General features: G+C 38.2%; 8 protein-coding genes and 1 long non-coding RNA gene across 13 annotated transcripts in view; 6 read left to right on the plus strand and 3 right to left on the minus strand.

Moving 5' to 3' along the window:
- Positions 1–378, minus strand: part of LOC145158449 (uncharacterized) — an 863-nt gene extending 485 nt beyond the window's left edge. The window contains exon 1 of the mRNA XM_079077344.1: positions 1–378. This exon is cut by the window's left edge and continues 51 nt beyond it. Within this exon, the coding sequence (XP_078933470.1) occupies positions 1–378 (378 nt within the window).
- Positions 379–7,006: 6,628 nt separating this feature from the next.
- Positions 7,007–7,651, plus strand: LOC145160927 (mitochondrial import receptor subunit TOM9-2-like). Its single transcript, XM_079080305.1, has 2 exons — positions 7,007–7,403; positions 7,511–7,651. Exon 1 carries the CDS (start codon positions 7,104–7,106, stop codon positions 7,386–7,388), a length of 285 nt encoding a protein of 94 aa, XP_078936431.1. The 5' UTR covers positions 7,007–7,103; the 3' UTR covers positions 7,389–7,403; positions 7,511–7,651.
- A 10,498-nt stretch (positions 7,652–18,149) lies between these two features.
- On the minus strand, positions 18,150–19,972 carry VAMP727 (vesicle-associated membrane protein 727). Of its 2 annotated transcripts, none has more exons than XM_079080307.1 (6): positions 19,867–19,972; positions 19,188–19,442; positions 18,889–19,078; positions 18,689–18,809; positions 18,523–18,585; positions 18,150–18,414 (listed from the first exon to the last, which is right to left on the minus strand). In XM_079080307.1, exons 2-6 carry the CDS (start codon positions 19,375–19,377, stop codon positions 18,271–18,273), a joined length of 708 nt encoding a protein of 235 aa, XP_078936433.1. In that variant the 5' UTR covers positions 19,378–19,442; positions 19,867–19,972; the 3' UTR covers positions 18,150–18,270. The 2 variants fall into 2 exon arrangements, with proteins under 2 accessions (XP_078936433.1, XP_078936432.1); XM_079080306.1 differs by having other exon boundaries at positions 19,648–19,949.
- A 1,638-nt stretch (positions 19,973–21,610) lies between these two features.
- Positions 21,611–26,244, plus strand: LOC145158450 (uncharacterized). The gene is made up of 14 exons (XM_079077345.1): positions 21,611–21,617; positions 22,080–22,428; positions 22,510–22,671; positions 22,807–22,857; positions 22,945–23,024; positions 23,421–23,532; positions 23,627–23,712; positions 23,881–23,928; positions 24,009–24,297; positions 24,415–24,740; positions 24,916–25,123; positions 25,229–25,310; positions 25,662–25,741; positions 25,929–26,244. The coding sequence occupies exons 1-7, from the start codon at positions 21,611–21,613 to the stop codon at positions 23,670–23,672; spliced, it is 807 nt and encodes a 268-aa protein (XP_078933471.1). The 3' UTR covers positions 23,673–23,712; positions 23,881–23,928; positions 24,009–24,297; positions 24,415–24,740; positions 24,916–25,123; positions 25,229–25,310; positions 25,662–25,741; positions 25,929–26,244.
- A 1,093-nt stretch (positions 26,245–27,337) lies between these two features.
- Positions 27,338–29,283, plus strand: LOC145160929 (uncharacterized protein At2g38710-like). The gene is made up of 5 exons (XM_079080308.1): positions 27,338–27,566; positions 28,117–28,236; positions 28,316–28,430; positions 28,524–28,617; positions 28,710–29,283. The coding sequence occupies exons 1-5, from the start codon at positions 27,463–27,465 to the stop codon at positions 28,907–28,909; spliced, it is 633 nt and encodes a 210-aa protein (XP_078936434.1). The 5' UTR covers positions 27,338–27,462; the 3' UTR covers positions 28,910–29,283.
- A 19,100-nt stretch (positions 29,284–48,383) lies between these two features.
- Positions 48,384–91,129, minus strand: LOC145160930 (uncharacterized). 3 transcript variants are annotated; one of them, XM_079080312.1, is made up of 4 exons: positions 90,566–91,129; positions 90,178–90,456; positions 86,406–86,506; positions 48,384–48,449 (listed from the first exon to the last, which is right to left on the minus strand). In XM_079080312.1, the coding sequence occupies exons 1-3, from the start codon at positions 91,034–91,036 to the stop codon at positions 86,423–86,425; spliced, it is 834 nt and encodes a 277-aa protein (XP_078936438.1). In that variant the 5' UTR covers positions 91,037–91,129; the 3' UTR covers positions 48,384–48,449; positions 86,406–86,422. The 3 variants fall into 3 exon arrangements, with proteins under 3 accessions (XP_078936438.1, XP_078936437.1, XP_078936436.1); XM_079080311.1 differs by lacking the exon at positions 48,384–48,449 and adding an exon at positions 85,230–85,908; XM_079080310.1 differs by lacking the exon at positions 48,384–48,449 and having other exon boundaries at positions 85,230–86,506.
- On the plus strand, positions 78,392–79,839 carry LOC145156957 (uncharacterized). 2 transcript variants are annotated; one of them, XR_013737006.1, is made up of 4 exons: positions 78,392–78,672; positions 78,765–78,848; positions 78,955–79,043; positions 79,648–79,839. It is a non-coding gene; the product is annotated as an uncharacterized LOC145156957 (long non-coding RNA). The 2 variants fall into 2 exon arrangements; XR_013737005.1 differs by lacking the exon at positions 79,648–79,839 and having other exon boundaries at positions 78,955–79,207.
- Positions 83,773–84,476, plus strand: LOC145156958 (germin-like protein 9-3). The gene has a single exon (XM_079076153.1). The coding sequence runs from the start codon at positions 83,807–83,809 to the stop codon at positions 84,422–84,424; it is 618 nt and encodes a 205-aa protein (XP_078932279.1). The 5' UTR covers positions 83,773–83,806; the 3' UTR covers positions 84,425–84,476.
- Positions 85,485–86,111, plus strand: LOC145160931 (germin-like protein 9-3). The gene has a single exon (XM_079080313.1). It carries the CDS (start codon positions 85,485–85,487, stop codon positions 86,109–86,111), a length of 627 nt encoding a protein of 208 aa, XP_078936439.1.
- Positions 91,130–144,179: the final 53,050 nt, after the last annotated feature.

Consider the following 144,179-nt stretch of genomic DNA (forward strand, 5'->3'; position numbering starts at 1 on the left):
TGTTCTATCCATTTTCAAAAATGGTATTCCAAGCAAGATTAGAGCCGATTTGGAGGAAAATTGTTCCTTTAAATCAATCACATAGAAATCCACCGGGAAGACCAATTGATTCACTTGTACCAAAACATCTTCTAGGACACCTCTAGGAAAAGCACTTGATTTATCCGCAAGTGAAATTATGACACCCGTTTCACTTAAAGGACCAACATTTAACGATTCATATACCGAATATGGCAGGACAATAATAGAGGCACCAAGATCAAGCATGACACTACTAAAAGCGACATCCCCTATCTTGCAAGGAACCGTAAAGATTCCCAGATATTTGCATTTAGGTGGAAGTTTTCTTTGAAAAACCGCGGATGCATTTTCATTCATCAAAATCTTTTCATTCCCTTTCAATTTTCTTTTATTTGCGCAAAGTTATTTCAAAATTTTTGCATATCTAGGGATTTGTTTGATTGCATCAAGCAAAGAGATGTTTACCTCCACCTTTCGGAAGGTGTCCAAGATCTCATTCTCCTCCGTATTCTTCTTTGAGGTTGCAAGTCAAGAAGGAAATGGTAGGTGAGTGACTATCGGTGTCACTAGAGGGGTAACTTTCCATAGAACTCTGGCTTGTCCATCATTCTTGATAATAGAATCCTCAATGGGAGTGATCTCTATTTCTTCCTCATCTTCCCTTGACATCTTGTTTGAACTAGTCTCTCCGGTTTGTTTACCACTTCTCAAGGTCACCATATTGACATTAGGATTCTTTTCGGTTTGAGAAGGTAGTTTGCCACGAGACTCCAACTTGCTTAAAGATGTAACAATATCTCCCACTTGTGCTTCAAGGTTGGAAATACTAGTTCTTGTCTCTTTTTGGAATTGTTGGGTACTAGTGGCAAGAGATTTGACAATGTCTTCAAGATACATTCCGGAGCTACTTGGTTGGGATGAGGAGGTTGTTGGTAATGATGTGGAGGGTGTGGTTTGGGTTGATAATGAGGTTGTGGATATTGGTAATAAGGTTGTTATGGTGGGTAGGAAGGCCTAACCAATGCATTTTGAGGCAATGGTCTTGGGTTGTAGCTCATATTGAGATTTGGCTTCCAACTTGAATTGTATGGATTTTGGTAACCAGATGGTTTGTTGTGGTAGTTTTGGAATTCTACGATGACATTTACATGTTCCACATCTTCTTGATGGATGGGACACATATCCGTAGGATGTCCCATTGTTGCAAATATTCCACAAACCATCATTTATGGAGTTTGTCCCATGGCTAGCTTGTGGACAATGGATGTTATATCTTTAATTTGAGACTCTAGGTTTGATGTCACCACTTCATTGACTTTTTGATGCGTGTCCCTCTTCATGTCTTGGCGTGGGCCAAAGTGTTGGGAGTTTGCGACTATGGTGTTGAAGAATTATCTTGTTTGTTGTGGAGTTTTGCTAAAGATATCTCCACCACTTGAGGCATCAACTAGTCTTCTCTCCATTGGTAATAACTCCTCATAAAAGTGTTGAATGAGGAGTTGTTCCGGAATTTGGTGTTATGGACAACTATAGCATAAGTTGTTGAACCTCTCCCAATAGTCGTGAAAAGTCTCATTTTGACCTTGATGGATTCCACAAATCTCATTTCTAATACTTGAGACTCTTGAAGCGGGATAGAACTTATCAAGGACTATTGCCATGTCGGTCCATGAGTTGATTGATCCCACTGGAAGATAAAATAACCAATCCTTTGCTCTATCGGCCAATGAGAAAGGGAATGCCCTTAATTTGATTTGGTCATCGGTTGACCATTGTGGCTCCATACTAGTGCAAATGATGTGGAACATCTTCAAATGCTTATGTGGATCTTCATTCTTCAATCCATGAAAATTTGGAAGGTGATGAACTAAACTTGACTTCAATTCCGAACCCCCTTCCAAAACGGGGTAATTGATACCGATTGGAGTTTGTGTAACATCGGTTTCCATCATTTGTCTCAAGGTTCTTTCAAGTGCTCCTTCTCCATCCGCCATTGGAATTTGTTTTATGATGGGTGGAGTTTGTTGTAAGGGTGGTGTTTCGAGAATTTATTGGCGAGGGTCGGGGCTAGAATCGGGTTTGGTGTCACTAGAGGAAGCGATTTCAACCTCCGGATCCCCATTAGGGTTTGAAGTTTGACCACGTTCTATTCTCTTTTCCTTCGCCAAATGCCTTGCTTCTTTTTCAATTCCCGGATTATAAATCAAGGCACCTGTACGTTGAGATTTGGGCATACAGAAACAAATTGATTAAAAATAAACCAATCACCGACAACGGCGCCAAAATTTGGTGGTTGTCGAGGCCAACAAATTTAATAACCCTAAATCTTTTACACTAAAATAGTGTATAGTGGTAAAGGGGTCGAATCCGTGGAGATTTGTTCAATTTTATAACTATATGAAAATCTCTTTGTAAAATTACTTGTAAAATGACAATAAAAGTAAAAATGGGGGTTTTGGTCTTTTTGAAATACTTGAAATAAAACTAGAATTAAACCAATATTTAAATAGACAATTCAACAAAGACAAGAGTTTGATGTAAAATCAATAAGAGAAAGATGATTCACTTAAGGTTTTCTCACTTGAACAATTGATGAACATATCATTAGAATCCAATGGTGCAATACTTGTTTTAAATCTTTAATTTGGCAATAGTAATCCAAGAAGCTTGAGATTACATAGACTTTTCTTAGTTGTTAAAATAGTTAGAGAAGCTCATAACAATTTCCTTAGTTAAAGTCATAATTTCCATTAAGCATGTAATTAGTGAAAATTAACTAGCATTAAGAACCAAAAAGTCACCAAATCCAAGAGGAGTCAAATGCTTTCACTTCCATGTTGGAGAAAATGTTTTTATGATTGTGTGAAGCAAAACCAACATAAGAACCACTTGTTGCTTGCTAATTTTAAGATCCTTTACTTAATCAAGAAATTAGCCAACTAATCACTACAAATACATTTAAACTCATGAATAAAAACGTACAAGTAGTAATAAGATGTTAAAACACAAAATATTCTCATGAAGATTCAAGAACAAGTTCAAGGAGTCTTCAACATTCAACAAATATTCAAATGATTTCACCAAAGTCAACCAAGATTAGTTTAGCCTAGCATGGCTAAACTCAAGAAAACAAAATACAGGTTAAAAGTACCCAACATGTAGCAAGAATCAAGAGCAAAATATGGTGTTTTTGATGTTCTTCAAGTGCTCCAAAAGTTCTCAAAACTCTAGAGAAATCCCCAATTTTCGGATGTACAAAAGGTCCAAAAGAATCCCACCAAACTTCCTCAAATAGAAGCCAAAAGTAAAATCACGAAATTACCCCTGCAGGACCTCATGCGGGCCGTGTGGTATTCTTGTGCGGGGCGCGTGAACTGACTGAGAATGAGCCATTTCCATTTGGTGGGCCTGCACTGCTTTAGCCCACCGATCCAATTCTTCTTCATTAGATTGTATCCCACAAGTCTTCACGTTTTCTTCAATTTGAGCCCAATTTGTCTTTTCCAAATCCTCAAAAGCCCGAATACTCGATCTATCAATCAATTCCGCAATTTTAAATTTTGTTTTCCATCTTCTTTTAAGATCAAGCCCATTTTGATTGCCAATAAAATGCATCCAAACTAGCATATATCTTCTTTTAATCTTCTCAAGCCCATGATTCTTCGTTGTCCTCAATGCTCATTCGAATCCCGCAATCCCGAACATCTCCGCTCCATGTTAGTCTTCTAAAAATCTGCACTCATCCTCAAAGACTAGAAAGAACCCGATTAAAGATAAAAAAACAAATAAAAAAGGAAATATGCATAAAGACTAACTAAAATGAGATGATTTATGCTAAAATAAACTAGGAAAATAAGTAATTAAAATTGTAACATCCGGATTTCCAGGTATGATAAAATGAGTATTATTTTCTAAAGTTATGAGGAGTGACTCGACGAGCTGGCGCCTTAACTCGTCGAGTAGGATCGCGACTTGGTGACGTGGAAAATAAATGGACTCGACGAGTCGACACGCTGACTCGCCGAGTCAGCGCTGTTGGCAGAAACCCTAATTCTTTCGGGCTTGAGACTATTTAAAGGCACTTATAGCCTCCTTGGCCCTTCCCACCAGTGTCTTCGTCCCTTGAGAGAAACCCTAGAGTTATTGTGAGCTCGAGAGGAAAGAGGCTAATTGGAGGTAATTTCTTTGAAGAAGAAGGTCAATAGTGTTGCAAGGATCTCAGAGGAGAGTTGGTGGATCAGCTTCATCTTCATTCAAGCTTCAGATTTGGTACAAGCTCTTGTCTCCCTGATGTTTGAATAGATTTCCTTTGGTTGTTGAGTTAGGGCTTGTATCACCATTTGGATGGGGTTTTGGGTGCATCCAAACCCTTTTTCGGGATTATTTTGTAGATCTGGACCTTGTGAGGTCCAGAGAACCAGAAAGTAGGTAGCTTTGAGTGAGTAACTTTGGAACCTTGAAGCTATGAAGCTTCAATGGAGTCATAATGGTGTATAGAGCAAAATACACCATGCATGAGCCTCAAGTTCAGACCTTTACGTGATTTTTGGGTGTTAGAAGGTCAGATCTATAAGTTAGAGAAACAGATCTGACCTCAAAAGGCCAAATGAGTATTGCCATGGAGGAAACTCGCCGAGTCCATGAGAGAACTCGACGAGTCGGATCGGGTTGCCCCGCGATCCATGATCAGTGGTAACCCGTCGAGTGAAAGGTTAACTTGACGAGTCGAGTGAGGCCTTATGAGGATTCAGAGGACACGCATGGACTCGCAGAGTCACCCGAGTGCACTCGACGAGTCTGGTCAAAGTTGGACCGTTGACTGGGTTGACTTCAGTTGACCTTGGGGGCTTGGTCACACTGATTCAAGAGAGACCATGGAGGGGTAGAATGGTCTTCTACCAATTCTTTAGAGATGAGAACATGAGGAGAGTATTGATTAGAGATATTATCATCTTGATAGGCGGAGGCTAGGTCGGGGATATCGAGCACGAGAGTTTACTAGACATCATACGAGGTGAGTCTTCTCACTATACATTACCTAGAGTGGTATCCATGAGCAGACCGGAGGGTCTTATGTGTTATATGTTTACTTGAGATTATGTGTATTGTGATTTATGTATGCTATGTGATATTTAGATCGGATCGGAGGGTCCAACGATTTAGACCGGACCAGAGGGTCCAACGAGCTAGACCGGAACGGAGGGTCCAACGAGCTACGGGACTGGAGGGTCCCGCCGAGACACATTGACCAGGTGGTCTTATCGAGTTATAGCCTCGAGTGGCTTATGTGTTGTATGTGGTATTTTGGGGAACTCTCTAAGCATTTATGTTTACCGTGTTATGTGATATGTGTTTCAGGTACTAGCGAGGATCGCGGGAAGGCGTCGACATGATTTGTACACACTGGCAAAGGATTATGTTTTTGAGATTCTGGGATATGTTTTATTGTGATGACATTTGATACACATGAGATTTTGAGAATATTATATGAGTTTTATTGTGTTTGAAAAACGAAAAATTGTTTTAAAATTTACGTCGTTACAAAAATGAAACTATCAGGGAGAAGGATGGGTGAAAATGGGAAGATAACAACATAACAACGTTGATATAAACTGTTCAACAACAAAAGCGCGGCGCGCTCCCCCTTAAAATTGACGAGTTGACAGTTTTGGTCCTTCTTCCAAAAATCCTTTCAGAAATGGTCTCAATGCTCACCTAAAACTCACATTAGCTAAAAAATGGTCATTCCATATCTTAACTTATACAAAATCGATCCTAGATGTTCATTTGGTTAAATCCTCTGGACAAACACAAGTTTCTCAAACTTGTCACTTTTGGTCCCTAAACTTTAAAATGTTTCATTTAACGGTCAAACACTATCAAAATTTATTTATGATGTATCAATAATATTTATTATGGTTATTAATCAAAATAATTTACATTTATTTATTTATTTTTTCATTTCAATTTATTTTATTTTAAATTAAAGAAACTTTTTATTTTTACTAAAATGCCCAAAACTTCTAGCCTCCAAAACATGATGTTGCAGCAGATGGTGAAGCCATATATTCAAGATGAAAAATCAAAGTTGTTAGTGACACTATGGAACTCGATTATAGAGATAAGAACACACATACACATCGATTTATCATTGGCATCCACATACCTTTCTACTTCAGTGTAATTCAACTTCAAAATGGAAGCTTTTTGCATGCAACAATGATATTAGAAACCCTTTTCAGACCCTTGTTCTCTCCAAGATCAACTACATGAAAACCCTTTTTGATGCAAATGTTTCTTTTAAAAGGTGATGTTAGGAGTATACGGATGTATTTTGGAAAAGATCGAATAGTATAAGAGAGTGTGATCGGATAACGAGCTTAACATGTTGTTAACCAACTTGTTGATAAGATTTTGAAACGTCGGTTAACAACATGTTAAGCTCCTTAGTCGGTCACCACTCTCTTATACTATTCGATATTTTCCAAAATACATTCGTACACTCCTAACATCATCTTTTAGAAGAAACGTTTGCAACAAAAAGGGTTTTCATGTAGTTGATATTGGGGAGAAGAAGGGTTTGAAAAAGGTTTCTAACATCATTGTTGCATGCAAAAAGCTTCCATTTTGAAGTTGAAATACACTGAACTAGAAAGATAACGTCATCTTAGTTATTTAGGCTAATTAGAAACAAAAAAATCCACTTAGGTCAAATGAGAATGTAAGGCTATGTTTGGCGCACCACAACTGGCTGATAAAATAACTTATTTTTCGACCTTTTTTAAGTTGTCATCTTTGGCAAACCCAAAAGTAGTTTATAAGGTACATTTAAAAAAAAAACTACTTAGATTAGCTTTTTAGGAGTTTTTTCCAAATATACCAATTTTTTAATTATAGAAACATATTCTTTTTAAATGTTCTTTTAAATCATTTTATATTTTTCAGATAGTTTTATCAAAATAAAAATACCTATGTTTCAAAAGCAAAATAACCCTAATGATCCCTAAACTGAGTAAAGCTTCAAACCAGCAGCTCGAAAGAGAAAATCGCGAAACCTTTGACGCCTACTACTTCAGCCAGTAATGGCGGCGAAGAAGCCCAACAGCGAAGGCGTTCTATCTAGGGTTTCATCAACAGTATCCGAATCTCCAATCGTCTACAAAGGCAAGCGTGCCGCTTCCGATGCGGGTTTCGTCGTCAAGAAGCTCCTCAGGAGCACAGGCAAGGCAGCCTGGATTGCCGGAACAACTTTTTTGATCCTCGTTGTTCCCCTCATCATTGAGATGGACCGAGAGGCTCAATTGAACGAGCTGGAGCTCCAACAGGCTAGCCTGCTCGGCACTCCATCTTCCGCCGCCCCGCACTAAACCCTAATTTGATCGGTCAGGCTTTTCTGCTTAATTAGTGGTTTCGAATGATATAATTTGTGGGGATTTTGATTTCCTTTATAACGAAGTATTTTTTGTTTATTCCTGCTCTTGTTCCGTAGATGGGATTATCAGATGGAAATCGAATTTATCATTGTTGATTAAGATGAGTATTGTGATGGATGAACACAATTGGGGAGCTTGCCTCCTTGTTATCAATTGCATATCTTCCATGAAATCTATGATGGTTATTTGTTGTTAAATTCTTAAATATTGTTTGCTTTGGCTTCAGCTTGCTCTATACTCTTTTAAATTGTTAAACACATTGCTTCCAAGTTTGCAAATGCGAGATTATGGTTCTTTGTTACGTTGGCATAGTCCATATTCAAGAATTTATTTTGTTAACTCTCATAGGGCATCATTGAGCTGTGTGAGTATTCGATAGAGATGTTGTACATCATCATCTTGTTCGTGTGATACATCAATTTGTTGCAAACGACTCATTGGGAGTCATTAATGTTATTGTGTGATTCTGTCCCTTAATTTGAATGGCTGCATATTAGATGTCAACTGAGACTATAACTCATTGGATGCATATTAGATGTCATCGTTTTGGATCATGGTATAATATGCAAACATCAATTACTATGAAGTTTTCCATCTTTTAGCTGTAGATAAAACATTTAGAGAAGCTGTCCACCTTTTACCTTAAGAGAAAGCATCCATTCATAAGCCTAAATCCTTGTCGTTGACTTGTTTCCATGAAGAAGATCTTGATCGTTGTCTTCTGTTTCTATTCCACCATCGATGGAAAATGTTTCGATTTATTTATTAAAATGTTTTGACAAAACTGTTATTTTTTATGTTTGATTTTTATGTTGTTCAGTTGCAAAAACAATCAGTGATCCACTGAAGACCAACTCATCATCAAGATGAAAGATCAAATGTTTTGTTTGATTTTTTTTTCTTGAATTGTTTTTGTTTCTCTTTGCTTCTTTTCAAATCACTCAATTCCTTGAAAAAAAACTCTGAAAAAATCACCATAACATTGCCCCTTTGGGCGGAAATAAGTATTTTGGGGATGTTCTTTTGCATATGTTCATGAACAATCAAAGTTTTTTTTTCATCCACTGTTTTGAAAACCAAACCGGACCGGCCGGTTCGACCGGGAACCGGTAAGGTTTCTAGTTTTTTAGCCTCCGAAAACTGCTAGTATGTCAAACCGTAAAAAACCGGTGGTTTTCTGTGAACCATGGTTCGACCCGCCTACAGAACTGGTTTTTGGAAAATTTTGATATCGACAATACAATACCCAATCGCAAAAGCTAAAGTCTAAACCTAATGAAGTCGACTCCTTTTCCTTTTGCTTTCCAGTTCCGTCTCCTTCGCTAAACGCTAAACCTGTGTTCGACGCCTTCATCTTCATCACTCCATTCTCGAAGCCACTGGCTCACAGTTAATCGATTTCTTGTACACTACCGGCGAACTCCACAGGTGAGCCGGTGGAGCTGCAATTTTTCGACCACAGTCCACACTCTACAGGTGAGTTGCGATTCTGTTTATCATTGTTTCTCTTTCTCTATTTTCAGTTTATATCTTCTGAATGTTGATTGATTAGTTGTTAGTTAGTTTTTTTGGTGAAAGTTTGTTAGGCTTATGAGTTATGATAGTTAGATTGTAGATATACATTGTACATTACTCTGTTTCTTAATCAAGGCTTTGAAAACCGGACCGGCCATCAAACCGACTGTCGTACCGGTTCGATGGGTCAACCGGTCGGACCGGTCCAAAAAACCTCAAAAAACCTAATGAACCGGCTGACATCATTATTACATCATTATTGTATTTAAAATTATAAAATATTCAAATATATATATATATATATATATATATATATATATATATATATATATATATATATATATATATATAACTACAAAACAAAAATACCAATAAACATAAGTCTTCACCATTGAATAAAAATATCAAGAGTAAATTATACGGATCGTTCCTCGTACGGGTGCCAAAAGACAAGAGTCCCTATTTACAAAAATTAACTCCGACCATCGCTTGTTTGTTTAAAACTTGCAAACTTCATCTCTCCAGACATAAAAAGACTATTTTACACTTAATATATATATATATATATATATATATATATATATATATATATATATATATATATATATATATATATCCGGTAAAAAGATTTTTTTGATAGGAAGATAAGAAGTTTTTTTTATACATATTTTTTTGACGAACAAAATAAATGAATCACTAGATGATTCATTTGTAAGATGATTCACAAGAAAAAATTCCCAAAAAAACATCTTTATGATTCATTTTTAAGTAAATTAAGGTCCCGTTTGATACGCATCTTTCCAGGTCCAAACAGATCTTTCTGGCTGAATGGAGCGGAAAGACTGTTTGATTTGCACAAAAGAATGAGTCTTTCCCGGTAAGATATGTCTTTCCCAGAAAGCCCCAAAATCATATCTTTCTGGCTGAATGGGCTGGAAAGACAATTATACACCAAACCCCGTCTCTTTCTTTCTTTATTGGATTATTAATTTTTTTAAATAACTTTTTTTAAATTTATTTTTTATTGAATTATTACTTTTTTTCATCATTCAGCACAGTCAATCAGATGTACAATCAAACAACATGGTTTCTTTCCCAGTTAGAAAACTTTTCCAGACAGCACTTTACCAGACAGCATTTTCACAGACAGAAACTATCAAACGGGACCTAAGAAAAAATTCACTTTTATGACAAATTTAGTGAATAACAACAAAATCATTGTATAAATGAATCATCGAGATGTTTTTTTGAGAATTTTTTCTTGTGAATCATCTTACAAATGAATCATCTAATGATTCATTTTGTTTGTTTGCGAAAAAAATATGTAGAAAAAAAACTTCTTACCTTCCTACCAAAAATTTCCTTCTTATTTTGATCTTGACTCTCTCTCTCTCTCTCTCTCTCTCTCTCTATATATATATATATATATATATATATATATATATATATATATATATATTATTTTGTTTATTTGTTTATCATTTAAAAATTAAAAAAATAAGAAATTAAAATAAATATCCCCAATTCTCCACCCTCACCCTTCCATTTACCCAACTTCCTGTGCCTTTTTTCTCCTTTTTTTTCATCCACTCTTGCCTTCACCTTCACCTTCACCTTCATCCTAAATCTATAAACCAAAATCAAACCCCAACCTCTTTCCTTAAATCTATGCTAAGAACCCTAAATCTTGTAATCGACCTCAAGAAGAAATCGATATGATGAAGAAATCTTGAACCCTAAATCTATGTAAGATCATGAACAGTGAGAAGAAGAAATCGATGTGAGTAGCTGGTGTTTAAAGTACTCGCAAGTGGGGTTTTCAGTGGTGGCTGTTAGGGGTGATAATGCGCATGGTGGAGATGGTGGATGATTGTTTCGGTGTACAGGTAGGTGTCGACCGGTCTAACTTTGAGAAGCTTGAGATTCAAAAAATGTTGATTTATTGTAGTTTGGTGGCTTTTCTTTAACCATATTCTCCAATTCGTTATAACTTAGTTCACCTTACGGTATTTCATCAGCCACCCAAAAAACCGATACTATCAATGCTTTCATAATCGATCGAACCATAAGAATTTTTGTTATCATTAATCCTAGAAAAAATATTAATACACTTTTAAACATAAATAAAGAAAGTGAAAAAAAGTTTGAAAGTATAGGTTAACTATTTTGTAGACGCAAATTATAATCAACATAAACAAGGTCGTTAAGCCTTTGATGCTCCAACCGATTCATTCTTTTAGTGTGGATTCTCTCGAAGACACTCCAATTCCGTTCACACCCGAAAGAAGAAACAGTTTGGCTTAAAATTCGAATTGAAAATTTTTGCAATTCCGGAGCATCTCCACTATGTAATTTCCACCATTCATCTAATGGAAAATAACAAATAATATTATAATCTTTTTAATATAAATCACCATTAATAAAATTTTTTAAAAAATGTTACCTGGCCGAGTAGTATTGTGAGAAGTGAAAGCAAGTGTTCTACCTAAACTACCTTCATTCTCACGAAACAAGTTAGTTGGCCCATGAGAGTTAGACCATTGATTGTACCGGCACTACCGTAACGCTCAATCATATCAATAACCCCCGTAACCACCTTTGATTTCTTACAAAAACTTTCTTGATCGTATTGAAAGATTAGATTCAACCAATAAGCAGTAACATGAAGACTCTTACGTAACATCCTATCCCAACGATTTTTAATGATGTTAGTATAAGGGTCGTACAACACTTTGTTGTTGCGAAAAAGTTTCTTAATTCATTTTTTTGCCCTATACATCCCTTCGTATAAAGATTGGATTCAACCAATAAGCAACATCATGAAGACTCTTATGTAACATCCTATCCCAATGATTTTTAATGATGTTAGTATAAGGGCCACAACACTTTGTTGTTGCGAAAAAGTTTCCTACTTCATTTTTTTGCCCTATACATCCCTTCGTATACATAACCTAAAAAAAGAACATGAAACATCATTAAAAACAATAAAAATGATAATATATTTGTAAACATCATTAAAAAATATAAAAAAAAGTTATACCTAAAGCAAGTTTTCATCGGAATCACAAATCCGTAAAAGTCTCAACATTGGAGTCATCACCTTTACTATGTTAGCACAATTATTCCAAAAGCTTTGATTCAATATGATAAACTTAATTTCTTTTTCTTTTTCCAATCTAATCATTTTTTTTATAATTCGGGGAGGTGACCATAGCTTGCAAATCATGTTTGTGATCACACAAACTCTTTAATGCGATAAATGCAATACCAAAACTAGTGTCACCCAGACAAATAATCACTGTCTAACTTTATCTTTTTTTTAACCAATTTAACGAGCATTTGTGGTTATAAAAAAAAACTATAATCCTCTATGCAAGTGTAACCAAATCAGCCACTTGAGGCATCTTCGACATATCCATAATGAAGTTCATACAATGAGCTGCACAAGGAGACCAAACAATAAACAAATATTTCTCACATAACAATCTTCCTGCATCCTTATAGTTTGCAGCATTATCAGTGAATGAACTACATTTTGATGACCAACAATCTCACTAAATAAGTTGCATAACGTTTGGACATTACTCTCAATATTTGATGCATCAACTGATTTAACGAAGAAAATCCCTTTTGCACAATACACAATAAAATTGATAAGGGGTCTTTGTCTTGTATCCTGCCACCCATCACCTATAATTGTATAACCATTTTCTGCCCAATAACGTTTATAAGAATCAACTATAAGTTGTAAAACCTATCTCACATCTTTCAACAAGGTGACACTCATTACATGATATGAAAGCCCTGTGTGTGTATCCATGACCCAAGTGACTTTGCTCATTGGTATTTGGAAATGTGAGAATTCACAACATTAATAGGTATGCAAGAATCATAAAATCACATAGCAAGATCTAAATCTGTATCATGCCATCTTTCCTTACTTTGCAATGATGCTTTAATCGAATGCTTTAATCATAAAGATGACATGATACAAATTTAGCTCTTGCTATGTGGTTTTATGATTCTTGCATACTTATGAATTCTCCCTTTTTCCAAATAGCAATGGGAAAATTCATTAGATGGGTCATGGATACATAGGGCCTTCATATCATGTTATGCGTGTCATGTTATTGAAAAATGCGAAACAGTCTGTATAACTAATAATTGATTCTTACAAGATGTTAATGGGCAGAAAATGGTTGTCCAATTATGAGTGATGGGTGGGATACAAGACAAACACCTCTTATCAATTTATGGTGTATTGTGCAAAGGGGATTTTCTTCGTCAAATCAATTGACACATCGAATATTGAGAGTAATTCTGAAACGTTATGCAACTGATTTAGTGAGATTGTTGGTTATCAGAATGTAGTTCATTTAGTCACTGATAATGCTACAAAAGTATAAGGCTGCAGGGAGATTGTTATGTGAGAAATATTCGTCTATTGTTTGGTCTCCTTGTCCAACTCACTGTATGAACTTGATTATGAAGGACTTGTCGGAGATGCCTGAAGTGGTTGATTTGGTTACACTTGCATCGAGGGTTACAATTTTTGTTTATAACCACAAATGACCGTTAAATTGGTTAAGAAAAAGACCATGTTGGACATAGACTATTCGTCTGGGTGCCACTCATTTTGGTACTACATTTATCGCATTGAAGAGTTTATATGATCAAAAACAAGATTTGCAAGCTATGGTGACATCCTCGAATTATAAAAAAAAGTGATTAAATTGGAAAAAGCAAAAGAAATTAAGTTTATCATATTGAATGAAAGTTTTTGGAATAATTATAGTAAAGATGACGACTCCAATGTTGAGACTTTTATGGATTTGTGATTCGGATGAGAAACTTGTTTTAGGTATAACTTTTTGTTTATAACCACAAATGTCCGGTTAAGAAAAAGACCATGTTGAACAAGAATTATTCGTCTGGTTGCCACTCATTTTGGTACTACATTTATCGCATTGAAGAGTTTATGTGATCAAAAACAAGATTTGCAAGCTATGGTGACATCCCCGAATTATAAAAAAATGATTAAATTGGAAAAAGTGAAAGAAGTTAAGTTTATCATATTGAATGAAAGTTTTTGGAATAATTATAGTAAAGGTGATGACTCAAATGTTGAGACTTTTATGGATTTGTGATTCTGATGAGAAACCTGTTTTAGGTATAACTTTTTTATATTCTTTAATGATGTTTACAAATATATTATCATTTTTATTATTTTTAATGATGTTTATGTATAGCGCAAAAAAAGAATTAAGAAACTTTTTCGCAATAACAAAGTGTTGTACGACCCTTATACTAACATCATTAAAAATCGTTGGGATATGATGTCGCGTAAGAGTCTTCATGTTGCTGTTTATTGGTTGAATCCAATATTTCAATACGATCGAAAAAGTTTTTGTAAGAAACTAGAGGTGGTTGCGGGGGGTTATTGATTTGATCAAGCGTTACGGTAGTGCCGGTACTGCCAATGGTCTAACTCTCATGGGCTAACTAAACTTGTTTCGTGATAATGAAAATAGTTTTGGTAGAACACTTGTTTTCGCTTCTTGCAAGACTACTCGTCCAAGTAACATTTTTTCAAATTTTTATTAACGGTGAATAATCCTTTGCGGGATTGGATTTTTTTCTTTTTGGAAATGCCATAAAGCGCGAACCAAGATCCGTGAGACGGGTCTTCAAGGAAAAGGTTAGGTGTTAGGGCTTTCTCACAGTCTAGGGACTGCCTTGCTTTTCATAGCCATAGCTACGCTATCGTAACCGGTCGTTAGGCTTCCCATCAGATAGTTCAGTCTGGCGGCGGAGATCTCTTGTTTCGGAGACATCAGTGGCTCATGAGGAATGGAAAGGAACATCTTCTATTTGATCAATTGTAGTAAAAAATTATAATATTATTTTGTTATTTTCCATTAGATGAACGGTGGAACTTATATGGTGGGGATGCTTCGGAATTGCAAAAATTTGCAATTCGAATTTTAAACCAAAATGTTTCTTCTATGTGTGAGCGGAATTGGAGTGTCTTCGAGAGAATCCACACTAAAAGAAGGAATCGGTTGGAACATTAAAGGCTTCATGACCTTGTTTATGTTCATTATAATTTGCGTCTACAAAATAGGTAACTTATACTTTCAAACTTTTTTTTTTTCACTTTCTTTATATATGTTTAAAAATATATTAATATCTTTTCTAGGCTTAAAGGATTGACCTTTTGGGTGGCTAACATATTCTCCGATTCGTTATATCTTAGTTCACCTTTTGGGTGGCTGATAAAATCCGATCGATTATGAAAACATTGATAAAATCGGTTTTTGGGTGGCTAATAAAATACCGAAAGGTGAACTAAGTTATAACGAATCGGAGAATATGGTTGAAGAAAAGCCACCAAACTACAATGAATCAACAATTTTGAATCTCAAGCTTCTCAAGTTTAGTATTTTATGTTATTCTATCAATATTATTGTTATTCTTCTATTTGAGTTTAAGTTTTGTTAAACTTAAATTTCTATTTGATATTGAAGATGAGGCTGCATGGAGTTGCGGTAGAAGACATTGACATAGATCCTTTAGATGAAGATTAGAATGTCATGAAGTTTGGATTTTTTAACATTTTATGGTATTTTGATGTTGATGCGGTGAACTTTGTTTTTTTTTTAAAACTAAAGTTAAGCTGTGGTGAATTATTTTCATGGTAATGGTGAAGACTTATGTTTATTGATATTTTTGTTGTGTAGTTTATTTTTGTATTTTTTTGAATATTTTATAATTTTAAATACAATAATGATGTAATAACGCCTTCATCCGGTTTTCAAAACCTTGGTTTCATCAAGTGGTAGTAAAAGATAGAAGTGAAAACATTAATACAAGCCAGTGGACTTGAAAAGTACTATTTTACTTATGTTTATGGGAAGCAGTTAAGATAAACAATTAGTCTTTTTTTTTAGATTTTTTTTTTTAAATGTTATGTTGTGTCACAGCTTTTGTAACTACAAAGCTTATGATACATCTGGGCAGAACTTTGGTATATCTTCACATGATACCTCTTTGGACAACTTTTGATATATGCAAATGACGTTTTTCTTGTTTCATATATGTCCATTAAACAACATTACAGAAAATGATTATTGTTATTTTGCAAAAATAAATTAGAAACTTTCAATAAACAATGTTTCAATAAAAAGGTCCATAAGCAAAATGCTATACATGTGATTCATATATCTCCATTAAACTAGCTTAAACATACCTAGTAACACAACCAGTACACATTTGTGAGTTAACACCCAGTTCTTGTCCAACACCCAAAGCTTCCTCCTAATCCATCTTCAACTTGTAATTGTTCATCTCATTTTCCAATGCAACTACTTTCAGTGCAAAACTACAAGCTTTTTATCATTGTTTTTCTTTGACTTTACCTTGTTATTTGATCAACTAGTGTGCCATGATACCATTCCTTCTGAATATGTGGATCCACCCATTCAAAGAAATAATATTTGTTTTTCATTGGATTCTTTAAAAACCGAAACAAAAGGGTTAAAGGAGGAAGAGTAAAAGGAAGAAAACTTCGCTTGATTTTCCTTACCAAAGAGTTAGAACACTGAACACACCCTAATCTTTTTCCATGGTTATCTTCGGTTCATGATATCCTGATTCAAGAAGGTGAGCCATAATCACAAGAACAATTTGATTGTACCTTTGTATTTGACTTGGAAAAGTCAGAGGAAGCAGACATTGTTCAATTTGGTTAGATCGTTCAGTTTTAAAGGAATAATTGAGCAGGTTAGAGGGGAAAGACATTGTATATAAGTTATCAATTTGGTACGTGGTCCTTCATAAGCTATGTAGAAGCTAAATAAGCATTAATAAAAATGGTAGGTTGCGAACCACAAATACGAATTTAATGATAAATTGTATACAAAAAAAATGACTAAATATATACAGTGGATATAGTTCCTAACGTCATCAAAGCATTATCTATTGTTTTTAAAGCTTAGGAAGCTGGTATATCAATGTAAAATCACTAAAATGTAACATGGCAATAAGGAGAAAAAGGAAATATAACTTCACAAACTTATTTAGAATTTAGGTGCTAGAAGAAAACTTATTCCTCTTTATTGTATTTACTGTATATGCTTTGGAAAGATTGTCAAAAAAAGAAGGGTTAAGGACTTGATATGTTAAGAAATTATGTTCCTATGGTATATATTTGGTCATTTTCTTTTTGTACATGGTTTCCCTTTGAAGTAGCTTGAAACACCATTTTGACCGGGGATAGTAGGTGTGGTCGATTTCCGATGACTCATCTGATAGGTTAATTATTGGATAGGGTGTCGAACTATGCTCTGTGTACCTATTTGGTCTTTTTTTTTCTACACAATTTGCCATATGTTTTGTTTAAGATACAGTTAAAATGACATGTTCTGTAAAAAAAATCATTAAAATGACATGTTCTGTTAAAAAAACATCAAACTTTTTTATACATGACTTATTTAGCCATAAAAGACAATCAATGATGTAAACACAAAAGAAAGTGAACGACATGAAACGGGAAAAAATGATAAACATGTTATTCTTTTCTAAACCATATATTATTATTATTGACACTCTGATTGTTGTTGATCGACCAAATGTTTTTCCTTAATTTGATTCAGCTCATTGTTCTGTTTTGCAGTATCTTATTGTTCAAGTCGTCGAAAAACCATAAATTAAATCATGATTTCAACTTCAAACGTAATGAACTTTTTGATACATTCGTCAAGTTTTTTGTGTTTTAGCTTCAAAATTGCTCTACAAAATACCTTTTCTTTTGAGCTTGATGTAATTATTAAAATTTTAGTAGTTGGATACTGTCATGTAGCTTTAAGAGGTATCTGGCACTTACAAGTCAAAATGACTTAATTTTCAGGATGAATGTAGTAAATGGCTAGTATGAACGTTTTTTTCAATCTTAATCACTATTATCTAGTACATACTCAAGTGACCAATCGTGAAAAGGTAAACATGATACATAGTGCATATAAACAAATCATATACTCAAAAAACATTATTTTTCCCACAAAATAGGATCAATCAAGTCGCATGTGTTTTATAGAAAGTGAGAATAAATTGTTGCATATATCATGTTTAAGTTCACTCATCATCTTTCATTTATGCATAATTATAGATAGTGCATATATATGAACAGCAAACTGAAAGCGTGATAGTGATACGTGATTTATACATCAAAACCAATAACCAAAAAAGAAAAAAAAAAAAAAGCATCTATGAGAGCTCACGACAAACCCTAGAAATAAGAGTTTCAACATTTGAAACCCCTACAAGCCATGAGCCAGACTATGATGATAAAAACTGCAATGGCTCCTCCAACCATAAGCTTCATCTGAAGATTCTGCAACCACATCTTCCTTCTTAGTTGCCTTCCCTGCCTTTGAAAGCTATCTGCCTGTATTTAACACCAGTTTCACAACAATTATAAACCTCCAAGAACTCCCTTTTATTACTTCACCCCAAATAAAAAATACAATTTTTAAAAGAAACGTAAAAGTTATACCTGGAATTGAAGGTTTTCTGTTTTATCCACTAGTAATTCGATCTTCTCACCACGATCCAAAACCTTTATTACAAACACAAATGTTGATTCAGTTGCACTAAATGCATTTGTGTTTAGTTATACAAATCAATTGAGAAAAAAAAGAAGAAAGATGTTTACAGTTTACCTTCTCAATGTTGTCCATCATAATCCCTTTAACCTCTGTAATCTGAGCCTTCAGTTTAGACAGCTTACTCATTTCATCTGGATGGTTTAAACAATACTCCATGTGTTCCTTTATCTTTGGCCTATTAATCACAGCAAAGAATAATTATGATAAAAGAAAACTATTACAAAAACTCCAAGAATAGTATGAGATCAACATACCCAAACTCCCTATCAAGATTATAAGCAATACTAAACCGATCTTCAAATAGATCATCATCACTGTCGTCAGCAAGAGGGTGATCATTTCCAATACTTGCTCCATAACGTTTCGTGAAGTCATCTTTCACTCTCTCCAGAAACACAAATGGCACACTCCTCCCTGCTGATTCATCAGCAACAACAAGAAAAACTGCATCGAATGGATGACAAAATCACCCATGTTATGATTTATGAACGCTAAATTGACAGAAACAGTAGTACAAAATAATTTTAGCAAATGTTTATAAGTCTGCACATACCGAAGCCACTATCAAGCAAGAAGTTGAAGGTGTAGCCGTCGCATGAATATGTGTATTTACTGCTACCCGAAGGCAACTTCTGTAAGCACTGAACAGCAACCGTGCTGACGTTTCCTGAGTAGGCCGTGTGTTCAGCCAATACAACGGTCCCTTTCGCAACAAAGCTATAAATCAATCCTTTTTGACTCATCTTTGGATTCCTATAACTTTAAATCAATCGTTTCTCACCAAATTCGCCCTACGAGGGGGTTAATCCTGAAAATAGAATATAAAAGCCTTAAATTTCTCAAACAACTTTATGCAGAGATAAAAAAAAACAGAGGAACGCAAAGCCCATCTCAAGTCGCTTCTGCATTTTACGATTAATCGGTGATGGATTGATCGTGATCAGATGATCTACAAGATAAATACATAAGAAACACCACTAAGGATATCTCAATTAACCCTCGCTGAAACTTACCTCACAGAAATCACGAGAGATATAATTAAACCCTAAGATGAGGAATTTGCGGATGAACTCTTACGATCGATGAATTCCAAGTCTAAGAGGCAATGAATCAATCGATCTAGCTAATCGTAGCAAATAAATTAAGGAAACAGATGATGATTGAACTTGTATGCCAGAATTTTTTTCATAAATTGCCGAAATCTGCGAAATAGATAGAGCGAAGGGGGAAACCTGAAAAAGGAATTGGGGTTTGATCTTTTCGTGGGGATTTCGTTTTGCTTCGTGGGCACGAGTAAACGAAAGAGTAGGCGGAGAATTCCAGTGAAAAAGTGTTTTTAACGCGACCGGTAGATTTACAGCTTTGAACCACAAATAATTATGGTATTGTCAGTTTAAGCATGCAACTACTAAATATATACAAGTTGCCCCCTAAAACTTTATTATTTGAATTTTAAATGTTGTTTTCCTTCGATGAACCACAGAACAAGACTATTGCCCAAACATCTTACTTATTTCCGTGTACAAGGATTAAGGACAACCTTCATTCGGAATTGGGACTAATATTCGACTTCATTCATCAAACGATAACTATTGATTAGAGGTGCACAAACTCGATTTGGATTTTTCCCTATCCGATAATATATTGGAATTGGATATTTCAAAAATCGGTATGAAGTTATCCGAATCGGATATATCCAACCCGTTTGATAAGCATCGGAATTTGGAACCACCAAAAACCTAAAATAAGATATTTTACTTTTACCAGAATTTTCGGATATAGTCAACTAGTCGTTGAGCTCAAAAATAAACATGAATATACAGTTGTTTGGACCCCCAAAATTGCCAATTTGCCCTCTTGTGTTACTAAAAATTTGTGTTGGTTTATTTGGTTTTAACATACTGTAAAAAAAACGCTCATTATTCTCACCTTTTTGGCAGTCTCAAACATCTTTCAAAACTAAAAAACGGCAATTCCACAAACTTTTGCTTCCGTTTTCGTCTCAGTTGCTACTCGCTAGAGTAAGTCCAATTTTGTCATTGTATTCCTTTTTTGTTAATACGCAGCTAGTTTTGTTTTAATATCAAGTCTCCCGTTCCAAAAAAATAATATGGGCCATTTAGTGTACAAACTATATTTCATGAAGATAAGTATTTGGCGACTAAAAATAGTTACACTTTTAATTTTTAGATTTATTTTGATGTATTTTATATATTTTTTTTAAGTTTTAAAATCATATATAATATAATTATTTATTTGGTTGGAGAATAAATCAAATTTTAAAAAATTGGATAAAACGGGTTTATCCAGATTAGGATATTTAAAAATCCGATTATGTCCTATTTGAATCCTATTACACTGAATATCTATTTCACAACAAAAAAAATCCGGTTTTTATTTCAGATATTCGAAAAGAAAATATACGATCCAAATTAAAAAAAAAAATGAATTCGGATAAATCTGGCTTTTGTGCGCCTCTAATATTAATTGTTGAATAATTTTCTAAATATATTATGTAATGTTAAAAAACAAAATGAGTGGAGTAGTTATATACAATTTAACTAAACTAAATATGGTTAATTACATAAAATAGGTATCATTATTTTAGAGAAAAAGACAAATCTAGCAAAACTTCTTAATTATTTTTAAAGATTAGCCAAAAATTTAAGAAAAATCTCATAGTCATCAAAATCATAAGTAAGCTTTCACAAACTCGTCAAAAATATGTAATTATATCCCAAGCTTTATACCTATAAAAACTTACAAAAGCCACAAGACGACACTCATACAAACACTAACATTCTTACTTACTACATTTTTCGATTCTAGCTTAAATTCCAAAAAGTATTTTTGGAATCACCCTTGAAGATACGCTTAATTCAACACATAAAGCCGAACAAAGTGGATGGGTGAGGGAATGATGAGTGGAAGCAGAATCACACCCAGGAACACCATACCATGGGTGCGGTTTAGGCCATGTGTGGTATCTTCCCCGCGTTGTCTCTCCTTTCTAGATTGGACAACAACTTAAAGTTTTTATTTATTTATTTATTTATTAAATTATATATATTTAAAAATTATAAAAAATATATTAAAATTCATTGTTTTTAATTCCATAAAGTATAATATTTATATAAAATATATTTAAAAATAAAAATAAAAAATAAAAGGTAATGAAAAACAATTATTTTTTGATTTTTGGTGAGTGAGTGGAAAGCTAAGATTACACATAAAAAATAAATGGTACAGCCTTTGGTCCACAAGATCACTTCAAGAGGGACGACGGAACATCAATATCACCGATACATATATATTGTTTTAAAGAATATTCATCACTACTATCCTTTTAATTACGAGGACAAATAAGAATGATACTCCAATTTATATATAATAAAAGCTTAAAAAGTTGGGTAGCAGTTTATTCTCTTTCTTCTTTCTTAATCAGACACTGGACTTTTCCTTTTTGTTTTTGGGACACCGATCTTTCATTCTGCTTCTTTTAGTTTCCCTTCTGTTGAAAGCGCCCCAATACTCTCTTTTTTCCTTTCCTTCTTATCCCTTTTCGTCGCCCCCTTGCCGCCCTCCTCCTCCAATACAATTTCGTTCACTTTTCCTTATTTCCTCCTTCTTCCTTTTTTACTTTTCGTTGTTGTTCTGTTCACTTCTGCCTCTCCCCGACCGCCATCAAAGGACCAGTGCACCACCACTCTTTCGTTCCCCTCACACTACATCGACAACAATAGAAACTTAGCAAGGTGCCGATGTTGGCGAAGGCGATCGGTGGAAGTGGTCAGGTATCTCACCCCTAATTTTGGATTTGAAGTAGCTTAGAGTTTGATTTTATTGTAGCTTCGCTGATGAGGGTTTCTCACCAGGACCGCCATCGATGAAAAAAATCCACAACAAGCGGCATTCAATACTCACTCGATTGGTCCTGCAAGAAGCAATTCTTTCTGTGTCTGTCTCGGTTTGAACCAACGACGTAGACGTTGTATCCGATTTTCTACTTCATCACTGCTCAGCCACATCAAAGAAAGGTAATTTCATTTTTACTTTTTTGTGTTTTTAATCAGATTTTTGTGGACCTACTGCCTGTTGTGTTGTACCCTTAGACAACTTTTGTTCGCATCTGTTAGATTTTATTTGATCTTTTCTTTTGTTGAGCATAACAGATGTGCAATCAAAGCGAATCACCATTCCACTTTACTTCTTCATGCCTGTAGGTAATTGGAACGTTCTATCTGCTTGGTTTTTCTTTCACTTTCGTTTTTAGTTCTTCTTTCTTTCACCATCACTCATATTTGTTATAGACAAGGAGCTCCGCCTTTCTCTTTCTTAGTGAAATCAGATGAATTATTGTGGAAACACCCATACATCCACATCCCATCTGGTAAGTTCTCTTACCATTATTTTCTTTCTCCTATACTCTGGATGTAACAAATTCAACTTTCATATCGTATATCTTACTATTCTAACATAAGACAGTTCCAACCAACCATATGGGTTTCATGTTCAATACGGTTTTGGGCATGTAATAACAGAAAAAAAACCCTCCCCCAATTGTAATATTTCTAGGTTCAACAGATAGATTACAAATGTCAATATAATAGTAAAACTGAAAGTATACCAATGAAACTATATTTAGTGTTTTAGATCGCATACCTGTATATTACTCTTGTCTTTTGTTTGTATTTTGCAGCCACATAAAGAAGAATTTTTTTGTTTAAAATGACTTCAAAAGGTAAATTGTTTACTAAGTTTTCATAAGAATTCTTAATTTTTTTAGGTTTATCTGGTGTAACAGAGTTACGCACACAAACTATTTGTAGAAATGCCACACAATTTCTCTGTGTTTATAGATGCATGGTTGGAGTAATTCTTTCCTGGGCATTGTTCAGGTAATATTCTTGCCTCTTTTGCCCTTAGATGATTAACGTTGACTTTTTGTTACATAGAATTATTGATGATATTGGAACTTGCTCTTCTTATCAGCTTTGCTCGCCACATGTTCGATGAAATGCCTTTGAGGCATTCATAACGATTGTAAGCAACTCATGACCGTCCTGCCTCTGGAATTGGTATATTTTCAATTTTTTGTATTCATTTTATAGGGTTTAGACTCCAATTAACCATTCAGAACAAACGAGCAATCAATTTGCATTGCAGGTTCCGATTGGTTTATTGATCACTAATTCGATTTTTGATTTTTCAATTTCTCATAGTTGTGTGCTTATTGTTGTGTTCAGGTTCTGTTGGATAAATAAGATATTGCTGGAAAGGGAGCATGTGTGAAGGTAGGAATCAAGTTGAGTTAAGGGTGTTTTGAAGTAAACTGATGTTTTGTTTTTCTGTCCGTACAATTTTGTGTGAACAGAATTCACTATCTTGGAGAGTACAAAGGACAACTGCTTAGGAGCTTCTCAAAGGTACTGCCTGAAATTTCAAAGGTAAATGAAGGCGCATATACTTGCTCATGGTGGATTGTTAGGGTTTTCCAAAATTTCGGATGGCATCTCAACAACTAAAAGCCTGTGTAGCCTCTTTATACTGAAACCGGTCATCATCCTCTTCAAACAGCTGATAATCCCGAAGCTTCTGAGATTATAAGAAAGATTGAATCTTATAACCGAATCTTTGGTTCACATTCAACAGGACTAAGCCAGGTAACTAGTGATTATAATTTCCACCAAAAAGATAAGAAAGAAACTAATCATATTTCTTCAAGATCCGTATTCAAAGTCTTTTTTTTTATATATTTTTTTATGGACTTCTTTGATCAGGTGGCATTGCAAACATGGTGATCTCACAAATGCCCTTGTATTGTTCAACGAGATGCAAACACAAGGGCTGTATCCTGATCCAAGTATCTTCATTATCATTATTACTCGCTTAGGAAAACAGGGGAAGTGGGATATAATAAAGAAAAACTTTGAGCAAATGAAAGATGGAGGTCATGGACAAATGAAATACAATCTTTTTTGGTTATTTCGACCTTATACACCATATTTATAAGTAATTTTCTCAACAAGGTGGTCCTGATGACTCGACATTTCCTGTAGTCAAGCACCAAGCTCAATTCTCTGTTGCACATGCATGTTCTAGCAATGTACATAACTAACTTTTTTTGATATTATAACAATATATTTTGTATATTTTTACATAAAACAATTATGTGTTTATCTGGACCCTGCTATACATGTTATCACTAATACTTAACTGGTTTTGAAAAAAAAAATACATAAACCAAACTAATAACTTTTTTCTACCTGTACCTTTGTCAGCAGCCGGGAAACCTCCTCCCTGTCATATATACTTCTGCCTGTTGAGGGCAGAAGTCACCATTCTTGAAGATTAGAGGTCAGGGATGTTGAGGTGGATAAAGGAGCCACCATGACAAAAAGATCAAAAATACACAAGATGAAGTGAATAATAACAGGCCAAAAGAGAGTAATAATGACTTACCTGTGACGTGGAATACCACCGAAGGAGGTATGAAATTGTCAAAGTATCTCTCTTTCGCTCTCTCTCTCTCTCTCTCTCTCACACACACACTAATTACAGGAATCATGGTATTGTTTTTGTGGTGATTTTTAGGCTTCAGGAAGAGGAAGTAAGGATTATTGCTTGTGAGAATTTACAGAATGCAACAACAGAGGCATCCATTCACAAACTTGAGGTTTGTGAATGAAATTTTAATTTTTTTTATTATGAATGATTCTTTTTTGTATGGGTAGTATTAAAAATGAGTGATTTCTTTATAAAATGATATAGCAGGGGAGGATAAAAGGCATGGCCTTCGAAGGGTACTTTTCAAATTCACATTTTCCTTCTTGGGTTTTGTGTTATTTATATGTTATTGTGTTAAGGGTATAATCGCCTTTTCCATATTTCATGTTGATCAGGCTTTAGGGCAGACATCAGATTGGTTTAGTAGAAGTAAATATAATATTATCTATTAAAAATAGCTTTAATTATTTTGGTAGAGTTAAAACTAATATAAGAATATATATGTGTTTTGTTTTTATAGACTTGCATCAAGATTTTAATGAATATGGGACGAAAGAACGTCGAATTGTGGGCATCATGCATCTAATACAACGAACACCTGTAAGTTGAATTTTGCACTTATCATTCTTTTCACCTGTTTAATGTTTATTTGGTGTTTTTTTGATATATCAATGTACTTTCATGTGAGTTTTCAATTTCATCTTTAGTGTAATTTACTCTTATCTCTATTACCTTTTCTAAAATACATATCTCAAATTATTTTTTAAAATCATTTTGTTGCTATCAGATATATCACATTTTAGTACCTCCACCAGTTGACCCTGATGACAGTTGCTACAGTCGGTACAGATGCCAGCCGAGCATTCAAAACTATGCTCCCAAACATATTCAAGTACTACAAGGTATTAGATATATGATATTCCATCCCTGCATGTAATGCGCTCCTATGTTTACTGCATCTTTCCAGAAACCATCTTTTGCTAATGTAGTGGTCTGATGCGATCATCTTTTGCTAATCTACTCCTTACTATGTAACTGATATCAACATCCGTTCCATATATGTAATATCCTTTCATAAATATTATAATATGGTTGCTTGTCTACTACAGTTTCAAATAATGAAGGAAAACAAGGTACACAGCGCCAACGGCGCATCTAATTACATCTAGTTTTAAAAAAATTATAAAAATACCCATAGTTGGTCATAAAGTTATAGAAATTGTCCTCATGATAAACCAAGATTTACAAAAATGGCCCCTCTATGAATTAGTTACAGAAATAGCCCCTATAAGCTTTACAAAATTACAAAAATGACCCTAGGAAGAAATTGAAAATTATAAAATGATCCATGTAAAAAAATAATTACAAAAGTAGTCTCTATTGATTTTAAAAAAATAATCTTTATATAATAGAGCGACTGTGTAATGTTGGTCCATACATGATACTACATTTCACAAAAAAATAAAAAGAGGCCTTTGATATTAACATAAAAGGTCCTCATATAATTTCGAGCACTACAGAAATAGTCATTGTGTAATATCAAAATTATATAAATGGTCCTAGTGTAATGCTGAAATTACAAAAACGGTTTATATGTTAGACAAAGTTACACTCATAGAGCCTGTATAATAATAAAAGGAAAATTATAAAAAATAATACGTTACATCAATTACATCAAAAATCTATAAAATTAATAAACGTACGGTAACTTTCAAATATCCCAACTAATTTAAATTAAAAGCAACTAAAAAACGTTTATCTTATGTTAAGAAAATTAAATATGATATATGTATATGTATTTTAGAATAAAACTAAAACCAAAATTATTGCGTTTCGCTTTTCTTTTCTAAGAATTTATTCATATGACGACATTGTACCAAATATTTTCTTTTAGTGGGACCGGCCTTTTGCTAGTAGCTTTTGGAAATCAACCAAGTAGAGGGTACAGTAAGAATTACACTAAAAGACCGAGGAAATGTACGTAATTTCCACCAACAGTTAACAAAGAAATACATTAGATATACAGAGGAGGGGCAAAAGTCTTCACTCCCTTTTGGCTTTCTTTTTCGTCGTCAGCACTGATGTTGCTTCAATAATCCGGGAATCTTTCGAAGAAAAGCCAACACTCCACCCCTCAGAATTTTTGTACACGTACCCTAATTTCTAAAATCCAGGTATTTTTTTATTATTTAATTTAATGTTGATCGAATTTGACAATCGGAATCGGTGGTGTCATATTTCCCATATATCCGTTGGTATTCTTGACATTTTCATAGAGAATTATCAGCAAAAAATCTAAGAAAAACGAAAAAACAGAAAAAATGGTGTCGGCAAACAAGGAAATGGTGGTGTATTGCTTCGATACGCTGGTGGCTCACTTCAACGGCGAACAAATTCCCCCTCCTGCTTTCGATGAGGGTCAACAGTAATCTTCTCCATCTCTCTTTAAAGTTTTGATCTTTCATGGTCATTTTCTATCTACTTGCATAGATTCCTTCACTAATTCACTGTTTTATGTCTTTGTTTTGTGGACTGTGGTTTCTTTTTGGATTTTGTGATGATTCTATATATGTATGACAATTATGGTGTTATTGGCAATTTGTATACATCTCTTATCCACTGTTCTCAATGTATATTTGACTTATTGGAATGCCCTCCATGTGTTTGTGGGTTAATTGTTAAACCCTTATATTTGATCTTTTTGGGAACTTCAAGTACGCATCTTTCAGTCTCCCTCCCCAAAAGGTGCATCGGAGTTAAAAAAGAAATTCAGGAATCCATAAGTGAGTCTCAGGGTCAAGCCTGGGAATTCGTAAAAGAAATTTCAGTTTACATGTGATTGGATGTGATTTATGTACATATTATACAACTATCTTCATCATAGATCATCTAAGAATTGGCATTCACATATATATATTCTATTAAAATTGAAATAATTTGATTATGGCCTATGGGACATGCCATTGTGATTTCAGCCCATTGTTTGTGACTTGGAAGAAAGCTGTGAATGGTGGGGAACCTCGCCTACGTGGATGCATAGGAACTCTGGAAGCTCGCTGCATAATAAATGGCTTCAAGGATTATTCACTAACCAGGTAGCTTCTCAAGTCTCAACAATCTTGTACTCTTTTTACAAATTTGCCCTCAATTATACTTTTTTAAACATCATTTCAGTGCTCTGAGGGATCGGCGATTTCCACCAATACAGTCTAAAGAATTACCATTCTTGCAATGTACAGTTTCCATTCTTACTAATTATGAAAATGCTGCTAAGTATCTCGATTGGGAGGTATGTTTAATGTTTCTGCACATTAAAAAAAAAAAAAAAAAAAGTCTATTCGAGTTTCTTTGCAACATTTTCATTCATCAACTCTTGTTGTAGGTTGGAAAGCATGGAATTATTATAGAATTCACTGACCCTGATTATAGTACAAGGCGAAGTGCTACATACCTACCTGACGTGGCTGCTCAAGAAGGTTTTAACTCTTAAGTTGATACTACTGATGTTATTGGGCTAGTATGTAACTTTGGGCTTTACATTATGATTTGTGTATTTTGGGTTTTTTAGGTTGGACAAAGATAGAAGCGATTGATTCACTGATGCGTAAAGCTGGTTATAATGGCACCATAACTGAGTCTGTGAGGAAACGTATCCAGTTGACTCGTTACCAAAGCACGTTATTTACAATGCATTATGGGGAGTATGTGAGCTATGTGAAGACAACTCGAGGTGTTGCCCTTTCTGTTGCTGGTCTTAAATCCCGTTGACCTATTTCATACTAATATTAATTAATTGGAATCACATCAATATAATGTGTAGTTTGGTTCCAGGGTAATTTAGGAAAAGAAGATGGTAGGGTATGGGCGGGTAGGACCCGACTCATCCATGTACCGGGTGGTTGTTGTTGCCTTGTTACTAAGTTATTTTATAAAATATGGTCGACTTGTATCTCAAGTTGACTGATGGAAAAAAGTTGGGATTTAATGTTTGTGACGTGGAAATATTGCAAGTTTGTTTAAATTTTTAGGTATATGATTTGTGTGATAGCTTGTTTTAAGGTTGACTTTTGACTTTTGAGGTCCAAGTTTTTGTATTTGGGTATTGTTCTTGTACCTGGCAAAAAAAAAACGAATTTTGTTCATATGTATGGTAGTTTGAAATAATATTTACTATATTGTACGTTTGATAATATTTACCAAAACATTGCAAAATCAGTTTTGAATGTGGGCATCATCTCTTTTATAAAAATAAAAATAAAAAGAGAAATTAAATATCCTCTTACTTTTCTTCCTAATTATCTCCCTACCTAATGGAAATGATGACAACTGTCCAAAAATATAATTAATTGACAAAACTTCAAAAATGGTCCCAAGGGTTTTCGAAAATATCAAGTTTAATCCCTAAGTTCAAAAAATCTCACAGATGGTCCCTGTGGTTTCAAAACTTTTAACATTTGGTCATTCCGGCTCATTTCGTTACCATTTAGCCGTTAAGTAAGAGGTATTTTTATCATTTCACTACCCAAGGACCATTTATGAGGTTTTGTATTACTTTTTTTAAAATAAATAAATAAATAAATAAATAAATAAATAAAATTTAATATGCAAGGGGTCCCACCTCTCTCTCTCTCTCTCTCTCTCTTTCTCTCTCTCTCCACCGCCTGCTTCCTTTCATCTTCATCAGATGGATCTCAAAAACTCAAAATCAAACGGGAATATGTGGCAAAACAAGTTCGTTCATCCCTAAACTATACAGTGAACACAAGAACCCACCCCCAATTTCAACCAGATTCGTTACCTATCGTGATTTGCAGGTTTGAGATTAAACAAAAATCGAGACCCATCGTTGGGTCTCTTTGGTTAACTGATCGCGATTTCAGGATGCACAAGAAGGAAATCGGGACCCTTTGCTGGGTCTCTTGGTCTCAGTTGAAATCAACAAGTCTCGACAATGTGATTCAAGATGGCAGAGGTGGCGATGGCTTACCAGCAGCAGCAGAACAACGGTGGCGGTATGTAGCCGGGGGCTGCTCCGGTAGCCTTCTGCTGCTCTATTTCTGTTTCTGTTCCAGCGAGTTCCACAAGAAGGGATAGGGAGAAGCAACGACAGGTGGCTGGAGGTTGTGTGGGTGGTTTATTGAAAGAAGAACATCGGTGGCGGTTTTGTGGCAGTGGGTGGCAGCCCTACTGTTGGCTTTTCTTGCTTCTAGTGGTTCACAACACGGAAGGAAAAGGGAAAGCAGTAACAGGTTTTCAAGGGTGTTTGTCAACTTGCTTGATAGAAAAGGAATCGAAGGAGGAGAGTGTGGTGGTTTATGGCAGTGGGGCTTGGTCGACCAAAACGGTGGTGGCAGCAGGTGGTGTGTGGGCAGTGGGAAGTGGTAGAGTGTGACCGGAGAGGAGGCCAGAAATTGGTATCTCCGGTGGTTGTTTCTTCCACCGGTGAATCAGAGAGAGAGAGAGAGAGAGAGAGAGAGAGAGAGAGAGAGGTGGGACCCCTTGCATATTAAATTTTATTTATTTATTTTAAAAAAAGTAATACAAAACCTAATAAATGGTCCCTGGGTAGTGAAATGACAAAAATACCCCTTTCTTAACGGCTAAATTGTAACGGAGTGAGCCGGAAGGACCAAATGTTAAAAGTTTTGAAACCACAGGGACCATCTGTGAGGTTTTTTGCACTTAGGGATTAAACTTGATATTTTCGAAAACCACAGGGACCATTTTTGAAGTTTTGTCTAATTAATTTTATCAAAATATGACACATGTCATCATTTCATATTGATAGGAAAATATGTAGGAAGAAAAGATAGGATGATATTTAATTCTCAAATAAAAATATATAGTTTATTAATAGTTTGCTTCCCGGTAATTACATCCAACAGGACACCTACTCGTCGGAACTGAAACCTACGAAAACTTTCTAGCCGGAATTTGAAACCAGAACTTTGTAGCAGGAAATAGAAACAACAACTGAAATATTTGTAAAAACATTGAGATGGATTACCTCTAATATTTACTTTGCTCACCGGAAAACAGTAATGGCCTACGATCATGTTGTATATGCACAACGATAATGGTAATTTACAGGTGACTTTTATTATATACATAGAGATCCATTGCAATACTATGGAAATTGTAGGTTTACGATCAAATTAAATAAATTGGATCAGAAGTATGCAAGGGTTGTTTCAGTTCGATGGTTACAAACGTAAACGGATTTTCATGTCTGCATGGTAATTTGTTATACATTGAGGGTTACCGGGATCTTAACCCCCCCCCCCCCCCCCCCCCCCCCCGCCGTGACCAACGTCACCGTTTTTCTCATCTCGTTCTTCCTCTCACTATCAAAATTAATTGTTCTTGTTCCTTGTCCTCTCCCACTTCTCTTTCGTACTACAGAAATCACAAATCCTTTGGTTTGAAATAGTGAGTTAAGACGAGCAAAGTTGCCATTGAAGATCTGTTGTCTAAAGCTCCGATTATGTGTTTTTTTATTGGAAACCAGGAGCTCTCATAACGATTGTGTAAATTTGTACTGAAATTCCATGGCTAAAGGCGATGGTGGATCGCTAACACAAGGAGGAGTACATTAGTGAAACAACGAAGTATTTTGCCGGTGTTTCGCTTAGGTGGGCAAAAAATGGTAAGGCGAATGGGGCATAATAGAAAAGGCGGGCGAGAAACCTGTAGGTGAGTCCAACTGCTTTAATTTAAATTTAAATATTAAAAAGTATTGAGTCTAATACTAGAGTTTACTACATTTTGGTAAATAATTTAGAAAGTACATTATTTTTGTAAATATTTTTTTTCGAATCACCAGCATTTGGTAAAAAACTCCAAAAAAAAAAATATGGTAAATTATTTTCGTTTTGTCCTAAGAAGTATTTTTAAGAACATATAGTTTTGGAATTTTTGATCTATAAATTGGTTTATAAGCCTAGTTAAAGATTGTTTTTTTTCCAAGTCCTGTATTTGCAAAACAGTTGAATACGATACGATCTCTATCCGGATAAAATAATGTATACAGGAAGTAAGTATGCATTTTTTTTCTTCAAGGCTGAATAAACAATGAGACTAAAGCTCCATGTAAGCATGCTAATTTATTTTTGAATTTATGTCAATTTAGTGTTTGGTGACCACAAAAGTAACATATAACTTATAAACTAGTTTTTTTGATATGTTATTTAATAACTTATTGATAAGCTAACTTATAAATTAAAACTAGTTTTTCAGCTAACACGTTAAATACAACCTAAATGACTAATTTCTATGCATCCCAAAAAAAAAACAAATTTCACAATAATTATCAGTTTAACAATAATAATTTATCATTTTACCTTCCATCTCAAAAAATAAGTTTCATAATATTCATTAATTTTAACAAATATATGAATTTTAACATAAATGAGTTGTAAGGAAAAAGGAAGAGCATATAGATAAAACTTAGGGTGTGTTTGGTTCACAAATTTTAAAGAAATTTGGAGGAATCTTAATGTTAATTTCACTAAAAATTGCATTTGGTTGACAAAATCAAAGTAATTGTGGAACATCCTAAAAATACAACCAAAAAATTTCGTTTTTAAAACATTATTAAAACCATCATTTCATTACCAAAGTATAAAATCATAAACTATGTGTTTCAAAATCCCATAATATCTATCACATATCAAATCTCATATCAAATGTCATATCAAAATATCAGAGTAAAACTCCCAGGCTGAAGACTGTGGTGTGTGCCATGCGATCATCCCGAGCCCTTCCCTTTGCTAGTGGAAGTACCTGAAACCAAAACTTTAAACTGTAAGCACAAAGCTTAGTGAACTCCCCCAAACTACCACATACCATACAGTAACACATATAACACAAACTGGGCCTTGCCAACTGCATCGGGCCCCGCCCGACATCGGATCGAAGTCCGGAATAACTTGGCCCCCGCCCACTGCATCGGGCCCCGCCCTGCATCGGACCGAAGTCCGGAATAACTTGGGCCCCGCCCACTGCATCGGGACCCGCCCGGTATCGGACCGAAGTCCGGAATAACTTGGGCCCCGCCCGACATCGGACCGAAGTCCGAAATAAATTGAACATAACATAAGCGTGAACATATAACATAATCACATATACTGCATCGGTCTTGCCCGGCATCGGACTGGAGTCCGGAACATATACACATAATATAAACATGCATGAATCACGAAGACATCAAGCATACATAACTACTTCTCGGGACCCCGCCCGGCATCGAACCGAAGCCCGGAACTATTATCATCTAAACGGGTCGGCATTGTGGCCGTAGACCCATTCCTACTGGAAGGAAACTCACCTCGCGTGACTGATTGCTGCAACTCTGGGTGAGGAATATCCAGTAACTGCCTCGGCGTCCCTCCGGCTATCAAAACACAATAATACATGGTCAATATCTGAAACTCCTTCCTAGGGTAAAATGACCATTTTACCCTAAATCAAAGTCAACTCTCTGGTCAAAGTCAAGTCAAGGTCAACCCCAGTCAACTCAACTCGTCGAGTCATCTTCCTACTCGACGAGTCTCTGAAATGTTCTAACTCGTGGTCCACTGAGTCAACTCGTCGAGTCCTTCTTCTGACTCGTCGAGTTCTTTCTGTAATAATAATCGGGACATCTCGACTCTACTCGCCGAGTCCCTCCTTGGACTCGTCGAGCCCTTTAGCTCCCGAGTCCTAATCTTGTCCAACTCACTGAGTCACCCCCCACTCCATGGTTTCAATCACAACCAGAAAAGGTTTGGGAAACTCGACCCGGCTCGCCGAGTCATAAGAACAACTCGGCGAGTTCCTTGCATGCTAAAACTATACAGTCGATTCTAAATGATTCCAATGCTTCTAACTCATAGATCTGGGCTCCTAAGGCTAACTTAACACGTAAAGTTGCTAAATTTACGTGTATGTATGAAGATATAATACCAAAACACTCATTTCAAGCTAGAAATGGAGATCTAAGTCATTACATAGACTATGGTTGCATAAAGGTGGCAACTTTGAGCCTCTAGAGCTCAATAGAGCCCAGATCTGAAGTCTCTACATCCCCAAGAGTTCAAATCTCGGAATAGCCTTGGGAATGGCCCCAAACTCACAACATTCAAGCTAGAGGAGAGATCTAATTGAATAATAGCCAAGGTATAAGCTTTATACCTTTATGAAGACAACAATGAATCCTTAGCTCTGAATCTCCAACCTTCCTTCTGCAACTCCAAGCTTTTGCTTCCTTCTTCAAGCTTAAGATCACACAAAAATGGCAAGAAAAACATAAGAACACTCAATAGCTACTTAGGGTTTCGAGATCAGGGAGTGGAGGTAATGGAGGCTGGGATGGGGGCCTGAAATGATGCTTAAATAGGGTGCAAACCCTGAGAATTAGGGTTTCCTCCTGACGGACCGAGTCCATGCTCCGACTCGTCGAGTAGACCACTTAAACCCCACGATCAAGCTGGCATCTACTCGACGATTTAGGGCTGCCAACTCATCGAGTAGCTTTTACAAAAAGGACATTTTATGGGTTAAATACGTACCAGGAACGGGGCGTTACAATTCTCCCCCACTTGTTTTAAACTTCGTCCTCGAAGTCTGCTGAACCTGAAAACAACTCCGGGTAGTGCTCTCTCATATCCTCCTCGGGCTCCCATGTCCACTCAGAACCCTTCCGGTGTTGCCACTGCACATTCACTAACTCTACTCTCTTGTTCCTCAGCTCATTTGTCTTGCGATCTAAAATCGCCACTGGTCTCTCGATGTAGTTCAGGCTATCGTCAACCTGTATGTCCTCAAGAGGCATCACTGTTGAATCATCCACTAAGCACTTCCGCAACTGAGAAACATGGAACGTGCTGTGGATCTGGCTAAGCTCTGCTAGAAGATCTAACCGATATGCAACCCGACCCACCCGGGCCAAAACTCTAAACGGACCAATGAACCGGGGGCCCAGCTTGCCCCGCTTCCGAAATTTGATAACACCCTTCCAGGGTGACACTTTCAGGAGGACCATATCGCCCACCTGAAACTCCAAGTCCGAACACCGCTTGTCGGCGTAACTCTTCTTCCGACTCTGAGCAGTCTGGAGCCTGCTCCGGACTTGCTGAATCCGCTCCGTGGTCGTGAGTACTACCTCCGTACTCCCCATGACTCTCTGACCGACCTCACCCCAACAGATTGGGGTCCTACACTTCCTCCCGTAGAGCATCTCGAAGGGAGGTCGGTCTATACTGGAGCGGTAGCTGTTGTTATACGAAAATTCCGCTAACGGAAGATACGTATCCCAACTACCACCGAAGTCTAGCACACATGCCCGAAGCATGTCCTCGAGAGTCTGAATCGTCATCTCGCTCTGTCCGTCCATCTGAGGGTGGAAAGAGGTGTTGAAATGGAGGCGAGTACCCATCTCGTCGTGAAACTACTTCCAAAACCTGGAAGTAAACCGGACATCTCGGTCTGACACCACCGAGACAGGCACTCCATGACGTGCCACTACCTCTCGCACATAAATCTCGGCCAACTTCTCGGTCGAGATGCTCTCCTGGATCGGTATAAAATCGGCGCTCTTGGTCAACCGATCCACGATGACCCATATCGAATCAACCCCACGCGCGGTCCTGGGAAGCTTAGTAATGAAGTCCATCGTGATATCCTCCCATTTCCACACGGGAATGTCTAACGGCTTCATCTTGCCGTGAGACCTCTGGTGCTCTGCCTTGACCTTCCTGCAGGTCAGGCATTTCTCCACATACCAGGCTACGTCCCCCTTCATGCAGGGCCACCAGTAATCGGGTCGAAGATCTCTGTACATTATTGTTGCCCCTGGGTGGATGAAGAACCGAGACTTGTGGGCCTCATCCATCAACACCTGCCGTACTCCGCCCCAGTATGGTACCCAGACCCTCCCATGCAGGGTCAACAATCCTCGACTGTCGTAATCAAACGAAGCTACTCGGCCCACTATCCTCTCGCACTTTCGGCGCTCCTCCTTCAGGCCCTCAACCTGCGCCTCCCTAATCTTCTCCAGCAGTGGAGTGATCACTGTCATCCTCAGACAGATATCTCGGATCGGAGCCGCCACCGCCTTGCGGCTCAGGGCGTCGGCCACTACGTTGACCTTGCCCGGGTGATAAAGGATCTCACAGTCGTAATCCTTTACCACGTCTAACCATCGACGCTGCCTCATGTTCAGATTCGACTGATCCATGAGGTACCTCAAGCTCTTGTGGTCCGTGTAGATAGTACACCGGACTCCATAGAGGTAATGCCGCCAAATATTGAGGGCGAGCACCACCGCCCCCAGCTCCAAATCATGTGTCGGGTAGTTAGCCTCGTGAGGCTTCAACTGTCTCGAGACATAAGCTATCACATGCCCCCGTTGCATCAACATTGCTCCCATACCTGTGATCGAAGCGTCACAGTAGACTACAAAGTCATCTACTCCCTCTGGCAGGGTGCGAATCGGCGCCTCGTACAGTCGATGCCTGAGCGTCTCAAAGTCTGTCTGCTGCTCAGGACCCCAACGAAACACCATCGACTTCTTGGTCAGTCGGGTCAGTGGAACTGCTATCTTGGAGAAATCCTGGATGAATCTCCTGTAGTACCCTGCCAATCCCAGGAAGCTCCGAATCTCGGATGGATACATCGGGACCTCCCACTGCATCACGACCTCAATCTTGACCGGATCTACTAATATACCCTTCTGGTTGACAAGGTGCCCCAGAAACTGCACCTCGCGCAACCAGAACTCGCACTTGGAGAACTTTGCGAAAAGTCTCTCCCTCCTCAAGGTCTCAAGCACCTCCCTCAGGTGTTCCTCGTGCTGCTCCTCAGTCTTGGAATAAACCAAGATATCATCAATGAATACTATCACAGACCAATCCAGCATCGGTCTGCACACGCGGTTCATGAGATCCATGAACACGGCTAGAGCATTGGTGAGCCCAAATAGCATCACCATAAACTCATAGTGACCATAGCGGGTCCTAAAAGCGGTCTTCTGCACATCACCATCTCCGACCCGCATCTGGTGATATTCGGACCGTAGATCAATCTTGGAGAACCAAGATGCTCCCTAAAGCTGGTCGAACAAATCATCTATTCTCGGGAGTGGGTAACGGCTCTTCACCATCACCTTGTTCAGCTCCCGGTAGTCTATGCATATACGGTGCGACCCGTCCTTCTTCTTTACAAACAGGATCAGGGCTCCCCATGGCGAACTGCTAGACCTGATAAAACCCTTGTCTAGCATCTCCTGCAGCTGTGTAGACAACTCTTGCATCTCGGGAGGAGCCAACCGATATGGTGCCTTGGCTATCGGAGCCGCACCAGGGACCAGGTCAATCCGGAACTCAACCTGTCTCTCTGGAGGTATCCCAGGAAAATCCTCCGGGAATACGTCCGGTTACTCCCGCACTACTGGTACATCATCAACCGTCTCCTTACCCTTATCCCGGGTATCCATGACGTAAGCAACATATGATGGGTTTTAGGTACAACAAATAAACTAGAAAACAATTCCTAAGTTCACATGCAACCTACTTTGGATCTATGTTTTAACTATTGAACATACAACTTTGAATTGCAATACAAGAACCCTAGAGGAGAGAGGCTATTATCGAAAATAGTAAACTAGGGTTTAGGGTTTACATACCTTTCAATTGTTATAGCAAACAATTGATATTCCCTTGATCTTGATCTTGATCTTCTTGGAAGCTTTAGCACCACAAGTGTAATGCCTCTAATGGAGTCACACCCAAACTAGCAAGAAGGAAAGTAGAAGAGAGAGAGAGGAGAGGGAGTATGCAAAATCTCGGCCTTAGGGTTTCTTCAAAAGAAAGAGTGACCAAAAACATGAACCAGGAGGCTCCTTATATAGCTGATGGATCTAGGGTTTAAGGGAAACCCTAGTTATCCTTTGCTTAGGGCCTAAGCAAACCCAAGGGCCTTATCCAAGCCCCTATGGACGAAATTATTAGGGTTTCCCCTAAAGATTTCGTCCACCCTCTTCCAAGGGGGTTCTAGAGCCTTCCACTCAACTATTAGATAATTGCAAACTAGTCCCTGCACCTTATAATTAATTTTTTAACCCCAAAATCAATTCTGATTAATTTCTGGCTAACAATTAATTAAACATAATGATTTCTAATTAATATATTAATCCATTAACATATTAATAAATCATTTATATATATATTAATTTATTAATCTTATAAATTAATATCTCTCCTTTCATAATTTCCTTGTCCAGTTGCTAGGTTGAGGGCAACCCAAAAGGACTGTGCTGCTATCAATTCAAGTACATACCAATTATAGTTAGGAGCTTAGACACCTAATCCAACAGTCTCCCACTTGGATAAGTCTGTAACTATAATTGCTAGTATGCCTTCTAAATTTGACCAGCAAATTGTAGCTTCCAAAAAACTGCTGCCGAACTCTGACCCAGTCAGTTACGTGTCCTAAGATAAGTGATCATATAACCCTTCGTTCTGCTTGATATCCCCAGACAAAAACATGGAATGTAATCAATTTGTTTGTCCAGAATCTATGTTTCCCGATTCCTGATTTGTGATGATGTAGGACTTCTAATCGAACACATCAATTTAGTCCTGGCTGGGCCCAGCACATAAGTCAACACCAAATCATCGAGGGGCCCACATATATCGCTTTTCCTGTTAGGGCAAAAGGAACGAATAAACGTTGACTCATATGCTTGTATCTTTTACTCATCAAATTATGCATGACAATACGTTTTATAACACCAAGTTACTGATGCGTTTTCGTATCACCAATGCACAACCGACTTGTAAATTACAACTCATATATCTTCGTTTCAAGATTATAAGATATTATCATCTCAGTATTACTCGTGATGAATTCCATGAAGTAATACTCTGAGCGAGGGTTTATCCAATACTCAAATCTCAATTTCTGAGTACTCATGAACATTGCAGCAATTCTATTGCCATGTCTATCCTTAGACAATCTGCAATCCAATTCATGACAGTCTTAATTCACTACTTACTTCCAAGAGTACGAGCGACTGTGGAGTTTGAATAATCTCATTATTCAGGAAGTAAAACATGCAAAAATGAAACACAATAATAAACAATCGACAAAAGGTAGTAGCCAAACTTATAAATAATACTTTATTATTTAATCACCAAAAGTCAATTACATTTACTTTGTTACAAGTTTCAAAAACTAATCTAACTACTAAAACTAATATCATCTTTCAGTCCTATGCTCCGAGCATGCTGAATATGCTTAGCCCTACTCAGACCCTTTGTGAGGGGATCTGCTGGGTTATCTTCAGATGACACCCTCTTTACTATAAGATGGCCTTCTTCAACTCTATGTCTAATGAAATGGTACTTTCTGTCGATATGTCTGGTCTTACCATGATCTCTCGGTTCCTTTGTCAAGGCAACCGCTCCTTCATTATCGCAGAAGAGTTCCATAGGCTCCTGGATGGTTGGAACAACTCCGAGATCCCCGATGAAGTTCCTCAACCAAGCTGCTTCTTTCGACGCTTCACTTGCTGCAATGTACTCTGATTCACAAGTAGAATCAGCCACCGTATTTTGCTTGGAACTCTTCCAAGTAACTGCTCCTCCATTCAGTAAAAACACCCAGCCTGACTGAGAACGGAAGTTATCTCTATCCGTCTGAAAGCTGGCATCACTGTAACCATCTACTCTCAAAGTATCACTGCCACCAAGCACAAGGACCCAGTCCTTTGTCCTTCGCAAATACTTGAGTATATTCTTAACTGCTACCCAATGAGCTCTACCTGGGTTTCCCTGATAGCGACTGACCATGCTCAAAGCAAATGCCACATCAGGGCGAGTACATGTCATAGCGTACATGATCGATCCGACAGCGGAAGCATAAGGTACATGACTCATGTCATCTATTTCAACATCTGTACTCGGGCATTGAGTCTTACTCAATTTGGTATTTCTCTGGATAGGTAGCTCTCCCTTCTTGGAATTTTCCATACTAAACCTCTTTAGTACCTTATCCAAGTATGTGCTCTGACTAAGTCCAATTAGTCTCTTCTTTCTATCTCTCAATATTCTAATCCCAAGAATATAGGCAGCTTCTCCAAGGTCTTTCATTGCAAAACACTTTCCAAGCCAAGACTTAACCTCTTTCAAGGTTGGAACGTCGTTACCAATGAGTAATATGTCATCGACATATAACACCAGAAAAGTTACTATACTCCCACTAGCCTTGATATACACACAAAACTCATCTTCACTTCTAGAGAAACCAAACTCTTTGACTTTCTCATGGAAGCAAAGATTCCAACTGCGAGATGCTTGTTTCAATCCATAAATGGATTTCTCAAGCTTGCACACTCTATTGGGAAACTTTGCATCAACAAAACCCTCTGGCTGACTCATGTAAACATCTTCAGCCAACTTCCCATTAAGGAAAGCAGTTTTGACATCCATCTGCCAGATTTCATAATCATGAAAGGCAGCTATGGCGAGCAATATCCTAATAGATTTAATCTTAGCCACTGGCGAAAAAGTCTCATCATAGTCAACCCCTGGGGTTTGAGTAAAACCTTTTGCAACCAGTCGAGCCTTGAATGTATGCACATTCCCATCCATGTCTGTCTTCTTCTTGAAGATCCATTTGCACCCAACTGTCTTGTGACCTGGTGCACTATCAACCAAATTCCAAACTTGGTTGTCATACATGGACTTAATCTCGCTGTCCATTGCCTCTTTCCACTTGGAAGCCTCTGGGCCTGCCATTGCTTCCTTATAAGTGACTGGTTCATCTAAGTTTACCAGTGTTCTGTCACTTATGAATGTGTCACCATCTGAAGTAATATGAAAACCATACAACTCAGGTGGCACACTCACCCTAGTGGATCTTCTAAGAGGTAATGAGTTATCAATTGGTTCAACAGGAACTGTTTCCTCTGGTTGAGTGCTAGTGTCATCTAAGGTTCCTTCATTGGCTGACTCTTGAATTTCTTCAAGGTCAATAGTGCTCCCACTGTCCTCTTTGAATATGAGCTCTCTTTCAAGAAAGACTCCTCTTCGTGCTACAAAGACCACGTTCTCACTAGGCCTGTAGAACAAATATCCAAAAGACTGCTTTGGGTAACCAATGAAAGCACATTTCTCACTTCTAGCTGCTAGCTTGTCGTGAGTCTCTCGTCTTACGAAAGCTTCACAACCCCAGACTTTAATATGTGCTAACGAGGGAACTTTCCCTGTCCACATTTCGTGAGGTGTTTTGGCAACCTTCTTTGTAGGGACAAGATTGAGGATGTGGGCGGCTGTCTCTAAGGCATACCCCCAGAAGTGAATAGGAAGCGAAGCCCGACTCATCATAGAACGAACCATGTCTAACAAGGTTCGATTGCGCCTCTCAGCTACACCATTTAACTGTGGTGTCCTAGGAGGAGTCAATTGTGAGACTATCCCACATTCTTTCAGATAGTCGTTAAACTCGATACTAAGATACTCCCCGCCTCTATCGGATCTAAGTATCTTTATCTTTCTGCTCAATTGATTTTCGACTTCATGCTTAAACTCTTTGAACTTTTCAAAAGTTTCTGACTTATGCTTGATCAAGTAGATATATCCATATCTGCTATAATTGTCAGTGAAGGTCACATAGAATCGATTAGCATCTCTTGTAGTTGATCTGAAGGGTCCACACACATCCGTGTGTATGAGATCCAACAGACCTTCACCTCTTTCACAAGACCCTGTGAATGGTGATTTTGTCATCTTTCCCAAAAGACAAGACTCACACATATCATCTGACTTTAGGTCAAATGATTCCAACACTCCATCCTTTTGGAGTTGGGCTATGCGTTTCTTGTTAATGTGTCCAAGACGACAATGCCACAAGCATGCCTTGTCTACACTATTAGACAAGTCAATATTAAGTACACTATTTCCTAGGCTATCAACACAAGTCACTGTTTCATACACACCATTACAAGGCAAAGCTTCAAACATAAAAACACCATTCTTATAAACAGAAATTGAACCATTCAAATCATTAAAAGAATATGTAAAACCTTGTCTGAACAATGCATGAAATGAAATAATGTTTCTCGTCATCTCAGACGAATAGCAACAATTTATTAAATCTAATCTAACATCATTACTAAGCAGAAGCTGATAAACTCCGATCTTGGTTACTGGTGAAGACTTTCTGTTTCCCATGATCAGGTTTATCCTTCCTCGCTCTATCTCCTCACTTTCCTTTAGACCCTGCAAATCAGAACAGATATGAAAACCACATCCTGTATCAAGGACCCATGAACGAGAAGATAATGAGTTATTAGCAGAAATAGTGTAAATACCTGCCGAAGATGGCTTCACTTTGCCATCCTTGATATCTTGCAGATACTGTGGGCAAGATCTCTTCCAATGCCCCTTTTGGTTGCAGTAAAAGCAAACTGCCTCTTTTGGATCAGAAACATGGGGAGTGGAACCATTGGGCTTAGCCTTTGGGCCATTACTAGATGACCCAGCTTGAGCCTTGCTCTTCCAGTTTTGCTTGGGAGGACCTTTCCTCTTTTTCCCCTTTCCCTGTCCAATAGCCAAAACAGGGGCACTAGCAGGTGTGGAGGGTATACTTTTACCTTTCATCCCTGCCTCAGCTGTCTGCAACAAGTTGTGCAATTGGGCCAAGGTCTGCTCAGTATTGTTCAAATGGTAAGTTAGAATAAACTGACCATAACATTCAGGAAGTGAGTTCAAGACCATGTCAATGGCCAATTCCTCATCAAAGTGAATATTGAGCTTGACCAAACGCTCTATGTAGCGTTGCATTCTTTGCACATGTGACACAACTGACTCCCCATCTTTCATCTTGCAAGCCATGAGTGACTTGACTACTTCGAACTTTTCTTGACGAGCTCGCTTATGGTACTTTTCCATAAGGTCCTTGTTCATCTCGAAAGGCCAGTAGTCCTCATAGTACCTCTGCAGTTCTGGGGACATAGTTGCCACCATGATGCATGCCACTTTGGTAGCATCATCGTAATGTTTCTTGTAGGCAGCAAGATCTTCAGGAGTAGCTTCATTCTCATCAAGCTCTTTGAGCTCCTTTTCAAGAACATATTCTTTGTTCTCGAAACGAAGAGCCATCTTGATGTTGCGCATCCAATCGTTATAGTTTGAGCCATCCATAACGACTTTGGAGCATATATTGAGCAAAGAGAAGTTTTGGTTGGAGGAGGACGAAGCAGAAGTGTTTCCAGGAGTAGACATCTGAAAAGAAAGAAAGTTTTAGTTAGATTTCAAGATACCTTAATAGAATAACCCAAAGATATAATATCAAGGTTAGGATCCAACTATGAAGATTCACAACTTAGAAATGGGATGCCGAGATCCAAGTGCAAATTTCATAAAGGTAGGTGAATGACGATTCACCAATTCCACCATTAGACGAAACAAACGAAGTGAAATTCCTAATTCTTTTGAGATACATTGAAACTATTCAATGACATGTTTTATTCTCAGATTATGCTCTTCTATTTGTGACTGGGATGCCGAGGATCACAAACAAGATGTGAATAACCATGCAAATGTGCTTGGTAACCTCATTGTCTTTATCATTAACTATTGATGTGCTGGTAAACCACACACGCTCCATCAAAATGACAATTATGAGATACCCATTGCTACTCTTTATTAGTGCCTTTTAGTGTGCTGGTTAACCACACACGCTCCACTAACGACCAATAAAGCATAATGTGCAATTTCATGGATTAGCATACTTTTCACATTTTTCCTAAAGTAACTAGAGTTGGGATTTTGAAAATAATGTTCTAGTACTTTCTTTAATATCATTATACTTTTAATGAGAAGTAGTTGTCCTATCAAATCCGTTCTGCTAACGACCCTCCACTAATCAAGGAAGCGGTGGGTGAGAGTCGACACCCATTCAACTACCATTTTATAGGCAGTTTCCTTATACCCCCCTTATAGATTAGCTTCGTGAATGAGGCATACTAGCGATTTGACTGACCATATTCTTATACATATAATATTAAACCTTTAATTATAATATATATATAAGGTGTGTTTTAAAACTTTTTAAAACTTCAAGGGTTTATATAAATTTCGAAATTTAAGCTGTTAAATTCAAATTTAAATAAACCAATTCACTAGATTTAATATTTATCTATTAATTAACTATTAATCAAATTATTAAATCTTGTAAGGATTATCTAATTAAATTAATCAATTAATTTAATCCTAATCCTTATCCCTCTAATTTCGAAAAATAGGGTAAGGATAATTATCCAATTAATCTAATTAAGTAACAATTATCCAAAAAACAAGAAACCCTAGTTATCCTCTAGCATATTTCGAAATTTACAAGGGAGGAGGCTAGGGTTTTCAAAACCCTAACCCTAATTTCGATTAGGGTTCTTTGGAGGCTAGGGTTTTCGAAAAAACCCTTTGATCCAAAACCCTAGAAATCGAAAATTTGGCCTTTAGGGTTTAATAGCTATAAACCCTAATTTGCAATTCAACAATTGTAGCAATTCAATTTAAAACAACAATGGCTCTGATACCACTGATGGGTTTTAGGTACAACAAATAAACTAGAAAACAATTCCTAAGTTCACATGCAACCTACTTTGGATCTATGTTTTAACTATTGAACATACAACTTTGAATTGCAATACAAGAACCCTAGAGGAGAGAGGCTATTATCGAAAATAGTAAACTAGGGTTTAGGGTTTACATACCTTTCAATTGTTATAGCAAACAATTGATATTCCCTTGATCTTGATCTTGATCTTCTTGGAAGCTTTAGCACCACAAGTGTAATGCCTCTAATGGAGTCACACCCAAACTAGCAAGAAGGAAAGTAGAAGAGAGAGAGAGGAGAGGGAGTATGCAAAATCTCGGCCTTAGGGTTTCTTCAAAAGAAAGAGTGACCAAAAACATGAACCAGGAGGCTCCTTATATAGCTGATGGATCTAGGGTTTAAGGGAAACCCTAGTTATCCTTTGCTTAGGGCCTAAGCAAACCCAAGGGCCTTATCCAAGCCCCTATGGACGAAATTATTAGGGTTTCCCCTAAAGATTTCGTCCACCCTCTTCCAAGGGGGTTCTAGAGCCTTCCACTCAACTATTAGATAATTGCAAACTAGTCCCTGCACCTTATAATTAATTCTTTTAACCCCAAAATCAATTCTGATTAATTTCTGGCTAACAATTAATTAAACATAATGATTTCTAATTAATATATTAATCCATTAACATATTAATAAATCATTTATATATATATTAATTTATTAATCTTATAAATTAATATCTCTCCTTTCATAATTTCCTTGTCCAGTTGCTAGGTTGAGGGAAACCCAAAAGGACTGTGCTGCTATCAATTCAAGTACATACCAATTATAGTTATGAGCTTAGACACGTAATCCAACAACATATCCCGCACAACCCTGCTGAAAGTAACGTCTCGCTCTTGCTGCTGAACACAGAATCGGTCCGCGCTGTGGTCTCTCACCCTGAATCACTAACTCTCCCCCACTGGGAGTGCGAACTCTAACCAACTGCTGCTCACAATCTATAACCGCCCCATTGGGGCTCGACCAATCCATACCCACGATAACCCTATTCCCTCGTAGGGGAATAGGAACCAAGTCCACTGAAAACCGCTCATCAAATAACCAAAGTGTACATCCTCTATGAACTCTGGCGACCCTGACGGTCCTATCATCCGCTATCTCAACATCAAGTGGGCAATCCAGCTCCCCCGGAGCTCTGCTAAATCGCTTGCTAAGTGTAAGCGACACAAACGATCGACTAGCCCCCGAATCAAACAATACCATAGCTGAAATGCCGTTCACTAGGAACGACCCTATAAACAACACATAAATATTAGTAATAATCAAAAGTAATAAATAGAAGATGGGGAAAAATACATATCAGCAACCACATCAGGAGTCGCTCGTGCCTCCTCTGTTGTCAACTGGAAGGCTCTGCTCTTCGCCACTGGCGCCTCCGCACGACCCTGTCGGCCGTCTGTAATCCTCAGTGTGGTAGGAGCGGGTACCACCACCTGTCCTGCTGATGCTAAACTCGGACACTGGGACTTATTGTGTCCCCTATGATTGCAATGGAAGAAAATCATATCAGATGCTACTGTGGTGGTAGTGATAATAGTTGTACAATCCCTACTCATATGCCCAGTCCGACCGCACTTGAAGCAGCCGGAACTCCCCGCCTTGCACACCACATCGTGCAACCTGCCACACTTGCCACACCGACTGTGGCTCTGCTGTCCCCTAGACATGTGATCAGACACCTTGGGCTTCTTGCCCGAACCGGCTGCGCCAGACGCCACCTCTGGCTTCCTCTTCCTCTCCATCTCTAGATCAATCTCCCTCTCACGAGCCTTCGCAATCATGTCCTCCAACGTCTTGCAGCTGGAGCGGCTCACAAACTGGCGGATATCACTCCACAAAATCTCATGATATTGGGCCTTCTTCATCTCCTCTTCCGCCACATACTGCGGAACGAGAAGGGCCCTCTCCCTAAACTTGGCGGTAATCTCCGCCATAGTCTCTGTCGTCTGCTGGAGGTCCTGAAACTCCCTAGCAAGCTGTTGCACCTCAATGAGAGGTGCAAACTCGGCCCTGAACCTGGTCGTGAAATCACTCCAGGTCATCGCATCCAACATAGTGTTATCTCTAATGGCTCTCCCGACCTCCTCCCACCAATCTCGTGCCCTGTCCTTCAGAAGACAGGATGCTAATCTGACCTTGTCCCCCTCGGGACATCTGTTGGTACGGAACGCATTAGTGACATCTACCAACCATCTGGTACTCGCAATGGGGTCCCGAGCCCCATGGTAGTCGGGAGCTCCACAAGCTCTGAACTCCCTGAAAGTCAATGTGCGCGATACCATCATGGCTGTTATCTCAGTACGGAACGCGCTCAGCTTCTCATCCAGAAGCTCTAAGATACCCTCCTTGACCGATCCAAAAATCACAGGAGTCTGGTCTAGTATGCTGCGTGTAACCTCCGAGGAGATGAACTCCCTGGTCTGCTCATCTAACTGCTCGGCTCCAGAGCCTGAGCCCGATCCCTCTCCTACACCTGAGCTACCCACTGCTGGTCTAGAGCGTAAAACCACCATTCTGAAAACACATCATAACAAGCGTCAGAATACTAATATAACAGGAGGGATCACACATACTACAAGTTCCCTGGTCTTATCTCAGCCTTCCTTGATTCGAGTACGGATCCTCTGCTTTTAGTAGTACGGGCCCATACTACCTTCCACATCTATCCGTACTTTCCTCAAGAACTGCCTTGACTCCACCAAGTGCCTTCTACTGCTACTGCTCTCTGCTACTCTCATCCTAGGCTTGCCCTAGGGTAATCACTAACTCACTCTCCGCCATCAGCTGCATAAGAAGTCCCCGCTTTCTTCCCCTAACTAGCTCGCGAATACTATTACATATTATTCAGACTAGATAATTCTTCGAATGAGAGATCCTACCCTACAACGGTTGGACTAAAATAAGAGCTGCGGAATAGAGCTAGACCTAACCTTCTGAAACTATTTAATCTTCAAAATATGTAACGTAACATATTCATTTACTAGTTAGTAAAAGATAACTAAGACTCCTAAAAGCACAAAGCAATAAGCATTCGAGCATTGAGTACACATAACCAAACATATACTACTCTGGCTATCATATTGACAATTCTATACTAGCATGCAGTTCTCATAGAGCTGAAACACATATAACAGGCACATAAGGGATCCTTCCTAGATCCTTAGTCCTAATCTAGCATGTTGTTCTAATAAATCTGATAATCATAACATAGCATAATCTTGTATGGGTAATTTGGGAGTACTTGAGCTCGGCTGATTGCATGCACCACACCATTTTTCTCTTTTCAAAATTCTTTTCTATTTTCAAAATCCTTCTTGTAAAAATGATTTTTCTTTTGAAAATTTCTATACCAATTCCTTAGTTTGAGTTCAGACACACCCGAAAGTATCCCCGAATCCCTCAAACCAAGGCTCTGATACCAACTTGGAACATCCCAAAAATACAACCCAAAAATTTCGTTTTTAAAACATTATTAAAACCATCATTTCATTACCAAAGTATAAAATCATAAACTATGTGTTTCAAAATCCCATAATATCTATCACATATCAAATCTCATGTCAAATATCATATCAAAATATCAGAGTAAAACTCCCAGGCTGAAGACGGTGGTGTGTGCCATGCGATCATCCCGAGCCCTTCCCTTTGCTAGTGGAAGTACCTGAAACCAAAACTTTAAACTGTAAGCACAAAGCTTAGTGAGCTCCCCCAAACTACCACATACCATACAGTAACACATATAACACAAACTGGGCCTTGCCAACTGCATCGGGCCCCGCTCGGCATCGGACCGAAGTCCAGAATAACTTGGTCCCCGCCCACTGCATCGGGACCCGCCCGGTATCGGACCGAAGTCCAGAATAACTTGGGCCCCGCCCACTGCATCGGGCCCCGCCCGACATCGGACCGAAGTCCGGAATAAACTGAACATAACATAAGCCTGAACATATAACATAATCACATATACTGCATCGGTCTTGCCCGACATCGGACCGCAGTCCGGAACATATACACATAATATAAACATGCATGAATCACAAAGACATCAAGCATACATAACTACTTCTCGGGACCCCGCCCGGCATCGGACCGAAGCCTGGAACTACTATCATCTAAACGGGTCGGCATTGTGGCCGTAGACCCATTCCTACTGGAAGGAAACTCACCTCGCGTGACTGATTGCTGCAACTCTGGGTGAGGAATATCCAGTAACTGCCTCGGCGTCCCTCCGGCTATCAAAACACAATAATACATGGTCAATATCTGAAACTCCTTCCTAGGGTAAAATGACCATTTTATCCCTAATCAAAGTCAACTCTCTGGTCAAAGTCAAGTCAAGGTCAACCCCAGTCAACTCAACTCGTCGAGTCATCTTCCTACTCGACGAGTCTCTGAAATGTTCTAACTCGTGGTCCACTGAGTCAACTCGTCGAATCCTTCTTCTGACTCGTCGAGTTCTTTCTGTAATAATAATCGGGACATCTCGACTCTACTCGCCGAGTCCCTCCTTGGACTCGTCGAGTCCTTTAGCTCCCGATTTCTAATCTTGTCCAACTCACTGAGTCACCCCCCACTCCATGGTTTCAATCACAACCAGAAAAGGTTTGGGAAACTCGACCCGGCTCGCCGAGTCATAAGAACAACTCAGCGAGTTCCTTGCATGCTAAAACTATACAGTCGATTCTAAATGATTCCAATGCTTCTAACTCATAGAATTGGGCTCCTAAGGCTAACTTAACACGTAAATTTGCTAACTTTACGTGTATGTATGAAGATATAATACCAAAACACTCATTTCAAGCTAGAAATGGAGATCTAAGTCATTACATAGACTATGGTTGCATAAAGGTGGCAACTTTGAGCCTCTAGAGCTCAATAGAGCCCAGATCTGAAATCTCTACATACCCAAGAGTTCAAATCTCGGAATAGCCTTGGGAATGGCCCCAAAACTCACAACATTCAAGCTAGAGGAGAGATCTAATTGAATAATAGCCAAGGTGTAACGACCAGAAATTTCTAACCAAAATTTTCATTTTTAATACTCATAAATAATATGTCTCATCATTAATTCTCAAAATAAATCAACAAGTTTTCAAAACAAATATTCAAATCCCGGATCCACAAACATAGCTCCATAACAAGGGTGTGTGTGTGTACAATCACGCCGGTGCCTTCCCGCGATCCTCTGAGGTACCTGAAACACATAACACATAACACGGTAAGCACGAATGCTTAGTGAGTTCCCCAAAATACCACATACAACAATTTAGCCACTCGAGGCTATACTCTGTAAGACCCTCCGGTCTATGTGTCTCAGCGGGGCCCTCCACTCCCGTAGCTCGTTGGACCCTCTGGTCCGGTCTAGCTCGTTGGACCCTCCGATTCGATCTGATTGAGAACCCTCTGGCCTCATAGTTCGTTGGACCCTCCGGTCCGGTCTAAGAAACGAATAATATAGCATACAATACGTATCACACAACCATGCATAACTCAAGCAAGCACATAAGACCCTCTGGTCACACATAGTTTCCACTCTAGGTAAAGTATAGTGAGAAGACTCACCTCGTAAGCTAGTAAGTAAAAGCCTCGTGCTCGGGAATCCTCGATCTAGCCTCCGCCTAATCACAAGGATAATATCTCTAATTAATACCCTCCTCATACTCGACTACACCACTCATTTGACCAACCCTAAAGTCGACAGAAGTCAATTCCAGTCAATAGTCCAATTTGACCAGACTCGCCGAGTGCACTCGTGCGACTCGTCGAGTCCCATCGATTCTCAACAATCTCATGAAGGTCCAGATCGTCGAGCTAACCCCTAAATCGCCGAGCTATCGCATGATCGAGTTCATCGGGACAAATCCTAACCGGCTCGTCGAGTCGGCTCATCAACTCGGCGAGCCTGTTCGGTCTCAACTTGTATTCAGGTGATTTCAAGGCAAAAAACTCTCTCACACTCTAGATCTAAGCTCTCCAGGCCTGAATATCACATAAAGCCTCGAGCTTTTCGTTCATGCATGGCACTAAAGGGCTAAAAATGCCAAGAACAAGCTTGAGAAGAAGTCTCTCATTCAAGGGTCTATCATGGCTGAATAAAGCAGAGGAATTTCGACTCTAGGGACCTCACAAGGTCCAGATCTGATGTCTATTTTTAAGAAGGTGAAGGTCCCCAAAATAAGATGGAAATGAAGCCCTACCTCTAAAACCATGAGATCTATCCATACAAGAGAAAAGGTACGAACTTTATACCTTGAATAAAAGCTTCTGGATGTCTAAGCAGCAGATCTAGCAACCTCCTCACAATCCTTGCTTGGAATCCTTCTTCCCTCTACCAAAATGCACCAAAGATCTCAAACAATGGCTCAAAACTCTCTCAAAAGCTCAAGGGGGCGATTAGGGTTTCTCTCAGTGAAAGGAAACAGATGGAGAGCTGCAAATGAGGCTATATTTATCCTTATATAGGCCCTAAACCCAGGGATTTAGGGTTTCAACTCACAGCGCCTACTCGGCGAGTCTACTCCCGGACTCGTCGAGTAGATCATTAAACCCACGTGGCCATCCCGACTCTACTCGGCGAGTTGTAGCGCCAACCCGTCGAGTAGGTTAATGAATCCTCAAAAATAAATACCTAAAATAACATACCTGGGAATCCGGATGTTACAATTCTCCCCCACTAGAATCAGACTTCGCCCTCGAAGTCATGCTCCGCAAATAACTCTGGATGCTGCTCCCGCATCTCTGACTCCGACTCCCAAGTCAAATCAGACCCTCGCTGATGCTGCCACTGGACCTGAACCAGGGGCACTTTCTTGTTCCTCAGAACTTTCACCTTTCGATCCAAGATCGCGGTAGGCCTCTCAATATAATTCAGGCTCTCATCTACCTGAATATCCTCCAGCGGTACCACTGCCGTTTCGTCGGCTACACACTTCCTCAACTGGGATACGTGAAAGGTGTTATGGATCTGACTCAACTCCGCAGGTAGCTCCAACTGGTATGCTACCTTACCCACTCTGGCGGTCACTCTGAAGGGACCGATATATCGAGGCCCCAACTTGCCCCGCTTCCTGAACCGGATCACCCCTTTCCATGGGGAAACTTTCAGGAGCACAAAATCTCCGACCTGAAACTCACGCTCAGATCGTCGTCTATCCGCGTAACTCTTCTGACGACTCTGCGCCGTCAATAACCTCTGTCTGACCTGCTGAATCTGCTCGGTTGTCTTCAGCACTATCTCGATGCTGCCCATAAATCTCTGCCCCACCTCTCCCCAGCAGATGGGATTGCGACACCTTATCCCATACAGGAGCTCAAAGGGAGGCATACCAATGCTCGAGTGATGGCTGTTGTTGTAGGAGAACTCAGCCAGGGGTAAATAAGTGTCCCAACTCCCTGCGAAGTCCATGACACAGGCGCGCAACATATCCCCGAGCGTCTGAATTGTCTGCTCGCTCTGTCCGTCCGTCTGCGCGTGATATGCAGTACTGAAGTGTAAGCGCGTGCCCACCTCCTCGTGAAATTTCTTCCAAAACCTGGAAGTAAAACGCACGTCTCGATCTGACACAATCGAGATCGGCACTCCATGCCGAGATACCACCTATCTCACATAAATCTCGGCTAACTTCTCTGCATAAGAGCTCTCACTAATAGCAAGGAAGTAAGCACTCTTCGTCAATCGATCCACAATCACCCAAATCGCGTCAACTCCACGTGTCGTCCTCGGTAACTTGGTTATGAAGTCCATAGCGATCTGTTCCCACTTCCACTGGGGAATCTCCAGAGGCTGTAATGGACCATGTGGACGCTGGTGCTCTGCCTTGACCCGTCGGCAGGTCAAGCATCTCTCAACAACCCACGCAACATCCCTCTTCATACAAGGCCACCAGTAATCCCTCTTCAGGTCCAAATACATCTTGGTGGCCCCGGTATGGATCGAGAATCTCGATCTGTGCACCTCCTCCATCAGTATGCTACGTGCTCCGCCCGTATAGGGGACCCAAATCTGCCCTCTAAAGGTCATAAGCCCTCGTCTATCCGTCACAAAATCGGATACCTGCCCAATCACCCGCTCCCTCTTGCGGTTCTCCGGTCTCACAGCCTCCGCCTGGGCCTCTCGAATGGTATCCAATACCGGAGTCACCACTGTCATCCTCATGTACACTCTCGAATCGAGGCATTCTATGCCCTGCGACTCAGGGCATCAGCTACCACGTTAGCCTTGCCCGGATGATACAGGATCTCACAGTCGTAATCTTTTACCACATCCAACCATCTCCTCTGACGCATATTCAGGTTGGGCTGATCCATTAGATACTTCAAGCTCTTGTGGTCCGTGTATATGGTACACCGAACCCCATACAAATAGTGACGCTAGATCTTGAGGGCGAATACCACTGCCCCCAAATCTAAATCGTGGGTGGGGTAACTTATTTCATGAGGCTTCAGCTGCCTCGATGCATATGCTATCACGTGCCCTCTCTGCATAAGCACCGCACCCAATCCGGATATAGACGCATCGCAGTAAACCACAAAGTCCTCCATACCCTCAAGAAGGGCTAACACCGGGGCTTCGCACAATCTCTGGCGAAGGGTCTCAAACGAGGTCTGCTGCTCAGGACCCCAAGTAAAAGCAACGCCCTTCTGGGTCAATCTGGTGAGAGGAACGGAAATCTTGGAGAAATCTCTGATTAATCTCCGGTAGTAGCCGGCCAATCCTAGAAAACTCCTGATCTCGGTGGGGGATCTCGGCACCTCCCAACTCATGACAACCTCAACCTTGGCCGGATCGACCAAAATCCCATTCTGATTAACGAGGTGCCTCAAGAACTGGACCTCTCGTAACCAGAAATCACACTTGGAGAATTTAGCATAAAGCCTCTCCGATCTCAATACTCCCAAAACCTCTCTAAGGTGCTCCTCGTGCTGTTCCCTGGACCTCGAGTACACGAGAATATCGTCAATGAACACGATCACCGATCGATCCAGCATAGGCCTGCACACACGGTTCATGAGATCCATGAAGGTTGCCGGTGCGTTGGTGAGCCCGAAAGGCATCACCACAAACTCGTAATGCTCATAACGAGTCCTAAAGGATGTCTTCTGAATTTCCTCCTCGTGTACTCTCATCTGGTGATACCCTGATCTCAAATCAATCTTGGAAAACCAAGATGCACCCTGCAACTGATCGAACAGATCGTCGATCCTCAGAAGTGGATAACGGTTCTTCACCGTCACCTTGTTCAACTCCTGATAATCAATACATATCCAGTGTGAACCATCCTTTTTCTTGACAAAAAGGATCGGTGCTCCCTACGACGAGCTACTCGGCCGGATAAATCCCTTTCCCAACAGCTCCTGAAGCTGCGAGAATAACTCCTACATCTCTGGCGGCGCAAGGCGATAGGTGCCGCCCCCGGAAGCAAATCAATACGAAACTCCACCTGCCTCTCGGGAGGTACACCTAGTAACTCCTCGGGGAAAATGTACGGAAACTCACCCACTACCGGAACCTCAGCGACAGAACTCGGTCTCTCCGTGACATCCCGGGTATCCGCCACATACGCCAGAAAACCCATGCAACCCTGCTGTAAGCTCTGCCTCGCTCGAACAGCCAAACAAAACGCTGACCCAGATCGGGTACCCTCGCCGTATAGGGTAAGTACTCCCCCACTAGGGTTTCGAATGGTCACCATCTGATGCTCACAGTCGATCAGAGCACCGAATCGGCCCAACCAGTCCATGCCCACGATGACACAGACATCCCCCATCGCGACAGGTACAAAATCTATCGGAAACTCGACTCTAAAAATCTCAAGCACACATCCTCGGATAACATCAGTCGTAAGAACAGCATGCTCATCAGCTATGGAGACTCTCAGCGGTCGACTCAACGCCTCTCGTCGGATACTAATGTGGCGACTAAATGTTAACGATACGAAGGACCGACTCGCACCCGAGTCAAACAACACTGATGCGACATCGACCTCCGGCGTGCCTTCTGGTCTTCTGCTGCGGCGGAGATCTGGATATCACAGTGCAAAGTCGTTAGAGCCGCCCCAGGGACTGTGCCCTGGGAGCGGACTCCGACGGTCAAGTTAGATCAGCTAGAAGATCTGAGATGGTCCTCCATAGCTGGAGAGAACCATCTTGGTGCCAGTGGTGGTGTATGGTGGCTGACGGCGGGGGGTGGCGGCTGAGCCACCTGGCCGGGGTATAGTGGCAGCTGAGCCAAAGGGAAGGATCCCCCTCCATGGAGGAGGTACTGTTTATTATATAGGGGACAATTAGGTCAGGCCTTGGGCCAGCCCAATTCAGGACCAACTAGCAAGGAGCTGGGCTAGGCCGCCCGGAGGCGCCGGGCGAGGCTGGCGGGCGTGCACCAGGCAAGGCTGGCGGGCGCGCACCAGTAAAGGTTGGCAAGGGAGCGCCAGGCTAGGCCGGCAGGAGAGTCCCCAGCAGGGCTGGCAAGGGAGAGCCAGGCCGGGCCGGCGGGAGAGTCCCCAGCAAGGCTGGCAAGGGAGCGCCAGGCGAGGCCGGCGGGAGAGTCCCCAGAAAGGCTGGCAAGGGAGCGCCATGCGAGGCTGGCGCACCGGAGCTGTCTAGACCATGCTAGTGGACGATATATCATCAAGTCCCCCCATTCTGATGTTATTGGTACGCGGCCAATGACATCGGACTGGACTAAGTCATATAAACCAACAGGAGAGTCCCCAGCGAGGCTGGCAAGGGAGTCCCCGGCAAGGTTGGCAGGAGCGCGCCAGGCCAGGCTGGCGCGTCTGATGCGATTGGGTTGCTGACAATCGGATCAGACTAGATAAAGCACCAATACAATAAATAATAAAGAGAAATGACCGAACCTTGCCCACGAGAGTCGTGGGATTGTGCGAAGAGCCAAACATTGCTTATGCAGCTTGGGCGGATTTGATACTCCTTTATTGAGAGTAGTGCAAGCCGATCGGTGCGATGCAACGTAACTGTTGCTGGCAGTGTTATGCGGAGCACAGCTGCTAATAATGTTATTGCGGAGCGGGGCTGGTGTACGACATCTCTGTCATGGCGTTTCTATCGTCTTGGGGGAATGTTATCGATAATTATCTTCATGAGCATTGATAACCATTCTGAAGGTGTTTCTGGCTCGAGCTATTCCTAGCTGGATTCCCCCCAGTCCGATGTGGGTAGCGTAGGTAGCCGTATCAGACTATGGTGCATAGGCAAGGTTGTTATGAGAATACCCAGTGAGATTGTTTTCTATCATAATAGACAACCAGATGTAGGAAACGCCTTATTGATCATCCAAGCATAGGAAAACCATGTTGATTATAAGAGAAGAGACACCAAATGTGGTGCTAATCATGACATGAACTTATGATGTGCGACTTAGAAGAATAGTCCGTGCTTAGCAGCTAGCGATCATGGGGATGTCACGCGGGAGAGCATCGTGTGGAACGGATCGGGCTTAGCTGCCAGCGATCGTAGATACATCACGCGGGAGAGCATCGCGTGGAACGGATCGGGCTTGGCTACCAGCGACCGTAGATAGATCACGCGGGAGAGCATCGCGTAGAATCATATAGGCAAAGGTTGCAAGCCTTTGAGCCTCGTCGGCGGAGCGTGCCGCTGGAGTCGAGCTGAGAAGTTGGGTGACTCTTGGCGAGGGTACTGAACCTCGCATGCGGAGCTTATCACTGTAATGGAGTCGGGCTGAGAAGCCAGGCGAATCGAAGCGAGGGTACTGAACCTCGCATGCGGAGCCTGCCGCTGTAATGGAGTTAGGCTGAGAAGCCAGGCGACTCGAGGCAAGGGTGCTGAACCTCGCATGCGGAGCTTGCCGCTGTAATGGAGTCGGGCTGAGAAGCCAGGCGACTCGAAGCGAGGGTACTGAACCTCGTATGCGGAGCCTGCCGCTGTAATGGAGTCGGGCTGAGAAGCCAGGCGACTCTAGGCGAGGGTACTGAACCTCACGTGCAGAGCCTGCCGCTGTAATGGAGTCGGGCTGAGAAGCCAGGCGACTCTAGGAGAGGGTACTGAACCTCACGTGCGGAGCCTGCCACTGTAATGGAGTCGGGCTGAGAAGCCAAGCGACTCAAGGCAAGGTGTTGAACCTTGAAGGGCTGGGCATAGCATCCTACAATCTATGTGTATGGTCCGGGTGATCAGCTCGTGTTGAAGATGAAATGACGCCTGATGCTTTGCTGCATCACTAGTTTGGTGATTGGTTCCTCGCTGTCTTGGCTATCTGTCGAGGGCTATGCAGCGATGCTACTTAGAGTTGTATAATGTAGTTGTTGTCGATTGGTGCACAACAAGACTGCCGTCGAGAGCTGGTCAACAGGGCCGCTGACAACTGAGCATCGAGCTGCTAGCGATACACGAGCAGCATGACCACTGAGAGCTGGGCAACGAGACTCCTGAGAGTTGAACTACGAGGCTACTATTTCAATCTGGAATACCAATGTCACCTCGGGGATGCACCATCATGCATAGTTTCAGTTCTTCATGTACTTTAATTTTGCCCCTTCGGAATTAAAATCATTTTTGCATAGTGTCACACCAACCCTTCCCCCCCCTCCCCCTCTTTTTTTTTCTTTAGAGGAGGCGAAGAAAGGAAGAGATGGATGTATAGCCGCTGAAAGGCGAGATACATAGCTGTTGGAAAGAGCTAGGCAACCCAAGTACTAACTAAACTAGGTAGCACGGCTGGCGAGAGCTGAGCAGCGCGACTGTTGGGAGTCAGCCAAAGTAGCTGCTGATGATTGGGCTTTGCGGCTGCTGAGCTAGGTCGTGTCGCTACCGAAGGTCGACCTGCGCGCTACTAAGAGCTGGGCAATAAGACTAGCGGGGGTCGATCAACATTAATGTGAGAGTTGATTATCGAGACTTCCCGGGATTGGTCAACACAGCTGCTGATGACCGCGCAGCGCAGTTACTGATGGCTATTTCGAAACGCTTCACGAGTAGTAGTAGTAATGTACTACTCTTCTCCCCCCCCTTTTTTTTTGAAAATATCGAGTGACCCGGACCGCAATGCGTGTTCTGAAAGCGTATTTGTTGAGCGGGGCTTGCGGCGCGCGAGTAAAAAATTGTTGGATTTTGTCTTGCTAAGTTGGGGCGCTTTTTATTTTTATATTTTCTTATTTGTATAATAGCCCAAATTATTGAAGAATAAACTTGAAGGGAGCCCAAAAATGTGAGATAGCCGGATTGATAGGAGCCCAAAACAAAAATGTAGTCTATTAGGCCCACGTCTCTCATTTTTTTTCTTTTGAAAACACCAATTCTGAGACGTATGTTGTTGTATAAGATCGTGGCCTTCTAGTGTCCAGCGACTGATTTTATTTTGCGTAGCTGACTTGTTTTATTTGTTGATGCAACCCAATAATCTGAAAAGTTTAAAAAGAGCCCACGATGTACTAGTTGCATTGCATCCCAAGACCCCCAAAGTTGCAGCCCACTTGTAATTTATTAGCCCATTTGATGTTAGGATACTGAATTTCTTTAGAGAGGCCCAACTTTTAACATTAAAATTTTCTTTTGTATGGATCTATCTGAGCCCAAGTGTCACCTTTAGGCCCACCCTTCTTTTATTAGGGATTCATATAATCATGTTCCTGGGGAGAAAACGCCCAAAAGGAAAGTAAAAACGAATGGAGCTCTTGGAAACTCGAGGGACAATTTCGTCTGTAAGGGATATCGGAGCATCGACTCCCCTGGCGACGTGATCTGTTGGGCTAGCGATTGAAGGAGTTCGTTGCAAGGGTGGGCCGGCGATCGGCAACGGTGATGGAACGACAATTGGAGATCAGTGGCGCTCGGGTCCTGCTTGTCGGAATCGGAAGCTACTGGTGAAGGTTGCTGGCTGGTGGCGCTTTGGGTTCCGACTTGTGGTCTAGGGATGGCGATTGGAACAGTTAGAGCCACCGGTGGTTGTGGCGATTGTCGAAGCTTCTTGCGTCGGTGGTGGCCAGCGGTGATGATTCAGGAGAGCAGGGGTCGGCGAAGGATTTGTTGATTCCTTGTCGGGCTTGTCATTTGTAGAGAGGGTCGGAGGCAGATGCTATTGAAGGTACCTCATCAGGGCCAGCGAAGTCGTGGCTTTGGAGGTGGGTATTTTCCCGTCGGAAGACGATGGCTGTAGTCCCTAGCGGGGTCGACGGACTTGATCGGCGACACTGATTAGCTAAGTCGACAGGCTGTGGCGCGGCGGTGATGGTTTTAGTGGTTCCCCGCTGGAGGAGCTCGGGTTTGGGGAAGTCTTTGGCTGCCTGGGAAAATGTGTCGATCAGTGGGTCCTGCTCTTTTGTCTTTTCTGTGCATAGGGGATTGAACAAGGTGGGTCCGACTTTGTTTTTGACTTTTACTGACAACTCTTTGTCACTTGTCCGATGCACTGTGCATCATTTCCCTCCCTTTTTTTTTGTCGGCTAGGATGAAACAAAAGACCAATGTGCACCATTTTTTGTACTATTTTTTGTAATAGGTAGGTGCAGCTTTTGAGGCAAAGGTGTCAAATGTATGTGATGTATCTTTGAAAGGATGATTTTTCTTTCTTATTGGCTATTTTTGTGAGATGTACAAGTAACATAACTGTGTTCACAACCTAAATGAACTTGTACACATAAACCCATATCTGAAATGAACTTGGATATTATGCGAACAGAAAAAATGGATGGTAAAAACTCATAAAGACCTCCTTCCTCTCTTCTTTTTTCATATATATTCTCAGAGGTTGAAGAAAACACCAAATAAACATTTTGGTAAAACGTACAAGCATCCCAGCCATGGTTACAAATAAATGTTCCAGAGATTAAAGTTCTATGCAGAAAATCTCAACGAAATTTCAACAATTCGATTTTCTGATAACATATGAACTTAAGATAGGATAAAAAGCTTCTTTTTCTTGAAACTTACTGAACAGACCCCAAAGCATTAACAAAACAGACTTGAGAAGGTCTTGTTCATAGAAAATTATGAACTAAAAGATTTTTGCTAATCTTGATCGGAAAATAGAACAAAAGCTTATAGAGGCTTATTTTCCCCTCATCTTGCTCAATAAACCATCAAGATAAACTGGAATGAGGTAGAACTCATAAAAACTTCTGTTCTTTTTCCCGAACTTCTACCCAACAAAAATTTCTTTTTTTTTCAGACTTGCTGGAAAACACCAAAACATAAACAAAAAACGATTCTGAAAGGGTTTTCTTCCTAAACTTTCTTTCCTTCTCAAGATGTGAGCAAGAAACAGACCTGGAAGAAATTTTGTGTCTCTATCTCTAAGCTTTTAGAGAAAACACTGAGTAAACAACTTCAAAGAAGTATTGCAAAGAAAATCACAAACTGAAGGTGATTTCTTTTATAAAATAAACTGAAAATAAAGTAAGTATTTACCAAAAAGTTCTTCAACTCTCAAGTTGCATCCATAAAACACCAAAATATGAACGTAAATGGAAGAAAGCTCATAAAAACCTCATTTATCCCCGAAAATTTAAATAAAGACGGGTTTGAGCTGGTGTTTCTAAACTTGAGAGGTGATTAAGTGAACAAAAAACAAACAGATCTGAAGATTTGAACCAAAAACGTTGATAGATCTAAAATGTCTTTGAGAGCTTCATAAATGTTCAGGTGAGTTAAAAACTCAACAGATCTTGAGATCTGAGCTTCAAGACGAAAACAGATCTACAGACTTGAACTTGAAAACGAAAATGGATCTAAAGATCTGAACTGAAAAATGGAGTAGATCTTGAGATCTAAATGATGATTTAACAGATCTGAAGAGATCTTGTCAAGAAGCAAATTGATATGAACAGATCTTGGCAAAAGCCAAACGGATCTGAACAAATTGATGCCAAACATGAACAGATCTGAGCAAATGATACTAGAAATTAACAGATCTGAAGAAACCTAAGATGAAAAACACATCAGATCTGAGGAAAAACGGGCTTGAAAGCGACTGAGGCTTTTGCTACTTGCTTGAATCCGGGATGGCGCCAAATGATGCGACATCGACCTCCGGCGTGCCTTCTGGTCTTCTGCTGCGGCGGAGATCTGGATATCACAGTGCAAAGTCGTTAGAGCTGCCCCAGGGACTGTGCCCCGGGAGCGGACTCCGACGGTCAAGTTAGATCAGCTAGAAGATCTGAGATGGTCCTCCATAGCTGGAGAGAACCATCTTGGTGCTAGTGGTGGTGTATAGTGGCTGACGGCGGAGGGTGGCGGCTGAGCCACCCGGCCGCGGTATAGTGGCGGCTGAGCCAAAGGGAAGGATCCCCCTCCATGGAGGAGGTACTGTTCATTATATAGGGGACAATTAGGTTAGGCCTTGGGCCAGCCCAATTCAGGCCCAGCTAGCAAGGAGCTGGGCGAGGCCGCCCGGAGGCGCCGGGCGAAGCTGGCGGGCGCGCACCAGGCAAGGCTGGCGGGCGCGCACCTGGCAGGAGAGTCCCCAGCTAGGCCGGCAGGAGAGTCCCCAGCAGGGCTGGCAAGGGAGAGCCAGGCCGGGCCGACGGGAGAGTCCCCAACAAAGCTGGCAAGGGAGCGCCAGGCGAGGTCGACGGGAGAGTCCCCAGCAAGGCTGGAAAGGGAGCGCCAGGCGAGGCTGGCGCGCCGGAGTTGTCTAGGCCATGCTAGTGGACCATATATCATCAAACACCATAGCAGGTACAAAACTCACAAGAAAAGTACCTATGCACATCACAAATAAGCACCATATATATAAACAAAAGAATAAGCAAGAGATCACATAACAGCCACAACGTCGGGTGCTGCGCGGACGTCCTCCGCTGTCAATTGGAAGACTCTATTGCGAGCCTTCGGTGCCTCAGCCTTCATCGATCGACCCTCGGTAGCTCGAGTAGCAGAAGGCGCATATCCCTGCGCTGATCCCTGAAGCAACTGCGGGCACTCGGCCTTCCTATGGCCAGTCTGGTTGCAGTGGAAGCAAACCGAAAATCCCTTGGGGCAATCCCTCACAATATGCGCCTCCTTCCCGCACTTGTAACACACACCTGCTCTGCACACCCCATCATGACTCTTGCCGCACTTCCCACAAGTGCAGCCCTTCTGACCCCCTGATCTCGAATCAGCGGGCTTTGCCCGCTTGGCCGCCGGCTGAGACTGTGCCGGCCGCCTATCTCTCCTTTGAGACTCCGACTCCTCCCTGGCCTGAGTCTCTAGCTCAATCTCCCTCTTCCGAGCATTTGCCTGAAGCTCGGAAAATGTTCGGTATGTCGAGTGCGCCACGAAATCACGGATGTCTCTCCTCAGTATGCTCAGATATCGGCTCATACGTGCCTGCTCAGTAGACATGTGCTTAGGGCAAAACAACGCCCTCTGATGAAACATGTGTGTGATCACAGTCACAGACTCAGTCCCCTGCTTGAGGGACAAGAACTCCTGGGCCAACCGTTCCCTCTCCACTGGGGGAACGTAATCATCTCGAAACATAGCAGTGAACCTCTCCCAAGTTACTGTGGTAAGCTCTGCAGTAGTAAAGACAGCTGTCACAAACTTCCACCAGTCCTTTGCTCCCAAGCGAAGCTGGTTCAGCGCGAACCGCACCCTCAAATGTTCCAGTCAGGAACAAGTGTAGAAACACCCCTCAATGTCAGAGATCCATCGTATGGCAGCAATCGGGTCCTGAGTCCCGTCAAACTCCGGTGGCTTCGTGTTGCTGAACTTTCAGTACAGCAACGAGTCACCCCCTATGGCCTAGCAGCGGCGACGGCTGCGGTGGCTGCAGCAACAACGGCCTCGGTAAGAGCAGCATATCGCTCGGCAAATGTCTCAGTCAGTGTGGTCTTGATAGACCCAAACATCTCTGGTATCTCAGCTCGAATGGCTGCGGCCACCTCCTCGTGAATCAACCTACGAATCTCCTCATCACTGGTACCGCTGGTACCACTGCCTCCTGCGTTGTGGCGCGTAACCAACATGATGCCTCTGAAACACAACATAAAATAATCAGAGACTCGACCGAGATTACTCACACTCGATCAACCGTTCCTACTTGCTCCTTAGCACCCTGAGGATTCTTACTTGGAATGCTTACCGATCCGATGCCTTCAGTAGTACGGGCCCAATACTACCTTCCACATCGTATCCGTATCCACCCCAAGTCCTCCTCCTAGGATCCCAACTCGCAAGTACTCTATACCACTCTGAACACAGCCTACTTTCTCGCAGACTTCTCATAAGCTACTCTGCTACCTAAGTGCACTCAAAGCTACTCACAACAATAGAAACTCCTAGGCTAAGGCATCACAAATCAGGCCACTCTAGTCCTAACATATGAATTACCTAGCCTACTCTAGCATGCATAACACATCTCATAATATCATAACACGTAACGTAAGTGTATTTTGGGAAATCACTGTTCGGGCGCTGGCTGATTGTACACACTGCTCTTTTCCGCTTTTTCTGGAAATCTTTTACTCTCTTTTTTTTTAGAAAAAAATGTTTCTTTTTAAAAACTTTTCTCAAATCCTCAGTTTGAGTCCATATATGCCCGAAGGTGTATCCGAATCCCTCAAACCAAGGCTCTGATACCAACTTGTAACGACAAGAAATTTCAAACCAAATTTTTCATTTTTAATACTCATAAAACATATGTCTCATCATTAATTCTCAAAATAAATCAACAAGTTTTCAAAACAAATATTCAAATCCCGGATCCACAAACATAGCTCCATAACAAGGGTGTGTGTGTGTACAATCACGTCGGTGCCTTCCCGCGATCCTCTGAGGTACTTGAAACACATAACACATAACACGTTAAGCACGAATGCTTAGTGAGTTCCCCAAAATACCACATACAACAATTTAGCCACTCGAGGCTATACTCTGTAAGACCCTCCGGTCTATGTGTCTCAGCGGGACCCTCCAGTCCCGTAGCTCGTTGGACCCTCTGGTCCGGTCTAGCTCGTTGGACCCTCCGATCCGGTCTGATTGAGAACCCTCTGGCCTCATAGTTCGTTGGATCCTCCGGTCCGGTCTAAGAAACGAATAATATAGCATACAATATGTATCACACAACCATGCATAACTCAAGCAAGCACATAAAACCCTCTGGTCACACATAGTTTCCACTCTAGGTAAAGTATAGTGAGAAGACTCACCTCGTAAGCTAGTAAGTAAAAGCCTCGTGCTCGGGAATCCTCGATCTAGCCTCCGCCTAATGACAAGGATAATATCTCTAATTAATACCCTCCTCATACTCGACTACACCACTCATTTGACCAACCCTAAAGTCGACAGAAGTCAATTCCAGTCAATAGTCCAATTTGACCAGACTTGCCAAGTGCACTCGTGCGACTCGTCGAGTCCCATCGATTTCAAGGCAAAAAACTCTCTCACACTCTAGATCTAAGCTCTCCAGGCCTGAATATCACGTAAAGCCTCGAGCTTTTCGTTCATGCATGGCACTAAAGGGCTAAAAATGCCAAGAACAAGCTTGAGAAGAAGTCTCTCATTCAAGGGGCTATCATGGCTGAATAAAGCAGAGGACTTTCGACTCTAGGGACCTCACAAGGTCCAGATCTGATGTCTATTTTTAAGAAGGTGCTCAAAACCTTCAAGGTCCCCAAAATAAGATGGAAATGAAGCCCTACCTCTAAAACCATGAGATCTATCCATACAAGAGAAAAGGTACGAACTTTATACCTTGAATAGAAGCTTCTGGATGTCTAAGCAGCAGATCTAGCAACCTCCTCACAATCCTTGCTTGGAATCCTTCTTCCCTCTACCAAAATGCACCAAAGATCTCAAACAATGGCTCAAAACTCTCTCAAAAGCTCAAGGGGGCGATTAGGATTTCTCTCAGTGAAAGGAAACAGATGGAGAGCCGCAAATGAGGCTATATTTATCCTTATATAGGCCCCAAACCCAGGGATTTAGGGTTTCAACTCACAGCGCCTACTCGGCGAGTCTACTCCCGGAATCGTCGAGTAGATATTAAACCCACGTGGCCATCCCGACTCTACTCGGCGAGTTGTAGCGCCAACTCGTCGAGTAGGTCAATAAATCCTCAAAAATAAATACTTAAAATAACATACCTGGGAATCCGGATGTTACACAAAGTATAAGCTTTATACCTTTATGAAGAAAACAATGAATCCTTAGCTCTGGATCTCCAACCTTCCTTCTGCAACTCCAAGCTTTTGCTTCCTTCTTCAAGCTTAAGATCACACAAAAATGGCAAGAAAACTTAAGAACACTCAATAGCTACTTAGGGTTTCGAGATCAGGGAGTGGAGGTAATGGAGGCTGGGATGGGGGATTGAAATGATGCTTAAATAGGGTGCAAACCCTGAGAATTAGGGTTTCCTCCTGACGGACCTACTCGCCGAGTCCATGCTCCGACTTGTCGAGTAGACCACTTAAACCCCGCGATCAAGCTGACATCTACTCGACGAGTTAGGGCTGCCAACTCGTCGAGTAGCTTTTACAAAAAGGACATTTAATGGATTAAATACGTACCAGGAACGGGGTGTTACAAATTGGAACTTTTAAAATTCCATTAAATTTCGTGTTTGAAGGAAATAGTCATTCTTTTTCTAAAGCAAAGATTTTAAATTTCATTCATTATCTTCTTACTCTGATAAATAAAGATCCATTTTGCTACATATCAATCTCTCATTAGTTTTAACACTTGTCGTTTTATGCTATTTTTAAAATAAATCATATCCATATGTCAGTTTCTGGTTTTTACAAATTTTAAAATAAAAAAACCATATAATACTCATAATTATATATGTAAACTATTAAATGTAATAAACGTGATAATAATTTGAATGAATATGTATTTCCTTCCTTATTTAAAAATTAAAAAGTCACATAATACTTAAACTTTAATATTTAATATTTTTTTTAATCCATCCGTATAATACACGGGTCTCACACTTAATACTTTATTATAAAGACAAAAATGCCTTCTCACCTTTTATTTTACTTTTATTTTTTATTTTTTTTATCTTAACAATTATTCATCAAATCAGACATTCTTCGAACCAAACGCCCTCTTAAAGTCTTCATACATTAAACCGAGTTTTTTCCCCCTTAACCCATTAAGTCATTCTGTCAAGGTTAAGTCGAGATGAAATAACCATGCACACATATACAAATTAAGTGTTTAACCCAAAAAACTTATTAAGTAAAAAAGAAACAACCCTTAGTAAGTTTAACGATTGTGTTGGCACGTTGGGGCTTTAAAACGATGACATGACATTAATGTTGCATTATGTGATGCACTTTAATCAAATTCCTATTTTAGGTTACGTACTTTGTGATACTCTGAAATATTTTCAGAAAAAAAAACATTTTAGGGTATCGACAGAGGATGATGATAACCGGTAGCCTACTAAAAAGTTGAAAATTGCTTGAAATATGATCTTTCGAAGGCACGTTATATTTTTAAAGGGACAAAAATGCAAGAATGGTCCCTGTTATGTCACAACTCGCAAGTTTGGTCCAAAAAGGTTTGGACTCGCACCAGTAGTCCAAAATCCAAAATTTTTAAAAGTTTTTATAAAGACATATATGTCCATGGTATTTTCCCCTTTCATTTTTTTATGACAGAAATCAAATAAGAAAAAGAAAAAATAAAATACCCACCCTACTTTTTTCCTCCTCCTCCTCCCCCCTCTCTCTCTCTCTCTCTCTCTCTCTCTCCAAGCTTTAGTGGCATGTGAAAAATCTATACATATGAAAAATCAATGCTCTCTTTATAGGTTCAATCAGAGCTCTAATGGTTGCTATAAATAGTTACCATGACATAATGCTATGAAAATGTTTTAACTTTTTTGTTGTCAATGGGTTTGCTATAAATCTTTTTGGGGTTTCTTGTTTTAAAGTCGAAATCAGATCTGATGAAGGGTCTCTTATTCTAAAGTCAAAATCAAGAGCTGAAGAACACACACACACATTCATGAACCCTATATCTGATGAACACACACACAAACACACTAAATTAGACCTGATGAAATTAAGAGCTGAAGAACACACACACACATATTCATGAACCCATATCTGATGAACACACACACGGAATCAGATCTGATGAAGGGTTTTCGGACTTATGTCTTTGACGGTGGTTCGAACAGGTGGTGGTCTAAACTCCATTGAAATGGAATAGAGCTTACTGTTTGCAGATGTAAACTCCGACGAACAAGTACCGTAGATCTGAACTCCTGCGAACGACGAAAGGTCGGAGATGGGGAGAAATGAAGGTGGCGACGAGCTAGGGTTTGCTAAGGAAAATGTCAACTCTAGGTTTTGTTGTGGGTATAAATCCGACGAAGGGTTTCAACACTGTCCTTCATCTTATTGTCATCGTCATTCGTCTTTTACAAACACATGAGGCTCGTCGGAGAAGGACGACGATGACAGATGTGGCTATGGTGGTTTCTTACATTCGAGGTGAAATGTAGAGGTGGCGACAAAGTTTAGGGCTTTCAGATCCAGCGATGTTGTAGAGCCGGCTGAACGAAGGTGACGGGGGTGGTCCGATGAAAAAAAGAGTCTCCAGTGACTAGGGTGGTCCTATAAGTGGTGGTGGTCCGACAGGAGTTGGCGGTCTGTTATATATATATATATATATATATATATATATATATATATATATATATATATATATATATATATATATATATATTGATAATGATTGGTTCCATGGGAAAGGGTCCCCCAGCCTCGCCGTGTATCCCTCAGCAACTCTGCTGCCTGGCTCTCTGCAACGGTCTTGCTGTGCAACCTCTACCCGCAGCCTCGCCGCGTATCCCTCAACACCTCTGGTGCCTGGCTCTCGGCAACGGTCTTGCTGCAGCAACCCTTACCTACAGCCTCACCATGTATCCCTTAGTACCTCTGATGCCTGGTTCTCGGCAACGGTCTTGCTGCGCAACCCCCACCTATAGCCTCGTCGCTTATCCCCAATCGTCTCTATGGCCTGGCTTTTTTGGCAATAACCTCGCTGCACAACCCCTATTAGCAACCTTATCGCCCAGCTCCCGGAACCTCTGCCACCTATATTACGCAACCCTACCTTATTCACCATAGTCTGATCCAGCTACCTATGTGATGATATATGGTCCATTGGCATGGCCTAGACTGCTCTAGCGCGCCAGCCTGGCCTGGCGCGCTCCTGCCAGCCCTGCCTGGCGTTCCCTTGCCAGCCTTGCTGGGGACTCCCTTGCTGGGGACTCCCTTGCCAGCCCCGCTGGGGACTCTCCTGCCGGCCCGACCTGGCGCTCCCTTGTCATCCCTTCCTGGTGCGCGCCCGCCAGCCCCGCCCGGCGCCTCCGGGCGGCCTTGCCCAGCTCCTTGCTAGTTGGGCCTGAATTGGGCTGGCCCAAGGCCTGACCCAATTCCCCTTGACCTAATTGTCCACTATAAATAGAATAGTGTCTCTTCCATGAAAGAGGACTCTTTCCCAAGTGGTTCAGCCACCACTAAGACGCCTTTTCCCTAAGACCTTTTCCCTAGGGTTCTTCCCCCATGGCTCAGCCGCCACACTATACTCCGGCCGGGTGGTTCAGCCGCCACCCGCCGCCGTCAGCCACCATACACCACCACTAGCACCAAGATGGTCCTCTCTAGCTAAAGAGATCCATATCAGATCTTCTAGCTGATCTAACTTTATCGTCGGAGTCCGTTCCCGGGGCACAGTCCCTGGGACGGCTCTAACGACTTTGCACTGTGATATCCAGATCTCCGCCGCAGCAGAAGACCAGAAGACTCGCCGGAGGTCGATGTCGCATCATTTGGCGCCATCCCGGATTCGAGCAAGTAGCAAAAGCCTCAGTTGGTTTCAAGCTCATTTTTTTTCCCAGATCTGTTCAGATCTGTTGTGCTTTAGTTCAGATTTGCTCAAATCTATTCATGTTTAGCATCATTTTGTTCAGATCCGTTTGGCTTTGGCCAAGATCTGTTCAAATCGATTTGGCTCTTGATAAGATCTTTTCAGATCTGTCTAACCATTGTTCAGATCTCTTGATCTGTCCACCTTTTTTTTGTTCAGATCTTTAGATCTGTTGAGTTTTTTTCTCAGATCGTTAGATCTACCTTGTTTTGCTCAGATATCTAAATATGTCTTGGGGAGAAAAGAGATTTTAATGAGTTTTCCCCATCTTTGTTCATATTTTCGAATTTTATTCAGCAAGTTGAAGAACAAATAATATTTACAAGTCTTTACCCTTTTTGTTTGCTCATTTTCAAGAAAATCGGTTTTGGTTCCTGATTTCTCATGTACAACTTCATTCAAGTTGTTTATCTGATGCTTCCTCTAGAAGCTTAGAGAATGGAAAACAAAAAATTTTCAGATCCGTTGAGCAAGCTAAAGAGTAAAGAAGGTTTAGTGAGGATAAAACTTTGTTAGACCCATTTCGTGTTTAGTTCAGATCTATGGATCTACATGATTTTCTTCACTCAAATACTCCCCAAATCTGCAAAAACTTTTATTAGATCTGTTTTTGTTTATATCTTGGGGGTTTGTTTCAGAAGAAAAGAAGTTTTATGAGTTCTTACTCATATTTTTCAGTTCACAAAATCAGGAGAAAACTCGAATTTTTACACCACTTTTTATATTTTTGGTGTTTTTTCTTTAGAAGTTTAGAGGAGAAAAACGATTTTTGTAAAGAACTTCAATTCCTGAAACATTTATTTGTACATACAACTGTGTAGCTTGTACATTTTACAAAACTCTTCAGGAAAAGAAAAGAGAGAAGAAGAGGTTCTTTATGGGTTCTATCCCACTTTCGGTTTATATGTTTCCAGAAAATCTCATTTAGTTCATGATTTTCTGTATATAAGTTTACTCAAGTTATTTAGAAGCTTGAGGGAAGAAATAGGTTTATATGAATTTGTTACCTTCTCAAATTTTTAAAAAACTCATTCTTCATTTGGGTATTTCTATATATTCTCAGTTCAGATCCTTGGACCTAATGAGATTTTTGTTCATTTTGAACATGTTTACAAAGAATTATTCAGATATATTTTTGTTAATGGCTTGGTGGCTCTATTCAACTTTGAAAAAAAAAACTATTTTGAGTTTTTACCATCTTTCAATTTACATATCATCCAAAGATCATTTTAGTAATAAGTCTAAATGTACAAGTCTGTTTAAATTGTGCTGTAATTTTTGTACATTTCAAAAGGTAAAAGTTACCTTTACCCCATAGTTTTACCATTTTGGTTAATGGTTTTCAAAAAAGAAAAAAAAGAAAGAATGATACAAGAGTTATTAATCAGCTCAACAGACAAAAGAGTAAAAATGGTCTAGTATATCAGCACCAGATCCGTGTACATCGCATCCATATACGGTGTAGCATACAACAGTGTGTGGGACCTACGCTATTTCAAAGCTGACAAAGTAATATAAAAAAACATACAAGGAAAGTGTGCCTTGTGTTTCTTGAAAAAAAAAGGGTGTACCAGCTGTACACCATAAGCCAAAAGTTAAAAACTCGTGTAGGGCCTACGTGGTCCAATGCTCAATGAACAGAGAAGACAAAAAGAACCGGGACCCACCCGGTCAAGGCATCTTATCGGGCAGTCAAAGACTTTCCTAAATCCCGTTGCCGGTATCATCTACCGGAAAATATCGCCGGACCATCTCCAGTCGCAGGTCACTTTCATCACCGGCGACCTCGCTAGACGCCACCATAAGCCACGGGTCACCGACTAGCCAGCGACACCTGAAAATCTTTGAGTCGCCACCTTGGCCCATCTCTCCCTTGAAACTTGGAGGTACCCTGTGACCAAATCGCCACCAATGAACCAATGTATCCGAAACCGCCAGGACCACTCCTCTCGCAGCCGCTCCCGATTCCGATGAATAGAACAAACATCGCCCATCGGGCGACCTCCAATCAACAAAACCTCCACCAGAAGCCGTGTGATCCTCCGGCGCCACCACGGGTCTCTCTGTCAGTCGGCAATTGCTTCGATGAACCCCGTATCTCCATCTGTCTTCTCGATCTGTTTCCGACCGTTGCTCCTCCACAACTCATAGACCACCTGCAGCAGCTGCTAGCGCACCGCCTTCATTCGTCGGATCTAGAGCGTCACCGGTCACATCTTCCCCTGTTAGTCAACGACGGAAAACGAAGCCAAAGCAGCAGCGAACTCCGACACAACCACTCGCTGCTTGGATCCACCATCTCCTGTTAGCCGATTTCTCTCCCAAACATCGATTCTCGAAGGCTGACCACCACCTGCCGAGCCATCTCTTGTCACCGAACAACTCCAATTGCTGACCCAACAGCTCTAGATCTCCGAATCAGTCAACCTCCGAGATACCACTTCATCCAAGCGGAACAACTCCGGTAACCGCCTTGGTTCACTCCGACAGAGATCGCCGGCCTCCTATGCCTGATTAATCGCCACCTGCTGGAGCTAGGGCATCACTAAAACATGAGGACGAGATACACAAGATCAAGAGGACGAAATATAGGCTATGGGAAACACCTTTCGTTCAAAACGGATAATACCACAAGTGGGCCCGCATGTGTAGCCTTCATTCACAAACAGCCCATACGCCTCTAGTCGCCGATCTACTATTTTTGGTTTCTCCTTGCAAGAATTGAAAACCACAAAGGCCCAACTGGCAGATTTCCTTTTTCAAATTGATGAATGATGGGCCCGTACAAGACTTTTATTTATTCATCTCCAACATGTTTAAACAAAAAAAAAGAGAAGCTGGGCCTATTTCATCAAATGGGTCACAATATTTGGGCTGCAATATTTGATATGGGTTTTACCTATATTGACTCTTTTTGATGTTCATGGGCTACTTCAATAACATTATAATGGACTGCCTTTTGCAAGACAAATTGGATCAATCGGCATGTGCTGCGATTTTATCCAACATATTCGGCATTTAAAAAAAAAAAATCAAAGCTCGTGCGCTCCAATCCAGTCAAGCTAAATCTGATTCTATAAGATGTGGTCCGACCATCCCAAAGTTTTCAAGAAAAAAAAAGGAGGTAGAAGAGTAGTACATTACTACTACTACTCGTGAAGCATTTCGAAAGAGCCCCTGGCAGAAAATCAATTAGCTTATGATTTAAAGAAAATATACTAACTCACAAAATTGGTGTTGTTGTCTTTTCAGAAAATCGCTTCAGCGCTGCGACACTCAGAGTGCGCCAATAGCAAACTCGCGGAGTAAAGCTCGGTCTGTAAAGCATTTACAGGGGACTTGTGAAGTGTGCACCACTGACTAGTCACTCAAAGTTCCCATCCGGCGGGCATAGAAATATAAATCCCCACCCGGTGTTGGCTGCGGGTCTCGTCCCCCTCACCGGGGTGCGCGCGCGACGCTTAGAGCGTCTATTTCTATTAACAACTTTCAGCTGTGACTGGAACGCGAGAATCATGGACCAAGTGCGTTGTATCTATTTACAGATTTCAGAGCTTGACAACGGTCTAAGAGACTGTATGGCGAGGTTACGGTTCTTAGCTACCCCGCCCCGGCATTTTATCGACATCAGTGTCGCGTAACACTCTTTAGCAGCCTCGGTCCGCATGATCGCAACAATAGTTACGTTGCATCGCACTGATCGACTCGCACTCCTCTCAATGAAGGAGTATCAAGTCAGCTCAAGCTGCATAAGTAATGCTTGGCTCTTCGCACAACCCCACGACTCTCGTGGGCGAGGTTCGGTCATTTCTCTTTATTATTTATTGTATTGGTGCTTTATCTAGTCCGATCCGATTGGCATCAACCCAATCGCATCAGACTAGGGGGACTTGACGACGCACAGTTTATTTGACTAAGTCCAGTCCGATGTCATTGACCGCGTACCAATAACACCAGACTGGGGGGACTTGATGATATATGGTCCATTGGCATGGCCTAGACTGCTCTAGCGCGCCAGCCTGGCCTGGCACGCTCCTGCCAGCCCTGCCTGGTGTTCCCTTGCCAGCCTTGTTGGGGACTCCCTTGCCAGCCCTGCTGGGGACTCTCCTGCCGGCCCGACCTGGCGCTCCCTCGCCTGGCGCTCCCTTGTCATCCCTTCCTGGTGCGCGCCCGCCAGCCCCGCCCGGCGCCTCCGGGCGGCCTTGCCCAGCTCCTTGCTAGTTGGGCCTGAATTGGGCTGGCCCAAGGCCTGACCCAATTCCCCTTGACCTAATTGTCCACTATAAATAGAATAGTGTCTCTTCCATGAAAGAGGACTCTTTCCCAAGTGGTTCAGCCACCACTAGGACCCCTTTTCCCTAGGATCTTTGCCCTAGGATCCTTCCCCATGGCTCAGCCACCACACTACACTCCGACCGAGTGGCTCAGCCGCCACCCGCCGCCGTCAGCCACCATACACCACCACCAACACCAAGATGGTTCTCTCCAGCTATGAAGTACCATCTCAGATCTATCAGCTGATCTAACTTGACCGTCAGAGTCCGCTCCCGGGGCACAGTCCCTGGGGCGACTCTAACGACTTTGCACTGTGATGTCCAGATCTCCGTCGCAGCAGAAGACCAGAAGACACGCCGGAGGTCGATGTCGCATCACTATGGTACCCACATCAGAATGGGGGGAATTTAGCTAGGTGTAGGCCAAGCTACAAACACCTTCAGGACAGTTATTAATGATCATGCAAAGCAGACTATGTAGATGGTTATCGGTGACATTCCATTAGCGCATGACTACAACAACAATCATGTCGAATAACTGTCTTAGAGACTGTATAGCGAGCTTACGCCTCTTATCTACCTTGGCCCGATGCCTTATCGACATCATTGTCGCCTAGCAGCCCCGCTCCGCATAACATTATCAGTAGCATTGCTCTTCGTAGCAAGAAGAGGATTCTTTCGAGACCGTTGTCGCCTAGCTACCCACAGAAATCCTTTGGTTACATCTTCTATAGACCCAGTGATAATGTGGTCTTCGTAGCAAGAAGAGGATTCTTTCGAGAGAGAGAATTCATGAGCCAAGGAGACAGTGGGAGGCAAATTGACCTTAAGGAAATTCAAGAGTCAAGTGGTGAAGGAACCTCAAACCCTAGCCCTCAACCTGAGGAGAAAACTCCTGTTGAGCCGACTGAAGAATCTATACCTCTGAGGCGTTCCACCAGAGTTAGGAATGCACCTGAGCATTATTATGGTTTTCATATTACTGCAGAAGGTGAGACACTTATCAGTGATAACACACTGGTAAATCTGGATGAGCCTAACAGCTACACGGAAGCCATGGCAGGCCCTGAGGCTGCTAAATGGAAAGAGGCTATGGATAGCGAGATACAGTCCATGTATGACAATCAAGTTTGGAACTTGGTTGACAATGTACCTGATCGTAAGAAAGTTGGGTGCAGATGGATCTTCAAGAAGAAGGCCGACATGGATGGTAATGTACACACTTATAAGGCACGACTGGTTGCAAAGGGTTATTCTCAAACTCCGAGAGTTGATTATGATGAGACCTTTTCACCAGTGGCCAAGATTAAGTCTATTAGGGTTCTGTTAGCCATTGCTGCATTTCATGATTATGAAATATGGCAAATGGATGTCAAAACCGCTTTCCTTAATGGAAAGTTGGCTGAAGATGTTTACATGGTTCAGCCAGAGGGTTTTGTCAGTACAGAGTACCCCAGTAGAGTGTGTAAGCTCGAGAAATCCATTTATGGATTAAAACAGGCACCTCGCAGATGGAATCTTTGCTTTGATGAGAAAATCAAAGAATTTGGCTTTTCAAGGAGTGAAGATGAATCTTGTGTCTATATCAAGGCTAGTGGGAGTATAGTCAGCTTTTTGGTACTGTATGTGGATGACATACTACTCATAGGAAATGACATCCCAACCCTGCAGGAAGTAAGTCCTGGCTTGGGAAGTGTTTCGCTATGAAGGACCTTGGAGAAGCTGCCTATATCCTAGGGATAAGGATTTTGAGAAACAGGAGTAAAAGACTAATTGGACTTAGTCAAAGCACCTATGTGGACAAAGTGTTGAAAAGGTTCAACATGCATAACTCCAAGAAAGGAGAGTTACCCATCCAGAGTAATGCCAGATTGAGTAACACACAAAGCCCTAGTACTGAGGCTGAGATAGCAGAAATGAGTCGAATACCTTATGCTTCAGCTGTAGGATCGATCATGTATGCTATGATGTGTACTCGACCTGATGTAGCCTCTGCTTTGAGCATGGTTAGCAGGTATCAGGGGAACCCTGGCAAGGCACACTGGACTGCGGTAAAGAATATCCTCAAGTACCTACGGAGGACTAAGGACTGGGTCCTTACCCTCGGTGGCAGTGAGGACTTGAGAGTTGTAGGGTACAGTGATGCTAGCTTTCAGACTGACAGGGATAATTTCCGCTCTCAGTCGGGCTGGGTCTTTACTCTAAACGGAGGGGCAATTACTTGGAAAAGTTCCAAGCAGGAGACAGTGGCTGATTCCACTTGTGAATCAGAGTATATAGCAGCAAGCGAGGCAGCAAAGGAGGCTATATGGCTAAAGAACTTCATCGGAGACCTTGGAGTTGTACCAGCTATAAAGGAGCCAATGGAGATTTTCTGTGACAGCAATAGTGCGGTTGCCTTAGCCAAGGAACCAAGAGATCATGGGAGATCCAGACACATTGACAGAAAATATCACTTCATCAGACATCGAATAGAAGAAGGAATCCTCGTGGCAAAGAGGGTATCATCGGATGAGAACCCATCAGATCCCCTCACGAAGGGACTGACTCGGGCTAAGCATCTCCAGCATGCTCAGAGCATAGGGCTGAAGGATGATATTAGTTTTAGTAGTTAGATAATCTTGAAATTTGTAAAATGTAATTCACATTTGATGATAAATAAAAGCTGTTATTTATGAGTAAAGTGTTGCTATCTCTTGTCAATCGTTTACTATTATTTCTTTTTGCATGTTTTGACTTCCAGAATAATTATGTTATGGTTTATATCATATTATTCAAACTCTCCACAGTCGGTCATATGTTGGAAGTAGATATGAATCAAGACTGTCATGGGTTGGCTTGTAGAGGTCTAAGATGTTAGACAAAGCGGGGCTACAACACTCATGAGTGCTCATAAGTTCTGAGTATTGGATTCAACCCACGCTCACTTGTATCACTTCATGGAATTTATCTCGAGTGATCGTGAGACGGTAATATCATATAAGTCTTCAAACCTAGAGATATGATCTGTTGCCTATGAGTTGGTTATGCATTGATTGCACGAAAACGCATTGGTAACTCGATGTTATAAACCGTGCTTTTGTGTGTAATTCAACAAGTAGTAGAGCAAACATATGAGTCGAAGTTTATCTGTTCCTTCTAGGATTAGAAGCGATATCTGGGCCCCTCGATGATTTTGTTTTGACCTATGTATCGGGCCCGGTCAGAACTAAATTGATGTGTTCAGTTAAGTTCTATGTCAAACAAATCGGAAATCGGGAAACAAATGCTGGACAATAAGCAAGACCATGTTCCATGTATTTGTCCGGCTGATATCTAGAATAGAGGATTATATGATCACTTATCTAAAATGGCGCTTCATAGTTCAACAGAGTTTAAAGAGCTACGATTGCTGATCGGTTCCTGAAGTCATACTTGCAACTATAGTTATTAGACTTATCCAAGTGGGAGACTGTTGGATATAGTGTCTAAGTCCATAACTATATTTGGTATGTACTTGAACCGACCCGGCATGGTCCATTTGGGTTGCACTTCACCCGAACAATTTATGGATAATCGTTTGAGAATAGTATAAGTTATGATTTATTAATATATTATAAGTCCTAATATATTAATATAAAATCATATTATTTAATTAGTATTGATCTATAATTAATCTAGAATTAATTTAGAGATCAAAAGTATGACTAATTAAATATGGGCTCTTGTATTTATATAGTGTGGGCTAATGCTTATTTGGAATGGGCTAGGCTTGCATGGAAAGTCCATGGATACTCCATGGAGCTTTAACCCATGGATCTCATGGAAATGAAAAGACATAGGTATTAGGGTTTACATGAATGTAACCCTAATCCACCACACTATATAAAGGAGGCTTTGGTTCTTGAAATGACACTAGTTGATGTGTGTAAACTAAGAGGGCCGATTTCAAGAAGTTTGTGACTATTCTCTCAAGTTTCCAAGTTTGTGGTGATTTGTGACTTCCATTTGAGGCATCCACATTATTGGTGCTAGGCTCTCAAACTCCAAGCAATCAACTACTACTACAAGGTAAGTAATTCTACTAGTTTTATTTGATTCAAGTACCCCATGCCATGCTAGTTAGGATAAGAACCTTGGAAAAATAATTATTTGCATGTATCTTAGTCAAACATAGATCCAAGGTTTCTAGGGTTGCATGTACACCATAGGAGTGTTAGAATGCTCAAAACCCATCACATGATTTATATGACTGAGTCCAGTCCAATGTCATTGGCCACGTACCAATAACATCGGACTGGGTGGACTTGATGATATATGGTCCATTAGCATGGCCTAGACAGTTCTAGCACGCCAGCCTTGCCTGGTGCTCCCTTGTCAGCCTTGCTGGAGACTCCTTTGCCAGCCTTGCTTGACGCTCCCTTGCCAGCCTTGCCTGAGATTCTCCTGCCGGCCCGACCTGGCGTTCCCTTGCTTGACGCTCCTAGTGCGTGCCCGCCAGCCTTGCCCGGCGCCTCCGGGCGGCCTTGCCCAACTCCTTGCTAGCTGGGCCTGAATTGGGCTAGCCCAAGGCCCGACCTAATTACCCTTGATCTAATTGTCTCCTATAAAGTGAACAATATCTCCTCTATAGAGAGGGATCTCTCCCTTTGGCTGATCCGGCGCCCTAGACTCTGGTCGGGTGGCTTATCCGCCACCCTCCGCCGTCAGCCACCATACACTACCCCCAACACCAAGATGGTTCTCTCCAACTAATGAGAACCATCTCATCTCTACCAACCGATCTAACTTGATCGTCGGAGCCTGCTCTCGTGGCACAGTCCCTGGGGCGGTTCTAATGGCCTTGTCTGTTGTGACATCGCAGATTCTCTCCGACGTAGAAGCACATCATCAGAGTTGGTGGTCGGAGCCGATGTCGCATCATATATATATATATATATATATATATATATATATATATATATATATATATATATATATATATATATATATAAGAGAGAGAGAGAGATAGAGAGAGATTATTTAGTTTTATTTTTAATTATTGTAATAAAAGACAAATAAAAAATAAAATAATAAGTGATAAATCCGTCATTTTAAAAAAGTTTAAAACACTTTGGACCAAACTCACAATAAAATCAAACTTTTGAACCACTGACGCGAATCTAAACTTTTTTGGACCAAACTGATGAGTAATGACATAACATATGAACCATTCTTGCAATTTTATCTTTTAAAAGGCTAAATAAAGTATCTTAGATAGAATTATATTACAAACATAGATTGCAAATGTTCACATTTTATTTTTATGTGTAATTTGTTGGTTTGTTTATAGAAAAGTTACTAAACTTCTAAAACTGTATTGATAGTTGGTTAAACCAATTCCACTAACTATGTTTACTAAAAATAGACAACAACCTGATCATAAAATATATCAAAATTTAAATTATTTTTTATTTCATGTAAAATTGCATATTACTTAAAATAAAAACCCATTTCGATTGACCCGGTGATTTTCTCTTGGACCCTTTCCCATGGAACCAACCATTCAACCAACAGCAAGATCATTCAACAAACCAACACATTCACTAATTCACATTCTCTCATTTTTTCCATAGCTCAAACAGATCCCTAATGGCGATGAGATCCATCATTATCTCAAGATCACATTCTCTTCTTCATTTCAAGCACTCATCCAATTCCAATTTAAGATTGCTTCGTCTCTTCAGCGATCAAGGCCGCGTCCTTGACGACGAAGAACGTGCTCGTGAGAATCTCTACGTCAAGGTATTTTTTTAATGTCTGTTTTTGTTTATTTTATTATCGATGGTTAATTGATCACTGGAGGTTTCGTTTTTGGCGTACATTGAATGTTGAAGAAAATGGAGAAAGAAAAGCTGGAGAAGCAGAAGCAGAAAATGGAAGGAAAAGACAAATTAGACGATAAAGATAAATCTGAGAAGGTATTGTAAATCTATAATGTTGTAAATTTTATCTTTATATATTTCATTGTTTATTGCTTCGATTTGGTTTTATCAATAACCTAATTTCTATTTATTTGTTGTTTAGAAACCATAAGGAAGAAGGCAAAACTTGTAAGCTGAGATGGATCTGCTTAATCGACTTCTGAAGCTCTTGACTCAAGTAGATTAATAAACGTGAGTCTGAAAACAAGACTTAAATTGGTCAATCGTTAATGGTGTTTTCTGCAATTTTTACACTTTTTACATTTCATTGTCGTGCTTCGTTTTATAAAACAAAAGCACAGTTTTGTTTTATGGGTCAATGAAGAATTTATCATATGATTTTTTTAAAAGATATCTGTTTTTGGAACTTACCCAAAGGCCGGATGTGATGAAAATATCGACATAATAATTAACAAATTTGACGAACAAGGTTGAGGTATATTATTGTGAATGTGGAGTAACCAATACTTCTTGATGTTTGTCATTTGGCTCAACTTAAAGCCCGAGGCAAATTGACAACCAAGAACGGCAATGGAGCAATTTTTTTTTTTTTGTTGGAAACTAGAATGTAAAATGGACAAAATTAAACAATTGGGTTGAAGTTTTATTCCAATTCATAATGTGTTAAAAATATTTAGCATGTTAAATATTATTACATAAATTATATTAATGAAATAATAATATAGTTCTTTTTTGAGTAAAATTATTTTGTAGGTTGTAAACATCTTAGATATTGGTGATTTTTGACCATACTTGTTCATTCTTTAACCAAATTTGCAAATTTTATATATCTCAGGCAATAAAAAGTAACAACGTTAACATATTTCTAAGTAAATGAATTAAACCGCGTACTTGGAGCTGGACTCTTCCCAAAGAGACGACGACCTTCTTCCCGTTGCTCTATCTCATTGTTCCCCCGGTTCGTCGAGAACCTTCTCTCATAGATTCCCTTTACCAAGTCATCGCCAAGCCCGATTGTATTTTTTTTCTCATTTTAATTTACTTTAAAATCACAATGTGATGAATGGATATTATATACACGATCATTTACAAAATGTTTGGTGAATTTTCGTTCATTTTCTGATGAATGAATGTCATATAAACGATCAACAACAATTTGTCTTCTAAATTTTAGTAATATAATATTAATGAAAATTTTCGATTACAAGCTCGTTATGATTGGACGCCTCGTGCAATCTCACAACCCACACATCCCCAAAGCGGCCACTAGCTGCAATCGTTCAATTTTTAACTAAGTTTTCAAAATTTATATAGTTCAAGAAATAATATGTAATAAAACTGATATATTTCTAAGAGTGTTGGGTATGTATCACTATTACGACAGAGGTGACAGCCAATGACAATGTTACATGTTCCAAAGGTAGGTCACTTGACCTACTTTTTTTAATTTTATTTTTTTATTTTTAATTTTTAATTTTTTATTAGAGGTTATATAAAATTAAAATATGTGACATACCTTAAATATTTTATGTGAACTACCTAATATTTTTTACAAAAAAATGTATGAATCACCCATAATTCTATATTTTTATAGACGAAGATTTTTTAAAGTATAGTGCAATATACATAGCCCAATACAAGTTAAATTAAAAAAAAACATGAATCAACATTCAACAACGACGTTTCACAGGCACACTTGATCCTTGACAATCATCGATTGGATTATGTTGCGCCTGTTGTCACCGGCAACCGCCCCTCTGCCATAGCCTTTGACAGTCGCTAACGGTTCAACAACAATCAACCCTCCAAGACTCCAATTCCATCAAGTCATCAATGATCCTTGATTCCAATTCACATGAGAAAATAAGTTCAAGTGTAGTTTTTTTTAATTGTTGTTTCATTGTTCTAAGATCGTTTATTGTGAAATTAACAAATTGTTTGCTAATACTTAAGCGTTTGTTAATAGTGATTTTTTTTCCACTTTTTTATTATTTATTATTTTATTATTTATTATATTTTTGTTTCATGATTCCAGTTTTTTTTAGGAGTTTTCTTCATTGCTTCTTTACCTCCCATGAAAAGATGATGTTTTTTGATTTTTTTTCCTTTTTTTTGTTATTTTTTGTATTTAATATTTTTAATAAATATATTATTATTATTATTATTATTATTATTATTATTATTATTAAAAATATATCTTTTGTTCGTTTGGATTTTCTTTGTGTTATTTTTTCAATTCAGACTATTACTGTGTTATTTTTTTCGTTCGGACTATCTATGTATTATTTTTTTGTTCATATTATCCTCATGTTATTTTTTTTTTGTATCGACTATCTTTGTGTTATTTTTTCGGTCGGATTATCCCATGTTATTTTTTTTTTTCGTTCTGATTATCACTGTTTTTATTTTATTTTATTTTATTTCGACTATCTCCGTGTTATTTTTTTGTTTGGACTATTCTTAAGTTATTTTTTAAACAAAAAAAATAAAAAACACACACACATGGTTAGCCCAAGTGAAAACAATAATACTTTGTTAGTCAAAATGAGAAAAATAACACATGGATAGTTGGAACGAAAAAAATATGAGAAAATAACACATAGATAGTCTGAACGAAAAAAAAAACCCCAATAAGAGTATGAACGGAAAAATAACACATGAATAGTCTGTATGAAAAAAACAACATAGGATAGTCACAATGAAAAAAAGAGCACATGGATAGTCGGGACGAGAAATTAACACAAATATAGTATGATCGAAAAATAATGCAAGGGTAGTCCGAGCAAAAAAAATTACATAGGGATAATCCGACCGAAAATATAGCACAAAGATAGTCTGAACGAATAAATATCCCGATAATAGTACGAACGAAAAAATAACACATGAATAATTCGAACGGAAAAAAACAACTTAGAGATAGTCGGACAAAAAAATAAAAATGGATAGTTCGAACTAAAAAAATAAAACAGAGATAATCGGAACAATACATATGGATAGTAATAATTTTATTTTATTGAAAAATACATAGAAGACAATCGTTCGTAAATTAAATATACTAATATATATAATAAAATATTTTCTAAAACAAAAATAATTAAAAAGAAAATAACATAAAATAATAACAATAATAATAATAATAATAATAATAATAAAAAACAAAAGACAACAAAATACAAGAAAAATAAAAGGAAAAAACAGGAAAATAACAAAAAATCAAATCAAAATGGGTTTTTCAAGTCCAATTTGTATTTAAGTCTGTATCAAGGAGGCTATGCAAAACAAAATATTTTTTTATTGTTTCAAGCAAGGTTGTAGTACTCGCTATTCGGTATATGTTCGATACACTCTCAAGTAGCGAGTACTCATATTCGGTAATTAATGTAGAAATATTTTTAGGGAAATTATATATGAGAAAATCATAAGTTGATTGAAATATATAACAAAATTAGATACATATGAATACACAAAAACTGAAAAACGTACAATAGTCTCACTTCGTGAATAATTACTGAAAATTTAATATATATATATATATATATATATATATATATATATATATATATATATATATATATATATATATATATATAAAATCAAATGCGTGTGTGTTAAATAATAAACCATTAAGTATATTATACATATTAATTACCAAGTTGACCGAGTTTTACAACACTGTTCGCTTCAGTAAAGGGGGCGATCGAGGAGTACTTAAATTCTATAGCTCGCCTCGGTAAGAGGCTGAGTAGGGAGTACTCGACCATCTCAGCGAGTGTTACAACACTAGTTTCAAGATTATTTTATTGTTGTTCATTTGTTTGATTATTTTGCGAAGTGTGAATTGTAAAATAAAAAATATCATAACAAAAACAAAATCATTGTTTCAATGATAATTTTTTATTTCTTTGATTTGATTTTTGATTTGTGATTTTTCAATTGTTGGTTTTTTTAAAAATTCGAATAAGAATGTTTTTTTTTTAATTTTTTTTTTAAGAATGATAAATAAACAATAGAATAATATAATGAGCAACATAAACATTTGAAAGTTGATTTAAGGTCACTACCTATTGATTTGGCAAAAGGACCAACTATTGCATTTTTTTCATGTGAACCATGTGGTTTTATGTTTTCTTTGAAACAATTGTAAGATTTTTTTTTTTTGCTTATACGACCTGATTTGGACCTGCAACTAATATTATTATTATTATTATTTATTATTTTTTTCATTTTCCGTCAGTTTCATTTAAATAGTACATCATGCGTTTTTGTGTTTTAGACTTGTCACTGGTGACATCCCTATAACCTAATTATAACATGGAGAACACCGTCCCACCCTCATGTTATAGTAAGAGGCATGGTAATGACAACGAGATACAATACCATTTTCCAACCAATCAAACCAATGGAGAACACCACCCCACTTCTAGTTATGATGTATATAATTTGATTTGCCATGTGAGATGACAATTTAATGGTGTTATAACACCAACACATACCTACTAGTCTAAGTAAATGAACTAAAATCGACTCCTAATGAAATGTTTTTGTGAAAGAACAAGCGATCTTAACAATTTCCTAGAATTACCTATTGTTGCAAGAGTGTATTGTTTTTCTTTCTTATTTCTTATACGTAAGAATCACGATGTAATGAATGAATATTAGACACGATCGTTTACAAAATGTTTGGTGAATTTTCCTTCATTTTTGTGAATGTGCAAGACAACATAAGGAGAGTCGACCTAAGAAAAAGAATCCACAACATATTTTTTAATTATATAAATTAAGATCAAGAAATAGTTTTATAACCTTTTTATTTTTTACAAAAACAATGATCGAAAGGTTTTTGTATTTAACATATTTACAAAATCAGTAATACTCCCAAATTTTTTGAAAGAGTCCAGAGTCCACCCTATATATATGTCATCTCTTTCGCATTTCAAGAACAATCAAACAAACAAGTCACCAGTTTCATCGATCAGTCGTTCCTAACAACAAAAATGGCATCAAACCTTAAAATCTTCATATCACTTGCAGTTGTATGCGTCACTCTGACTGTATCCATGGCCGGAGATCCCGACATTCTCACAGACTTCATCGTGCCACCAAATGTAGGTGGCCCACTTGACGGAAACTTCTTCACCTTCACCGGAATGCGGTCACTCGTCGGAGCTCCATTTCCGGCGACTTTCAAGGTCTCAAAAGCAAGCATGGCTGAATTCCCGGCTCTTAATGGCCAAAGTGTTTCTTATGCAGTTCTTCAATTCCCATCCGGGTCAGTCAACCCGCCCCACACCCATCCACGGGCCTCCGAGCTCTTGTTTGTTCTCATGGGTTCTTTGCAGGTAGGGTTTGTTGACACCACCAATAAGCTGTTTACACAGACACTACAACAAGGCGACATCTTTGTCTTCCCCAAGGGACTTGTTCACTTCCAGTTTAACAGTGATGCAAAGAATCCCGCTTTAGCTGTGTCTGGATTTGGGAGTGCGAATGCGGGGACTGTTTCGGTTCCTAATTCTGTTTTTAATACCACCATTGATAACCAGATTTTGGCATTGTCGTTCAAGACTGATGTGGCTACCATTCAGAAGATTAAATCCGGGTTTTCTGGCTAATTCTTAGGCTTGACAGTTGAATTTTGAATTGATTATGTAATAACGATTTTATGACACGATTTGTTTGTCGAATAAATTCTGTATCGGATTTGAATTGATAATATAAGATTTTTTCTTTACGATTATTGAGTTCGGTTTCCATAGGAGCACTTCCGTAAATTTTCCGATTGAGTTTTATCGTTGACGAATTGAAGTCCTAGCTGAATTCAAGAAAAGCCCACTTTTTCAGATGTAATTCTGAAAATCAAACACCCACACCCACCTTTTACGTGATTAACATATCGAATTATCAATCAATGATACTTTTTTGCTAACCGGTTTATTCCACAAGATATCTAAATCAACACGCTTTTGTGGGTTTATGCAAGAATCGGGTTGGATTAGAATCAGAGTTCAAAGAGATTTCCAAGCATTGCTGAAAATCAAGATGGAGTTCAATGAAGTACACACATCCACATGTAGCTAAAAAAATATACTAATCTTGTTCATTTAGACCCATGCAGGACATGATAGGTTGGCTTTGTAGTTTGTAATGTATTTAAATTGAATTAGATTGATGTCAATGAGACAAAAAAACTGCAAATGTTTATTCTAAGACCCGAGTCTTGATCTCTCTCTTCCGCGCAATAGACGTAAATGCTCTCTTCATCTTTTTTCTTTTTGTAACAACACAATAGTAAAACATTTGGGCAATATAATTGTTTGGTTATTGAGAAAGAGTATTGTTTATTTCCTTATCTTCGCAACTATATTATTTAAACACTAAAATAAGAACAATAAAAACTGGAAAAAGACACAACTAAGCAGATCAAAAATCATCTACAATAACAGCAAACTAATGACAAAACCAGCTACAAAAATACAAAGAAAGAAAACAACACATAACAGTTGTTTCTTTGTATGCTCAGATCATCCCAAGCATCCAAGAACACACAAGTATATCCCCAGAACCATTCAACAAATCGACAATTCCTAAGAACATCACCTCAAAAATCTTTATAAACTAATTACACTATAAACAGAAACCACCTTCATCTACATCAGTACAATCATAACCCATATGAAACTATCAATGGCATCCATTAAAACTCTCCTCTGTGTCACATTCATATCCTTATCCATAATCCAATTAGCAGTCTCAACCGACCCCGACATCCTAACCGACTATGTTCTACCACCAAACACAACCGTAACCGATCCAAACTATTTCACATTCACGGGGCTCCGAACACTCGTGGATGCAACCTACCCAATAGCTTTTACAGCCATTAAAGTTACCCAAAACGAATTCCCGGGTTTAATGGGCCAAAGTGTTTCGTATGCTGTTCTTGAGTTCCCAATCGGGTCTATCAACCCGCTCCATATCCACCCACGGGCTACTGAGCTTTTGTTTGTGATGGCAGGCTCGCTACAAGTCGGGTTTGTTGACACCTCCAACAAGCTTTTTACTCAGAAGCTTGTGACTGGTGACATGTTTGTGTTCCCTAAAGGACTTGTGCATTTTCAGTACAATTCTAATGCAACTGAACCTGCTTTGGCTGTTTCGGCTTTTGGGAGTGCAAATGCAGGGACACAGTCGATTGCGAATAGTGTTTTTAATAGTACGATTTATGAGGGGATTTTGGCTCAATCGTTTAATACTAGTGCAGATATTGTTGAAAAGATTGAGTCGGGGATCAAGGGGTGATTGGTGAGGTGTTTATAAATTTCTAGTTTCTTTTGATGAGATTGTTGCTTGATATTTGAAAATAATTGTTGACATTGATTCAACTTTACAGAATTGTTTGTAGAGTTTTGCTTTTTGATAGGATTGTTGATTGAAATTTGAAGGTGTGTATTGAAATTAAGAATTTATGATACAGAAATTGAATGATAGAGTGTTGATGAATCTGAATCTTGAACATATATGTATGAATTCATTGCATAAATGAGGAAAGGAACATAGCATAGATAGAAACAACAAGGTAAACTGTAAACACACCTTTTTGGACAAATTTATCATAGGATTGAACATAAAGTATTAGCATTGACACCGATTTGGAGTGCCGTGTTCAATGCTTCAAGCGCAACCCTCCAACGTTGCTGCAAAAGTCGAAATTGTACAGGAGATGAAATCAATAAAACAAAAATCAACCGATATAATTTTCTGACGAAAAAAAATTAAGAACTAAATTATAGAAAATTTTGCACAGCAAGTCATAGAAAACGTTGCAGCTGGAGATACAACAATGGCTGCCTCATGTCTATTTGTAGTCATTTAAAATCCAATTTAAATCCATCATGAAATCTGATGTTTTGACCTTAATATATGAATTACAAGCTCTATTGGAAATTAATTCAAAACTGAAACCCTAATTTAACGTCAATGTCTTCGTGTTGTTACCGGTTTTATATAGGGATCACCTTTGAGATTCCAAAATCCAACGGAAGAATGGGTGTGTTGACACAGGGATGATAGGAGGGGCGACGGTGGGCAAGGGGAGAGGGGAGAGGGGAGAGTGTGATTGTGGTGGTGGGGACGCCGGTGGTCTTGGGGAATTGATTATGATGTTACGTTGATTTTAAACTTTAATTTTAGAAAGGGCCCGACCTGACGAACTATTATTTTGTTTGAAGGTGTCGAGCATAAATGGAAAGTTGAGTGATTTTTCTGATATTTGTTTACAAGTCTCGAGCGTAAATTGGCGGGACTTTTATTTTTGTTATTGTTATATAACGACTCTTATAAAACTTTTGAAAGAGTTTATTTATGATATTTATTAATTTATTATAGTTATTATAACAAATAATTTCTACAAAAAATATATAAAAATAATAAAAGATTTTAAAATAGCGACCCAACTCGTAAGGGCTAAGGTCATCTGTTCGAGCTGAGATTTACTCTTAGGGTGGACGATATCGACATTGTTGCGTGGCGGGGTAGGGGAGGTACTAGCGATACCACCGGTGCAACGAATTTGTTGATGAAGTGGTACCGCCAAATTGATTCCAAGCGGGTTAAATAATGCCAAAGTAATTCGAGGCCTCTAGTCCTGTGGGATCGGTGTTGCCTTCCCTACTTGAGGTCGATGGTTCAAGTCCTATTGTAGACATAAGTGGAATTAAAAAGTAATTCAAGAGTATATTAGATTTGTCGTTATATATATATATATATATATATATATATATATATATATATATATATATATATATATATATATATGCTTGGTAAGTTGTACTTCATGTTTTAAAACTTGTATCAAATCATGTTTGCATATTTTTAATTAATTTGTGAATTAGTTTTGTATATTTGTAATCTTTTTGTTAATTAATTTTATATGATTGTAATTAGTTTGCATATATATTTTAAAACTAAAAATTGAATGGGTTGAGAGACATAAAAAATATGAGTTTTTATGTAATGTGAGATGGAAAAGATGAAAAAGAGAAAAAACTATATAACAATGATGTGATAATTGTGGGTTGGAAGTTGACCTGACAAAACCTGACACGACACGACAACACGACACAAAATTAGTGGGTTTGAATAAGAGATTTCGACACGTTTATGTAAATGGGTTGACACGACACGACACGATAATTAAATGGGTAAGGTTAAAGTCAATACTTTCAACTCGAAGATGACTCGAATATGACTCATTTAATTATGTATCCTTTTTATAAATTTCATATTTTTATAAATATATTTTTTATTATAGACTTGTAGTGAACCAAAGTCAAGAATTAAAAGTAAAATTCAAACTTTTAAAGTCACTTAATTTTACTCATCCTCACCATTTATCATGTTTGTTCCCTAACTTTAACTCTTTCATTTTGCTTTCTAAACTTAATATGAATTTTGTCATTCCACCTCAAGAAAATGACTTGCGAGGATAATTACTTTTTCGTCTTGTTCATGTTTAGGCAACTTTTTTTTGTATACATTTGATCATTCTTGTTAAATGTGTTCACATATTATCATTGTTACCTGATACTGTACACATTTGATCATTTAACTTGCTAAATGGTCAAATGCGTACAAAAAAAGAAATTGCATATGTTAAATGTGTTCACATATTACCATTGTCACCTGCTATAACATGTGATAATGTTTATATGCGAACACATATAACAAGTTAAATGGTCAAATGACTTATCAGGATAATTCCACCTCCTAACTCCAATGTTTCACTTTTTCTTTTTTTCCTCATCGTCTCTTATTTTCCAACCTTTTAAAATGTTTCAACCTGACATGAAATAACATATTTACAAGGTCTAAACCATAACTTGAAACCCGACACGAAATCGACACGAAAATAAACAAGTTGACATGACTCGACACGATAATTAAATGCGTCGGGTTAGGGGTCAAACCCTCTCAACCCATTTAATGTCCCGACACGATACGAACCCGACACGACACGACACGTTTGTTAGGTCTAATTGGAAGGGATGAATACTCTCCAACCTTAGAGGGCTATGAAAGTTGCTCATGTCTAACCCAATATTGAGTAAGTATTAAAAAACATTTTTCTTTGAATTTTTATTTAATAAAATGTAGATGACTAAGATCCATCTACGATTTTAGTTTTTTTTTTTTTTCAAATGTACAAGTCACTAATACATGACATATGCATCAGTGACTTTTACATTCATGACTGAGATTAAAACACCTACAATTTAACATATGTTACCTGCTATTTAACATCTATTAAGTGTGATTTCCTCTAAAAAAAAAATCGAACTCCTCCATTTTTTAACCAAAAATCATATATAAACTTATGCTAAATGTACAAAACCTATTAAAAGATGAATAAAACATCAAATATTTACATAACTTATAAAGTTTTGGAAAGAATATTGTTCTTGTGTCATTAAAGAAAATAGACATGATTTCTTCAAGTTGACCGTTTAAAAATAAGAGTTATTTCCAAATTTTAGGGTTTATATACTTTGAGCATTCAATATGTAAAAAACAAACCGATTTCATAGCCCATTATGGTGATTTCACTGTAATATATGTAAAATCAAAGATGACCTTAATCTGTTAATCACTTACGATTTTGATGCCTAAAATTAATAATCTTTTATTTTTGGCTAAAAATAACTAAGTCATTAAAATTTTTGATTATTTTTATAAATTTATTTTTTAGTGTTTGAATATAGTAAATAAAAATACTTATTAATTTAAATAAAAAATATAATGTTTTATTTCCGTCTTAACATATTTCAAATTGATTATTATGCTTGATAAAGAATTTACCATTTTAATATTGTTTTAACCTCAAAAAAATAAAAATAAATAGACGGTAGCCTCGACTTTTTTTTTGACCAACCTATCAATGTTTGGTAATTTTATATGCATTTTTTAAATACTAAAAAAACTACTTATCATTTTTTTTCCATATGGTATCCCATAAGCTCATTTAAACATTTTAATTGATGTGAACTTTAATTTTAATACTGTATAAAAAAAACATAGATGTTTTTTCAATAAGAAATAAATAGTAAATTAGTAAATTAATAATAATGACAACAATAATCTTTTATGTGTAAGTTTTCTTATATGACATAAATTTTGGCTTACCAAAACTGTTACATTCTTTTTAATATTGACTAGGACATGTTGACAACCTGTAAATATATATTTTAAAATTACTGTATCTAAAATTCACCAAATCGGATTCAGGATCTTTATTACTATTAACAAGTAATAAATAGTTGCATAGTACTATAGACAACAATAAAGAGTTGATCTAAGTTATAGAACTTACTCGATGTGGGACAATTGCATTAGGTGCAACAACGTGTTGTGTATAGTGGTAATTGTTTTGGATATTGACTGTATGGTTTTGCACAGGTGGAGCACTCAGGGAACCTGGACTCCATGAATGAGAGTGGTGAATAGGAGGTGGCCTATGGCTATTATATGGAACTGGAACCATGGTTGACCATGGATTCCATGTCAGCTGGTTGTTACTCATAGCCATAGGTGGTCTACCTGGAATTGAATTTGTTTCATTTGGTCTAAACTTTGCCTCCATGGATCTTTGCTGCATGTGACACAAACATATCGTCAATGAAGTCATTTAATTTGTAGATATATATGTGATATTTTATATCAAATACTTCAAAAACAACAATTATATCTTAATTAAACACCTCCTTTAATTTTGACTTGGTCATAGCTTCAAGCAATGAGTAATTGTCTACAAATCGACACAAACCATCATGCATGTGCTTAGGTATCTGCTTTCTATAGCAATCGAGGCAGATACATAAAGAGTAGCCTCCATTTGGATCTTCCAAACACCCGATACATGTTAAATATGTAGATGTGATGAACTTATTACATTCATCACAAAACGGTCTTCCGCTCTTAACTATATAATAGATTGTCACCACTTCAAAAAAATCAAGAGTACCATTCTTGTCACGATCCATCTGGTTGAAGAAGGACGCTTTTGTCATTTTGCCATAACCTTCGTCTCTTATGAACTCCAAGAACTCTCTTTGGTCTATCTTTCCATCACCGTCACTGTCCATCGCATCAAAGAAGACATGAGCCAACTTTTTAACATGCTCTGAACTTGCTTCGTAATAAGCCTTGGCCATCATGGAAACTTCTTCCATTGTATTGTATGATCCCCTTTCCTTTTGCTTTTGATCTTTTGATCATGGACACATATATATGGCTCACATATTTAAAACCTTTGACAATTGGCATTGATTATTTAGAATGGGAGTTGAATTTAGAGTTCCAAAGACTTTTGGTGAAATATCTACACATAGGTCGTTAAATTTTAGCATTTTTTTGGTTAGTTGTATAATTTAGCAAAAAAAAAAAAAAAAAAATTCATTTACAATATACTTAGTTTTTTGATAATATTATGTAAATTGCACAATCATTTAATTAGTAGTTAAATTAAGAAACATCAGTCTTAAGGTATGCTAATAAAAGTCGATTATATATCTGTTTTGCTTAAGTAGTTTTGTAAAAACGATCTCAAAAGCTGATTAATTAAATTTATTGCAAAATAATCGGACAATATACTTATTTACATTTTATGTGTATTCCTAGGTAGCTCAATTATTGGCCTTGGCTTTATATCGTATATAGTGATTGACTTGAAAGGTAACCAATTAATTATACTCTTTCTACTCATCTTTCATCTGGTCATTTAATTTTTTTGGGTGCACTCTTAACCTTTAAACTTTTTTTTTTTTTTTAAATATATCATTTTTACTTGATATAGCTATAGCAAGTAAAACATGTTTTGGGGAGTTTAAGTTCCACTCCGACGATATTTCTGGCGGACAAAAGTTTCGGCGATATCTCCGGTCATCTTACCCGGCCTCACCACCAACCTCTTCTCCAACATCTCCGATTATCTTCTCCGGTGTTCCTTACTTTGCAAGAGTTCCAACGATTTTGGTGGCTGTCGGGAGCTTGTCTCCGATCATCTTCTCCATCTTCCATTGGCAACCTTGAAAATCTCTAAGATTTAATCTTAAAACATCGAATCTCCCACCATATTCTTACCCTCACCACCTCTGACAACCAATAGAACTGATTCAACCCAAAATCATCATCGATCAACCCAATAACCAGACCAAACAAGTTCTTCATCTTCGTTTAGTATCTGCGATCGAAAACCGGGTTCGATTTTTGAACATCAATTTAACAATGAAACCCAGTTCATCGACGAATTTAGATCAAACATAATTTATCATTCAATCCATCTTCATATCCTTCATATCCGTCAAAGATTTCCACTCGATTCAGCACAGAGAAATTTGTTTCAATCATCATCTCCATTTCAAGAGCTTGGAATCGATAACACTAAAGAACACTTGAGAACCCATATTCACCAAACAATTCAACCACAAGAATCAACAACAATTTTTAGACCATAAATCGAGATTAAAAAATTTTAAACAAACTCAGATGATCAAATCTAGTAAATAAGGAACACGATGGAGTGAAATTAGAACCCTAAAATTCCGCTTTCATCGGAAATGGAAAACCATTGTTCTGAGTCTTGAGTCGCATGAGAAAAAGGGGTTCTTGTTGACTATCTGTCCATATCCACGATAAGCTTTACAGATCTGGCTATAATAAGAAAGAAATCACAAATAAGAACATTATGACTCATATACTAAATACACTTTTCAAATGGAAATGAACTTTTCAATTGAAAATTTATGCACAGCGAATAAGAGTTCGGAGATCTAATTAGTTAAACAGATTATCCAACTAACGAATGCTACAAACAACAATCAAACAAACCCTAAAATCGTTAACCAAATCAAATCAATGACACAGTCATACTTATCATGCTTGACGCATAAAGTGAAATCGATTTATAAAACAATCAACGAATTCGAGTTAAACCCATATGTGATTTGCAGAAAATAAAGGATTTTTTCGCACCTGGAAGCTCAAGGGTTGGAATTGTTGGCTTAGGTGTCTAAGCCCATAGTTATACTTGAATTGATGGTAAACATAGTCCTTTTAGGTTGTTGTCAAACCTAGCAATTGGACATGATATTTTGGAAAGAGAGATTGATTTATTATTTGATTAATAAATTGAAATAAATAATTTATTAATATATTATGAAAATAATATATGAATTAGAAATAGTAATATTTAATTAATATTTAATCAGAAATTAATTGAAATTAATTTTGTGATTAAATGAATTAATTAAAAGTGTAGGGACCAAAGTGTAATTGTTCAATAGTTGAACAAGAGGCATTCTAGAACCTACCTAGAGCCTTGGACGATTTTAGGAGGGTTTTAGGAGTTCTAGAATTATCCTTGGAGGATAATCAGGAAGCTGGATAATTACCAATTCAAGATGATATTATTATTTTGAGTTTGGGCTTATCTAGGGTTTCCTGACTGCACTATATAAAGACTCCCAAACCTTTGATTTTCGGCACTCATTCCTTAGAAGAGCTAGGCCGAAATTCTGATTTCATCCCTCCTCTCTCCTCAATATCCTTCTTGCTTGTGTTGGGTGTGAACCACTAGAGGCATGACATTTGTGGTGCTTGCTTCCAAACGATCAACAAAAGGATTCTTGGTTATTTACTTCAACAATCAACAAGGTATGTATTCTTACTAATGAATTCAAGTTTGAATATGAATATTTTGTAGTTTGATAGTTCAGAGTATGTTGTCTTTATGTGAAAGACATAGATCCTTCTTAGGTTGCATGCGTCCTAATCATTTAATTGTTAAATGTTTTTCCGCTTATAGCATTGTTTTTGTAACCTCCATAACCCATCAGTTGTATCAGAGCCTATGACTATCTTTCATGTGATTGTACATTGGTGAATTGATCAAAACTAAATTTTTTGAATTAATCACTTCTCACGACGTGAGCGATCAGATCAGATTTTTCGTAATGTGCCTAATCTGTTTTGTTTGGTAATTATCTGCCTTAAATATCTTCCAAATCCAATTTTACTAAATATTTGATGATATATTAAAAGCCTAAAAGTTAGGAGATAAATCTTTGACTTGATTAATTACTGATTAATATGATTGAGTTTTAAACGTGTAAATAATTGATTTAGATATTAATTAATCCTAATAATCAATGTAAAAAATTATTTGGTTTATATTAAATTTAAAATTATATAAAATTTTGAAATTTATTATAAACGTAGTATTTTGAAAAGTTTTAAAATACACTTTATACTATATGTAAAATTAAATGTTTAATAATAACTATATGTATAAGACTAAGTGAGTTGAACCGCTAGTACACCTCATCCACGAAGTCATGCTATAATGAGAGTTTAAGGAAGCGGTCTATAAAATGACCGTCACTAGGTATCCACTCTTACCCACTGCTCTCTTGTATGGTGGAGGGTCGTTAGCCGAACATGTTTAATAGGACAACTAATTATCATTAATAAGTACAATGCTATTAAAAATAACTAAACTCTTTTATTTTAAATCTCAATCTTAGTTACTTTAGGAAAAATATGAATTTTTATGCTAACCCATGAAATTGCACATTATACTTTATAGTAGTTAGTGGAGCGCGTGTGGTTAACCGACACACTAATAGTGACTATAAAGAGTAATAATGAGCATCTCGAATATTATCATTGATTAATGGAGCACATATGGTTAACCGACACATTAAAATGAGATGATAAATGAAATCGTCAAATCGAGAGTGCCAAGCTAATTTCCATGGTCATTCACATCTTGTTTGTGATCCTCGGTATCACAGTCACAAATGGAAGGGAATAATATGAGATTAAACATGTCATTGAATAGTTTCAATGAGTCTCAAAAGATCTAGAAATTTCACTTAACTTAATTTTCTTCAAATTTTGTTTTTCAATGGTGGAATTGGTAAATCGTAATTTACCTACCTTTATAAAATTTACAATTAGATTACGACATCCCTGTTCTAAGTTGTGAATTTTTTAGTTGGATCCTAGCCTTAATATTTCATTTTTGGGTTGTTGTATTAAGGATTGTTCTTATCTAACTAAAACTACCTTTCTTTTCAAGATGTCTACTCCAAATGATGCTTCTGGTTCCTCCTCCTCCTCCAATCAAAACTTCTCGTTGCTAAACATCTGCTCAAGCAAGCAGTATGTCCTTGAGAAAGAGTTCAATGAAATTGACGAAGAAAAGGCCACTCCTGAAGAACTGGCCGCCTACAAGAAGCACTGCACTGATGCACCAAAAGTTGCTTGCATCATAGTGGCCACGATGACTCCTAAATTACAGAGATACTATAAGGATTACTGGTCGTAAGAGATGAACAAGGACCTTATGGAAAAGTACAATAAACGAGCTCGTCAAGAGAAGTACGAAGTGGTAAAGTCCCTCATAGCAAGCAAGATGAAAGAAGGAGAATTTGTTATCAGCCACGTGCAAAGAATGCAACGATACGTGGATCGGCTTGTCAAGCTTAATGTGAATTTTGATGAGGATTTGGCTATCGACATAGTCTTGAACTCCTTACAAGTTGTTATGATCAATTCATCTTGACCTATCATTTGAACAACAATGAGACCACTTTGTCTCAATTGCACAACCTCCTGCGAACAGCTGAAGCAAGAATGAAGGGAAAAAGTGTTGCCTCCATGCCTGCTAGTGCTCCCGTTCTAGCCAATGGTCAAGGGAAAGGGAAAAAGAGGAAAGGTCCTCCAAAGCAAAACCGGAAGGGAAAGTCTCAAGCTGGGTCATCAAGCAATGAACCCAAAGGTAAATCTAGTGCTGATGCTCCCCCTGTCTCTGATCCCAAGAGGCCACTTGTTTCTATTGCAATGACAAAGGGCATTGGAAATGAAGCTGCCCAAAGTATCTGCAAGACATTAAAAATGGAAAGGTGAAGCCGACTTTCGCAGATATATACGCTATCTTATCTAATAACTCGTTATCTTCTCGTTCTTGGGTCCTTGATACATGATGTGGATTTTACATTTGTTCTGATTTGCAGGGGTAAGAAGAAGTGAGTACGTGGAACATGGTAGAATAAAATTGATCATGGGGAATAGGCGATCTTCACCTGTCACCAAGATTGGAGTTTATAGTCTAGTGCTTAGTGATGGAGTTAGTTTAGATTTATTAAACTGTTGCTACTCGTCAGAAATGACACGAACCATTATTTCCTTTCATGCATTGTTTAAACAAGGTTTTAGATATTCTTTTAATGATGAGAATGGTTCCATTTCTGCTTATAAAAATGGTAGTTTTTATTTTGAAGTTTTACCTTGTGATGGTGTGTATGAAATTATGATGTGTGTAGACAATTTAGGCAATAGTGTATTTCAAATGGATTCGTCTAATGGTATAGACAAAGAGTGCTTGTGGCATTGTCGTCTTGGACACATTTGTTGGGTTTTAGTATACTACAACATCCTATGGTGCACATACAACCCTAAATACCTTGGATCTATGTTTTCTCTATTATACATGCAAATGGTTTCCAAGGCATTAAACCTATAACTAGCATGCATTTGACATAAACCATATAATATACTAGTTAGGGAAACATACATTTTATGTGGCTTGAAGTCTTGATGTATTTGGCCTTAAGAGCTTAGCACCAATAGTATGAAATGCCTCAAATGGAATCACAACACACCTAGGACAAAGGTGGCTCTTGAGAGAGAATTCCATGCACCAAAACACCTCCATATTTCTCTAAGAAAAGAAGTGGTGATTTTGGCTATGGAGTAACCTATTTATATGTAGGATTCCAAGGGTCATGGGTATAACCCATAATCCATACCCATGGGTTTTATGATCCATGGTTCATGTGGCCCAACTCTTTATGTATCCATACATAAACTTGGTCCAACATGGATCATAAGCCCAACACATATAAATATAACTAATTATCATAATTAGTCCCCATAGATTTAATTAGTCTCTTTTGATCACTAAATTAATTCCAAATTAATTCTTGATCGATACTAATTAAAACATATGATTTCATATTAATATATTATAACTTATAATATATTAATAAACCATAAATAACCTTCTCTCAAAAGTCCATCCTAACAAATTGTCCTGATGATATGCAACCCAAATGGACCATGCTACTCTCGGGTCAAGTACATACCAATAATAGTTATGGGCTTAGACATCTAATCCAACAGTCTCCCACTTGGATAAGTCTAAAACTATTATTGCAAGTACGACTTCATAACCCGACTAGCAATCGTAGCTCTTAAAGCCGTTGTCGAACTCTGAACAAATCAATGACGCGTCCATTAGATAAGGGATCATATATTCCTCCATTCTAGATATCATATGGACTGAGACATGGATTATAATCATTCTCTCTGTCCATTTGTTGTTTCCCGATTTTCGATTTATGATGACTGACTGATTGAACAAATCAAATCAGTCCTGGCTTGGCCAAGCACTCACATGTGTCATCGCTAAATCATCGAGGGGCCCACAGATATCGCTTTTATCCCGAAGGTAAAAGGAATGGATAAACTTCGACTCATATGGCTTGTTCTACTACTTGTTGAATCATACACAAAGGCACGTTTTATAACATCGAGTTACCAAATGCGTTTTCGTGCAATCAATGTATAACCAACTCATAGTAACAACTCATATCTCTAGGTTTGAAGAATATAAGATATTATCGTCTCATGATCACTCGTGATAAAATCCATGAAGTGATTCAAATGAGTGCGGGTAGAATCCAATACTTAGAACTTATGAGCACTCATGAGTGTTGTAGCACCACTTTGTCCACCAACTTGGACCTCTACAAACCAACCCATGACAGTCTTGATTCATATCTACTTCCAACATATGACCGACTGTGGATGGTTTGAATAACTTAATCATTCAGGAAGAGCGACTTAGTTATTCTGCAAGCCAAAACATGCAAAGTGAAACACAAGAATAAATGAATCAAATATGGTATCAAACCCTATGAATATAAATAAACACTTTTATTTATCACCATATTGATTACTCATTATTCATTGTTTCGGTTTTATCAACTTTATACTTGAATTAAAAACACTAGTTGTCCCATGCTCCAAGCATGTACACTATGTTTTTCTTAAACAATAGCTTTGCCATACACCAAGTATGCACTCTATGTTTGTCTATGATCCTTACTTTGTGAAATAAACCAATTGAACATAATTTCAATGATTCTAATTTCACACTCCCAAATCCTTATCGAAAAATGTGAGAATTTCAAATTCCTATCATTTATCGAAATCTGTTTAGATTTTAAACTTATATGCACTGACCCTCTTGTAATAAATGTGTACAAAGTCACAAAACTTGTCAACAATCATTATAGGGCATTCCAATGAAGATCAACTTCATGGAAATTAAGTCTCATATTCAAAGTACATAGCTTTGAACATGCTTTTTGCATTAAGTTTTTCTAATCTTACACAGATAACTTCCACCTATGGAGACAACTCCATATTCCCATTTTGACTACCCCTTCTGAACAAGAGTTGCCTCTTTTCAGATTAGGTCAATATGGTCCTTCCAAAGTTAACACTATACTTCCAACTGTCCTTGAGCAACCAATCTTTGGTAAAGCCTTAGATTGTCATCGACAATTGCTTAATCATTTTAGTCATATCCAATTCTAGACCTTTTCCCATCTTAATGCCTCTGGGCATTTGGAAAAATTCAGAAATGACAAATATTATAGCACATGCAATCGATCCTGTACCCAAAGCAAATGGTACACGATTCATGATGTCTCACATAAAGACATGATTCTAGACCAGTCTTTTGCTACAATATTTTTATTTGCCATGTTTTCAAAATTTGACTATGAAGAGGGATGCTGTAATCATAATCGAATTTTGAGAACGCAATATATAGAATTTCCTTAAGTTGAACCAATCCAACATGAAATTCATATATATATATATATATATATATATATATATATATATATATATATATATATATATATATATATATATATATATATATTCTTGACTAAAGATGATTAAGGTCTCATTCTAAGCCTTTAGAACTGAAATGAAGTATATCCTCTCCCTTAATTATAGCAAAACAACTTTTTCAATCCCTACAGCCTCACGAATTGAAACTTTTGTTTTCTATAATTAACATTGCTAACTTGCAACACTAACAATAATTATCATGCTCCCACTAACATGATGATTATTAGCGTAACACTTATGCTCCCACTAGCTTTGATATGTACTCAGAAATCAGCTGGACTTCTAGAAATCAATACTTTATTGACTTTCTTACCAAAGTTCAGATTTCTGATACGAGATGCTTTGATAAAACTTTATCAAAATCATACACCTTTCCTTAGATAGCATGCATGTGTGTCTAAACAATTTCAGAACTATGAAAAGGGATGCCGTAATCATAGTCTCAATTGTTTAGACCTTTTGTCATCTGCTTCAAATCTACTTGGTGAAAGTGTTTCCTCACCATCATTTTCATGAATCGGAGAGAAACCTTATGACCCTTAGATTTTATGGTGTATGTGTTCTTATCCATGTGAATCGTCAAAACCATAGTCACAAGACAAGGATAATGACAAATCCAAACTCATATGGACTGAACTTATGCAATCTTAACTTCTTGCCACCTGGCAGTACAGGGCCTGCCATTGCTTCCAAGTTGTTATGCAACCAATTGAGAACTTCCAGAACTCCTATGCAAAGCCAACTTTAACTGGAATGGGCACAGAATATGTCAACACGATAGGTTATAAACCTCAAGTCGTGTGCTAGTGAAGAACCTCAGGTTTTATTCTTGATTAGTTCTTGAAATTCTTTTTAGGATCTTTAAGACTCCCACTATCCTCTTGACATATAAGACTATCTTGCCAAATATTCAAGAGATAGTGCAGATTCTTTATCAAGACAAACACTTCACACAATTGGCCTTAGTTGGTCTTTGTTTTATCCAAAACATCACAACTTACCAATTTCAAATGTACAAGAGTAGGAAACTTTTACTCTTACATTTGACAAGTGTTTTAAACCTTTCTTTAAGATATGTCACTCAAGTTACAATCTTGGAGTATGACTCTAAGAATTGTTTTGGAACGAAGTATGACTCATCTTCCTGATCTAACCATTTCGACAATTCATGACTCCTCTTCTTAGTCATAAGAATGCACTAAGATGACCTTTAGAGGACTAATTGTGATATGATTTCTAAATCATTAAGATGATCACAAACATGATACTAAAGTACTCTCCCATCTTTTCAGATTTGAGAAACTTTTATCTTTCTGCCTAATTTGATTCTTCCCATTCGTTCTGCCATACATTGAGACTTTTCCAATGTTTCAGAATTATACTTAAACTTGTAAGTATAACCATATTTACTAAACTTTAGTAAATCAAATAGTCTTAACGAGCTTTGTGGTGGACATGACCAGTGCACAAGAATGTATACTCGATCCCTTTAGTCCTTCACTTGACTCACACATCCATGTGAACAAGTAATTAGTCTTGATTTTCCAATGCTTGAAAGTTCTCATTCATCATACTATTTAACTTGCATGATTCCAAGTTTCGGTCCAATTGAAACTTGGGTGATGAGGAACTTTCCTGATTTGGTAAATTTAGACACCACCACAAATGAAAGAATCAAATCCATTTTCCAATATTGCTGTCAGTGGAATCATATAAGCAACAATTTTTCACAAATGCCATTGTAAGGATACTTCAAATAAATAAAATTAAACAATTTTCTTTTATTTTAAAACTTTGCGGAAAAACTTATCCTTTAAATCCACATGGAAAATTGTTGTTATCTATTCCTTAGCAATATATCATAACTTCTTAAGCAACTGCTCAAAATTCTGATGCGATCGAAATCCACCTTCGCGATCAGAATCAACATATACTTCCTTTAAGATTTCTCTCTATTCTGTGATTCTTAAAACATCAACATGTGACCCAGTCACATCATGTAATGAGGATCTCAGAATAGAACTTAACAGAGTTAGATAATGGGCGCTACCTGATGTAGAGTCAAACTTATTGACTTTAACATCCTTAGGTAAATTTGGCAGCTTTGCAATCAACGCCCCTTCCTTTGGCAAAATAAACATATGGACCATTTGGTAATGGGACTATCTCAGACTTAGCCTTTCTCTTTACCATTTGGTCAACCGGGTTGACTATGGCCAATCCCTTTCCATTGGGAAGAGAATGCTTTTTCTGGATTTCCAGTGTCACCATTGTCACTGTCCATAAATTTTTTTTGGAAGTTGATCTTCTAATCAAATTTGCTTTACTATCGTTCCAAATCATTGTTGATTCAGCATCACCAAGGAAATAGATATGATCATTAAGGTTCATGTCATAGTCTGTTTCATAGTAGTCCCAAAGGAACTCACTATGTGACTTAGAAAGTGATTGAACATCCAACTTTCTCAAGACTTTGACACCCAACTCTCCCAGCTTGTCAATATGTGACTTCATCTCTAAGATGTGATCACACATAGACCTTGCTTGCCATTAGGGCTTGAGTGACCTTGAACTTGTGGGTTAGGGAGAATAATTAGAGGAGGTGGAGGAAGAGAAGTATGACTTCCATGAGCCAAACTCGGGAAGTCATATTCATTAGGAAAGCTTGGTTTGGGAAGATCATTGTTGTCTAAACCAGACATCAACAATGGGAGAAATTCACGTAAAGTTGATTTAAGTCCTTAATATAACACCCAATATGATATATTAAGGCTAGGACCCAACAAACTATTTTATAACTTGGAAGAGGGATGCCGTAATCCAAGCTATAAAATATTTGAAGGTAGGTGAATGACGATTCACCAATTTCCACCAAGATAAACGAAATGTATTATTAGGTTTTAATTGGTTTTGAAACTCTTAGATTCTTTTGAGATTCATTGAACTTTTCAATGACATGTTTCAATCTCGAGTGTGCCCTTCAGGTTTTGTGACTGGGATGCCGAGGATCACAAAACAAGGTGTGAAGTAACCATGCAAATATACTTGGTACCCTTAATATTTACCCCTCAATCGATGTGCCGGTTAACCACACACGCTCCAACGATACTATGATAAACATTAAGTTACCCTTTGCCTACCTTGTTAAGTCCAGGTTAGTGTGCCGGTTAACCACACACGCTCCACTAACAGCTTAAACAAAGTGCAAAGTGTAATTTCATGGATTAGCACCTTATTCACATTTTCCTAAGTAACTAAGATTGGGAATTTATAAGTGTTTAGTTACTTAGTATTTATCATTATACTTATAATGAAGGGAGAATTATAGTCCTTGCCCTACCTGTTCGGCTAACGACCCTCCACCGGTCAAGGAAGCGGTGAGTGAGAGTGGACACCCATTAAACTGCCATTTTATAGGCAGTAACCTTATACCCCCTTATAGACCGGCTTCGTGAATGTGGCCTACTAATGTAAGACGACTTTATCTTATACATATCTATATAATTAAAATTATAATAATAGTATAAGGGTTGAATTTTAAACTTTTAAAATTCTAAGGTCTAGTTTGGAATTAAAGTATACATGGGGGGTAACTTTACAAATTCCAAAACTTGAGGACAAGTTTTGAAACCTTTCAAAACTCTTGGATTTTTCATAACTTATGAGTAATTAAGGTTTAATGAAAAAAAAATTCAAGTTTCATAACTTGAGGACAAGTTATGGAAGACATTAAATCATTTAATGATGACATTAAAAATAGTGACTCTTCTATTTTCATAACCTATGAGACTTAATGACACTTTAAAAAGAAAAACTCTTCACTTTCCATAACTTGAGGACAAGTTATGGAGTTCATAAAAACCATTAAGATCAAATATTCCAATTAACACAATAATCAAATAATTTTTCTATGATCTAGATTAAACTCATAAGTAAATATAATTCACATCAACAATTTTCAAGAAATTAGATAATCATATAAACTAATACAAATCTTGAAACTTTGACAATTATCCTTTGAAGACTCTTGGAATTCATAACCTAAAGAGTTAATAAATGAGACATTTCACATCCATAACTTATGGAAGTTTCAAAACTCTTAAGATCATAACTTTAAAAAAAACTTTTGAGTTCCAAAATTTTATGACAAAATTTGTAACTCCTTAAAACCATTTAGATCAAACTTTTAAAACAAATAAAATAATCATATCATTCTATCTTTTAATAAATTGACCTAATTCAACTCTTGTAGTAAAGTGACTCAAATTTTATAAATAATTAGTTTTTCATAAAATCAAGTAATTATCATAAAATTTGACAAACTTCATGTTTTTTTCCTTTTTTTTTTTCCTTCAACTTGAAAAAAAAATCCATTTGCATCAAATATAATAGAAAACAACCTGGCTCTGATACCACTGTTGGGTTTTAGTATACTACAACATCCTATGGTGCACATACAACCATAAATACCTTGGATCTATGTTTTCTCTATTATACATGCAAATGGTTTCCAAGGCATTAAACCTATAACTAGCATGCATTTGACATAAACCATATAATATACTAGTTAGGGAAACATACCTTTTATGTGGCTTGAAGTCTTGATGTATTTGGCCTTAAGAGCTTAGCACCAATGGTATGAAATGCCTCAAATGGAATCACAACACACCTAGGACAAAGGTGGCTCTTGAGAGAGAATTCCATGCACCAAAACACCTCCATATTTCTCTAAGAAAAGAAGTGGTGATTTTGGCTATGGAGTAACCTATTTATATGTAGGATTCCAAGGGTCATGGGTATAACCCATAATCCATACCCATGGGTTTTATGATCCATGGTTCATGTGGCCCAACTCTTTATGTATCCATACATAAACTTGGTCCAACATGGATCATAAGCCCAACACATATAAATATAACTAATTATCATAATTAGTCCCCATAGATTTAATTAGTCTCTTTTGATCACTAAATTAATTCTTGATCGATACTAATTAAAACATATGATTTCATATTAATATATTATAACTTATAATATATTAATAAACCATAAATAACCTTCTCTCAAAAGTCCATCCTAACAAATTGTCCTGATGATATGCAACCCAAATGGACCATGCTACTCTCGGGTCAAGTACATACCAATAATAGTTATGGGCTTAGACATCTAATCCAACAACATTAATAAGAAACACATCGCCCAACTCCAAAAGGATGGAGTGTTGGAATCATTTGACCTAAGGTCAGATGATGAACGTGAATCTTGTCTTTTGGGTAAGATGACAAAATCACCTTTCACTGGTTCTTGTGAAAGAGGTGAAGGTTTGTTGGACCTTATACACACTGATGTGTATGGGCCCTTTAGATCCCCCACAAGGGATGATAATCGATTATATGTGACTTTTTCTGATGATTATATCGGATATGGTTATATCTACTTAATCAAGCATAAGTTAGAAACCATTGAAAAGTTCAAGGAGTTTACACATGAAGTCGAGAATCAACTGAGCAGGAAGACAAAGAAGCTCCGGTCAGATAGAGGTGGAGAGTATCTTAGTATCGAGTTCCACGGCTACCTCAAGGAATGTGGAATAGTTTCACAACTAACACCTCCTAGGACACCACAAATTAATGGTGTGGCTGAGAGGCGCAATCGAACCTTGTTAGACATGGTTCGTTCCATGATGATTCAAGCTTCTCTTCCAATTTCATTATGGGGGTATGCCTTAGAGACTGTCGACCACATTCTTAATATTGTCCCTACTAAGAAGGTTTCCAAAACACCTCACAAGATGTGAACATGGAAGTTTCCCTCGTTAGCACATATCAAGGTTTGGAGTTGTGAAGCTTTCGTTAGATGAGAGACTCACGACAAGCTTGAACCTCAAAGTGAGAGATGTATTTTCATCGTCTGTCCGCAGAAATCCTTTGGATATTTGTTCTACAGACCTCGTGAGAATGTGTTCTTTGTAGCACGCAGGGGAGTCTTTCGAGAGAGAGAGCTCATATGCAAAGAAGGCAGTGTGAGTGAAACATCCCAAAAATACGGTTCAAAAAATTCCGTTTTAAAATCATTTAAGAAAACCATAATTCATCAACATCATAGTAAAAACACAAGTCATGTATTCCCAAAACATCATATCAAGATACTATATCAAAACCATGTGTCAAAACATCAGAGTCCAAAAATTGCCAAGCTATAAACTGTGGTGTGTGTCATGCAGTCATCCCGAGCTCTTCCCCTTGCTAGTGGAAGTACCTGAAACCAAAACTAAAAAACTATAAGCACGAAGCTTAGTGAGTCTTCCCAAACTACCACATACCATACACATAACATGTAACTACGAGATATGGACCCCGCCTACTCTCATGGAGATTCGGGCCCCGTCCACACTCCGTTGTCTAGGAGATTCGGGCCCCACCCACACTCCGCTATATAGGAGATTCAGGCCCTTCCCACACTCCGCTGTCTAGGAGATTCGGGCCCCGCCCACACTCTGCTACTAACATGCATACAAGTATCACACAGACAACAAGTATATCTATTCCTATCAAGCAGTCACATATCTATACTCAAATAATACTACGATATTCGGGCCCCGCCCACACGCAGCTACTAACATATCATATATACGGGTCGGCCTTGGTGCCGTAGACCCGTTCCTACTGAAGGAAACTCACCTCGCAAAGCTGACTATTGAAATCTCGAGTGAGGAATCTCCAACAGCTTCTCTAACGACTCCCCGACTATTAATATCACAATAACACTTAGTCAAAACCTAATAATCCTCCTTAGAGTAAAATGACGATTTTACCCCTGGTCAAAGTCAACGCTTTGGTCAAAGTCAACCTTCTGGGACCCAACTCGTCGAGTTGCTCCATCAACTCGTCGAGTCCTAGAATCCTGAATCGCGATCTAACTCGTCGAGTCTCCCCCTGACTCGCCGAGTTCCCAGGCTACTCATAGTCGCGATTTATTGAATCAACTCGTCGAGTCCCTTCACCGACTCGTCGAGTTCTACCTTAAGCTAAAACGGGACAACACAATCCAACCCGTCGAGTTCCCCTATGGACTCGACGAGTTCCTCTGTCTATTTGGCCATCTTAACAGATTAAGCCTCTATTCTCCAAATCCAACGTTCATACTTCATCTACATATTGGAAAAGCTCTTTTAAGGGTAAAGTTTCCAACTTTACCCGTTGATAACCCTTCTTAATGGGTTTAGCTAAAACCATAGTTCATTAAGACATATATCTTTGTCCACAAGCCTTATTACTCCAACCAAAGCATGGAAATCAAGATCTAGGCCCTAAACACCCAATGGACACGTAAAGTCTCGGTCTTTACCTCCATGCATTGTCTTATGGGGCTTAAAAGGCCATAATAACATCCTTAAGGCTTGTATGGGGCTCCAATGGCATAAATTTTGCACCTTTATGCCTTAACAACCCTTAATGATTCTAGATCTGGAAGGTAAGCCACTTGGGACGTCCATGTCCCAAAGATCTAGATTCTTGAACCAAAACCCACATAAAAGTAACTAAAGAGATCTAATGACCTAATAGTCAAGCTAGAGACTTGATTACCAGAAAGTGATGAGGATGGAAGGAAATATCTGGATCTACTATCTTCTCCTTGAACATTCTAGCTCCTTCTTCTTCTTCTATCTTCAAGAACACACAAAATCACTCAAGAATGGCTCACACACTCACAAAATGCTCTAGGGTTTCGAGGATTAGGGTAAATATTAGACTAAAATCTAGTGGTAATAATACTAGGTTTCGTCGAAGGAAATTATTTTTAAGAAGTGAAGCGCTGTCTGAGTTCGGAATCACCACCTTAACAAGTGAGTGCATAGTTACTTTCATCTTACACATAGATATGAAGTATTTAATATAAATTACGTGTTATGTGTGCATATTATCTGTGTTGTTGATATCTATGATGGATGAACGATTTATACATGTTTTAAATGATTTAAACTGTATATGTATTTTATATCTACGAAAATGTTGGGTATAACATGGGTAGATGAAATAGTTGATGTGTGATAAAATGATGAGAGGCCTCAATGTTTAAGATGATATAGCCATCTAGCGGAGTATAGATGACGACCACAGACTATTCTAGACAGTCCAGTGGAACGCTAGTAGACTCGTAACTTGTAGGTGTTTTTGAACTACGTATTCACTAGGTATTTTTGAACTATGTGTTCACCAGATGTTTTGAACTAAGTGTTCACCAGATGTTTTGAACTGCGTGTTCACCAGATGTACCCTGTTGTATAAACCCTGGCGACTATGAGACTTAGTGCCTAAACCCTGGCGACTATGAGACTTAGTGCCTAAACCCTGGCGACTATGAGACTTAGTGCCTGTTGTATAAACCCTGGCGACTATGAGACGTAGTGCCTAAACCCTGGTGACTATGCGACTTAGTGCCTGTTGAGTAAACCCTGGCAACGATGGGTTTCGTGTCGATTCCTTAGGATGATCCTTAGGAATGAATGAACGAGGAATAGCTAATTCTTAGGGTAGATCCTTAAGAGTAAAGAAGATAATGGGGATGGGTAATTGGGTTGATTGTTTGATGTTTAACATAATAATTATATTATTGTGGGTTGAAAACCCTATGTACTCACCAGCTTTCCCAACCTGACCCACTCAAGCTTATTTGTATTCCAGGTGTTGATATGAAGCTAATTTACACTGAGGGATTTAAAAGAGATGTAGATCACTAGTGTAAATGAATGTAAGATCTGTTTATGCTTATGTTTCTGTATTGACGATGACATCCCAAATGTTTTAAAATTGATAAAAATACATTTCTTCGGAAATGCTTTGATAATGTATTTATCATGTTTTTCTGGGAACAAATTCCGCAATATTTTTATTAAAAGGGTACTCTGATTTCGTTGCATCACGCTCGTGGGCCTCAAAGGCGGCCATCTCTTCAGGAGTAGCTTCTTCTGGGTTGAAGTTCGAGCCATCAAATGTATCTCATCCACTCGTCGAGGACATATTCTTTGTCCTCGTAGCGAGTTATCATGCGAATGTATCTCATCCACTCGTTGAAGTTCGAGCCATCAAATGTCACCTTTTGACATAGGTTCATCAACGAGAATGACCCAGAAGTGTTGTTGTTTGCGTTTACGTTAGACATCTGAAATAGAAAGGAACAAAGTTTGATTAGAAATGAATCCCCAATTAAACACCCAAATGAGAAATTAGGGCTAGGATCCAACAACATTATTTACAACTTAGAAAAGGGATGCCGTAATCTAAAAGTAAATAATTTGAAGGTAAGTGAATGACGATTCACTAATTTTCACCATGAAAAACGAAAAGAAATTAAGTTTTAAATGTATTTTAAAATTCCTAGATTTCTTTTGAGATTCATTGAACATTTCAATGGCATGTTTAAATCTCGATATGCACTTCAAATTTGCGACTGGGATGCCGAGGATCACAAACAAGTTTGTGAATAACCATGCGAATCAACATGGTGCACTCAATGTCTTCATCACCTAATCAATGTGCTGGTTAGCCACACACGCTCCATTGATCTATGATAAAACATCGAGCCATCCTTTGTCACCAATGTCAACCCCAAATTAGTGTGCCGGTTAGCCACGCACGCTCCACTAACGTTTGACAGGGGTACAAAGTGTAATTCCATGGAATAACATCATTTTCACATTTTACCCTAAAGTAACTAAGATGGGAATTTGAAAAACATTATAGTTACTTTGCAATATTCATTATACTTATAATGAGGAATTAAGTGCCCTATCCTATCCGTTCGGCTAACGACCCTCCACCAATCAAGCAAGCGGTGGATGTGAGTGTACACCCATTAAGCGCCATTTTATAGGCAACAACCTTATACCCACCTTATAGACCGGCTTCGTGAATGAGGCCTACTAGCGATAAGACTAGCTTATTCTTATACATATATATTATTAATCTTGTAATAATATAATAGTATAGGGTTGAATTTTAAACTTGTAAAATTCTAAGGATTTGAAATTTAAATCATTCAAAATTAAACTTTTAATCGTAAAATTTAAATTTCAAAACTTGAGGACAAATTTTGAACTTTTCAAAACACAAGGGATCAAATAACAAATAATATAAATTAAACAATTCATTTTATGATTATCTATATTTGACCTAATCCAATTTTAGTCACAAGATAATTACCAAATAATTCAAATAATCCATATTTATCATATAAAGAAACTATTATTCAAAAGATTTGAAATTATCTTTTGTTTTGGCAGGGATAATCATTCAAATATAATAAAATTCGGATTTTATCTTCAAAAAACGATTTAGGCATTAATCCCATGACAAAACAACAACAAAATCCCGAAATATCCTCTGTCTAACAGCTAAACTCGTCGAGTCCACATTGGAACTCGTCGAGTTCATCTAACTCGTCGAGTTCCTCATGGAACTCGTCGAGTTCATCAAACAGTTAGCACAAAAAACGATTTTCAGCAATCAAACAGTTAAAGCATCACATACAACAGAAACCGATCAAGGCTCTGATACCACTGATGGGTTTTAAGCATAAGAACAATCCTATGTGCTCATACAAACCCTAATGCTTGGATCTAGGTTTCTCTATTATACATGCATTGAATCCAAGACTTGCAAACCCTAATCTAGCATACATAATTCGAAAATTAACTTAATACATCAGATCTAGATGTTTACCTCTTCAAAGATTGGCTTAGATCTTTTTATCTTCTTCTCTTGAGCTTAGAGTCACAATTGTAACTCCTCTAATGGATCACAAACACCTCAAGCAAGAAGGCAACTTTGAGAGAGGAGGGAGGATGCTAATTTTCGGCCCTAGGGTTTCTCTTGGAAGCAAGTGGCCGAAAATTGGAGCCTTGGGGTCTTATTTATAGTGCAGGCTGCTAGGGTTTCAGTCTAAACCCTAATGGATACCTTAGCCACCAAGTAGCCCAAGGAACCTTCTGGAATAAGGCCCTTGGACGAAAATATGATGATCCTTCATCATAATTTCGTTCCCCCTTAGTCCATTAGGTTTCCCAGCCCAAAACTCACCTATCACACATTTGACAGTTTATGCCCCTTTATTTAATTAATCTCTTTTAGTCACCAAATTAATTCCTAATTAATTTATGACTAATACTAATTAAATAAATATGATTTCTCCTTTAATATATTATTCTTATAATATATTAATAAACCATAATATCCTCTCTCTCATATCAAATTACCTTGTCAAGTTGCTTTGGTGAAGGCAACCCAAAAGGACCATGCATAACCGGGTCAAGTATATACCAAATATAGTTACGGGCTTAGACACTAATCCAACACATACTTCATCTACATACTGGAAAAACTCTTTTAAGGGTAAAGTTTCCAACTTTACCCGTTGATAACCCTTCTTAATGGGTTTAGCTAAAACCCTAGTTCATTAAGACATATATCTTTGTCCACAAGCCTTATTACTCCAACCCAAAGCATGAAAATCAAGATCTAGGCCCTAAAAACCCAATGAACACGTAAAGTCTCAGACTTTACATCCATGCATGGCCTTTTGGGGCTTAAAAGGCCATAATAACAGCCTTAAGAAGTGCATGGGGCTACAATGGCATAAAGTTTGTACCTTTATGCCTTAACAACCCTTAATGATTCTAGATCTGGAAGGTAAGCCACTTGGGACGTCCATGTCCCAAAGATCTAGATTCTTGAGCCAAAACCCACATAAAAAGGAACTAAAGAGATCTAATGAACTAATAGTCAAGCTAGAGACTTGATTACCAGAAAGTGATGAGGGTGGAAGGAAATATCTGGATCTACTATCTTCTCCTTGAACCTTCTAGCTCCTTCTTCTTCTTCTAGCTTCAAGAACACACAAAATCACTCAAGAATGGATCACACACTCACAAAATGCTCTAGGGTTTCGAGGATTAGGGTTTGGGACTTGAAGGCTGGAAATGAGGCCAAAAGGTGGGGATTAAGATGCTTAAATAGGGTGCAAAACCCCGAAATTAGGGTTTCACTCTGGCCGACCTACTCGCCGAGTCGAGTGCTCTCGACTCATCGAGTAGATAGCTTAAACCCCGCATCCAAGACTCATTTCTACTCGACGAGTCTAGGGCTCCCAACTCGTCGAGTAGCTCTATAAAAATGAATAAATTATACATAAATGCGTACTAGAAACCAGGCGTTACAGTGAGTACAATTGATCTTGAAGTGATTCAAGAATCAAACGATGAAGGAACCTCTTAAGACGCTAGGGTTCAACCAGAGGAAGAAATTCCAGTTGAACCATTTGGTGAGTCATTACCTCTTAGGTGTTTCGGTAGAGTTAGAATGCCACCTGAGTTCTATGGTTTCCATATAACTTCAGATGGTGATATGTTTATCAGTGAGAGTAGACTAGTAAATTTGGATGAACCGACTAACTACAAGGAAGCAATGACAAGCCCTGAGCCATCCCAATGGAAAGAGGCGATGGACAGCGAGATCAAGTCCATATGTGACAACAAAGTTTGAAATTTGGTTGATAATGTACCAGGTCGTAAGATAGTTGGGTGCAAATGGATCTTCAAAAATAAGACCGACATAGATGGAAAGGTACACACCTTCAAGGCTCGACTGATTATTAAGGGCTTTTTCAAACCCGAGGTGTTGACTATGATGAGACCTTCTCACCAATGGCTAAGATAAAATGTATTAGGATAATGCTCGCCATAGATGCGTTTCATGACTATGAAATTTGACAGATGGATGTCAAAACCGCTTTCCTTAATGGGAAGTTGGCTGAGGATGTTTACATGAGTCGGCCAGAGGGTTTTGTTGATGCAAAGTTTCCCAATAGAGTGTGTAAGCTTGAGAAATCAATATATGGATTAAAACAAGCTTCTCGCATATGGAATCTTTGCTTCGATGAGAAGGTCAAGGAATTTGGTTTCTCCAGAAATGAAGATGAGTCATGTGTATATGTCAAAGCTAGTGGGAGTATAGTAACCTTCCTGGTATTATATGTTGATGACATGCTTCTTATAGGAAATGACATTCCAACTTTGCAAGAGGTTAAGTCTTGGCTTGGAAAGTGTTTCGCTATTAAGGATTTGGGAGAGGCTACTTATATTCTGGGGATAAGAATTTTGAGAGACAAGAGTAAAAGACTAATTGGACTTGGTCAGAGTACATACCTGGAAAAGGTGCTAAAACGTTTTAGTATGAAGAATCCAAGAAAGGAGAACCGCCTATATAGAGTAATACCAAACTGAGTAAGATTCATAGCATGAGTATCGATGCAGAGATATAAAAAATGAGTAGAGTTCCATATGCTTCTACCGTTGGATCTATCACGTATGCCATGACATGTAATCGCCCTGATGTGGCCTTTGCTTTGAGCATGGTCAACCGTCATCAGGGAAATCCAGGTAGAGCTCATTGGATAGCAGTTAAGAATATTCTCAAGTATCTACAAAGGACAAAGGACTGGGTCCTAGTACTTTGTGGCAGTGATACATTGAGAGTAATTGGGTATAGTGACGCACTATTTCAAACAGACAAATACAACTTCCGCTCTCAATATGGTTGGGTGTTTACCTTAAATGGAGGAGCAGTAACCTGGAAAAGCTCCAAACACGAGACAGTGGCTGATTCTACCTATGAATCAGAGTACATAGCAGCGGGCGAAACATCAAAGGAGGCAATTTGGTTGAATAACTTCATCGGAGACCTTGGAGTTATTCCGCCATCAAGGAGCCAATAGAAATTTTCTATGATAACGAAGGAGCGGTTGCCTTGACAAAGGAACCAAGAGATCATGGCAGATCAAGACATATCAACAAAAAATACCATTTCATCAGACATAGAGTAGAAGAAGGTTACCTCGTAGTGAAGAAGGTATCATCAGAATAGAATCCTGCATATCCCCTCACAAAGGGTCTAAGTAGGGTCAAACACATTCAGCATGCTAGGAGCAATGGTCCGAGAGATGATATTAGTTTTAGTAGTTAGATAGTTAGTTTGAAACTTGTAACAAGTAAATGTAATTCACTTTTGGTGATTAAATAATGGAGAATTATTTATGAGTTTGTTTACTACCCTTTGTCAATTGTTTATTATTGTGTTTCATTTTTTCATGTTTTACTTCCTGGATAATTCGATTATTCAAACTCCACAGTCGATCATACTTTTGGAAGTAAGTAATGAATTAAGACTGTCATTGATGTGTGATTTTTTAATATATATAATTTAATTGCTCAAGTTTTAAGTTTATAAAATTGTTTTTATCACAACTGGACTAACACACACACTAGGCAGTGAGCCTAATCGTGTAATAGTATAACTGTGGTAAGAAAAGGTGTCGAACACAAGGGGAACGGTGATGAATTAATTTGGATTTTTTTATTATAGGTTACACAAAACACATAAGAAATAAGAAGAGTTTTATTAAATACTTTAAATACCACTTAACATCAAATATCGATAAACTGACTGGAAGACAAATCTCTTTAGGTACTTTGGTCTAGATAAATTACATCTCAAATTAATGGCTAACTACTGATACAATGGATATTTATTCATTATTCACCGATTCCTAATATGACTAGTTTCATGGTCTCGACTACTAATCCTTTGACTTCAACACAACTATTAATTCATTGATTAGGTGAACAAACAATCATGCAAATAAGTATTTAGTTCGTATTAAGCAAGATTTGATCTTATTTAACCCTAATGGTCATAGGAGTTAAATCATGCAGAGAATGGTCATTCTACTCATGCACACACATTAAAATTCATTACTTTATTTCCTAACCCTAGATTTTGGTCAAAACTCTAGTCATAATCACCAATAGTCACTAGACAACTATGATTCAAATTAACACAACTAGATGGTCATCTAAACTCTATTAATTTAGCAATAGAGAACAAAGAAGCAATCTTTAACACATGTGGATCTTCAATCAAACTTGACAAAATAAATTAAATAAGAAAAAACAATCCAAATAGAAATTAAACAATAACTCAAATATTCATTCAATCATAAAACACAAAGTAAAAGGTTTTAATACCCAATTCAAAAAGTAAACACATAATGGAATCACAGTGGAATGCTAAACATGGTCACGATAACAAACCACATGATCTCCGACATGAATCAGCTCTCCAATCCCTTAGATCTTTGCTCCTGTTAGCTTAAAGGCCTTCCGGCCGCCTTCTAGACTCTCAAAACGGCAGAATAAAGGTTACTTGTCGGCTAAGGATCAATAGAAACTGAGTTCTCCTTTCTGGTTGGCCGAAAATCGGTTTTTATAAGAGTTAGAACTGACTTACGTATGTTGGGCGTAAGTCAGTTTACGCGGGGCATAACAAGAATGTCATCGCGTTTTGGATTCGGAGACATGCCCAATACGCTGGGCGTACCCACGAACTACGTTGGGCATACTAGTGAAATTCAGTGTATGTAGGGCGTAAGTCCCACTACGCTGGGCGTAGTGGGCTGCCTTCAGCCAACTTGCTCCCTTTTGCATTCCAAGCCCAATTTCCGTCTCCTTTTGCTTCTTTTCCGCTCTAGCAACAATATACCTATAAAATATAAATTTAAACACTGTAAGTACCTTTTAGTTCTAAATAGCAATAATTAAGGGTAAAATATTAAGATATGATATATAAAAATATATATAGGAATATACATATCAGTCATGAATTAGATTGTAGATTGTCTAAAGAGTTTAAGACATGGAAATGGTATTGCTGCAATGTTCATGAGTACTTTGAAATGGAGATTTAAGTATTGGATTAACCCACACTCAGAGAATTACTTCATGGAATTTATAACGAGTAATTCTGACACGATAATATCTTATAATCTTTAAACAGAGATATATGAGTTGTGGTTTACGAATCAATTATGCGTTGATGATACGAAAACGCATCAGTAACTTGATGATATAAAACATATTGTTGTGCATGATCTGATGAGTAAATGGTGCAAGCATATAAGTCAAAGTTTATTCATTCCTTTTACCTTAACAGGAAAAAGCGATATCTTTGGGCCCCTCGGTGATTTGGTGTTGACTTATAGTGTCGGGCCTGACCACGACAAAATAGATGTGTTCGATTAGAAGTTCTGTGTCATTACAAATTAGAAATCAGGAAACAAAGTAGTGGACAATGAGATTGATTCTATTCCATGTCTCATGTACGGATGATATCTTGCTGAATGAAGTATTATATGATCACTTATCTTAGGACACGTAACTGACTAGGTCAGAGTTCGAAAATAACTTTTGGAAGCTACAATTTGTTGATCGGTTTAAAAGTTATACTGGAAATTATAGTTACAGACTTATCCAAGTGGGAGACGGTTGGATTAGGTGTCTAAGACCATAATTATAATTGGTATAAACTTGAATTGATGGTAGCACAGTCCTTTTGGGTTGCCCTCAAACCTAACAATTGTACAAGATATTTTGGAAAGAATGGTTGATTTATTTTTGATTAATAAATTGAAATAAATAGTTTATTAGTATATTATGAAAATAGTATATTAATTAGAAATAGTAATATTTAATTAATATTTAATTAGAAATTAATTGGAATTAATTTTGTGATTAAAATAATTAATTAAAAGTGTAGGGACTAAAGTGTAATTGTTTAATAGTTGAACGAGAGGCATTCTAGAACCTACCTAGAGCCTTGGACGGTTTTAGGAGTTCTAGAATTATCCTTGGAGGATAATCAAGAAGCTGGATAATTACCAATTCAAGATAATATTATTATATTGGGTTTGGGGTAATCTAGGATTTCCTGGCTGCACTATATAAAGGCTCATAGGCTTTTGATTTTCGGCACTCATTCCATAGAAGAGCTAGGCTCAAATTCTGATCTCCTCCCTCCTCTCTCCTTAATATCCTTGTTGCTTGTGTTGGGTGTGAACCACTAGAGGCACGTCACTTGTGGTGCTTTCTTTTAAAAGATCAACAAAAGGATTCTTTGTTGTTTACTTCAACAATCAATAAGGTATGTATTCTTACTAATGAATTCAAGTTTGAATAGGAAAACTTTGTAGTCTGATAGTTCATAGTATGTTGCCTTTATGTGAAAGACATAGATCCTTCTTAGGTTGCATGCGTCCTAATCATTTAATTGTTAAATGTTTTTCCGCTTAGAGCATTGTTTTTGTAACCTCCATAACCCATTTACCAAAAAGAAGTGTTTACAAAACAATTGTTTCTAAAACATTATTTGAAATAAGAGTCTCTCGAGATCCAATCAACATAAAACCAAGGATGTGTACGGTCACGTCTTCGCCTTGCCATGGTCCTCAGAAGTACTTGAAACAAAACTAAAACTGTAAGCTAACGCTTTGTGAGTTCCCCCAAAGTACCACCACATAAACATAACAAACAACAACATGCATACAGAGCCTTTAGCATGATTGGACCGCCTCAATGGGCCTTCAGACTCTCTGGACCGCTCTCTGGGCTTTCGACCTGACTGGTCCGCCTCGCATGCCTTTAGTCTATCCAGACCGCCCTGGGTATCTTGGCCTTAATCACAAAGCAGGATCGCCTCAACTCTGTATACCATCACACATCAACATATACCATAACAATCAATCGCTAGCATATACAGGTAGTCATACAGATCTAACAGATCATTACGGCATAGCAACATCTTATATACCAGGATACAGATCTAACAGATCACTACAACATAACAACATCCTATATACCCGGATACGGATCTAACAGATCACTACATCATAACAACATACGATAAACCCAAGATATCAATCCAATGGGCTGACCTTGGTGCCTTCGACCCGTAAGTACAGTGAGGAAAACTCACGTCACGGTCTAAATGCAGTCTGAATAGCTCCCTGCTCCGACAATCGGCTCAATCCAAATCCTCCTGGAGGTTGCTAGCAAGTGGGGAATCCCAGATCTAAGTTGCTTCCAAGCTTCAAGGTCCTTGCCCCAACTTCTTCTTCTCAACATCAGGATGTTACAGTGAATAAATTCAATTAAATATGTACTCAACAACTTCAAGCAATGACCATAGATGTCGTTGGAGCTTGCATCGCCGGAAAATTCACCGGAGGTGGAAGTCAAACCCCCAAAACAGGTTTTACCTGTAATAACAGATAATAATGGTATATTTTAGACAAAAATAACAAGTTTAAGGGTTAACAGTGCACCAAAAAAAGTTAAGTGACTAAATATGTACAAAAGGTATAATCTGTTACCTAGTAGTTTCGTGACTATTAAATTGTTAGAGCTAGGATCGACCAAATCTTAGATAAGTGATGAAAGTAACTAATTTAGCTGTGCTGGAGAACATAAATTGTGACCATAATTGTGTTTATTTGGATCAATCTTACATAGCTTATCTACATTCTATAACTGATTTTGTGTTTGCTAGTGTATGACCATGCATAGTTTTACATGAATTAGTGAAAACATTAGTAAATTTGGACTTGAATTGCTAATAAAAAAATGTTTGATAACCAACATTAATAATCCATAATTATTAGTTAACCATAGATGAGAAGTGGATTGGAACTAAACGAAAGTGTTTTTAGTAATTGATTGGAATCGTTAGTAAAAGAGTTTAAGTTTGTCTGAACTTGCAAAATCAGATAAAAAACCAGTTTAACTTTTGCATGTTTTAGGTTAATTTTTAGTAATTAGGTTGATTAATTAAATCTGTTCCCTGAGTTCAACACCAACTTACTTTACTATACTATACACTGACTAGATACACTGCCTATAGGTGCAATAATAGATAAGTAGTTAGGTTATAAATTTAAAGCTAGATGGGTGATATCTTTTGCACACATAAGTAAAGTTCCATCAAGTAAAATGACATTTGCTCCGATTTTTTCTTAGATTGATCCGCTTATTATCATCGTAGTTTCTGTGCCACTTACATGTCTTTGACGATTAATTGTTTTCGTACATAAAGACTGCAACAATATACGAATGTGTGAATTTGATCATCTCGTATTCCACAAGGCAAAGTTTCATCAAGTAAAATGACAGTTGCTCCAGTTTTTTCTCAGATTAAGCCACTTTCATCGTAGTTTCTGTGCCATTCACATGTCTTTAACCATTGTTTTGATTTTTACTTTTTTAATACAACCGTTTCTTTAATCAATCCTTTTTCTAAGACGGTTGAAACATACACCGGTAACAACAAATTATTATTTCTAAAACTTTGTCATCAAGCATACCTTTAATTCTTAATATTTCTTGAAGACCCGATAGATTTTATCAGAAAAAAACCAAATCAAATAGTAGAAAACTTAAAATTTTTGTATATGCTTCAAACTCCAATCTCTACAAAATCTTTTAACTGTTAATATATGATGGTTCCAATTTGAACTTGTATGCAGACGCCAATTTCACTTGTATTAGTACCACTAATGCCCAATAATGAACTTGCCTCCTAAATTTGGGCAGATTTCACCTAAGTTCCTTATAATTTTCTTACTATTGTCCATTTGAACACATTTAACCTAAAATTTAGACAGATTATAGGGGATGCTTACACGTTTTTTTTGACATAATTTGAAGTTCAGTGTAGGGGCTACTCGGAACCTATATCGATTACTTTGCTCGCTAAAACCCTTCTATGGACGCTTAATATCTCTGTAAAAGTTGGAAGTCACTTGCAAAGGATTACAGTTGGAAGGAACTTAATATCTCTAAACTTAGTATGATTTTAGCCATTCTGCCTTCTAACTATAACTTTTTAGGAAATTGACTTATCTTGGTAATTACCTTTTTGTTTTGCTCACATCTGGGTAACTTCGTTTTTTTGTACACATCTAGGTAATGAACTTGTTTGAAGTGTTCACATATGACCATCTGATCATAATGGGCATATGTGAACACTTCCAACAAGTTCATTACCTAGATGTGTACAACAAAAAGTTGTTACCTAAATGTGAACAAAATGAAAAAAAATAATTACTCTGATAATTTAATTTCTTTTCTTTTCTATTTTACCTTCTGATTTTGATTTGTTATAAAATTTAACCTAAATGGTAAATATTTTAAAACCACACCATTTTGGTAAATATCTTTTTAAAATACACTACTTTGGTAAAAAAAAAAAAACAAAAAAAAACAAAAAAAAAAAACTCTAAATTTGACAGGGAAAAAACACATGGTCATTTTATAGAAATTTATTGTTTAAGATATTAAATATTAAAATTAAAATTACTAGAGACTAAGATGTTGTTTGTTTTTTGTCTGTAGATCTTCTTGGCCTCTTCTATCCGCGCCGCGCAGACCACACACAAACATTAGGCTTCGCAGACTGTTTGTTTTTTTGAAGAATACAGACCTAAAAAGGTTTGCGCGTCCTCTTCTTGGTGTAGATGTGGACCAGAGTCTTCAAACCTCTTCAGACATCTTCTAGCCTAAAAAACACATATATCTTAGCTTTTCTTTAACATAGATTTATTCTATCTTTATCTATGATAAACAATTTGGAAAAAAAGTTATAATACTTAAAAAAAGGTTCGACGACACAATCATGACTTTTGTGACAAATTTATAAATAAAGATTTAATTACAATAATGGTCGTTGGAGCTGTTTATATAGAAATGAAAAAAAATCGTAATATTGTCTTATTTTTTGTGCCAAATTTTATAAAACATTATTTACTGCAAATATCATTCATTTCTTGAGATAAATATTTGTGGCCAGTTTTTAGTTCATTTAATTGAAAAGGTAAAATGAAAATTTTCAAAATTTCATTTAAAATCAATGTTTATTTCCATCTATTTTACGTGTTAAATTCTTTTATCATTAATTACAATGTTTAGGTATATTTTTGCAACCAAAATTGTTGGTTTTTATAAAATATATACATTAATTCTTACCATTTTATTTTAACTTTTTATACATGTAAGTCCCTAATCTGCTTGTGTATCAATCAGATCCGTTTGATGGTGCGGAATCCCAATCAAACGGATGATGTCAGATCAAATAGAAGAGAAGGAGAAGAAGAAGATGATGAATCTTGTATGTATTGATATAAATGAAGATCCGGATACAAGATTCACACACACTTACACACACTCTCTTCTCTCTATTCCGTACACTCCTCTCTGTTCATCAATCTACTCCTCACCCCTAACACCTATATTTATACATAAGAAACATGGGCTTGGTGAACATGGGCTGTAAATGGGTTTACGGCCGTAAACCTGTTTACGGCCGTAAACACAACCGTAAACACGTATACGACCGTAAACACCAAGCTGTTTACGGTCCAAGACACAAAAATACATTTTCCTAGAAAAGTAAAGTATAAACCATATTTTTGACCCAACAATCTCCCCCTTGGTTTATAGTTTTCTTTTCTTAATTGACCCAACAAGCTCCCCCTAAAAAGTATCTGGCTTTTCTTGTTAATCTTCATTGGGAGCTTTGGCTTCAGCTTTAATCTTCGATATCTTCATGACTTCAAGATGAACATATGAATCTTCAATGAATGACTTCATCTTGAGCAGTTGGGCATTTCTTCAGAATTTGACATTTAACGCACATTGGGTGAGGAGGCTTCTTGTACCGATTCTTGAAAGATAGCGCTTTCAGCTTGAGAATCTTCAGAGAGAACATCAGAGAGAACAAATCTTCTGGATCACTTCAGCAGGTTCAAGATAGCAGCAGACTGATTGAGGAGGCTTCAATGCAACCCGTTACCTAATCTTCAAGTGCAGCTTCACCTTGCTTCTGGGGTTGAAAGATTGAATGTCGAAAGAATAATCTTCATTTCTTGCTCCTTCGAATGAGAATTTTTCGATGATCACGGATGAAGCCTTGGCTCAGAAATCTTCGACACAAACTCCATGAGTTTCATCTTCACCTGAATTCACTTTTGAAGACAAAACAAAACTAAAAGAAAATTTAGCACACAATATTTTTGGGTTTTTCATATTTTCTGAAAAAGAAATAAAACAGAAATAACACTATTTTTGGATTTTTAATTTTCTGATTTTTGTTTGGTTTTCAAAATTTTTAATTCTCCCCTAATATTTAAATTAGAAGAAAACTATGAACAAATTTAACAAAAATAAAATGATATCTAACTTTAAGAGTGATTCGGGATCAAAGTTTTTAGACATCATTTATCTGTTTATCAGTACCTCTCCCTTCATGAATAGATCTGGTCAATCGCCGGTATTATGGTCAACTTAAACACGAAAGATTGTGACAAAATTAGGACATACTATAAGTGACAAGACAATGTGATCCTAAGTTCCTAGATAATAATTCTTTAGGACCATTCAGCCGACGACGACCAGGGATATTGTTGTCCACCTAAATTGAATAGCGAGATCTATAGACAATCTGTAAGTGTTCAATTTTAATTGTACTGGAACATGTTTCCCGCTTCCTGATATGCTCCAGTAATCAAGGACTTCCAGAATACTTCTTACATCGGGTGAGCAGACAATCATTAAGAGAGAAGATAGATTTAGAATGCATATGCTATACACCCAGGTCGGATCTCTTCCGATCTCGCAGAGGGTGAAACATATGACTAACTGAAGTTTTAGAGGGATTGAGAAGTAGAATGGTGGATATACTGTGTACCAGGTCGGATTGTGAGTCACGCAAAGGAGACAGTATATGGCTAACAGATAGAAAGAATTGCATAGATAGAGGATGCAGAGAAATAGAGCTGCATATGTTACAGTCCTGGTCGGATCTCTCGATCACGCAAAGGAAGCAATATATGACTAACAGACAGATAGAGAGAAAACAATTTTCTACAGACCTAATTTATTTGAATTCACCAGTCACCCCATCAATACCGGAATTAAGGACAGAATCCGCACATCGAGGAAAAGTTAATCCACGGTTCCAAGTACAGGTTCTTTTAATGTGACCAGTAGATTCCCATATATATCTCCCTGCTCAACCTATCCGAGCATCATGTTGTCAAGCTAAACAGATCTAACTAGGTCAAGATTTGTCAAGTCGATGAATTCCTTAAGTTCAACTCTGCCTAGTCAAGTCCATTTTAATCTCTCGTGCCTACCAGCGCATCGAACACAGAGCCTAGACAATTCAGATTCAGTCCCTTACACTGGTTTTAGATTGCCTGTTATCACATGATTATATGACTTCCCAAAACATCTCCATCAAGCACATTTCATTAACACCATATTTTTGGATTTTCTGATTTTTTTTTAATGTTTTTGGATTTTTAAAACTTTCTAATTTTTTTGTTTTGTTTTTGTTTCTCCCCCTAAATTTGTGCATAGAAACGTTAGTACTTTCAACATTAATAAATCCGATGCAAAAGCATCAAAAGCAAAAGCATGATCCGATGCAAAAGCATCAAAAGCATCACAAGATTTAACCCGAAACAGGAACATCAGTATTTTCAAACAAATAATCAAATATGTCAAAAAAATTTAACTCAACATGATCCGATGCAAAAGCATCAAAAGCATCACAAGATGTATCATGAACTTTAATATCAGAAACAGAAGGTTTTTCATTGGAAACAGAAACATCAGGTTCAGGCTCAGTTTTGTTATCAGAAACAGATCTTTCAACTTTGTGCTTTGACTGATCTAAGGATTGATCTGCAGGGGAAGTAGAAACGTTAGTACTTTCAACATTAATAAATCCTCATGAAACAAAACCAGATGGCTTGCCATAAACCATGAATGGTTCGTTGGCAATCTCATCTTTAGACAAGGGTTGATACTGATATGCGTGATTATAAGGAGGAGGTACACTATCGTAGCCTAAACCCTTCTGTTGGTTTCGTTTGAACTGCATGCAATGATCAATCATGTTGGCAACTACCTCGCTTGATCCATCAAATTTTCTAAAATCAAAATTTGCAGTTTCAAATTGTCTTTTCAATGTATCAAGCTCGGTAATTAACTCATCATTTTGTCTCTTAACATAATCATAAAGCTCACATTTTTCACTGTATTCTATCTGAATTCTTTTAAAATCTTTTATTTTTGTCTCTAACTGGGCCTTAAGGGGATTCTGTCCTTTCCTGAGTTGATATCCTTCATATCTCAGGTCCTCAACTTCTCTTTTTAATAAATCAATTTGTTCCCAAAAAAAACTTAATCGTAGTTTCACAAGATGGAGTACATGAAACTTTATTGACTGGAACGTTTGAAGAACTCATTTTTTTATTTTATTTTATTTTATTTTTTATTATTTTTTTATTTTTTATTTTTTTATATATTTTGAATGAAAAAGGAATTTAAAACTAAAAGAAATTGAGTTTTTGGGTTAAAAGTGTCAAATTTCGAAAGATGGAACCGAGAAGGACTTGTTTTGAATTAAGTTTCGAAGGAGTGAAACAAGGAATCATGTAGTTGAGTTGGCTAACACGCTGAGCTGATGAATCAGAGGTCCCGGGTTCGATCCCCGGCACCCCCCAAATCCGTTTCCCTTTTTATTGAGGCGCTGATGCGAAGCTTGCTGCTGCTGAGCCGGCTCCCCTAGCCGTTCACCGAGCCGAATTTCGAGCCGAGGCCGCAAACTCCAGCGACCGTAAACCGCCGGCCGTAAACTCCGACGACCGTAAACACCAAGCTGTTTACGGTCCAAGACACAAAAATACATTTTCCTAGAAAAGTAAAGTATAAAAGTTGTTAGACAGAATAAACACAGACATAATTTATCTCAAGAATCACTGAAAGTTATCTTGTGATACTGGGATAAAAGTTGTTAGACAGCCTTAATCCACTTGTTGGTACCTTCTATCTTCACGTCTTTGTCTGGTCGATCGCCGGTATTGTTGTCCACTTAAACACGAAAAATTGTGACAGAATTAGGACATACTATTAGTTATAAGACAAAGTGATCCTAAGTTCCTAGAAACTATTTCTTAAGGACCATTCAGCTGACGACAACCAGGGATATTGTTGTCCACCTAAATTGAGCAGCGAGATCTATAGACAATCTGTAAGTGTTCAATTTTTAATTGTACTAGAACATGGTTCCCGCTTCCTGATATGCTCCACTAATCAAGGACTTCCAGAATACTCCTTACATCGGGTGACAGACAATTATTAAGAGAGAAGATAGATTTAGAATGCATATGTTATACACACAGGTCGGATCTCTTCCAATCACGCAGAGGGTGAAACATATGACTAACTGAAGTTTTTAGAGGGATTGAGAAGTAGAATGATGCATATACTGTGTACCAGGTCGGATTGTGAGTCACACAAAGGAGACAGTATATGGCTAACAGATAGAAAGAATTGCATAGATAGAAGATGCAGAGAAATAGAATTGCATATGTTACAGTCCAGGTCGGATTTTGAGTCACGCAGAGGAGGTAACATATGACTAACAGACAGATAGAGAAAGAAAACAATTTTCTACAGACCGAATTCATCGGAATTCACCAGTCGCCCCATCAATACCGGAATTAAGGACATAATCCGCACATCGAGGAAAAGTTAATCCACGGTTCCAAGTACAGGTTCTTTAGTGTGACCAGTAGATTCCCATATATATCTCCCTGCTCAACCTATCCAAGCGTCGTATGGTCAGGCTAAACTGATCTAACTAGGTCAAGATTTGTCAAGTCTATGAATTCCTTAAATTCAACTCTGCTTAGTCATGTCCATTTAGAATCTTTCGTGCCTACCAACGCATCAAACCCAGAGCATAGACCCTTCAATTTTGGGTACGTTACGCAGACTCAGATTGCCTGTTATCACTTGATAATATCACTTCCCAGTACTATATCAACAAGCAAAACTATAAGCGACAATATTTTGGATTTTTAAAACTTTCTAATTTTTTGTTTTGTTTTTATTTCTCCCCCTAAATTTGTGCATAGGAGAGAAACGAAAGTAAATGCGCAAATTTAAACTATCCTAAAACAAAAATTAGTCTTTAAAGCTAATCAGCTTAAGAAAAACTCAGGAGTATAGAGAAGAAAACTCAAACCGTAAGTCGCCGATTGAATTTGCATCCAGAAGGTCTGAGAACAGCACGCGTAATCTCAGAACAGATCCGAAAGTTCTTCACATCGTTAAGCATTAACCCCATGAGTGATCCCTTCCTTTTTTCCCTTCCCGCAAAGGACACATACTCTCAAATAATGTTCTGAGTGTTGTACAGTTGAGAGATGCCTCCTATCATGTGCCTGGAATAGCCACTACCAACAAACCGAAGTCTGATGATATGCCTCCATAGCTGATCCGACACAGAGCGAGATTAGTTGGTCTTTGGAACCCAATCCATTTTGAAACTGGGTCGACCTTTGTCATCCTTGCATGGTACTCTCTCCCATGACATATCCTGTTTATCATAAACAGAAGATGAAGAAAAATTAGAATCGTTAGAAGATTTGGGAGAGTGAGCCTTTGGAACCCATCTGTAGTCGGGTTTGACCCATTTCTTTTTCGATCTGATGGGTGGCTCAGTACTTGCTTTTGATCTTGATGTCGGCCGTTGAGATGACTTTGAGTTTGGGTTCACGGGAGTCGGGTTTGACCCATTTATTGACTGGAACGTTTGAAGAACTTCAAAAATAAAATCAAAATTATTCGACAGAGTTTAATTAAAGTTGTAGATCTCGTTGATAGCTACGCATGGATATAAAATGCTTCGAAAATGGAGCTCGTACGGAGAAGATATGAATTTTAATGAAATAAGAATTCTCCGCGCGCAACGACATCATGTGTGGCGGGCATCTGACAAGCCACAAGAATTCGACACGTGTTACCACTCAGAAGCTGCTACATCACCTCTTCCGACAAATTGTGCGGCGCGCACAAATAGTGTGCGGCGTGTACTATTTTTCATCCCTATATAAACCTTCGAAATGCAGCTCATTTTCTCACACTTTTCTCCCAAAATCCTCTGGAATACCTTCCACCGTTAGTCCCGATACTTTCTAGTTTGTGGCTACTTTAGCGAGACCCTGAAGCGTCTGAGATATAGAGCTTTCAAATCGAGATTCCGCCCGCACAATTTCCCAGTTTTCTCTAGAAACTTTTTAAGTTAAGCTACACTTATTTTATTCAAGTGTAACTTTTAATTATAGTCATGGTCGTTATTTTGAACCTATAACTAAGATTTATCAGTAATTCCAAGTCATTGTACTGATTGATCTACTTATGGGGATAATGTCTATGCTGGATTTAGTGAGGTGTTTAAAGTGAGATTTCCAAACAGTATACTATATATACCAAACGGACCCTACCTCCGATATGATCCTACCTAGTTGTTCCTTACTTGATAGATCTCGATGTAGACATTGATATTGTTAAGGAATCTAGACTATCATTAGATATAAGGAATATCAGACTAAGACTAAGTAATAATCATACCTAGGTCACGTCAAGGGGAAAAGTCAAGGTGTTAGGAGAAGCTCTGCCCAAATCACCAGTCATCCACTTTATCAAGTGAATACATTGTTACTTTCAGCTTATACATAGATATGAAGTATCTGTTAAAATGTTATATGTGCTTGTTATCTGTGTACTTGATATTTGTGCTATAATATGATTTTATTTTTATAAATTTACTTTATCATATTCGTATTAGGTAGTGAAGGATTTTGGGAAAGATAAAATAATGGGTTGGGTAGTAACGAGTTTTTGGGAAAATGAAATAGTGGTGAGAGGTCACACATTGTATTATCGGGACCATTCATCTAACAGAGTATATGTGACGACCATTGACTATTTTAGGTAGTTTGGTGGAACACTAGCAGGTTCTCCACCTGTAGGTGTTAACGATCATGCTTTTCAGGGAAAATGAAAGTTGTTTGTTTGGGTACTCTATCCCCCTTAAGATTGCCTTATTGATACATATTGCTATGGAATCCCCGAAACAGTATTGTCTACTCACAGAGATCCTTTATGGTAGGTCTCTTGAGATTAGCATTAGGGATTTGAGAGTAACAATAACAGGAACGGGTAATCGGGATTATTTGTTTAATGTGAAAAATATATAATTACAATATTGTTGGCTGAAAACCATATGTGCTCACTAGGTTTCCCAACCTGGCCCACTCAGTTTCTTTGAACCACGGGAAACAATATGAAGGTACAATCCACAGAGAGATTCGAGGAGTTTAGGCCTTTAGTACAATAAGTTAATGTAAGGCCAATAATGTTTATGCCTATGTTTTGTATCAGTTATGACATCCCAAGTGTAATAATCAATGAAAAACATTTTCTTCGTTTTATGACTTAAAATGCCTTAAAACGTCTGAAATGACACCTTAAAGGCTTTGGAGTACCTCTTACTCACCAAGCTCTTGGTTTTGGGACAAAAATGAAGAAAATCAAGGCTTAACTAAGATCTAAAGAAACATAAGCCAAATTTGGAGCTTTATACCTCCAAATGGTGCACAATGAGGAGAAGATGTTAGATCAAAAGTCTTGAGAGCAAAACCTACTCGTTGAAGGTCCTTATTCACAAGCAAAGAAGACACAACTCACTCCAAAAGCTCAAAATGCTCAAAATGAACTAGGGTTTGCAAGGGGGGTCAATCTTGGGATGGAGGTTGATAAAGGGAAAGGCCTTGGGGCTATAATGGTGCTTAAATAGTGAACAAACCTTAAATATTAGGGTTTTCGTCTAAACCACGTACGCCCGACGTACAGCAGTACACGCAACGTACTAACGCGGGGCTTAGTACGCTCAGCGTACCAAGGTGTACGCCCATTGTACTCAAGCTGCACCCAAAATCATGGAATTACTCTTGGGGAGTCACTTTGCAAATAATTCATAACTCAAGGGTCTAAAAGCAAATATCTGGAAAAATAGATGTTACATTTATAAACTGAAAATAGTTGTCAACACTGAAATTTTAATAATTCTAGTCTTAAAATATTGAAAGAATATTAAAAAGAACATGTAAAAAAACAAAAATATAAAATTAAAAAAAAATCTTAAAAAATATAAAATAAGCTATCAATTTTATTCTAGAAAAAAACTAATTTTCAAAAACATAAAATAAATAAATAAATAAATTAAGAAAACACTGCAAACAATGTCTACAAAGTTCGTAAAAGAATTACACATGTTAAAAAAAATACATCCGAAACTGAAAATATTATTAACAGGAATGGTAAAAAAAAATTGAAAAAAATCAAAGTTTTATTTTTAAAAATCAAGTTATAAAAAATTGTGGAAACCATAAAAAGATTTTGTATTAAATCCGTAAATCAATGTTTAAAAAAATCAAAGTTTAAAAAAAATAAGTTATACCAAATTTCTAAAAAAATCATTTAGAAAAAAAGAAAGCTGAAGAGGTTTGAAGAAACAACTCAAGTGCTGCGCCGCGCAGATATTTTGTAGTCTGAAGTCTTCCAAAAAACAAACTGTTGTGAAAGGACAAGTGTTGCGTGTGTGCTACGCCGCACAGCAAAAATGGTCTGAATATGTTTTTCTAAAAAAACAAACAACACCTTAGTACATAAATGAAAATAAGAAAAAATCTTCAAAAATTTCAACCTCTCGGATACTTTAAAAGAACAAATGATATAAAGATGTAAATTGATGTCTCTTAAAAAATAAATAAAAAAATAATAAAAAGACAAAACTGCAAAATTGGTCTCTGTGGTTTTCGAAAAACTATGAATAGAATCCAAAAACTTGCTAGCACAAAGAAACATTTATTGTAATTCTGCTAAAAGACTTTATGGAAAATTAACTGATTTACATCATTCATGTGACATAAGTAAAGAGCAATATAGAAAATTACTACCTTTTCTAGCATTCGAAAGAGCTAAGGTAGATAATATTTCGTATGATTGTGAGCAAATAATAGCTGATTTTGACAAAGTTCCTGGTGATAGATATAAATATGGAATTGTCAAAATTGATGAATGTCTTGATGCAAATGAATTAGTTAACATCGTGAATGATACTTTGACTAAATCTGAACAAATTCAAATTTTGAAAAAGACTGAGAATTCAACATCTGATTCTCAATCTAATTTTGCTGATATTGAAGATAATTCTGACAATATTAGTGAAATTAGTGAACTTGAAGATGTTGATTGTTCTCAGTTGTCTGTTGTTAATGTTGCATCAACATCTAAATGGAAAGAAAAAGTTAAGGATTTGATGGTTGAGAATAAAACTGATATACCCTCAACTTCGAACGTTTGTGATATGAACTTCGTGGATCTCAAAGACAGTCAAACTGATGATAGTGATGATGAAGATGAAGAGAAAATTTCGAAGGAAAAGAAATCTTCAAAGGAAGAAGAAACTCCTCGAATAGTGGTTGATCAAGTGTATGGTGATACACAAAAGTTCGAAAAAGTAATGAATGAAAAAGGTGAACACTATCTTGAAACGAATACAGTGGTTTATCCAAATTTCAAGTGTACAGATGATGTCATTTTTCCAAATCAAGTTTTCGTAACTACTGGAAATGTTGAGAAAATCAAACCAGAATTAAAGAAGTTAGTTGAAGAGGATAATTCAAAAACAACTGATGAAGGTTTTTTCGCAAATCAAAGCACAGTTGAAAACAACTTAACAAAGAATTCGTAAGATTGAAAAAGAGAATTCAAAACATGTTGAAAAGGAAAGTGAAAAAGTTGTCAAACTAAACTCTAAGGAATTTAAAGATCAAATTGACAAATTTTCGAAGGAAAACAACATTTCAAAAAGACAAGCTAGGAAGAAAATATTTTGGCAGAATATTGAGTCTAAAAAGATGTCTGAATCACAATCACCCAAAAATGTTTTCAAAGCTAAAAATTCCTCTTTTTCAACAAAACCTCAACATTCATCTCAATCAAATCATTCAAATTCTGAAGTGAATAAACAACCAAGGTTTTCGAAAGTTTCAGAAACTAATAATTCAAGAAAATTTTCAAATAACTCAAATCCAAATCAAAAATTTCTTCAACGTCAACATTTTAAATCAATAGTTGATACATCATATGCTCAATCTTTTATAACAAATCCAAAAGTTGATTTTGTTCCTCAAAAGCCAAATTTTCCTAATCAAACGAAGAAAGAAACTATGAAAATTTCACGAGAAAAAGGAATAACTTCAAGGAAGAACATTGATCATTGGCTTGAAGGCAAAGGAAAGATGTATCAGTCGAATACATTTTCAAAGGAGCAAATTCACGAAGCATATGAGAAGTATGTGAATACTTCATCAAACGACAGTTCATCTTCTAAGGATTCGAACATATCAGTCAAAGCTTGGAAACCAGTAATAAAAGTAAAGAATGTTCATTCACAAACTCAGAATTCGAAGGGTAATGTCAGTGAACATTCGAAACCGTTAAAAACTTATGTTTCGGTTCCTTTAAATGAAGATGTAAACTTAATTGATAGTCTCAAAACCAAAGTTTGTGATTGGGTTAAAAGTTCTTCATTACATTCGAAATTAAAATCTAATTTCCAAGGACCCAAAAAGCCTTGGGTACCTAAATTTTTCCATTGATTGTAGGTACTATGTGACGAGCAATATGATAACAAGTGGTACATTGATAGTGGTTGCTCTTGTCACATGACTGGGAAGAAGGAGAATTTACGTGATTTTCGAAGCCTCAAAAATGCTGGAGTAGTGAAGTTTGGGAACAATAAAAAATGTCAAGTCAAAGGATATGGGAAGATCACGAATGGACAATTCATAGTGAATCGTGTTGCATATGTTGAAGGTCTTCAACATAACTTGATACGTGTTTCTCAACTTGTTGTGGGCACTGACAATCAAGTTCTTTTTAATGAAGAAGGTAGTGTTATTTCGAATGTCAACACTAAAGAAGTGTTACTGAAATCCAAACGGAAAGGTGACATGTTCACTCTGGACATCAATCCCATAGTAGGGAAACCTGCTATATGTCTTCTTTCAAAAGCAACAACAGACTTAAGTTGGCTATGGCATCGAAGACTTTCTCATCTCAATTTTCGAAACATCAATAAACTTGTGGTACAAGATCTGGTAAGAGGTTTACCTGTACTTAAATTTGACAATGATTCTTTATGTGCAGCTTGTGAAGTTGGCAAGCAACATAAACAAGGTCATCTAATTACGATTGATTCGAAAATTGTCGCACCTTTGGAGCTCTTACATATTGATTTGTGTGGTCCTTCGACAGTTTCAACTCTCAATAAGAAAATGTACATTTTAGTTATTGTTGATGATTTTTCCAGATTTACGTGGCTTTATTTTCTCAGGCTTAAATCCGAAGTTGCACAAATCATGATTGACTTTATCAAAAAGATGGAAACAACATTGAAGAAGATTGTTCGAAAAATTAAGAGTGATCATGGAACTGAATTTAAGAACAATGTCCTTGATTCATTTTTGGTGGACAAAGGGATATCGCATAATTTTTCATCTCCATACACACCACAACAAAATGGTGTTGTTGAACGAAGAAATAGGTGTCTATGCGAAGCGGCAAGGACTATGTTGGCATATGCGAATCTTCCACAATACCTTTGGGCTGAAGCAGTATCCACCGCATGTTTCACTCAAAACAGATCTTTCATTCATCGTCGTTTTAACATTACTCCATATGAAATTCTCAACAATCGAAAACCTAATGTCAAATTTTTTCATGTTTTCGGATGCAGGTGCTTCATTATGAATCTCAAGGATAATCTTACGAAATTTCAAGCTAAAGCAGATGAAGGGATTTTCTTGGGATATTCGCATAATTTAGTCGCATATCGTGTGTTGAACAAAAGAACATGAAAAGTTGAAGAAACTTTTAATCTTACATTTGATGATTACTACATTAAACAAACTACATTGCAGTTTGAAAATCATCCTATTCTGAAAAACATTCAAGATGAATCTGAATCCTCACAAACCTTAGATATTGATTATGATTTAATTTTTGGAATTTCAGATCATGCTGTTGATGCTGAAATAAATGCAAGTGATAATCATCTCTCTGAACTAACAAAGCTTACTGATGAATCAACATCAACTTCTCCAGAGAAAGGCGAAAGTATGCAAAACAATCCAGTGGAGGGGGAGCATGATGTTGAGGGGGAGCATAATGTTGAGGGGGAGCATTTAGAAAACATTGAGAATAATAATGATTTTGATGATGTTTGTTCGATTGCAGGTTCAGAGAATGATGATATGTACGAAGATGCACCTTTGGAATTTGATCCAGCATATCCGTCAATGGAAAAGTGGACAAGAGATCATCCGGAGGATCAAGTAATTGGGAATCCACAAGAGGGAGTTTTAACAAGAGCTCAAATTCGTGCAAAGAATGAGGTATTGAATACTCATCAAGAATTTTGCATGTTCAATGTTTTCATCTCTAAAATTGAACCAAAAACAGTTAAGATTGCAATGGAACACTCATATTGGGTTGTTGCAATGCAATCTGAATTGTCTGAATTTGAACGAAACAAGGTTTGGAGATTAATTCCTAAACCTGAAAATGTTTCGATTGTCGGGTTAAAATGGATTTTCAAAAATAAAACCGACAAAGATGGAAACATTGTTCGAAACAAAGCCAGACTTGTTGTTAAAGGATATTCACAACAAGAAGGAATCGACTATGAAGAAACTTTTTCCCCTGTCGCAAGACTCGAGGCTGTTCGTATATTTCTGGCTTATGCAGCTCACAAAGATTTTGATGTTTATCAAATGGACGTGAAGTGTGCATTTCTAAATGGAGAGCTTGAAGAAACTGTTTACGTGGAACAATCCCCAGGTTTTATTAACGAAGAATATCCTGATCATGTTTATATTTTAGATAAGGCAGTTTATGGCTTAAAACAAGCTCCACGAGCATGGTATGCAACTCTTACCTCATTTTTGAAACAATCTAAATTTAAACAAGGATCTGTTGACCCCACATTGTTTCGAAAGAAAGTTGGGAATCATCTAATGCTTGTTCAAATTTATGTTGATGATATTATTTTTGGCTCAACTGACCCTGCCTTGTCTAGAGAATTCGAAGATCTGATGAAAAGCAAGTTTGAAATGAGCATGATGGGAAAAATCAATAATTTTCTTGGTCTGAATATTCGTCAAAACAGAGAAGGAATTTTTATTAATCAGGAAAAATATACGAAAAATCTGCTAGAGAAGTTTGGATTGACGAATAGTACAAAGTTACGAGTTCCTATGGCAACTGGCATAAAGTTGACACCTTCGTTAGATAAACCTGCAGTTGACCTAACTCTTTACAGGAGCATGATTGGTTCATTACTTTATCTTACAGCAAGTAGACCTGATATCATGTTTTCTGTGTGTAATTGTGCTAGGTATCAGTCAAATCCACGAGAACCACATCTCACTGCTGTGAAGAATATATTTCGTTATCTTAAAGGAACAATTTCGTTAGGATTGTGGTATCCTTCGAACACTGGGTTCTTTGTACAAGCATATTCGGATGCAGACTTGGGTGGTTGTAATCTTGATAGGAAAAGCACAAGTGGTGGATGTCAATTTCTCGATGGCAAATTGGTGAGCTGGCAGTCGAAAAAGCAAACATGTGTCTCAATTTCAACAGCTGAAGCAGAATATGTGGCTGCTGCTGCTTGCACTTCACAAATTATATGGATTCAAAGTCAATTGCGTGATTATGCAATCAATATGAAAAAGATTCCATTATATTGTGATTCTCAAAGTGCAATAAGAATTTGTCATAATCCTGTGCAGCATTCGAAGACTAAACATATTGCACTTCGTTATCATTTCATCAAGGATCACGTGGAGGATGGAAATATTGAAGTACATTTCGTGAAAACAACTGATCAGTTAGCTGATATTTTCACGAAACCTTTAGATGAAAAATCCCTTGTGAAAATTATAGAAGGACTTGGAATGATCGATGGAAATTCTGTTCCATGTGAACAAGGCGAATGATGAATGACCAGGAATGATTCAGGGGCGCTGAATGAAAGACAAAGCAATATCCGTCAGCATTCAGAGGTTACTGTTCATAGTCAACGCTTCGACCCCTTCGAATTCGTAAATTTGTTACTTATTTTAAGGGTTGATTCAGAGGTTACTGTTCATAGTCAACGCTTCGACCCCTTCGAATTCGTACATTTGTCACTTATAAGGGGATGATAAAATTTCGTGTTTTTGCAACAAGTACAGTATATTTTCATTTTCGCAAAATTAAAAATCCAAAAAGATTTTCTTTTGTTTTGTCATTTCATTTTCGAAAATTCAAAAATCCAAAAAGATTTTCGTTTGTTTTGTCATTTAATTTTCGAAAATTCAAAAATCCAAAAAGATTTTCGTTTGTTCTGTCTTTACTTTCGAAAAATCAAAACAACAAAAATATTTTGATTCTTATTTCTTTTTAGTATTTTGATGCAGATAATCATGAAGATACAGAGTGGATTATACTTGCAGTTCTAGGGTCAGGTACATTTTTCGTATGAATCGATAAATTTTTCATCATTTGAACTAGTTAAGTTGTCCCTAGAAGCATGCTGCTGCATGTTGTCCAAAGCCTCCAATGACTCAATGTGTGTACGAAAGCCTTAATTAAATTTTTCATACGAAAATTTCTTCCCAATCAGGCTTATATTCACATTAGTCTCTGAGCTACCTGACTCTTGTCAAAATGAGTTAAGAGTTTACTGTTTTGTCCAAACATAACAGAGGTACTTTTCGTGTCTTACATCAATCTTTTTCACCCATAAAGTTCTTACACGATCACACACGAAGACATATGTCCGAGAGGTCTCTGATCAAACCCATCGAGACTTAGACATATCAAACGATCTGACATCATGAGATCGTGATGAAAGTGAAACCCAATTTTCACTACACTTTTAAGGAATTGACAGGGAACAATGTTCCAGATTTTCACGAAACTTTTGTTTCTGTACCAAAATTTGAAACTCCAACTCATATTCATTTCGAATGAGTGGTCTTGATCAAACATTCGAAACCCATGATGTTTGTTACCCAACAAGATCCAGCACAAATTTTTTCTTGAATATGATTTCCGTGTGAGTTTCATTCGAAATTCAATGTCACTTAAAATTTTTCAACGAAAACTTGTCACTGACTACACTGGTTAAACAAGTAATTTCTGTTACAATTTCTCTCCTTATGTTTAGGATGATATGTAACGAAATTTTTAACTACCCACGAAGCATTATAAAAGAAGCCCTTTGATACTTATCAACAAGTATTCGATTGTAATTCACGGGAACCCACACAAGCTATTGATCATTTCTCTTAATGATTAATGAAGTAATCTTTGCCCAGGATTTCATCTGCTTTTGTGTCAATTGTTTGACATCACAATATCCCAAAATTTTCTTATCTTTGTTTCTCGTCTACATTCTTTGGAACACTGCACTCACGAAATCCTTGAGGTTCTGAGTAATACCAACTCAGGCTGATGATTTCAAACTTCTGGCATATGACTTCGCTTTTCATCCCAAAAGTGAAAGAGCCTTGCTTCCATTCGAAGGGTTCTGACGGTTACAATATTCTTGGGGATAACAAGACAGACTGTTTATAAATGACGTATGGTATTTTGTCCGATTTTCAAGGCGATGTGACAGCTACTTTTTGACGCATGGTTACTTTTACGCAGTAATGGTCTGATTGTCAAGGTGCCACATCGGATATCATTAAATACCTATCCCGCTTCAAATTCAAACTTCAGGGTTACATATAAAAGGGGATTCAAGGGTTCATTATCAGTTTACGCGATCAAAAAGAAAAATTCCCAAATTCTCTGATCATCAAAATCTTCAAACCCTAATAATGGCGACTTCTGTTCATGTTGATTCTCATACCACTGAAGATGCCTCTTCGTTACCAATAATGAAGATTCAAGCAACAAACTATCACTTGGAGGGTGATGTTTCTCAATACCCGGAAGAATTGAAGATGCTAATCGTGGCCTTGAAGAACTCTGTTTTGTCTAAGGCGATGTTCAGTTCATTCTCTGTTCCAATGTCATGGCTTTCTCAAGCAGGATCAACTGCTACTTACAACAAAGCTTCTGATACAATTACTTTTCATCTGGTGAATGACAAAAAGGTCAGGTTATCCAAGAAACTTTTTTGTCAAATTCTTGACATTCCGAATTCGCCTCCATATGTTGCTTTCACATTCCTTCAAATCGTTAACATGTTTAATGAGATGGGATATCAGCCTCCACTGTCCAAGATTAGTGATTTTAAGAAGTCTGGTCTTCTACGAATCTGGAATTTCTTATTTGGTATTTTTCTAAGGTGTTTAACTGGGAGAACAGTTGGTCTTGATAAAGGAATAATGGAGGTTTATGCTATGGTTGCTGGCATTTATTATGATCTTCAAGTGGACTATTCTACACAATTATGGAAGGAATTCCAAAAGAGTGTAGAACATACGAATGCTATTCATGGTATTTCGTGTGCAAGATACTGGAGTTTGATTTTGCAATACTTTTACAACAAGGAAGGGATTTTGGTACGCAATGATGAAGAAAAAGCCGTTTTCAATCGTACCACTATCCGAAGGATGTCACAGATAGTGCTGAAGTTTTTCCATCAGTTGCTCGTATTCCCGATGCAATGCTTAAAAGAGTTGATCCTTCGAATTCTGTCTTGGTGGCATATTTGAAGAACATTGATTCTACAATCGAAACTGGCATACTATTGGGAAGAGATGATAAGAAATCCAAGAAGACGAAGAAAACTGGAACAGAGTTAAAATCTTCGAAATCTCCAAAGAAGAAGCCTGAAACAGTTGAAGTGTCTGTTGCTGAGACTCAAGTGATTGAGCCTATTATTGAAGAAACACAAGAGCATGTAGTCATTCCTTCGAAGACTGGTATGTTTCGAAGAATCAAAATGAATTCAACCCATAAAAGCAAGTCTCCTACACATAAAGTGGTTCGAAAACCTCAAATCACTCATCAAAGTGTGTTAATTAGAGAAGTGTCAGCACCTGTTTCTCCGGTGTCCAAGAAACGAAGGGCTGAGGATATGGCAAAACATTTGTCAAAGCAGAAGAAGAAGAAGACCCGAAAACTCGTGATTTCTAATGAGTCAACAGAAGATGATGGTGAAAGAATTCCAGAAACACCAGAGTTAACTCCTCCCGCAGGAAGTTCAACTCCTGAGCAAACAGTCATCATACCACCCGAAGATTCGGTTGCCAAATCAGTTTCTGAGGCGGTACGAACTTCAGGCATCCTTGCAAACGTATCTGATACGGATGCAAATGTCAATATGGGTGATGGAGATGCAAAGAATGAAGCTAAAGGTCAAACTACTTCTGCTCCTTTCGAAAGTATTGTTTCTTTATCACAATCTACTATTCCCATTACATCAACCACTGATTCCCCTACCTTCGAAAATATTATCAATCAACCATTCACTTCTATTTTTTCTTCTCAATCCACTGACACACCCAAACCAAATTCGAATGTTCAAGAAACCATTTTTATGGAAACAGAAACTGATACTGAGGGGTTTGGAGGCACGTTTGAAGAATTAGAATTTCATGAAGAGGAAGAGGCGTTTCCAGATCATATGCTGGTGACCATGAAGCAATTTAAAATTCTGAATCAGAAGTTGAATTCTATAATTCAATCTCAAGCTGATCTGGGGGGTGGTTCATCTATTTCAAGTTTGGAGGTTGATACTATGTTGAAGATGTTCGAAGCCAGAGTTGTGAGCAAAGTATCTGGAATGCTTACTGACTCTGAATCAAGAATTTTGGAGAAGATTGATCTCTGTGATCAAAACAATGAAATTCGAATCAATTCTCAAAATTTGAAGTTTGTTGGAGATCTGAAAGAGTTGAAGAATGTCACAAAGGAAAGGCATGTTCTTTTTGTTCAAGAAGTGAAGAAAGTCAGGGAGGATGTAAATTTGCAGATTCACGAACTTCGTGAAGACATGCAAAAAGAAGTTGCTACTGTTCAACAAGATTATGCATCCTTGAATCAAAAGGTTGATATAATTTGTGATGTTGTCACCAAATTTGTCAAATTGTATGAAATTTTGAGTCCTCAACTTACTCAACTTTCAACAATTAAAAGTGCAAACTTTGAGGAAGTGATTACTTTGCTCAAGGAGTTAAAAGAAATTTCTGACAGGTCGGTTTCTTCTTCCCTGATTACTCCTGAATTTGTATCACAAAAGTTTATCCAATTCGAAGCCATTCTCAACAAGCAACTTGCTCCTCTCTTTCACATATCAAGCCTTCTTCCAACAACAAATGCCCCACCTGTTTTCACAGGGGTGCAAGGGGGAGAAAGAAAAACTGGTGAATCGAAGGCGAGTGATGAAGATGCGAAAGTTGTAGGAAAGGTATTTTCTTCAAAGATCCTAACAACAAAGCCAGTTATAGTTTCTGCTGGGATGGTTACTTCAACAGTCGTTACAACGTTACCTATTACAAGACCTATTTCGAAAGGAATTGTAATTGGTAAATCTACAGAGACCGGTGAGAGTGGTTCGAAACCAAAAGAAGTAATTGATACTTCAGCCTTGAAAGATAAAGGGAAATCGATTGTTGTGGAAAAGTCGAAAGAAGAAAAGAAGGCTGAAGCAGAAGCTGAAATTGAAAAACTAAGGTTGATTGATTCAAAGCATTATGGCTCAGCGTGCTGGTGATCCGAAGGGAATGGACAAAGGTGATCCATCCAAACACTACAATTACGAAACAATTGAGACCAAGGTAGCGTATAATCACATGTATTCGTTTGAAAAGAAACCAAAACAAAGTTATTTGGTCACGAATACTGATGCAAGCCAGCTGGATTTTCCAATAAACGAAATGATGTTCATCATGCCTCAGTTCAAAGTAGAAGGAAATTTTAAAGAAAAGGATGAAGGTACACACATGAAAATTCGTTTTCATGCTGTTCTTGCAAAAGCCCCTGAGGAAGTGTGGTCATTGATTAAAATCAAGAAAGTGGTCAGTATGAAAAAGGATGTGGTATTCGAAAACACAGTCCAAAATTTCAAATATGTGGTTGCCAGGGCAAATGGAAATATTTGTGAGTTTACTGTTGCAGATTTTCCATTAATGAACTTGTATGATCTTATACAAGTTGCATTAATTTTAAAAGACAAATCATTTTCATACCTTCAAAACACTGAACCGGATGAATTCAAGCTTGGGGTTGCTCACATCAAGATTTTTATCGAAAACTATTATGAGTGCTTGACACTAACAGATGTGGAATTAGCTACTGCCAAAGGAATGGAAATAAAAGCACCAATGGCACCGACGAAGACTCAAGCAGAATTGAAAAAGTATGCTGATGGTGAAATCTGCTTGAAGCCTTTTGGAATGGTATTCGCAGGAAAAGACAAAGCTGGAAAAGCTAAACGGTTCTTATTCCAGGCATGCGAAGTGGAGAGATATTCAACGTCTCAATATACGAACTTAATTGTTCGTATGAATCATTGCAAGAAGAACAATGAAGGAGATAAGAAAGAGCTGAAGAAGATTATCTCCTAGTACACGGAGATTCGAAGAGTGATGTTGTATTCCATCCAGCTTCTTACTAATTGAGTACTTCGACTATGATTACAAAGGGGGAGATTGTAAGGGTCGAATTGTTGTAATTAGTCGAAATGTATTTTGAACTCTTCGAATGTTTTGTAATGTATTTTACTAAGGCGCTTTTGTTCGAAGCGTTAGTGTCTATGCCTTAGTATATTTTTTGTACGCTTTCGGTTCCCTATAAATAGGGATATTTACTAGAGTTAGATAAGAGTTTTTACAGACTTGTCTATTGTACTCTGTAAACATTCGAAAGCGTAATAGAGCTGAAACAAGATCATATTTACATTCGGTGTTCAATTTCATATTCATACTTGAATTCATACTCTGATTAATTCAATACTCGATTCTTTGATTCATCAGTGTGTGTTGGTGTGTGTGTGTGTGTGTTGCGTGATCAGAAATCAAAAGAGGACTACCACCACCACCGTGAGGTGGTGGCTGTCGCCTCCAACCACCGCCTGCCGCCACAAGGGTGGCTGAGTGTGTGTGTTCATTTGTATATTATGTTGTACGATTGTATCTTGGCCGGAATAATCAAGGAAATCCGTCACCACCACCGTGAGGTTTTGGCCGCTGCCATGAGCATCCGTTGACCACCACTACCCGAGGTGGTAGTGGGTGGTGCCCAACTTAATTAACCTAAAAGCTTAACAAATGGACAAATTGGAGCGCGATTGGGTTGGAAACCCTAATTAGGGTTTAGAAAACCCTAATTTTGGATATGTTAATTTGGAATTGTCGGGACCCGCATGTTTGGACCATTGGATTGGAATTATGAATTAATCCCAACCACATTGCATGTTTGACCTAGTAGAGTGATGGACTTAATGGATTAAGTCCTTAATGGGTTAAGTAAGAACACTTAACCCTAATCGTCATTTTATGTGAAAACCCTAATTTTGCTTGGGCCTTGAGTTGGGCCTTTCTATTGGGCTTTGGTGATTAGGCTATTCATGGGCCATCCAAGAACAAGTATATGGACTAGAATATTTGGATGGGCTTTAAGGTAAGGCCCATGTAAGGGGGTTGGGCCCAATTTGGAAAATTGGGCCATAGATGGGCCATAATTGGTCCTTGATGATTATGAGATATTGGACCATCGGAATGCCAAGTGTTGGGACTAGAATAAATGGTTGGACCTTAGGGTAATACTATGTAAAGGTTTGGGTCCAATTTGGGAAATTGGGTCATATTTTGGGCTTTGGTTCATTGTTTGACTTTTGAGCCTTCAGAGTGTATGTTTGGGCCTTGGGTTTGGATCAAGCTAGGTTGGGGGTAAAGTAGTCTTTTACCCCAAGCATGGACTTATGGTTATGTATTGGAACCCAATTATTAATTGGGTGTTGTTTTGATGTTGACAGTTCGGGAATCTATCATCCAGCAGCTAGAGTTTTACCCGCCGGACTTCAGCAATGTGAGGTGAGTCTCCTCACCATACCAATGGGTCGAAGGCACCAAGGCCGACCCATTTTGTGATATGTGGTACACTAGTTAATGTAGTGATATGTGATATACTAGTTGGTTATATGTTATTTTCTATGCTAGTTGTTCATGTGATATTTACATGAAAGACCATGAGGGGAGCCCATGTCACTTGGATGTAAGACCATGTGGAGGAGCCCATGGCTTTTAGAGTAAAGACCATGGGGGGAGCCCATGGTACTTGGATGTAAGACCATCTGGGGGAGACCGTGGCTTTTCAAGTAAAGACCATGGGGGGAGCCCATGGCACTTGGATGTCAGACCATGTGGGGGAGCCCATCGCTTTCCAGGTAAAGACCATGGGGGAGCCCATGACACATCGGTGTAAGACCTTGGGGGTAGCCCACGACATCCTAGAGTAAGACCCTGGGAGGAGCCCACGACATCCTTATATGTTTATATGCATGGCTTATGTGATTGATATGGTTTATGCAGTTATGTGGATTATGTGGGGTATGCTCCAGGGAACTCACTAAGCTTCGTGCTTACAAATTTTTTTATGGTTTCAGGTATCATTGGTTTGGAAAGGAAGGGCTCGACTTGATCACAATGCACATACCTATGTTTTCCGCATTATGTGATTTTGGGAAGTAACTCTGACAAATGTTTTAATTAAGCAATGTTTTTGAATGGTTAGATTAAGTAACAATTGTATTTGACTATAATAAAAATGAAAATTTTACCCTTGATTTTTGGGTCGTTACAAGTTGGTATCAGAGCCTTGGTTTGATGGATTCGGACATACTTTAGGGTGAGTCTGAACTCAAACCAAGTATCTGTAAAGTTTTCAAAAAGAAAAATGCTTTCAAGGAAAGAATTTTCTAAGACAAGAAAGGGTGTGGTGCATGGAATCGTCCGAGCTCAAGTTAGTTTTCACCAGAATACTCATATATGTTATCTAGTTATAATTTGATTTATGAATCTGTGAATCACATGCTAGTTAGGGCTAGGAGAGATGCATTTGTGTTTTGTATGACCTGGTAGACTTGCATGCTAGTGCTAAGTAGTCAGCGATAGATTGGCCTGATATGTGATGCTTGTAGCCTTGGATATACTGGATGCTATGTTGGAATGGGAATGATTATTGGTATTAGTAACTGCTAAGTGTATGCTTTTAAAACTGTATACGGTTAGGATCTTATAGCCTTAGAATAAATGATTTGGCCTTATTTCCTGTTCCTTGTCTGGTTGTGGTCCTAGGGTAGAGTCTATTATTAGACAGTCTATTAGATCTTGTTTTGTGTATAATTTGCATGCATAAGGCAGCCGGTAGTGAGGGTGAATGTGGATTGCATGAGTTGTGGTATGTAGGTTGAATGTTCTATGACAGTTTCATGGGTTGGAGAGTCACTGCACGAATGTTGCTTGCTTTGTGCTTTGTGGAACTCTTGAGTGATGAGAGTCAGCTACTAAGTGGATATGACGATATCCAGGAGGTGGATGGTTGGCATCATGGGGAGTTCTTCAGAAGCTGATGACAGGGTGAGGTTGGGAACCTAGGAAAGCCTAGGATATGCTCCAATAAGTTTAGTGGGGTGGTTCGGTGAGGTTGGGAACCTAGGGGGAGCCTAGGAGTTGCTTCGGTGGGTATCGTGTTGCTGTTTAGCGGGTATTTGGTGCATCAATGGAGTAGGTGACTTAGAAGATTCAGGAGGATTGCTGAGGAAAGTATGGATAGGTGTGGAAGGTAGTATTGGGCCCGTACTACTGAAAGCACAGGATCCATACTCGAATCAGTGAGAGTCTTGGAGAATCTAAGAAGCCTATGGGAAGGAGAATTCTTGGTTATGTTTGGACCGTGGGAATAGTTGTTGTGCAGGATGAGGATGAGCACGCATGGGAAGGACCAGGGTTTGGTCCCCGTTTCGGTGGTGAGCCAGTTAGTGGAAGGACTGTTAGGGTTTTGATTTCGCATTGGATTAAGGAGATGGAAAGTGTTTTCCGCACCAGTCCCTACCCCTTAGGAGCTAAGGTTCGGTTCGCCGTGGATCTCTTGTATCGGGCGGCATGGATTGATTGTGCAATTTATTGCACTTTCGGGATTGGAGACTATGTCTTGGGAGTAGTTTATATCCCGATTTAGGGCAGAGGTTGCTTCAGCTACTGAAGTTCAGACGTAGACGATTGAGCTGGTGAGTGTGTCAGGGTGCGAGACCTTGAATGATATGATTTATAGAGCCCAAGAGCAGAAGATTGATTTGGAGCACATTGGGAAGAGAGGACCAGATCAAGTGCATATATTGGAGGATACCGGGAAGGGACCCACGATTTCAGATCAACTTTTGAGAGGCCAGCAGGGCCGGATTCAGTACAACACATGCGAGAAACTGTATGATGGAGTTTTTCGTTTCAAGGGTTTGGGTAAGTGTATCTTTGGGTTTGTTTCCCTACTTGTTTTTGGGTTATATCTTCCAGTGATGACATATGCCATTTGCATGTCGTGAATTATTAGTGGTAGAAAGGTCATTTCCCTATTTGCAGGTTAGGAGTGTTCAGTATTATCTTGGTTTATGGTGGAGATCGGTTTAGGGTTATTAAGAGGAAGGTCTACGAACATGGTTCCGGAGGATGGTTATCCAACATCGTCAGGATTCGGTGGTTTCAGTCATTGTACTCATATTGCCTTGTGGGGTCGCCAAGGGGAGCGGTCTAATGCTGAGGTTTTGGTCTAAGCATCTGTCATTGGGATTTCAAGATTTGAGTGTAGTATCACTTCAAAGCGTTTCAGATTATCAGTGTTGCTGGGAGTCGGCAAGTGATCATCTAGTCTTCAGTGAGTGTGCGGTCTTTTAAGTTGGCTAGTAATGGATCACTAGCAAGGTTAAGCGTTGGTAGCCAGCGGGTCAATCGTTGTAGGCAAGAAGGATTGGGAATCCTTCAATTCTTGTTTGCTTTGAGAATTTAGTAGATTCAAAGTGGGGGAGAATCGTCTCGGGATTCAGAAGCAGTAGTGGTTTCGAAACTGGGATAAGTTTCGCATCCCCGTTAGGGAGGAAGGCGGCCCAAGTGGCTGTTTGGTTTAAGGGTTGTGTGAGTTTAGAGTTCGGTAAAACTTCCCAGCATGTGAATCGCGTCTTCTTGGTGCTTGATAGCAGAAATTGGGGAATCAGGTTGGGGTTCTAGTCCTGAATTGAGTTCAGTTTTGGTGTTCGGTCGAGTGCGTGCTCGACTCTTTATGCGTTTCAAATTGATAGATTAGGGGTAAGGCATTGGGCTGCGGTTGTGTTAGGGCAAAAGTGTTGTAAGACTATGGGGGAGCCGTAGCATTCACTAATGGTCAGTTAGGGTGAAAGTGTTGTAAGACTACGGGGGAGCCGTAACATTCACTAATGGTCAGTAGGGTGAAAGTGTTGTAAGACT

The sequence above is a fragment of the Lactuca virosa genome, chromosome 2, assembly GCF_052849685.1.
Source record: "Lactuca virosa cultivar CGN04683 chromosome 2, Lactuca_virosa_CGN04683_v6, whole genome shotgun sequence".
NCBI classification, from domain to species: domain Eukaryota; kingdom Viridiplantae; phylum Streptophyta; class Magnoliopsida; order Asterales; family Asteraceae; genus Lactuca; species Lactuca virosa.

Excerpts from the sequence above, each read along its gene's own strand:
- LOC145160929 (XM_079080308.1), top strand. The coding sequence starts at position 27,463 with ATGGTGTCGGCAAACAAGGAAATGGTGGTGTATTGCTTCGATACGCTG. Across the intron at positions 28,237-28,315 it reads AAGGATTATTCACTAACCAG|TGCTCTGAGGGATCGGCGAT; the intron begins GTAGCTTCTCAA and ends ACATCATTTCAG. Across the intron at positions 28,618-28,709 it reads TGACGTGGCTGCTCAAGAAG|GTTGGACAAAGATAGAAGCG; the intron begins GTTTTAACTCTT and ends TGGGTTTTTTAG.
- LOC145160931 (XM_079080313.1), top strand. The coding sequence starts at position 85,485 with ATGAAACTATCAATGGCATCCATTAAAACTCTCCTCTGTGTCACATTC.
- LOC145160930 (XM_079080312.1), bottom strand. The coding sequence starts at position 91,036 with ATGGAAGAAGTTTCCATGATGGCCAAGGCTTATTACGAAGCAAGTTCA. Across the intron at positions 90,457-90,565 it reads CCAAGTCAAAATTAAAGGAG|CAAAGATCCATGGAGGCAAA; the intron begins GTGTTTAATTAA and ends TGTCACATGCAG. Across the intron at positions 86,507-90,177 it reads ATGCAATTGTCCCACATCGA|CAACGTTGGAGGGTTGCGCT; the intron begins GTAAGTTCTATA and ends CGACTTTTGCAG.
- LOC145156958 (XM_079076153.1), top strand. The coding sequence starts at position 83,807 with ATGGCATCAAACCTTAAAATCTTCATATCACTTGCAGTTGTATGCGTC.
- LOC145160927 (XM_079080305.1), top strand. The coding sequence starts at position 7,104 with ATGGCGGCGAAGAAGCCCAACAGCGAAGGCGTTCTATCTAGGGTTTCA.
- LOC145158450 (XM_079077345.1), top strand. Across the intron at positions 22,429-22,509 it reads CGATCGGTGGAAGTGGTCAG|GACCGCCATCGATGAAAAAA; the intron begins GTATCTCACCCC and ends GTTTCTCACCAG. Across the intron at positions 22,672-22,806 it reads CTCAGCCACATCAAAGAAAG|ATGTGCAATCAAAGCGAATC; the intron begins GTAATTTCATTT and ends TGAGCATAACAG.
- VAMP727 (XM_079080307.1), bottom strand. The coding sequence starts at position 19,377 with ATGAGTCAAAAAGGATTGATTTATAGCTTTGTTGCGAAAGGGACCGTT. Across the intron at positions 19,079-19,187 it reads CTTGCTTGATAGTGGCTTCG|TTTTTCTTGTTGTTGCTGAT; the intron begins GTATGTGCAGAC and ends CATTCGATGCAG. Across the intron at positions 18,586-18,688 it reads TGATGGACAACATTGAGAAG|GTTTTGGATCGTGGTGAGAA; the intron begins GTAAACTGTAAA and ends TTTGTAATAAAG.